The sequence below is a fragment of the Talpa occidentalis genome, unplaced genomic scaffold (genome assembly GCF_014898055.3).
Source record: "Talpa occidentalis isolate TD23 unplaced genomic scaffold, MPIMG_talOcc4v2.1 talOcc4.2, whole genome shotgun sequence".
NCBI lineage: Eukaryota > Metazoa > Chordata > Mammalia > Eulipotyphla > Talpidae > Talpa > Talpa occidentalis.
Window position 1 is genome coordinate 28,840,735 of NW_023602073.1, and position 142,452 is coordinate 28,983,186.

At 44.3% G+C, this 142,452-nt stretch overlaps 3 protein-coding genes, 1 long non-coding RNA gene and 2 pseudogenes across 4 annotated transcripts; 2 read left to right on the forward strand and 4 right to left on the reverse strand.

Moving 5' to 3' along the window:
- Positions 1-3,509: 3,509 nt before the first annotated feature.
- Positions 3,510-16,733, reverse strand: LOC119251113 (E3 ubiquitin-protein ligase TRIM31-like; annotated as a pseudogene).
- On the reverse strand, positions 6,141-11,097 carry LOC119253150 (uncharacterized). The gene is made up of 3 exons (XR_005126992.2): positions 10,918-11,097; positions 7,159-7,233; positions 6,141-6,199 (listed from the first exon to the last, which is right to left on the reverse strand). It is a non-coding gene; the product is annotated as an uncharacterized LOC119253150 (long non-coding RNA).
- Positions 16,734-56,872: 40,139 nt separating the features above from the next.
- TRIM40 (tripartite motif containing 40) lies at positions 56,873-87,417 on the forward strand. Its single transcript, XM_054698458.1, has 5 exons — positions 56,873-57,217; positions 68,575-68,682; positions 69,310-69,519; positions 69,813-69,835; positions 87,368-87,417. The coding sequence occupies exons 1-5, from the start codon at positions 56,873-56,875 to the stop codon at positions 87,384-87,386; spliced, it is 705 nt and encodes a 234-aa protein (XP_054554433.1). The 3' UTR covers positions 87,387-87,417.
- TRIM10 (tripartite motif containing 10) lies at positions 81,364-89,281 on the reverse strand. Its single transcript, XM_037520796.2, has 7 exons — positions 88,811-89,281; positions 87,299-87,394; positions 86,485-86,715; positions 85,408-85,430; positions 84,968-85,083; positions 83,281-83,313; positions 81,364-82,232 (listed from the first exon to the last, which is right to left on the reverse strand). The coding sequence occupies exons 1-7, from the start codon at positions 89,237-89,239 to the stop codon at positions 81,715-81,717; spliced, it is 1,446 nt and encodes a 481-aa protein (XP_037376693.1). The 5' UTR covers positions 89,240-89,281; the 3' UTR covers positions 81,364-81,714.
- Positions 89,282-93,065: 3,784 nt separating this feature from the next.
- TRIM15 (tripartite motif containing 15) lies at positions 93,066-102,261 on the forward strand. Its single transcript, XM_037519241.1, is given in 8 exon segments — positions 93,066-93,434; positions 95,244-95,339; positions 97,318-97,548; positions 98,433-98,455; positions 100,459-100,574; positions 100,934-100,966; positions 101,755-101,899; positions 101,901-102,261. Coding segments are annotated over 8 exon segments (1,374 nt in total).
- Positions 102,262-137,351: 35,090 nt separating this feature from the next.
- Positions 137,352-138,826, reverse strand: LOC119253060 (torsin-1A-interacting protein 1-like; annotated as a pseudogene).
- Between the last annotated feature and the right edge of the window lie 3,626 nt (positions 138,827-142,452).

Below are 142,452 nucleotides of genomic sequence, written 5' to 3' on the forward strand. Positions count from 1 at the left end.
GCAAACAGATTTGCCTTTGAAAGAAAACTACATCCCTCTCACTCCAGGCTAAACCAATCTTTGGTGAGAATCGAGGTCTTTTCAGCATTTTTGAAACACCCTCTGGATTCTGAGTCAGATTATTCCCAGATATTGACCGTGGAAGATCACGCTTAGATGTCTTCCTAGTGTTTTTGAAGAGTCGACTTTCTTTATTATGGGCATTTTCAAATATGCATAAGTAGAGAAAATAATATGACCATCTTGTGTACCTATCAGTCCCTCTAATAGTGATCAAGTTTGTTTCAATCAATTAAACTCATCACACCCCCCTCCCTTGTCCCACTATTTCATGTTTTTTCTTCCTAAAGGAATTTCCAGACATCATATTTCATTGGTACAAACTTCAGGGTGCAAAAACCTCCATTTTAAAAGTACATCCACTGATCACATCTTACAAATGCACAATTCCTTAAATAGTGTTCAAATGTCTCATACTTTAATATTGAAACACAATTATTTTGTTCAAATCAGAATGCAAACAAATCCACTATTGCATTTAGTTGGCTTATCCTTTAAGTTTCCTTTAATCTGTGTATTCCCTTTCTTCCTTTTTCCCCTGGCAATTTAGTTGATGAAGGAAATGTGTCCTTTGTCCTGAGGATTTCCCCAAACTTGGATTTGCTGATGGCATTTCTGTGGCATGTTAAGGTGATTCTCATAGATCCAGAATCCTGATGAGTTTCAGGTTCATTATTTTTGGTAAGTTTCCATCAGGTGGTTACCTCCTGTTGTATTACACTGGAAGGCAGGTAATGTTGGAATTGTCTCTTTTTGTTAGGATTTATCAGTGGGTCAGGTGTTGTCAGCTGATTCATTATTATACAATTCCCTGACAGCTTTTTACATAATGTTTCTAGCTGCTGTTGATGAGTATTGCTTAGATTCATTATTTCATTAGGTGTTATAAAAGTGATGGTTTTTCATCCTTTATTTATTAGCTGGAGTTTGTAATAGGGAATCCAACCTTTAACCATTTGGTTATCCAAGATGTATTTGTACAAGAATGGTAGCATAAATACTGAGTCTTTCTTTTTATTTACTAGGGTTCAGAAATTTGGGTGGGTTCCTAGCAGCCTCCAGAAGTGACTAATAGTTTACTTTTTAGTTATCATAATGAACTGATGGAATTTTTAAAAATACATTTGATGTGTTTCATTCTACTGCAGTTATTATCCTTATTGACACTAAGTGTTCCACATTTGAACCTTCAAGTTGGCTCCTGAGTAATTTTTTACATAATCCCAGTAAATTTTCTTACACTCTGGTGTCACAAGATGTTCCAGAATATTTTTTTCCCAGATCTAGAATTAGCCAGTAGTTCTCCAAGGAGCCATTTTATTTTCAGTGGGAAATATTATTTAGAGTGTAAGCAACACTCACTTAGTTTACCCAGTTCGGCCATTACTGTTAGGTGTTCTTTGTGAACAGAGCTAAAAATTACATTTCGCTATTTTTAGGAGGAAATGCATCTGAATTTATACTGATTTTCCAATTCAGATTTTGGATTTGGTTACTAATAAGGAACACTATGTTTTTATTTCTATTCTTTTTATGTCATCTCCACAAGAGAAACCCTAATCTTTTCTTTAGGTTGAAAATCTGTTCCTAGTAAAATTAATGTAATCACATATGTTTGCTTTATCCTACTATGTGTGGCTGTATATATGCATACACATAACATAGTATATATGCAGAATGAAAACAATATTATTAAGATTATAATTGAAAATTTTCACTTTTATTTGCAATTCTCTTTTGTTATTAGAAAGTCAAAATACTGGGCCTACCCTGGTGGCGCAGCGGTTGAGCGCTGGGCTACGAAGCTGCCGCAGCCTCTGCAGCTCTGGTTCAATCCATGGCCACCAGCAAGGGTCCCACATGGAGCGCAGAACTCTCCTGCCACACGCTGCTCCCCTCAGCAGTGTATTTCGTCAGTCTGCCTGTTCTGTTCCCTGCTTGGCTCTGGTGAATTCTCTCACCCTCCTGCGCTTCTGAACTGTACCCAGTGCTTGTATAAATAAATAAATAAAAATGTTTTAAAAAAAAAAAATTACCTGTACCATTGAACAAGTTTTGTTCTTAAAAAAAAAAGTCAAATACTGTAGTTGTTGAAAGTGATTCTGGGTATTTAAGCTACCAACCACACAGATTCATTTTGTCTTGTTTTAATTTTGTTTTGTTTTTTTTTATTTTAACATCATAGTTCATTTTTAAACAATATTTGCTTCCCCCCACCCCCTCAGGTGTAGTACCCATATAATTTCCTTCCCCAATGCACCCATGCACCATCACCTCAGTCCCCTGTGCTCCTCCCTCACCCCTTGTTTTAATTTTGTTTTAGAATGATGTGAAACATTTACATGGTTTCCAAATGTTCAAATCAAGGTATATTCAGAAAAGACTAATTTCCATCCCTTTCACTCAGTTGCTTCCCATCTCCAGCGGATGACTGTGCTGATAAGTTTTGATTCATCTTTCTCTTTAAAAATATAAACAAACAAATGTATATATTTACATTCCCCTTAGGTAAAATGGCTCATACTATGTGCACAATCCCCCATCTTGATTTTTTCAGTTAATATATTCCAGAGGTCATCTTATAATACATGATTTTACTTATTTGCAAAATGAAAAGAAGGTGCAGAGGCAGCTTTAGCTGAGTCTTCTGTAGAAATGATATCCAGGGTCATATTTTTCAAGTCCCCAGGAAGGTAGAGGTACAAATGAGCCACGGTGGCCTTCAGGGTCACGGGGGCTTCAGAAATGAGATGGAGGAGAAAGGGCTTTCTGGGATTGTTGTCCAGTCCCTGTATCTGCATCTCAACTAGGATGCAGTGGGATGCTTTCTCATAGCATGGTTTTCCACTATTGCAGGTTAAATTACAATTGAGTTCTTCCCAGTCTTGTCCTGTTACAACAGTGCTCGTGATAGATTATGCTAAGCAAGATAAGCCAGAGGAAAAAGAAAATATCTGATGTTCTCACTTGTAGGGGGAAATATAGGGAAACATAACAGAAATAAGGAAAAAAGAAAAACCTTGCCAGTTGACCCTAGATCTGAGGCTTACAGCAGGGGAGTGTGGTGAGGGCTCAAAAAGGGGAGAGAAGAACCCAAGGGACTATGGCGATGGTCACGGGTGCCCTGTTGGTGGGAGAATTATGAGAACTACACCGAAGGGGAGAAATCAATACAGACGATGTAAGAAAATAAAATAAAACACAATGATTCTTTAAAAATCAAAAACCAACAAACAGTGCTACAGTGACTAGCCTTGTGTAGAATCTTCTCGTGTTCTCCAGGCTCTTTTTCGACTTAGGCATATTGAGGGGAGGACTGAGAGAAGGAGGAAATTTTAAAGCCAGGCCAGAGGTGGGCCCGGCCAGAAAGCACAGGTGTGGCCTTCCCACATGATCCTGGAAGCCAGCTGCACCCCTCCACCTGCTGGCAGTGCATCCCAAAGCCAGGAGTTAATGCGGAGGAAAAGGAGGGCAAGGCAAAGGAACAGCTTCAGGGGTTCAGGGTGATCCGTGTGCCTGGAAACAGAAGCCGATAAAAGGGGAAGACCTGTCCCGGGAAGGAGGTGTGGAAGGTGTAGATGTGCGTGTTCGTGACGGCGTCGTAGAAGACGACCTCCCCGCACTCAAAATCCACACGAGATGCCCACTTTCCTCGGACAGGCGGGGAGGTCCTCCCGGGCGCCAGCCTCGAGGAGCGCCTGGCACTCGGAGCCTGTTATTCTAAGCACCCAAAAGCCGGTCAAGGGGTCTATCACCAGAAAACCCTCCTGGCAGCTTGTCCCAAGGCCACGCCCACCATGCAGGCCCCGCCCCGGGCCCATCCAGCTGTGTCTCCCAGGTGTGGCGGCCTCTGGAGAGCCCTGGAAAGCCCAGCACGCAGCGGAATGGGTAGAAGCATTCAGGGTCTGTGGGCTCATCTGAGCTCTCCTGTTGGATGAAATCCAGCGTCGCTGTCTTCAGATCCGGAGAAATGATGAGTTCTGGGTGGGCTGTGACTTCATCAAAGGTCATGGGAACTGCGGGAATATGAGGAGAAAGAGGCTGCTTGGGCCTAGTTGCCCAGTCCCCTCCAGCTAGCTCCTCTGGGTGCAGTTGGAGGGGAGCTTTCTCCTCCTGGTCAACTACACTCTCCTTCCCCAGAGTACTGCCAGCCCCCACTGCTTGAAGTTATTCGGTATATTTCACCTAGTGCTGCTCTATGGGAGGAGGAGGAGTGTCCTCTGGGGGTGGAGGGGCAGACAGGGGGCATCATTTCAATTCCCAAAGCTGAATTTATCTCTTTCCCCTTCCGTTCCTGTGGTTCCTGTTTCTCCCATCTAAAACAAGACCTTGGAGCTAGCAGAAGGGATGTTGAGACTCAGACTTCCTGAGCTCTGGTCATTTTCAATGTGGATCCCTGAAAGACAGGGAAGAGTGGAAGGTTGGATTACTGAAGGCGGAATAGTCGATTTGGAATACCTCCCCTCTTTTTCATTTGTATTTGGATGCCGAGTTTTTTCAAGACTAGACTGAGGCCCTTGTCCACCCTCTCCCGTGGGCTTTAGCAGCCCTAGTTCCAGGTTCCCCTAAAGACTCAGAAAAGGGAACCTAATTTTATCTTCTGATTTGTTATTTAATCATACTCTCTTTTTTAAAGATTTGTTTATTTATGTCTACAAGAACAGGGGTGTAGGCCAGAGGTGAGGAGGAGGGGGTGTGTGAGAGGATTCACCCGAGACAGAGTGGGGAACAGAACAGGCAGACTGACTGAAATACACTGCTGAGGGGAGCGGGCAGGCAGGAGAGGTCTGCTGCGCCATGTGTGTCAATCCTCCCTGGCCGGGAATCGAACTCGTGCTGCAGTGGCTGAGGACAGCCTCACAGTGCTGTGTCTCAACCCCTTGCACCACCAGGGAGGCCCTAAACTCTTACTGCAATGTTAATTTTCTCTTGCTGGATAGGCGGACTTGGAAGGGATGGCCAGGTTGGATACAGGAACGAGGGGGAAAGGAGAGGGCGGTCAGGGTCATGGGAACGGGTTAGGTGAACTGTGATTCACGCTAGGGTTTACCCTCCTCTGGGCCCAGCTCTGTCTGCAGTCTGTGCCTGAGCTGCCAGAGTCAATGTTGGGGGGATGGGGACTTGTCCAGGGGAGGCAGCGACAGGAACTTCCTTTATCCACCAGGGGGCACCGCAGCCCAAGCAGGAGGAGGAGCCGGGCACAGGCGGGAGCGCGGGCTCCCGAGCCACCTTCTCCTCATTTTGCTCAGACACCCGCATCCCCTCTCCAGCTTCACCAGTGCCCGTTCTCCTTTTCCCGTATCCGGGCCGCTCCCCGGGCTGCACTCACAGAGCGCCTCCTTGAGCTCCGCAGGGCTCCACGCGGTCGGCGTCGCCACTGCTGTTGGGGTTAGGGGAACCAGGGAGGCTCTGCTCCGGGGAGGGACTGGCGGCGCCTGTGTCTGCAATCTGGGGCTGTGTGGAGTTGAAAGGTGGCGGGCCGGTACAGGTGGCCTAGGTGTTTCGCTGCCTTTGAGGGTGAAGGAAAAGTAAAGGGGTCAGTGGGCGCGAGGGGGCGATCATCCTCCATTGCCTCAAAGTGCTGCTGAGCTGGGACGCAGCAGGAGGGATGAAGGTTAGGCTGCAGAAAGCACCCCTGAACCAGTTAGTGGTGTTACTGGGGCGGAGGTATAATTTGGGAAGGAGTAAAGGAATTGGATGGCATGCCCTGGGCCCACCCTTCTTGCTTGCCCACGCCTCTGGGAAGTCCACAGCCTTTCAGCTGCTTCTCCCAAATGCCTAGTCCTCTTCCTCTTGATTCAGCTTCCTACATTCCTCTTTCTGCTCCATCCCTGTTCCTCTTTATCTCAGGCTGGAACTGAGGGAAGTCATTCAGTCCTGCCTAGCTCTGCTCAGGGAGATGATATGTGATAGGAAGTGAAGCCTCCTCCCTTCCCTGGCGGCCTCAGCTCCAGTGTTCCTGTCTGTGTTTTGGGTGGAGAGAGCATTTTGCTTACCTGGAGAATCCGAGGTCCCCTCGCTGGAACATGACACAGGAACCCCAAAGACTGAGTATCAGGACCCTGAACTGGAGAGGGTGACTCAGGCTCTGAGGCTTGGTTTGTTTTAGGAGTATTAGTCTCTGACTGGCCATCTATGTCTTAGAGAGAGAAAACCAATTTTGGTACTGATAACCAGAAGCTGCAAATTAAAAAAAAAAGCCAAAACACTGACACTAAGAACAACAGACAAGGTGCTAGGGAGCACCCCTTCCCCCTATGGGGAAGAGTGGACACCTTTAGGATTGTTTCAGTGATAGCTGGAGAGGGTTGGGGAAAGTTCTGGCCTTTCTGGGACTCGGGAAGCGAAACATTCAACAGGGAACAAGGCAGGGAGAACAGTGGAGACTTCTTTGCAGACACCAATAGCTCCTCTCCCAGAGAAATGCTCAATCCTAAACCGCACTCTCTGGCTTTGGGATGCATTATGTCCTTTCTGACTTTGGTGGGTGAGTTCTCATGCTGTCTCTTCTCTTAATAGTCACATGATCTGGGTTGATTTACCTCACCTCCCTGGAGATACAGGGACGTGTGTGTGTATCTCTGTATAAACACTTCCTTGAAGGATAACTTTGGGGCTACAAATATCAGGTGTGAGGTATTTAGCAAATAGTGGATCTTTAAGAAATGGTATTTCCAGTGTAACCTCTCAGGTGGCAGAGCCTGGCCTGATAACTTTGGCTTAGGCTGCTGTTAGTGGGTCTCTGTCCCCAGTGGTCCTGACCTCACATCACAGGGGTTTGCCCACATGGCAGCTAATACTGCAGAGACTGAGCAACCTCTGCCTCCTCCCATCCTACCCCTTTCTCCCTTACTCTGAGGAATAAAGAAATACATTTATACTTTTCTATGACTTTTGAATACTTCAAAATTTTGCCAAAGTCACTGTAACTATGAGTTAACTGACTTCAAATACAAAAAAATACCCTTACCCCTGTTCTTTCAATTGAATGAAGACTAGGCATTCACCCACATCTAACTTTCATATAACTACAGATTGTCCCCCTTTGCTTTTCTCACTTTTCCCAAATGGCAGGAGCAAGCCCCAGTCCCCACTTACATTTTGTTATGTCCTTGTCACTCATGCCTTTCAAAAATTTGCTTCTATCTTTCTCCCCTTCATTCTTGAGATGTTCTGTGGGGAGAGAAAGGGATGAATGGAGAAAATCCGGAGTGGTTGAGCAAGAAATCCAGAATTTCATAGCAAGGCACTGATTTGCAGTAACAGAGAAATGGGAACTGGATTTTTCTCATATTCTTAGTGGACAAGAATGTATAAAACACTGAGAGGGCCTCCCTGGTGGCGCAGTGGTTGAGCACTGGGCTGTGAAGCTGCCCGCAGCCTCTGCAGTGCCAGTTCGATCCCAGGCTGCTGGTGAGGATCCCACATGGCACGCAGACCTCTCCTGCCACCTGCTGCCCCTCAACAGTGCATTTCGTCATTCCTTCTGCTTCCCTAAACTGGTTATCTAGCCAGCATTGCCAGGAAAATTATCTCAGCCACGAATACCATTTAAAATTTTCTAGTAGTAGGTACCTCTCCAAAGAGTTCAAAAACACTAATTCAAAAGGAAACCTGAACTCCTATGTTTACAGCAGCATTCTTTACAATAGCCAAGATATGGAAAAACCTACATGCCCAGGACATAAATGGGTCAAGAAGATGTTTTACATATACACGGCGGAATACTACTTAGCAGTCTAAAGGATACCATGCCTTTGTGGCATCGTGGATGGACCCAGAAGGGATTGTTCTACATGAAGTGATCCAGGAGGAGAAAGATAAACACCACATGGTTTCACATACATGTGGAATCTAGAGGAACTAAACAAAGGATCAGAAAAAGTCATGGTGTAAAACTGGCTCTTGAAAGCAGAGCACAGATCTGAGACAGGAGGGGAGAGGTTAGAGATGGAGGGGAGAAGAACACCATGGATTGCGGTGGAAGACTGTGGGCACTTTGGTGGCAGGAAAACTATGGTGATCACTCCTGAGAGGAGAAATCCTATATAGTGAGGAGAAATCCTATATAATGAAAAAGTAAACTAGAATGCTTAAAAAATGAAAATAAAATTTCTAGTAGTCACCTTAAGAACTAGTGAATTTAATATTAATTATAGATTGCATTTCACTCATCTTTTTTAAATAGCAATTTGGAGCTTTTTTTTTAAAGATTTATTTATTTACACAAGAGCCAAGGTACAGACCAGAGGTGCGGGAGGGTGAGAAGATTCACCAGAGACAGAGCCAGGAGCAGAACAGGTGGATCTACTGAAATACACTACTGTGGGGAGCATTGGACAAGACAGGAGAGGCCTGCCTCACCATGTGGGTATCTCCCTGGCTGGCTGGGAATTGAGCCCATACTGCAGAGGCTGCGGACCACTTCACAGTGCTGTGCTCAACCCCCTGAGCCACCCAGGAGGCCCTTCACTCATTATTTTTTTTGAAGATTTATGTATTTATACAAGAGCTGGGGTACAGGCCAGAGGTGTGGGAGGGTGAGAGATTCCACCAGACAGAGCTGGGAGCAGAAAAGGTGGATCTACTGGATTACACTGCTGAGGGAAGCAGCCGGCGAGACAGGAGAGGTCTGCTGTGCCATGTGGGTATCTCCCTGGCCGGCAAGGACTCGAACCTGCACAGCAGAGGCTGCGGACAGCTTCACAGAGTCATGCTCAACCCGCTGCACCACCGGGGAGTCCCTCATTCATTATTTTAAAAATGTTTGTGGGAGGAATGAGTAGCCAGGGGTCAACAAGATAGAATGGATGGTAAGTAGAACTTTGGTGTTGGGAATGGCGTGGTATCATACATTGAAGGGGGTGAAGGTGTACTCCTAAAACATACAGTGCTGTAAACCAATCTTACCTAAATAAAAACATAGCATTTCAACATGCAAGACATTCTTATGTTTAACATTCCATTTTCATGTAACTCTTAGAAATTCATACATGTTCTTCATTGACAGCACGCTTGGATTTGAACGAGCCATGTTCCAAGTGCCCAGCAGCACGTGTGCTAGCGGCCACAAAGTCAGGTGCTATGATCTAGTTTCTCCCTAGCGACAACAGAAGGCACTGAGGACAAAATGTGCTTTGGGTCCTCACTCTTTGGCTTCATAAGAAAGTCTGCTGTGGGGCCTCCCCTGGTGGCCCAGCGGGTGAGCCTGGGCTGCAAAGCTGCCCGCAGCCTCTACAGCGCCGGTTTGCTCCCTGGCCAGATGGCGAGGGTCCCACATGGCACGCAGACCTCCCTGCCACCCGCTGCTCCTCAGCAGTGTATTTGGTCAGTCAGTGTACCTGTTCTGTTCCCCGCTCTGGCTCTGGTGAATTCTCTCACCCTCCCGTGCTTCTGACTGTACCCAGTGCTTGTATAAATAGATCTTAAAAAAAAAAAAAAGTTTAAAAAAAAAAAAAGAAAAGTCTGCTGTGGTGCCCAGCACCCGCGGCCAGGTATGGTAAGTGAGAGAGAAGGTCTCACTCTCCTAAGGCCTGGATCACAAGTGTACCCTCCCTCCACTTAAATAGGGATTGAGAGGAGAAAGAGGTGGAGCTCCTGAAGTAGGAGCTTAGGCCCCCATCTCCAGGTACAGACAAGGAGACTGTCACTTGCTGCCCCTGCTGGGAACAGGGCAGGGGACTAGCAAATTTGTGGAGTTGAAGGATGAGTCCCACAACCTGGGACAAAGGCTTGGATTTCCTGAGGAAGTGCTGGACTGGGGGAAGGTATGTGTGGGGTTTCTAGATGGGGGCTAACTTTCGGACCCCTGCACACCCTTACAGTGCCCTGCAACTCCAGGAGAGGACAGATTAGCCCTGTGGAGGATGCCCAAAGCTCTATGCCACCCCCCACGCCCTTAAACTCTAGCTTCCCAACCCTGGGTAGCACACAGCAACCCTCTTCTGAGGGATCCACATGCTTACAGCCAGAGCAGAGATGCAGAGAAACATTGCCCGGGACACTGTGCCACAAGGCCCTTCAGGATCCAACCACCCCATGTCCACCCCTGGTTTCTGGACCCCCAAACAACCCACCCTTCAGACTAGGGAACTATGGAGATTGGGGCAATGGTATGAGTGCTCTCCCCAGCAAGCCCTCCTCCTCCTTGCCACAGACTGTAATAGAGTAAGGTGGGCACTGGAGGGGTGTGTGTGTGTGTGTACACAAGGAGGATTCTTTGATATTCCTAGGAAGGAAACTCCTTTCAGCTGTCTTTTCTCCTGGCTTAGATAAGCACAGCCTTCACAGTTGGAGGGGAGGGGTGTCCTTATAAATACAACCCTTATTCTGTTGCAAGCCCGGGTAAGTTTTTGAAAAATATCAGACTGAACATCCTAAAGTGACTTGGGAGCCATCCACTTCTGTTGGGGCTGATTTCTGTTTCCCTGCAAAACTGGAAGAGACATTTCCCCGAGACATCATTGACATTGAATCTATTTCAATGTCAGAGCTCTAAGCTTGCATGTGAGAAGTACAAACCACTTTTGGGAGATCACACAAACCCTGCCTGGGGGCTCAGGGAAGATAGGCCTGACCTCTCTGATCCACCAGTGGAGCACCAACTTGCAGGCAGCCACTGGGCTACTCAAAGGGACCCGCTGGGGCAAAAGTTCAGGCTCCCTCACCATCTCTGGGGAGATAACCTGTGGTGAAGACAGCAGGAAATACCTGCCTGGAAGCCCAGAGATGCTCTGGAAGGTGCTCCGCAGAGAGCCTGGCATCTGAAGGGTCCTGTGATTATGATCATGTGCAGAAATTACAGGTCATATTCCATGCTGGATGGGGAAGACCCCAGAGACGCAAGTTCTTTCTTACCTTTGAATCTCTTCAGGTAACTTGCCAGGTTTTTATGTCTTGATTGTGCATCACTGAGTTTTCTCTCCAGGTGAGAAGGAACAGGGGTTGGACTGAGAAAGGGAAATCCTTCACTCCTGGGAAGATATGACTGTGTGGATGATGGGAAGAGGGGATGGTGGGGAGAAAGAACCATGACAAGAGCTGGGGAGAAGGTGATGAGTCCTGGGGTGGGGAGGCAGTCAGGGGACAGCGAGCTGGGAATCTGGAGGCCAGAACTAGGGTTCTAGGATGGAGTGAGGTAGGCACAGGGAGATATGCAAATGAAGACAGGAGATAAGACAGACATGGGAGAGGAGAGAAAGAGGGCAGAGGAAGGGGCCAGCAGTGGTGGGCTCAGGAGCCCAAAAGTTTCAAGGAAACAAGAGAATCTGCACTGAAGAAATAGGAACCTCTAGAAAATAGCTCTTCTCTTTAACAACCAACCTACTTGCTAATTTGCTCAGCGTTGGCCTTTCCTACCTGAAGCTTCAGCACCTGACTGCAAAGGTAGAATGTGTGGGTATTTGTGAGGGAGGAATGTTGAGTGTATTTGCATATATGTTGAACTTTGTAGGGTAATGAATCAGTAGGTAAAAGGCATTTGGGACGGTCCATCATACCTGCACAGGATAACTTTGATGTTCTGGAAGAGAAAGAGAAACCAAAGCTTTAGTGCATGGTTGATGCACTGGAGCCAAGGAGGAAATGCAGGTGGAGCAGGGCAGGTGCAGTGAGAACACCTTGAAATCATTCTTTCTTCCCACCTGCCACAACGGGCTCCTCCAAAAAGTGTCCAATATACCAGGAGGCAGGAAAATGGCTAGACCTCAAGAGGAACTGAGTGATGAGGACGGGAAGAGGAGTGAGATTTTGGAGATGAATTTTGTCTTTGGGCCTAAACTAGAAACAGGAGAGGTAGGAAAGCAGAGGGGCTGGAATGACTTTCCATGATTGGATTTCTGAGAGTTCAAATGGATTTCTGAACTAGCAAGAGTGGGAAATAAATTCAGGAGGGACCTCAGCTTATTGGGGGCATTGCCTAGACCCATGCTGTCCAATATGGTAGCCACCAGATCCCTGCGAAATACGATGAGTATGAGAAGAAAGGAAATTTTTAATTTTATTGCATTCTCACTAATTAAAATTAAAATTTAAAACCAGAAGCAGGGCAAAACAGTTTTTCCTTTAAATAGACTATATTGATTTGGTAGGACTACGTTTTACTCCAACCATTGAAAATTTAGCATCTTTGAACTGAGGTCTGCTGTTGCAAAAAATACACATGGATTTCACAGTCAGTACTGAAAAATGAGACTAAAACATTTCACTAATATGTAAGAGATATTGGATAACAGGTTGAAACGATAATGTTTTATATACATTGGGTTATATAAAATATTTTGTATATTTTACAAACAGGTGAAATTTTTCACCTGTTTCTTTTTATATTTTTTAATGTGACTTGCAGAAAAAAGTTTAAATGACATATGTGGCTTGCAATATAATTCTAAATTACCTATGTGGCCCTCATATTTCTCAATTATGTTTATTGCTCTCCTGGAGTACTGATTATATTTCTATTGGACAGAACTGGGCTGGGGTTAGGATGGACAAGGCCAGGTGATCTGCTGGGAAGTCCCTGCTCTGACTCACCACCAGGGCTGGGCTGCTTTTTTCAGCTTGGTCCTGAAGGACTTACCTTGAGCATCTCTTTGTGTGTGAAGTGCTGCCTTTCCGTCAGGGAATCAATCTGCAACTTGAGAGAGTTCAGCTGAGTCTCAGAGGCAGTGACATAGACATTCTTCCCGCTTGCTCCCTCCTGAGCCAGCCAGTTTATCCTTGACAGGAGGAAATTCTCCTCTTCCTGTAGGGTCTGATACAGCTGCTGGAATTCTCTGGTGATCTTTTGCTTCTCAAGTTCCACCTTGGCCTGGGGGCAGGAAAAATACCCAGAAGATGAGCGGTTGACCTCCAAGGTCCTTCTAGCCCATTTTATTTCATTTTTCAATTGCATTAAGTTTGTACTGAGCGGGCCTCCCCGTGGCACAGCGGTTGAGTGCTGGGTTGTGAAACTGTCCGCAGCCTCTGCAGCGCCGGTTCGTTCCCCGGCACACGGGTGAGGGTCCCACATGGCGCGCAGACCTCTCCTGCCGCCCGCTGCTCCCCTCAGCAGTGTACTTCGGTCCTTCTGCCTGTTCTGCTCCCCGCTCTGGCTCTGGTGAATTCTCTCACCCTCCCGCGCTTCTGACTGTACCAAGTGCTTATATAAATAAAATAAATAAATCTTTAAAATAAAATAAAATAAAATAAAATGTTTAAAAAAAAAAGTTTGTACTGAGCACTAATGCGGAACAGTGTATTCTGTGGACAATCTGGAGGAAATGGACAGTGAGGAACATGAACTTGTTAAAGGACTTAATATGAGCTCAGTTTAGTTTTAGGTTATTTCTGTTTTATAATTTTTACCTTCAAGCTCCTCAGTATCTAAAAACTGACTACCTAAGTATCTAGTACACACCACATTTCTGAGAACGCTTTTAGTTTATGATCTGGCTCACATGGATTTTTCCTCTCTCTCTCTCTCTCTCTCTCTCTCTCTCTCTCTCTCTCACACACACACACACACACACACACACACACACACACACAGAGTACCAGCAGATACTGGTGATGGAAACTAAGAGCAGGAAATCTAGGACTAGGCAGAACTAACCTCTGACCACTGAACTGTATTCCCTCTTTAGGATTTACCATTAACTGGCTGCAATTGCATTCCATGATGAAATTCTCTGTCCCCCTTGGGTTGGTAGTGGCATCAGAGAGATCTGGTTGCTGAAGGGATTACCCAGCTGGGAAAGACAAACACCTGCACTGCCTGCCTCTTGGACTAGCCCTCTGTGGAGAGCGGGATGGTTAACAAGTCCTACTGCTATGGAAAATTTATCAGCACAGACCAGCGGTGGGGATGGAGACATCAGTCATTACAAAGAAACCCCTGTCCTTAGAGATTAACCCAACCAGATCTTAAAAGCGATAGCTTTCACAATAGGCAAAATTCCACAAAGGAATGAATCTCTCCAAAGAATGCGATATAAAGAAGCCCCTTGCTCTGGTAAAACGCAGCTCTCTGCCTTCCTGTGTCTATGCAAGGGACTTTTTTTCTTTTTCTTTCTCTTTTTCTGAATAAGGCTGTCCTTTTAAAATACAGCCTTTGTCCTCCCTGGTGGCGCAAGGGTTAAGACACAACCTATGAAGTTGTCCGCAACCACTGCAGCACCATTTGGATCCTAGCTGGCTGGGGAGAAACCCACACGGTGCAGCAGACCTCTCCTGTCTTGCCCGCTGGTCCCCTCAGCAGTGTATTTCCGTCAGTCTGCCTGTTCTGTTCCCCACTCTGTCTCCTGTGGATCCTCTCATGCCCTGCACCTCTGGCCTGTACTGCAGTTCTTACATGCATAAAAAAATAAATCTTTTTAAAATAAATAAATAAAATACAGCCTTTGCCTTTTTGTATTTATGCAAGTATATTTTCCTTAGTAAACTTGCTATGAGCTGCTGAATCAGAAACTGCCAAAATCTTTCAGAGGGAACCCACTCACTGAACCTCAAGATAGGAATGCCATCAGGTGAGTTTCTGTCTTCATTTCCTAACCAGGGAATGAATCCCAGTTAATAAGGGACGGTGTCTTAAAACTGGTATTTTGGATTCTAAGAGGCGCCCTAGTTTTCCTTAAGCTCCCTGTGTCTCCATGTGGAGGACATGGAAGCAGTCAACCTATTCCAAGAACCGGGTTCCCCCTGGGAGGTGCAGTGTGGAAGGGAAGCAAAAACACCCTGACCCACGATGCCAGATTCTTTCTGTCACTCCCAGGGACTCTCCTGGACACTCCATCCCATTCTGGAGCTGTTTCTTTGTTGCTGGGTCAGCATAAGAAGAGATTCTAGGGCCTCCCCGGTGGTGCAGCAGTTGAGCACTGGGCTGCGAAGCTGCCCGCAGCCTGTGCAGCACCAGCTCGATCCCCAGCCACTCTCAGCAGTGTATTTCGTCAGTCTGTCTGTTCTGTTCCCCGCTCTGGCTCTGGTGAATTCTCTCACCCTCCCATGCTTCTGACTGTGCCCAGTGCTTGTATAAATAAATAAATAAATAAATAAATAAATAAATAAATAAATAAATCTTAAGAAAAAAAAAAGAAGAGAGTCTAGTATTTGTAGAGCTGTTTCTCCTTGTAAGATCATAGGACAGAGACACCACTGCCTGAATTTTCCTCACCATGAAGTCGTTGATCTTCTGTTCACCTTGTCGTTTTGCTTGTTTTATCACCATCTCCTTTTGCTTCAAGACCTCAACTTGCGATTGCAGCTTCTCCTGTGGGGAGAGAGTTGTTTTGGCAAACTGGGCCTGGACCCCCCTCAGCCCCACAACACCATCCTGCTCCCTCAGGATGCTGGTGAGGCTACCAGGGCAATGATTAATAGATCTCTTTTTGCTATTCAAGCTGGGAGATGGGGTCTACTTGGGGAAGGTGAAATCTGAACTAAAGTGACCTACAAGAGAGGAATATTGTCATAAATTATAGCTAATACATTATGACTAATATTTCGAAGGTGTTTTGGAATTATCAAAAACTCCCACAAACTCTCCCTCATTTGCCAACAACTTTTAAAATACACATTTTGCCCATTTGGAAGGTGAGGCACCTGAGGCTCAAAGGGAAACTGATTTCTTGAAGGTCATTGTAGTGTCTGTGAGAAAACACAGAATCTTCGCAGAGTTTCTCAGACTGTTTTCCACCATGACAGGTGCCCCAGTAGATAACATTAGCTTTGGGATGTAGCTCGCATGTGAGGGGAGCTGTAAATAACATAGAACCTATGTACAGCTTGCATGCGGGAACACATATTTCTGTAAAGTAGGCTTGAGCTTGATCCTGTGCCTGCTTTGTTCCTAAATCATATAAAAGCTAATAGCACCCCTGGTGCTGGTAGGGGGAGGAGGCTCTCACTGGCCACACACTGAGGGCTGGGGCCACTGCTGTGACCAGAGCCCAGGCGGGCTGCTGCTGTTGCCGCCTGTGTATCTCCTGCTGCCTCATGATAAAGACTCCTGCTCCCACACGTGGGCTTCGTGACCTGCTTTCTCGTCTGCTGCCAGTGAGAATCCAGCAAGCTTGAGGCCCCACAGTCCCAAACCTCTGGCTCAGAACGCAGTGTCCTTTCCACTCTCCAGGATGCCTCAACTCAGACTCAGAGCTCTGAGCCCACAGTACCTGACTGCAAACCGCCTACTCAGTGCAAAGATGAGGTGATGCAGAGGGAGAAAGTGACAGTTTCCTGGACTCCCGGGAGACAGAGAACAGACCCTAAATGCCTACCTGATATCTTGGGGCAGCCTCTTCTATTAAAAGTACATTGTGGGATTTGTGCTCCTTGGATTCTCGACACAGCATACAAAGGAGCTTCCCATCAAGATCACAGAAGTAATGGAGTTTCTCCTCATGTTTCTCGCATCTGTCTTTTCCTTTTCTGTTGGCATCTCAGAGGGATCCATAGCTTGGACTTTCTCCACCAGATTTACCAACAGCCAGTTGGGCTCGTAGTTCTTCCTCACAGATTTGCCACAGAGGGGACATTTGCAAAATTTGCTTGATGTTTCTTCTGCAACCTGAGAGATGCATCTGAGGCAGAAATTGTGCCCACAGTCCAGAGTGACAGGGTCCTGCAGAATATCAATACAGATGGGGCAGAGCAGTGCCTCCTTCAGTTCTTTGGTAAACTGTTGACTCGCCATGGCAGGCAGAGGGCTGCTTCAAGTCTGTTGAAATTCTAGAAGTCTCCTCTGGACACTGGTTCTAGGGAGGAGGATATGAAAGTCAAATATTCTACCAGTTAGAGAAGCGGGGGTGAGAGAGAGAGAGACAGAGGAGGAGAGAGAGAGAGAGAGAGAGAGAGAGAGAGAGAGAGAGAGAGAGAGAGAGAGAGAGATAGAACAGTGATTCGAATGTAAGAAATACTATAAAGAGAGGACGCAGATAGGCAATCCTACCTCACTCCTGGAGAACAAATGGATATTGTGAATGGATATATGCTGCTTATGAAGTAGGTTAAGTTGTCCTGAACCTTGAACTAATTAAGGATATGTTTATAAGGGATTTAAGTGAGATCAGAAGGGCCAGGGCACCAAAGTCCGCTCAGAGGTTCAGCTGGGGGGTTGGGTAGGGGCTGGGGATACTTCCTGAAAGCTCACAGCTAGAAGTGCTTTGGGCATGTCTTGTAGGCAGAGCCCAAATCTTGGGAGGGGAAGGAGACGATTCTCTACCACAGGTACTTTGGCGCCATGCTTTGAAGAGTTTTGTGAAAATGTGGAATTTATGGGGCCTCCCTGGTGGCCTAGGGGTGAAGCCTCAACATTATCACCACTATGGCCTGAGTTCTGAGTTCGATCCCCAGTCAGGGAGCTGACCCACATGGCGCAGCAGACCTCTCCTGTCTCACCCTCTGCTCCCCTCAGCAGTGTATTTCAGTAGATCTGCCTGTTCTGCTGCTCACTCTGTCTCTGGTGGATCCTCTCATCCCCCTATACCTCTAGCCTACACCCTAGTTCTTCAATGCTAAAAATATAAAATAAAGACTGCTCGGAGGAAAAGTGGTTTAAAAATTGTGGATGATATAATCACCACCTCAGGGAGTTGCCAGTTATACTGAGAAGTAGCCATTGCACGCTTACTGGGGATTGCTAGGACAGTGGGAGACACAGGAGTTTCCTCTCTGAAAGGACAATATCTCATTTTGTCCATTTTTCTTGACACTGCTGCATCTTACACTTGCCTGAAGCACTGCTGACAGTCTGTCCTCCAGGGAGAGGGGCACCCCTGAACCCCAAACCTGCTGGCTCTAAATAAGTTCTGCCATCCACCATATCAAGACAATACATATGAACCTTTAATGGAAAAGAACATTAATACAATGAGTGTGTGATACAGAAAAGACAAAGAATATAGTTTCCAAATCAAGCACCCAAAGTTACCCATCCTCCCATGGGTAAAAGTCCATCAAACGGGATTGGCTCAAAGCAAGGCCCGAAAGCCTGACACAAGTCTAAAGCACCTCCCATTGGGGACCCATAGAAAAGGATCAGAAAGAAACAAGTCTGGGAGGAAAAGAGCATAATCAAAATCAAGATAAAAGCTGCCATTGTTGGGACTCCCTGATGGTGCAGGACTTAAAGACAGTGCTATCAAGCTATCGCCAGCCACTGCAGCAGTAGTTCAATCCAGTCACTGCAGCACGGGTTCGATCCTGCCTGGCCAGGGAGCAACACACATGACACAGTAGACCTCTCCTGCCTCATCCACTGCTCCACTCAGCTGTGTATTTCAGTAGATCTGCCTGTTCTGCTCCCACTTTCTCTGGTGAATCCCCTCCCACCCTGCACCTCTGGCTTACACCCCAGTTCTTGTATGAATGAATAAATGAATCTTTAAAAAAAACAAAGCTGCCATTGTTAACCTCCCCACGGGTCTCTCACCCACATCTGTTTCAACCAGTGCAGGACTTACATGCAAGTGCAGCTTCTTCACATGTCTCTCTGCCCCATGTGCCTCCTCCAGGGCTCCTTCTGGCTCCCCATCTCGCTTCCTTCCTTCTCAGTCTCCTCTCCAGCTTCTTCTCCTTCCTGCTCAGCTCCACCATCCCTTGGGTGGGGCAGGGAACCTGGAACCTCCCCTTTTCCTGGGGACCACCTGTTATATTTCCTGTCTTCCCATTTCATCTGGATCTCACTTCCACCCTTACCTCCCCTAGCTCTAGTACCTGACATCTGACACCAACAAGCAGACCATTAATTTTATTTGAACTTAATCTTAGGCCAAACAAGGATTCTAGGTAATTGTATGATTATAGTCAGAGTAATCACACATGCTGGTTTTCCTGGGACAGTCCCTGTTTCACCTTTGTCCTGGTGTGTAATAGCATATCCTTTCATCTCAAAAGTGTCCAGTTTGGATAACAAATTATATGGGTATTTTACTTGATATTGTGATTTGTAGACTGAAATATATTTCTCAAATATATCTGGTCTTTATCCACAATTCTGGCTCATGGCTCCCTTTGGAATTTCTTAAGTGTGGAGAGTGTTAAAGGTGTCTCCTGTTACATTAGTGAAGGTAACTTTTGGAAAATACCTGAGTACACAAGACGGTTACTAGAGAAACCAACCTGAATAGAAATTGGAACTTCCTGTCCACCACCCTGGCCTTCAGGGAGAAGAGAGGACCCAGAGATTGAGTTTGGTTGCTGATAGCCAATGAGTAACTCAGCCTTGCCTATGTAATGAAGCCTCATATAAGTCTAAGAGGCGGTCTTCAGAGAGCTTCCCAGTTGGTGAAGTTGTGAAGATTTGGCGGAGAATGGCGCACCTGGAGGGGGGCATGGAAGCTCAGTGCCTTTCTCCCACCCCTTGTCCTGTGCACCTCTTCCAATGAGTCATTGATTTGTACCTTTATTTTTTTTTTAAAGATTTATTTATTTATGCATACAAGAGCAGGGGTATAGGCCAGAGGTATGGGGATGAACGGATTCACCAGAGACAGAGCGGGGAACAGAACAGGCAGACTGACTGAAATACACTGCTGAGGGGAGCAGCGGGCAAGTCAAGAGAGGTCTGCTGCAGCATGTGGGTAGCTCCCTGGCCGGGGATCAAACTTGTGCTGCAGAGGCTGCAGATAGCTTCATAGGTTGCATCTTAACCCCTTGAGCCACCAGGGAGGCCCCTGATTTGTACCTTTAATATCCTGTTGGAGACACCGCCCCCTCCAAACCTGCAGTTCTGAGACAGAAGGGTCATTGAGGTGGTGACTGGAACGCTGGTCAGCATGGGTTGGAAAGCTGGCCTGTGTACAGATTATGATGTCCTTCCTTGGATCAGCAAAACTGAGCGTGAGAGAAGAACAATTTGATTATGCAGAACCTTGGCAATGAATGTGTGTCAGAACAATACCGAATACCCAGAAACAAGAAAATGAATCATGGTTCTGTAGTTCTGTTTATCCTGTATCCTACTTTGTAATCACACTGTGCTTTCTTGTACCTGCTAACAAGCCTGTGGTGTGCTGAGGAGAACAGAGCAGATCTTGAATCTCTCCCAGCGCCCTCCCAAACTTCTCAAGGCACATGCCCTGTCCTTTTGCCTGGGCTATCTGTGACAAGTGGCGCCCAAACAGGAACTTGAACCCTGGACCCGCAGATTGGATTTGGGTCTCAGTAAGTAGTTGGGCAATCCTGGGGCCGATTTTAGGTTGAGACTGGCTGCGAAGGGAATTCTAAGGTTGAGAAACAAACAGGGCAGAAATGAGAAGTGAAAACGTTTAAACAGCCTGGTAAAAGGCCCACAGACCCAAAGTCTGCGACATTTTCAATTCAGTATTTCCTATCTTCTTTTTCTTCCAAATCAGCCTGGTTACAGGCCCCACAGACCCAGTGTCTGCAACAAAGCACTAAAAAGCTGTTTTTAGTTGTGACTTTCGTTTCTCTCTTAGAAACAAGGGTAATAATATCACCTCCCTTCAGAACAATTATAAAGAACAACTTAGAGCTCTTCCACTAACCTAGGTATATGATGTGTCTGATAAAGAACTTTCTCTTTATAAAGACAATTTGTCTCTTTTTAAAGATAATTAAAACCTCTTGTACAGAATTCCTCAAGAAAAAAAATCTTAAATTTAAAAATTTGGGAAAATTCAAGAAGACACTTACAAAGAGACTTAGAGGCAACACTGTCTCTCATTTTAAATCATGGAATTTAAGTAATTCAGCTATTCAGTCACTAGATGAAAAAGTTTTTAATCCAAAAGAGCCAGGCCATGACCCAGCCAGTTGCTTGTCCTCCTCCCCGTCCTGTGCCACCACTACAGCAGAGGTGCAGCCGAGACCCAAAAGCGAGATAACCATCTCCAACAGATTTTGAGCCACTCATAAAACAATATTTCATGAAAAACAATCAGAGGGAGAAATGCTTCAAGCTTTTCCGGTTATCTGAGGAGGAGGCCAGGGTCCCCAACACTAGGGTTTTGCCATTTGCTGTTTTTAAGAAATTTAAAGTATTTCTAAAAATGATAATCAAAGTTCATTTACAAAAATTTTGTTAAGGTTATCAGATGTGGGTATAATAGTGTTGTAGAGCAACCCCAATACAAAACGGGGTGCCTGACTGTGGGTCCTCACCCGCGCGCTTAAAAGGACTTATCAATGCTCTACTGCAGGCACACGTGAAAGGTTAATAAAAGGTTTATTTACAAGGGAAAGGGAAATGAGGAAATGTACAGCTCTGGGAGAAAAGTGGGAGACAAAGTTTTAAATGAGTCCTACCCGATCCGCCGATCAGGAATCCCAAAATGGCGCTCTCAGAGTTGGCCGACAGCCAGGAGCGGTGAAGCCAGGAGGCGAGCGATCGCGAGCCAGAGAGCGAGCAAGGCCCACGTGTTTGGTTTTTATATCCAACCTGGCTGCCCAACTCCACCCTCAGGTCCCAGCCACCCTCCCCTTGGTGGTGATGGGATTTGTCTTTCCCAATGTCCTGATGGCTTTAGTCTGGAGTGGGGGTGGAGTCCACAAAGCCTGTATGAGATTATCTCAGGACATCCTTTCCCCCTAACAATTGGACTACACGAGACTCAAAGAATCTTCTCACAACAGTACCAACCCACTGGGGCAGGCTGGTAGGGGACTGCCCCTGGTCTCAACAAGCAGCTACCTGGACCTTGGCTCCAGCATTAGAATCATTGACATGTCTCTTCTGCCTTCCAGCTGTGATAAACTGGACTCTCCTTTTGTCCACCTTGAGATACTATTTTGGGCTGTTCTATAGGTAAAAAATTCCATTTCCCTGTGTTTCCTACAAAACGCTTATTGGTTAAGTAAAAACTTCTAAATTGCTTATTGGGCCTATAAAAAGTAAAGTTTCTTGTTAAAGCTAATTAACATGGTAAAAAATATAAAGTAAAAATACAACTTTCTGAGCTAAATTCCAAACCTCAGATTTTAATAAAAGTCTAAAAACAAACAAGCTGTAAGATCTTAATCTACCTCTTCTCCTGTCATCAGAAAAAAAGTGATTTTTTTGGTCTTAAAAATGTACTCAGTCTCAGTGAGATAAAACAAATACAGTGTTAAGCCAAGGGATTTAGTCTAAAAAATGCAAACTCAGAAATGTTTTCTTATCTAAAAAAGTTAGTGAAAATTGCTTGACTTTAAAATTGTTGTGGTCTTAAACCCTAGGTCTTTAGTAATTTTTTTTTAATTCATTTATTTATGCATACAAGACTGGGTAATGGTTAAGATTGGATATTTATTCTGTGTAGAGATTTTAGTTTCTATCTCATTAAATACCACTTTGATATAATAGGATATTAAAAACTTGGCTAAATGGATGTGTCAAACTTAAACTAAAACCTAAGTTAAAGCCAAAGAGTCACTCTTAAAGGTACAAATTTAAGACATGTTTTATCAAAGAATTACAAAAAAAAACCCCTAAAATTTGCTCAATTAATGTTTCCCAGTGTCTTCACAAATATTGGTAACATAACTATGTCTTAAAATTACTACACATGGCCAAAATTTTAAATGAAAATCAAAAGATCACTTTGTCTCTCTTTGTTTTTTACCTTCAGAGAACTAATTGTAAATGGCGCCTGTATAAATTCTAATAGTAAAAAGCCCCAAATTTTGAGATCGTGATCCAAAATTTTGATAAACAAAAACTGGTTCAACATTTAATGGTTTAATTTAAAGCACACATGCCTTAAAGTTACAATACTGGGTATATGATCGCTTTACTCTGTTTAAATGTGTTTACTTCAAAGGAAGTTCATGGTATTCAAAAATAGTAATTAATCTGGTCTATGTTAACAAAGATAAATTTTTCCTTTAATATTTATATTAAAACTTCTCTTGACAAAGTCCCTTTCTAAAAAAAACTAATCCACTTAACTTTTCACCCTAAGAACCCTAACTTCTTTCCTCCTCTAGCAAACCTATTCAAGATGACATCTAAAACCACATGGATGAGCTAGCTACTCAGCCATACTTAGTCTATCACAAGTACATAGGAAATGTATATGATATTAACTCTAATTTTTCTTGTTTTTTATCAATCTGTCTAGTGCTTGCCTTAAAAAATAACTTGCTTTGTAAAATTTTTCCATTAACAACTCTGCAATTTGAACTTCCCCCAGTCCTAAAAAACCTAATGCTACACCTAAAACTTTCAGGTTTACTTTTGTTCCTTATTGTAAAAAACCTAACTTTTTAATGTCATATTAGTACAAAGAGATGATAGTATAACAGCTATTACAATGTCTTACTAAAACCAAAAAATGTAATAATCCTAAATAAAAGTGAAGTAAGGTGTTTGTTTAAAAAAAGTATTAAAAATGGTTATTTTTAAGGTCCTAACAGTAAAGTAAAAAAGATGTTAAAGCAAGTATTAAAGGTATGAAAGAAGGAAGAAAAAAATTTTTTAAAAAGCAAAAAAACACCTTAAAGGTTTACGGATGGTCTCACTCATAGCAGGAATCTAGAAAACTTAAATAAGGGACCAGGAAAATGAATAACTATAAGAAAGTGAAAATCTAAATCAACAAAAAACTATGAACCAGAGACACTTTTTGGGGGTGAGGGGCGGGAGGGGAGGGATTGGGGTCAGAATGGGGGGGTTGAAATTGTATGGGGAATATAAAAATAAAATTTATTGAAAAAAAAAACAAAACCTTAAAGGTTTAAAGACAAAACAAAAGTAGGTCTAAAGGCAAAAGCAAGTAGGTCTGAGAGAAAAAATTTTACAAAACAAATAAAAAGTGTTAAAAGTGAAAAAGCAAGTGTTAAAAGTCCCTGTTGTTAACCTTGAGCTTCCAATTCAATTGGAGAAATGGTTTCCTCTTCATGAAATAAAGACCAAACAGAAAGGTATCGGAGAGCTCATTTTGAAACTTCATTTATAGCAACAAAAGCCAAATATTTTATGGAGTGATTTTACTGTATTTCTCACATAAAAAACTGTTTAAGACATTTTAATCTGCGCAGACTTGACACAGATGTCCTGTAGGATTACTGAAAAGCTGCTTGCCAGCATTTGTGTTAGCCAGCAAAACAGAAAAGAAAATAACTTGTAGTAGTTTTATAAGTCATGGAGTGTTATTTAAAATATATCAGATGTATTACTAAAATTGTTGGGCTCTCATAGATGAAGTAAAAATGGGAGTGATATAGATAAACTTATCAGATAAAAATGAAGATTTCATAAATACTGATATTTTTATGATACATATGCTTAAATTATACAATAGAACGTGTAATGTGGAAATGTTTTTATAGATAATAAAACTTTGCAAACTGTACTTCCACTTAATGAGGGGGAAGGGGAGTTAGTTCCTCCCTGGTGCCAGCCCCAGTGCTTGTTAAATTTGTTGACAAGTCACATTATATCACAATTCTATTCTTTACAACTCAAGCATACGGTATAAATACTGTGTATTTTTATAAAAAGATTTCAGTATCAAGGCTTCAAAAAATGCCATTTACTGCATCCCTTCTGTATAGTGTAACAAGACATAATGTTTAAAAAATGGTAAAACTTCACTCTTTCAAAGTGCAACTTTTTTTTTCTCAACTGAAGTGATATATGTAGCTCAACTTAGTTTGTTTGGGGTATAGCTATATAAATGTTGACTCCTGCATTATCTCAAAATATATGTACACAGATGTTGTAAGTTTAAAAGATAAAATTGATGTCCCCGTAACTTTGAAAAAAATACCCTCAAAATTTTATTTATTAAGTGTTAAAACTAAATATATAATTTTATAGCTGTTTACCCAGTATTCATTGCAAAGCCAGATTGCTGTCATTGCTTTTGTATTTTTATATTGCAGTTTTTAGAGACCTTTGAATGACATAAAACTTAATATTTGATTAAATATTCAGGTAACAGTTCTGAATTCATGTGGTGCTGGTGGATTATATATAATCTAACTTTTCACAACATTTCTAATGTTATCAAAAATATTTTATGGAGTGATTTTACTGTATTGAAAGGTTCGGCGCGGTAAAGACAAGGAGAGCCAGCTACATTTCTCAAAGGGAGGGAAAGTTTATTGCGCCCCGGGCGACCTCACAGACCAAGGCGGGGTCAGTGAAGCCGCGCACGTTGTTAGGGGGAAGCAGGGTTTTATAGGGTGAGGAGAGGTCAGGTGGGAAGTTGGGCTCCTACGGCGGGAAAAGTTTGTAGGGCAGGTAGAGGTTCTTTGTCTGAGACGAGACTCGTAGGGGAGGGGGGAAGGCGCACCGCCTGACTCCTCCAGGCAGGTATCCGCATTCCTGCCTCCCAGGTGGGCTTCCTGGTTGGCTCCTGCATTCAGGCCTGCTGCATGGACCTTTCATATATTTCTCACATAAAAAACTGTTTAAGACATTTTAATCTTGTGTTTTAAACATCTAGATTTACATTGTAGCTGTATATAAAGCAGTAAAACAAAAACAATAAAACAAAGAAATAAAATTTAAAATCATTTTATTTCAAAATCATGTAAATTGAGATTGTCAGTTAAGTCTCAGTGTCCTTAAGCTTTTGTTAATCTTATCATCTTTGTATTATTAGGAGACATTTGTCTTTTGTGGATTTGCTGTAAAGTTGGTCATAATTAAATATTTCAGTCCCGATTTGCGTGTTTGGGAGGGACTTTTAAAGATGACTATTATTTTGTACATCTAATTTTGAAAAGCAATTATATAATGTGGAACCAAGCTTAGCCGAGGTTTCGCCATTTTGTATATCCTCCACTTGATATGTTAGTCCTTGTCCAGCCACATTCCGGAGATAGTTTCAGCAGTCACAACCCTCACTCCACTTGGTGACGAAAAAGCAGACCACCCCAGCCACCAATGAGGGCAGTCCTGTCCATAAATGGGACAGCATCTCTAACCGTCCAATCAGTTTGAAACTGTAACCGCGCGCGCCCGAAATGCCTTTGTAGTAGCCAGTGAGTAATTGTCAGCTTCTTGCAAAGTTCGCGCCACTCGCGACCCTATAAAATACCCCTGCTTCCTCTGTTCGGGGCTCTCGACCTCTGCCGTTGCATCGGTGTGTGTCGAGGGCCCGGTCTCGAGCCCGTAATAAACTCCCTTTTGCATTTACATCAGCTGTCTTTGGATTCTGGAGGCTATGCTCGCCGAGTCTGCTGATCTTGGGCACAACATTTGGGGGCTCGTCCGGGATCGGCTAGCACAGACCCCAACCACCAAACAGCTGAAGGGAGCCATTAAAGCGCGCAGGTGAGTGGTGAGGTTTTAGTCTGCAGACCTGTAGTATTGAGTACCTGTATTTGTATTTTTGTGCTCAGTACCTGTAGAATTGTTTGCAAACCTGTAGAAGTACTGAGTACCTGTATTTGTATTTTTTTGTGCTCAGTACCTGTGGAATTGTTTGCAAACCTGTAATTTTGGTAGCCAGACGCTTAAGTGGACGCGCTGGTAGGCGTCTTGGCGTGGACCAGGGGAGACGTCCCCGGACCACCTGAATGGCTATCCCCTGTGGGGCAGCACTGGGGTAGCATTTGTATGGGGCCCGTTTGAAAAATTTGTTTTTTGGTTCGTTTAGTGTGTTTGTTATTCTTAAAACTTTGGTGTTTGTCTTTACCCAGGGACCTCTGATTGGTTATCCGTACCCCTTGTGGGGCAGCACTGGGGCAGGTTCCCCTTTTGGGAAAGTTCAAAAAAAAAAAAACAAAAAAACTAATTTTGTTCTGTTCCTGGTGTTTGTTGTCTTTGTTGCGTTTGTGTGTTCGTAACCATGGGTAGGGCAATGCCTACCCCACTGTCTTTGGACACAGTCAAGGCAAAAAGTAAAATACTAAAATACTAAAATACTAAAATACTAAAAAGTCACCACAGCTGGCTGGTAAGAAACGCTGCCTCTGATCTCAACAAGCAGCTGCCTGGACATTTTCTCCAGTGTTGAGATCACTGGTATATCTCTGCTGCCTTCCAGCTGTGGGGAAATTAGTCTGTCCCTTTGTCCACCTTAAAAAAAAAAAAAAAAAAAACTGGAGTTTACTAAATTGTAGTTTCTCAGTGTTTTTGCAAATATTGGTAAAAATAACTGTTTCTTAAAATTAGTGCACGTGGCAAAAAAAATTTCAAATAAAATTAAGAGATCTCTTTATTCTTGCTTTTTGCCTCTGGAAAATTAATAATAAACGGTGCCTATAAAAAAAAATCCTAAATTTTGAAATTGCGATCTAAAATTGTAGTAAACAAAAGCTAATTCAAAATTTAATAGTTTAGAGCATACATGCCTTAAGGTTTAAGTGTTAAAAAAAAAATTGGTGCTTTGCTTTGTTTAAATATGTTTACTTGTGCTGTACGGAAAAAAAAAAAATAATAATTAACCTGGCCTATGCTAACAAACTTACTTCTAGGCTTTTATCTAAACTTCTCTTGATAAATCTTGTTCCAGGAAGACTGATCTACTTGTCTTTTCCCCTCGGAAAAAAACAATATATTCTCCCAGTAAAGGACTAGACTTCCTTGCAAAATTCAAGGTAACATCTAAAGCCATATGGACAAGTTACTGAAAAAAATGTATATAGTATTAGGTGTCTATTTTTTTTCCTTTTCTTTCTTGCTTTTGTCAATCTATCTGTAACAGGGTGGTCCCCAGGAAAGGGGAAAATTCCAGGTTTTCCCTGCCCCACCCAAGAGAGGGAGGAAAAAAACAGGATTAAAAAAAAAAAAAAAATCCAAAAGGAGACCTGGAGGAGGCCCATGGAGCCTAGAGACACGTGAAGAAACTGCGCTTGCCTTTTGGTTGTGGACTGGGTAACACAGATGTGGGTAAGACCCGTGGGGAGGAGACAATGGCAACTTTTACCTTGATTTTAATTTTGCTCTTTTCCTTCCAAGTTTGTCTGGTTGCTTCTAACCCTTTCCTGTGGGTCCTCACTGAAAGAGGCCTTAAACTTGTGGCAGGCTTTTGGGCCTGGCTTGGGCCAATCCATTTGGACAGAGTTTTACCCATGAGGGGACAGAGTTTTACCCACTTTGGGTGCTTAATTTAGAAACTAGATTCTTTGCCTTTCCTGTATTGTCTCCTAATTGTATTAAAGTTCCTTCCCATTAAAGTCTTGTATGTTTTGTGTTGATGCAGCTGATGGCAGAACCTATTTAGAACAGGCAGGTTTGGGGGTCTGGGCTGCCCCTCTCCCTGCCCTGTAACATATCTAGTGCTTGCCTAAGGAAAAAAACTTGGTATATAAAATTATTACAGTGGCAACTCTAAAGTTAACTTAAAATTCCAGTTCTAAGGAAAAACTAAAACTAAACTAAGGTTTTGCTAAGTTTAATAATAAAAATTTGCTAACCATTTACTGAACTTTAAGGTTTACATTTTGTTCCTTATTGTAAGGAGACTAAAGTTTAATGTCATCTCAACTAAATTTTAATTAAAAATGTGTCTAAGTTGTGCATTCTAAAAAGATAATAAACAGCTATTATGGTGTCTTACATGCAGAAATTAAAAACTAGGATGTAATAATTCTAAATACAAATAAAGTAAAGGTAGTGCCTTATACTGTTGTGCGTGTTTTAACTTCTTTTCCCAGGAGTGCTGTATCTCTGTATTTTGGCCTTGACTCTATAAACTGTATAATGTTATAATTGTTTTAATAGTCTGGACTCTGGTTAAAATTAGTATAAAAATTTTAACTTCTTAAGTAAATCTAAAAATTTCAGTTTTGTATTTTATAAAATCCCTTGCCTTTTTGGTAATACATTGCTGGATTTTGGCAATTGCCTATTCATTGCTTGGTTAAAAAAAAAAAAACATTTTATCCCATGTGCCCTGGCAAAAAGGTGTTATATGCAAAAATGTGTATGTAGAAAATAGTAACATTTTAGACACAGGACAGGTAAACAAGGTAAAGTAAAATAATTTATATCAAACACCTGTTTTATAGTTAATGACAGAAATGGTGAAAAACTAGTTAGCTTCTTCACAAGAGAGGCAGCATGATAACTTTTGTGTTTCCTATATTTTTCTCTCCAGTACTATATGTAGACACTATATAAAAAAAAAATTTTTATAATGTTTAATTATTCAGAATTGGGAAAATATTATTCACTGTTTTGGTGTCACTTAATATCCAAGTGGTCTCTAGTCTCTATTTTATAGAGATTGTATAAAACGTATAAAAATGTGTAATTAAAATATGTATCTTTTAGCCATCCTTGTTCTGACATCAGGTGCAGGCTCCGGAGACTAAATCAAGGGCCTAAAATCCTTTTAACACTTTTATTAGACATAGCCTTCAAGGCCTACAGTAAAATGAAGGGGACTTGCTAAAAAAAAAAAAAAAAAAGGGAAAGAGGCAAAAAAAAAAAAAAAGGGCCCAGTAGATGGCAGTTGCCATCACAGTATTCTGCCACCTCAGACTCACCCAAGGCCCCATGCGCCCTAGGGCATTCGGGACCTCAACCTCTCAATGGGCTGCCAGCTTGCATCCACTGCCAGCAACCAGGATACCTCAGCTGCAAAAAGCTGTCCCCAGGGCCATGCCTTCAGTGCCATCATACAAGGCTCTGAAAAAGGGGACTGTCCCACTCTCCAGAGAGGGAGGGGGCCAGCCCAAACCACAGGCCAGAATGGGAGGACAGGCTTGACGGTCAGCTGCCTCTGATGAAGAATCCAGTGCAGGAGAAGACCTTCTCTGAAGAAGCCCAGAGGTGAGATAAGCTCCCCTGTTTACTGTTTATATAGATAAGCCTCGGGTGACCCTAGAAGTGGCAGACAAAAAGATCATCTTATTGGTAAATAAGGGGCCACTTGCTCTGCCTTACTCCAATTCTTTGGATTGACCTACTGGTCGATTGTCCCCCTCACTAATAAAGATGGCCAGACTGAGCCAAGACACTTTACAGCACTGCTACCTTGCTCGCTACGAGGCTACTTGTTTAAAGAATAGCTTTGTGTTTCTTTGTCATTGACAAAGTTGCACCAGAAATGTTTATGAAAGTATTTTTTTAAAACCGTTTTATAAAACATAAAAATATAACTGTAAAGAATTTTTGTTTGCATGATCATGGTTGGCCAGGTCTCGTTGTGCATTGATGTTGAGCATCGGTTCAAAGAAACTGTTCGTTGCAGATTTTGATTGGTACCGGTGAGTCTGTAATTTTGCAACTTGCCTGTTCACATTAAAAAAAAATTATCATGTAAAATTTCCATTTTTCTATAAAAATAAGTGCAATAATAATCAAGTTTTAATGTCCTGAGTCTTCATCTTGGAAAATTACCTTATTCTGTTTAAACTTAACATTTTACGTACTAACATTTAGAGGGCCACATTCTGATAACTGCAGTAACATTAAGTATGTATAAAACCCTAAAGCCCTAGACCTGTTAATGGCTAAAGTTTAAAAAAAAAAAAAAAAATTGTGACCTCCTTACTCTTGAACTGAAATCTTTTGTTTTGTTTTTCTCTTGCTTGGGCCTTACATCATCAATGCCTTCATCGAGGTCATTTCTCGCCTGGAGACCATCGAACTATGAAGCCTCCACTGTCCTTTCAAGGTCCCTTAGATCATCGCCCTGCGGTGGAGCCCTGACTGTTTACCCTCATCGCCCACTTTCAGCAGGAAGCAGTTACTGATCAGAACGACGCCCTTTTCCTAACTGCAGTTAGGGCTCCATTCGCAGAAGGGGAGAAATGAGACATAGGGCAAGTTAGGGTAATTAGGCAGTGTTAGGGACAGTGCAGGAGGGGACCTCTGAAGAGTTTAGGAAGGCTTCAGAGATAACAACTAAAGGAATGTGTTAACGTTGGCCTTGGTTTCCTTCAAGTAATAACAAAGAGTGTTTTAATTGGAGCAGCAGACTCATTTATGCAAGGAGAAAATAAAAAGGGGTTAGTATTAAGACTGGTGGGCAGCAACCTGTTTTATTCAATAGCTAATGTTTAGTGACCAAATGAATAACTCTGTAACTGGCTAACTGGAGAGGGATCTCTTGTTTGAGCAGAGTAATTCTCATTTGTTACTGAAGATAATACCTCTTGCTGACTAAATAAATGGTTTAGAGTCTGATTTTCAGAGGTCGTGGTCTGAGATGACCCAGAAAAAGTCAGTGTTTTGTATAAAAATGGCAATTTTAAATTTTCCTGTACTTATAAACCTGTAAACACATTATGTGGCTAAACTTAACCATAATTCTGAGACTGACTAATAAATAAAAGGCTTGGTAACTGTTGTTTTCTTAGCTGACTAGCCATTTTTCAAAAAAAAAAAAAAAAAAAATGGGGGAATGTGGAACCAAGCTTAGCCGAGGTTTCGCCATTTTGTATATCCTCCACCTTGATATGTTAGTCCTTGTCCAGCCACATTCCGGAGATAGTTTCAGCAGTCACAACCCTCACTCCACTTGGTGACGAAAAAGCAGACCACCCCAGCCACCAATGAGGGCAGTCCTGTCCATAAATGGGACAGCATCTCTAACCGTCCAATCAGTTTGAAACTGTAACCGCGCGCGCCCGAAATGCCTTTGTAGTAGCCAGTGAGTAATTGTCAGCTTCTTGCAAAGTTCGCGCCACTCGCGACCCTATAAAATACCCCTGCTTCCTCTGTTCGGGGCTCTCGACCTCTGCCGTTGCATCGGTGTGTGTCGAGGGCCCGGTCTCGAGCCCGTAATAAACTCCCTTTTGCATTTACATCAGCTGTCTTTGGATTCTTGGAGGCTATGCTCGCCGAGTCTGCTGATCTTGGGCACAACATATAATACATGTTCTTGTGATTGCTTAACTTTTTTATTTATATGTTTTTCAAAAATACCACTGTTCTTTGTCATGTTTTAAAGGTTGTTTTAAATTCATGTAGAAATAATGCTTTGAAAATATCAACATTTTATATTAAACATGTTTCCAATTCATCCAAAAAATTTCATATGTTCAAATGACTTGCTAAAAAAATATTTTAGTTAACTTAAATACTAGCAGTGTACCTGTGTGACGCCAAACTTTAGTCTTTTTTACATAAAAAAATTGAGATTTTCTAAAACTGTTTTCACTAGTTTCCTGTGACAAATTAATGACTGTTTAAATAATCTAAAATCTTGCTGCTCTTTTAGCCTCAGGTTACCAAAAAAAAAAAAAAAAATCTTATCCTATCAGCATTGCTGAGCCTTGTCAAAAAAAAAAAAAAAAATATATATATATATATATATATATATATATATAGCTCCAGCCTTAACATCCTTGACTCTAAGTCATTCAGTATTTTATAGAAATTTGTAAGTTTGTTAATCCTACGACAACTTCCCTAATATAAAAACCTCTAAAATATTACAGTTTTTGTCTTAAAAGGACAACCAAGACTCTTGTCATAAAAGCAGGGACCATATGATTATCTGCCTTCTTCAGGACATAAAACAGGCAATCGTTAAGTCAGTCAATTATAAAAAAACTGAGGAAATTACTCAAAAACAATAAAGCCTTAAATCACAACGTTTAAAAAACAAAAAAGGGGGACTCGAGAATAATTTGCCCCATAGGAACAAATATACAAAGCTTGATTTACTTTTAACTTCTTAAATTGCAACTGCTCTGGCCTAAAAGCTGTTTAGCAACATATCATTCTTAATTCTTCTGGGCTCATGGCAGTAGAACAACATTTTATCCCAGCAGACCAAGCCTAGGCCCTTGGTCTTGAATCACCACCCATTACACAGACCAACTTGGCTGGGACCTTATAACCTTCAACATGTGGGAGAGGGTATGTTTCTGTCTTATCACCTACAGGGCCACTCAAGGTTCCAGCAAAAGCAATACACCCCTATTAAGAGCTGGCATCAAAGAAGGACCGATTCCACTTCAGAGTTCCAACCATTCACAATACAGCTACCACCTGGGATACCATCTGTATGAGTCGAAAAGATAAAAGAAGATCCCTTCCCATGGACTGTGCTGGCCTCTGGAACAGCAGATCAAGACTTGATGCCCCTGAGGCTGCTGTTTGCAGACCTGGTGAACATCAACAAGCACTATGGACACTACCAGCTCTATTGTGTTTTGTTGTGATACCATTTAATGTAACTCCTATTTCATGGACTTTAGAGACAAACTATAACAACAATTGGCACAACCACAACAAAAAAAAAAACACAAAATGCCACATTGGCATGTTTAAACAACTTTGCCTATTGGCTAAATCCAACAGAACTGGTTCTCAGGCCTCAATGTTAAAATTTGCATTTTGTTTGGAATAGGTTTATTATTTTTGTTAGTTTTTTCTTGTCATGTTAAAAGCCCTTTGCTGCCATATTCACTGTCAAGAGTGCATTGAAAATCAAAAAAGAGGGAGATGTTGGAGAACCACAGAAGCTGCAATGCTGAGACAGGAGGGCCATTGAGGTCATGACCGGAACTCTGGTCAGCCTGGGCTGGAAAGCTGGCCCATGTACAGACCATGATGTCCTCCCATGGATCAGCAAAACTGAGCGTGAGAGAAGAACAATTTGATTATGCAGAACCTTGGCAATGAATGTGTGTGAGAAATATGCTGAATACCCAGAAATTAGAAAATGAATCATTGTTCTGTACTTCTGCTTACCCTGTATCCTACTTAATAATAAAACTGTGCTTTGTTGTTCCTGTAATAAAAGCTGTGGTGTGCTGAAGAGAGCAGAGCAGATCTTGAATCTCTCTCCCCAGCCGCCCTCCCAATCTTCTCAAGACTCATGTCCTGCCCTTTTTCCTCAGCTATCCGTGACAATATCCTTTGCAATAAATTGGTGATCTAGGGCCTCCCCGGTGGTGCAGCGGTTGAGCGCGGGGTTGCAAAGCTGCCCGCAGCCTCTGCAGCACCGGTTCGATCCCAGGCTGCTCCCCGGCCACCAGAGGAGGGTCCCACAGGGCGCTCAGACCTCTCCTGCCGCCCGCTGCTCCCCTCAGCAGTGTGCTTCGCTCCTTCTGCCTGCTCTGCTCCCCGCTCTGGCTCTGGTGAATTCTCTCACAGATTTCCTGCGTCTGTGTGCTGTTCTAGCAAATTAATCAAACTTGAGGAGGGAGTCGTGGGGACATCTGATCTGCTGCAGGTGTTTGAAATAGAGGGTGGTCTTGGGTGACTGACACTGTCTCTAGTAGTTAGTGTCAGAAATGAGTTGAATACTTGGAGTCTGAGAACTGCTTGTTGGTGTGGGCAGTCTCGAGCACTTACACCCCCACTGGAAAGTGAGCAGTAGGACCTCAGCAACTATGCACCTAATTATTATACTTTAGCAACTGCTGGAAACAAAAGACTTTCAGAAAAGTTATATGTCCATTAAGAAATGTTATGGAAATCTTTCTCTTGTTTACACTGATGCTGAGTTAAAGCATATTAAACTTTGTATAATATTTTATAGTCATCTCAACCCCTGGAGGCAGAATTTAACTTCTAGATGGTTGTTTGACTGGCACAGTGATTTTTAAAGTAGTGCTAATTTGAATGCTTTTAGAGAGGGTTACTATTTTTCTAACCACACCCTATCACTTCTTGTCTGCCCAGCCCCTGAAGGCATTTAACCTCCTCTCCATTCAGTTTTATTGAGATAATTAACATGCAACACTGTATAAGTTTAAGGTGTACACTGTGATGATTTGACACAAATATATATATATATATATATATATATATATATAAATGGTTACCATAATAAGGTTAGTTAACACATCTTTTGCCTCATCACATGTTGTGGCAGTGGTGGTTATATTGAGAACACTAAAGACCTTCTCTTATAACAACTTTCAAGAATACAAGACAGTATTGTTAACTATAATGACTATGCTGTACATGAGGTCACCAGAACTTAGTCATTTTATTACTGGCAGTGTATACCCTTTGACCAACATCTCCACATTTCCCCCACTTCTCAGCCCTTGGAAACCAGCATTCTGCTGTCTTTCCATGAGTGTGGTATTTTTAGATTCCACATATAAATGAGATTATACATTTGTCTTTCTCTGACATTTCACTTATCACAGTGCTGTCAAGGCCATCCATGTCCTTGAAAATGGTGGCATTTTCTTCCTTTTTATGACTGAATAATAATCTCTCTCTCACACACACACACACACACATAAATCTCACATTTTCTTCATTCTGCATCTGCCAATGAACACTTAGGTTATTTCTAAGTCTTGGCTACTGTGAAAAATATCCCCTCCTTTCGAGGCATCAAATGAGGATCTGCTTGGTTTTACCCCATCCAGAGACTAACAAAGTTGAAATATAAAGTTAAGGCAAGAAAAAAGGAAGAGAAGCAGAGATTATTAGAATCAGCCGTGCAGCAGGATCAGCTGTGGTACTCATTGATATGCTCTGCAGACAATCCCATCAGGTTTTGCCACTGAAGAAACCAACAGCCAATATAGATGCTCTAGAAAACACACACAGCATGAAGAGAAAGGATTCAAAATATTTGCCATTATGAAAGACCACACAGAAGTGGTCTAATTCCTTTTTTAATCTCCATCACTGGAGATGCTTCCATCATTAGTGAAATGATGGCAAATACTCCATATCAAAATTTATGAAATTCATTAAAGTGGTGGTGGAAAACAAGTTTATAGTTTAATATGCAATTATTTAAAAGTATTGATACAAATGAGCTATGAGTTCAAAATAAGAAGCAGTGGGAAAGGAAAAAGGAAATGCTAAGTAATTAAAAGGAAGGAAATAAAAATAGCAGGAAATAGCAAAGTTTTAAAAAACATAATACATGATCAAACTAAAACCTTGTTGAAAATACTAATACTAGGTACTCATCTCTGTGTACATTGATAAGATTAATCAAGAAAAGTGAAGAAATGAATAATTTTAGGATTAAAAATGGGAAATAATTATAGTAGATAGAAAAGGTCATAACAAAACACAATGTATAACTTTACACAAGTTAATCTGAAAATATAAAAAGAAAAAATGTTTGAAGAAAGATATAAATGATAAAAACTGACTCAAGAAAAATAATCTAAAGAAAAAAGATCTAAAATCGTCAGTTCCATTTACATAAGTTACACACAAAACTTTTTTTATATTAGGCAACAAATTCCAGTGGATGCAATGGAAAGGCGACACCTGTCTTATATTACCCCTAACTCACATTATCTCCATCTTATATAAACTAAGTAAGCTCCCTAGAATACCAAAAAAAGGACAGCTACCAAATTCTCTAATCAAAGCTAGCACAAGTATAATACCAAAACCCATCAAGGACAATGCAAGCCAAGAAAATTATAGACCCGTGTTGTTCATTAACATAGGTGTTCAAATCTCAAATAAGATATTCACAAAGTGTGTTCCAATTATCCATATTATAGATGTCCAAAATTTTAACTCTACTTTTAAAAAAGACAAAACTTTAGTTTACAATGTCTTATAATTAGTGATTTGCTATATTTACACATAGTATTGAATTATTTTTCCTTTGTTTCAGGTATCATATCCCTCCACTTTTGTTTCCCTCCCCCTGCCTTATTTTTAAAGATTTATTTATTCACGCATACAAGAGCTGGATTACAGGCCAGAGGTGCGGTAGGTGAGAAGATTTACCAGAGACAGAATTGGGAACAGAACCGGCAGACTGACTGAAATACACTGCTGAGGGGAGTAGCAGGCGAGTCAGGAGAGGTCTGCTGCACCATGTGGGTAGCTCCCTGGCTGCTGGGGATCGAACTCCTATTGCAGAGGTTGCGGATAGCCTCACAATGCTATGCTTAACCCCTTGTGCCACCAGGTAGGCCCAATTTTTTAAATATTTTTTCATCTGAAATTGTGTGTCTATGTGTCACAAATAGGGTTTATTCAAGGCATGCAAAAATATTTGGCAGAAAAATCTGTGGACAAATCCATCACAATATTACATGCTGGTAAAAATAAAATTCAACTTTTATCCTGTATGATGAAAACTCAGCAAAACTTGTGGGAACAATCCCAATCTGCTAAAGGCTTTCTAGTGAAAATCTACCAGAAAATCACACATACTGGTAAAATCTTAGAACTTAAATTCAACAACAAGACAATAATTATTTAACTTTGTGTCAAATGTCCTTGCTAACAAAAGGAGAAAATGAAGTAAGAGTTTAAGGATTGTAATGTAAATGATCCATCTGTTACTATTTGTAGGTTTCATAGATTTTCTTACAGATAGCTCAGTTATTATAACTAATTAGAGGGTTGCTGATGAAAATCTATACTAGAAATCAATAGAATTTTTACATAGAAATAGCCAATTAGAAAATGCAATGGGAACATCTCTCTTAAATTGTCAAAAAAGAGAGAGAAACCCTAAGGAACCTGTCAAAAGATAAGGAAAAATTGTAATCAAGAATACCTGAATTTAAAATACATGTTAATGGTCAGAAAAATTAAATGTAGTAAGTAAGGTTGAATTTTCCATTTATGGGTATATAAATTCCAATATATAAGGTAGAATCCCATCATTTATAAATCCTATGTAATTCCAATTAGAATCCAGTTAAGATATATTTGAATGTATGTATAAAACCTGACAGATTCTAAAATCCATATAAAGGGGCTAAGACCTCAAAATAGCTAAGACAAACATAGAAAAGGAACCACAGAAGGTGAAATTGTCCTATCAGTTAGCAGAACTTATTATAAAATTCTAACAATTAAGACAGAGTAGTATTTTTTTTAAGATTCATTTTATTTATTTATGCATACAAGAGCTGGGTGTAGGCCAGAGGTGGTGGTGAGAGGACTCACCAGAGTCAGAGTGGGGAGCAGAACAGTCAGATTGACTGAAATACACTGCTGAGGGGAGCAGTGGATAAGACAGGAGAGGTCTGCTGTGCCATGTGGGTCACCTCCCTGGCCGGGAATCGAACTCTTGCTGCAGTGGTTGGAGATAGCTTGATAGCACCGAGACTTAACCCCTTGCACCACCAGGGAGGCCCAAGACACTGTAGTATTGTCACAAACATAGACAAAACAGTTCAAAGGAACTAAATAGAGAGTCCAGAGCAGGTCATTTCTCACATGGTAACTTGGTCTGTGAGGGAGCATCACAGTTAGAGGGGAGAAAGGATGAACTAGGTCTTGGATGCCTGTGCTAACAGCTTTCCCTGTACAGGAGAGGGGCAGTATGGAGCCACATCTCACCTTCACACACAAATAATTCCAGATGATTTAAAGACTTAAGTTTCACAAGGATTGAAAAATTAGATTAGCTAGATAGATAGCTATTTATCTAGCCATCAAAGAAAGGATTAAAACCCAGTATTTATAAATTAACTCCTATAAATGGATAAATCAAGCAATCTATTAATATACACATTTGAAGTGATCCAAGTACAAATACCTACAAGGTGTTTTTAAGACAGGCAAAGACAGACTTGAAAGATCATAAGGAAAATAAACATTGATAAGACTAGTCAGGTAAGAGGAATCCTGATAAGGGATGTGGGGAGAAGCAACCTCATTATGTTATTAGCACATAAAACTTCAACAGTGTGGCATAAACGTATGATAGACAGGTCACAGAACAGAGTAGAGAGTGAAGAACTGAATGCACCTGGAAATGGAGTGTTTGATGAAGGTGTCCTCTGCAACTGATGTCTGCCTAAATTATATTGGGACTAGACAGACACTTAGAAAAAAAGAAATCAAATTCATTCCCTATACCTTAAACTGGGATACATTTCAAGCACAGCAGGTATGTGGCTGTGGGGACAAATACATTCCCCTAACTGTTAATTTGAGTCCAAAGAGCAAAGCTTATCTTTTTTAACTACAGGCCAGAGTAATTATTCCTTGAACATGCAAATTAACTGATTTCCTTGAACATGCAAATTAACTCTCTGAAAGGATAAGGATCTATTATCATTGGTTGCTTCTAAGGAAGTAGTAAGGTAAATGGTTTTCGGTTTTTTCTGCCCTCCTGCCATTAGGATGCCCTGCCTGATGGGGCACCTGTATTTTGTTACATTGTCATAAGTTGTGTTATTTAGCTCTGTGGGCCATGACCACAGTATTGAGAGAAAAGAACAGAAGCCCAGAGGGAAGACTTGCTGAGGGCGTAGGAGGCCTACCAGCCTCCTGGCCCCGCTCCCCACCCCCACCCCTTCCTGCCTGGTGCCTGGTTGCTGCACTACATGTTAATGCCCAATAAAAGCCTGAGAAAGCCACCAAGGGCTCTGGGACTCCTCCTTTATCCATCTGGTCTGCTTGAATTACAGAAAACTTGTTCAGTGGGTATCCTGGCACTACCTGGTTGATTGGGGAATTGGGGTGGTAGAGACCTTTCATTGTATACGTTTTTACATTTTTTTTACTTTTAACTTTGTAAATACATTGTATTTTCAAAACTAAGCAAAAAATGGACAGTGATTGAACTGGATAGTTACAGAGCAATAAAATAAAGTGACCAATAAACATATTGTTATAGGACAAGGGGTAGCCCAAGCCCCGCAAACCTGCCTATTCTAAATGGGTTCTGCCATCCGCCGCATCAACACAAAACATATGAGACTTTAATGGGAAGGAACTTTAATAAAACTAGAAACAATACAGGTAAGGCAAAGAGTCTAGTTTCTAAATGAAGCACCCAAAGTTACCCGTCCCCTCGTGGGTAAAAGTCCATCCAAATGGGATTGGCCCAGAACAAGGCCCAAAGCCTGCTACAAGTCTAAAGCATCTTCCAGTGCGACCCACAGAAAAGTCACAACAACTGGACAAGCCCGAAGGAAAAGAGCAAAATCAACATCAAGAATAAAAGCTGCCATTGTCACCTCCCACGGTCTCACCCACATCTGTGTCACCCAGTCCACGACCAAAAGACAAGCGCAGTTTCTTCACATGTCTCTAGGCTCCATGCGCCTCCTCCAGGTCTCCTGGCTCCATCTTGCTTCCTTCCTCAGTTCTTCTTCTCTCTTCCTCAGCTCCACCCTTCCTTGGGTGGGGCAGGGAACCTCCCCCTTCCTGGGACCACCTGTTACATATGAAAACAGTAATCATAAAAATGCAAATTAGAGTAAGATACCACTTTATACCACAAATTTAAAAGTCTGGAATATCAGTTGTGGCAAAAGACATGGGGAAATGAGGATGCTTATGCTCTGAAGGTAAGTTTGTGATTACAGCAATTTGTTAGTTTAGTTGAGTTAAAATTGCATAACTTTATTTCAAGGTTATATAGTAATGATGGTAATAATGGAAGTAGTACTAATAACAAAAACTAATGCTGGGCCTCCTGGTGGCTCAAGGGGTTAAGCACAGCACTGTGAAGCTATCTGCAGCACGAATTCCATCCCCTGCCAGCCAGGGAGCTACCCACATGGCACAGCAGACCTCTCCTGTCTTGCCCATTTCTCCCCTCAGCAGTGTATTTCAGTGGATCTGCCTGTTATGTTCCCCACTCTGTCTCTGGTGAATCCTCTCACACTCAACCAACATACCTCTGGCCTGTACCCCAGTTCTTGTATGCACAAATAAATAAATCTTAAAAAAAAAACTAATGCTATCGAATATATTTGTTTCCACATAAATGTAACGAAGTATAAACACGTGACCTGGAAGGCTACCCACCAAATTTATGATTGTATTTGCTTCTAGAGAGAGAAAGAGGGATGAAATTAAGAGAACTGAACAGAAGGAACCTCAAATTTACCTATAACATTTCATTTTATTTAAAAAATCTGAAGCAAATATGGCAAAATGTTTACATTTGTTAATTCTAGGTTATGGTTACAAGCAAAACAAAAAATATACAATGGAGATAAGCATTTTCAAAGTAACCTTAAATTCTAAAATTGAAAAAAGTTCAAGCTTCCAACTACTTAGGAAAATTCATATAATGAAATGAACTAAATAAACTAAAAATAATACAATAATGAACTAAAACTTTGTGTACATAAATTGGCAATTTTTAAATGTCCAAATTGAATAAGTATGTGGAGAAAGGGGACCATTCACATAGTGTTGGTGGGAATGGAAATGGTCATTCTCTTCTTGGAAAGCTTCAAGGCAAATGATATAAAAATCAATTAACTGGTGGCTAGAAAGAAAGGTAAAATGTATACAGGGTTTCTAAAAGGGTCTCAGACTTTCATATGGACTGTGGGAGGGAGAGATTTTGTTTGGTTAAAAACAGAAATCGATTCTCTACTTTCCTCCTATAAGTGAAATTATTCGGTATTTTTCTTTCTCTTCCTGGCTTGTTTCACTGAGCGTGATCCCATCCAGCTCCATCCATTTTGCTGCGAATGGCATGAGTTTATCTTTTTTGATTGCTGAGAATGCAGAGAATCCAAATAAGGTATCAGGTGGGGAGGGGGGGAGTTATTATAATAAAGTGAAAATCAAAATCAACAAGCAACTATAAACCAGAGACATTCTGCAGGGGGTGGAGAAGGGGGTAGGATCAAAATAGGGGTGGGAAGAGCACAAGGGACTATGGTGATGGTACGTCATGGGTGAATTGGTGGTGGAAATTTCACAGGGAGTATAACCCAGATGAGAAAGCATGCATTGTACAAAAATGAAGATCAATGTAAAAAATATATTAAAAAATTTTTTTTTAAAGCCAGGTTTAAAAAAAGTAGAAATTGAAAATAATAAAAACAGTTCTGGCCTCCCTGGTGGCACAGCAGGTTGAGTGCAGTGCTATGAAGCTCTCCACAGTCTCTGCAGTGCAGGTTCAATTCCCTGCCTGCCAGGGAGATACCCACATGGCGTGGCAGACCTCTCCTGTCTCGTCCGTTGCTCCCCTCAGCAGTGTTCTCAGTCCGTCTGCCTGTTCTGCTCCCCACTCTGTCTCTGGTGAAACCTCTCACCCTCCTGCCCCTCTGGCCTGCATACCAGTTCTTGTATAAATAAACAAATCTTTAAAAATAAATAAATACAGTTCTGTTTAAAATGTTTTTGTGATTAAAATATTTACAGAGTTGATAGATTAGATAAGTTATCCTCTGAGCTCATTTAAAAGCAGTAAAGAGTTAAAGTCCTCTATAGAAATCATATATGTGAAAAAAATTATTAAAACAAATGCCTCTGGCTTTTAAGTAATACTGGTAACATTCAACAACAAAAGGATTGGTCATGGATTACAAAATCCAACAAAATGTAATGTTCCTTTTCTTCCTTAGAGAGACCCATTAAAACACATAAGCATAATTCTACAGCTATTTTAAGGGCTGCTGTGCCAACGTAGGTGAAAAATCCCTCAAAGTTTTTATCACAGAGGGTTTTTTCCCCTTTTTTCTTTTTGTTTGATCTATATGAGAAGAAGGATAAGGCAGAACCTGCTGGGGACTCATTCCCCAGTACATGTCAATCAAACCCTCATGCTGTCCACCTTGAACTTAATATAGTGGTGTGTGTCAATTATTTTTCAATAAAACTGAAAAAAAAAAATCCCATGTTAGGCTCACTTGTCTTCCTATGCCAGGTTTCCCGAACACTCCAGTTTGCACTTAGGTATATGCAAAGGGCAAGGGAGGAAGCTAAAAAAATTTGGTCTTCACTTGACTCAGTTACCCAAAGAAGATTGTTTAACTTATTGGCCTATTGTTTAAATTATCAGTTAATCATACTTGTCAATTTAAGGAGGTTATGGTTCCCAGTTATTTAGTTAACACCAGACTATATGTTGCCGTGAAGGCATTTTTTAGATGAGATTAACATTTAAATGGGTAGACTTTGAGTCAAGCAGACTACCCTCCATGATGTAACTGGGCCTCACCCATCAGCTAAAGGCCATAAGGGAAAAAGGTTCCCTTAGCAAGAGAGAGCTGTGCCCCCAGACTGCCTCCAGCAGCAATGGCAGCTCTTTCTCTGACTTTGCCAGCTCCCACAATTTCAGGAGCCAATTTCTCAAAACTCATCTATGTACATATGGATATACACCCACATCCCATTGGTTCTGTTTCTCTGTAGTATCCTAACATAGTTAATCTACTCTCAACCCACACCCTCAATAATTATTCTGCTTGACCCCAAATGGTATCAAAGAAAATTGGCAAGAATGCAAATATAGTTGCAGCTGAAGATCTAAACACCCCTTCAGAAGACATCAGACTGTGTAATCTTTTGTACCACACAAGCACTCTGCCCACAGCCTGCCACAGAGTGTTTATAATTCCTCACTCTGGAAGCTGCACTTCATTACCTATCAGGACCCTAGGATGGCAAGTGACTTTGAAACTCCTCTGCAGGAGGTGTGGATGCCCATCAGGTGTTGGCCACAGGAGACTCAGGACAGAGAGAGGTTTACCTGCCCCTCTGGTGGTCTTACACGTCTGTGCCAATTGCTATGGAGTGAATTGTGTCCTCCACCCCCCAAACTCATATGTTGAAACCCCAATGCCTCCGAAGGTGACTGTATTTGGAGATAGGGCCTTTAAAGTGGCAACTATGTTAAAATAAAGCCATTAGGGTGGCCCTGTTCTAACCCGACTGGTGCCCTTCAGGAGTGAGGACACACAGACTTCGGAGGTACTTCTGGACAGACAGAACACTAAGTGAGAGCACAGCAAGAAACTGACCAACGGCAAGTCAGAGAGACTTCAAAAGAAATCGCCCCCATCTCAGACTTCCAGCTTCCAGAACTGTGAAAAAATGAATTTCTGTTGCTTAAGCCACCTGGTCCTTGGTAATTAAAGCGGGCCTAGCAAACACACACAGGAATACACAGATTAACCCCCATGTTGCTGCAGAGGCCTGCTGACATCTCAGCTCCTCACAAAGGGTCTGCTTGCCCCTGTACCTCGCATGGTTGTCTTTCTCCACTCCACTCATTACTCTAGGTGGAATACGAGGCTGCTCAACCTCTTTGGATCTTTTTGTTGGTAATATGTAGCGGAAGTCTAAACAGCTGATGATATTTAAGGACCTCCTCCCTTCCAGGTAAACTTATCTTTAATTCCTCAAGACAAACTGTCTTTTCCAGTCAGACTGATACTCTGTGACCCAAATTCACTTAGTTGAGTTGCCAGGTTTAGCAAATAAAATCACAGGACACTCAGTTAATTCTGAATTTCAATCAACTCAACTCAGTATCTGGGATATAGTCATACTAAAAAATGATCTGAAATTCAAATCTGAGCATCCTATATTTTATTGGGAGACACTACAGGTGATCTTCCTCCTCCATCTGCTGGAACAATCTCTCATTACCATATTCATACATCGTTCAGTTAAACCAGAGGCTGGGGAGGTGAGGAGGGCCTGGGTGGGCCTGGAAGCATGTCTGTCAGCTCCTGTATAAGATCTAGCTGGGATGGGGGTGGGGGCTTTCTCTTGACCTTGGCTTGTGACTTTCCTCTTGATACAGAATGCATCTTTCATCAAGAACCCTGACTCTGGAGTGAGGTAAGTGGGTGACTATCCATAGATTCTGAAGTTCTCCCCAGAAAAGAAACTTTTATAGGACATTTTTTCCAAGTCTTCCAGTCTTTTAATTCAGGTAAAATTTCCTTAGTCATTTTTTAAAAACTTGAGCGTTCAAATGTTTTAAAGCTTTTTTTAAAGATGTTGAATAATCTGACACTTTAAAAATGAACAGCTCTGTTCCAAACAAGGACACATGTCCATTGTGTGACCAACCTTTGCTTCACACTGCCCCATCCTGCTAGGCCACAGGAACTGAGAGCAGCCTAAAGCTGATCTCTGGCTCTTGGTCAGCTCAGAGATTCTGCAGGGGGCGGGGAGGGGGGAGGAGGCTGCTCATCCCCTCTCTTACAAGACAGCAAAGTGCTCAGGCCAATTGGCACAGGACAACTGCTGTGCCAGGGCTTCCAGAAACTCCTGGGCAAGCATCAGGCATCTCCAGTGCTCTGGGCCACCTGACAGTGGCCAGCTGTACCAGTGAGTCCACCTTACAGACCCATGGAGGGGGCAGCAGAGGGATGCAGGGCCCAAGGCAGCAGTGTGATGAAACTTGCCTCCTTGCACCCCGCCCCCACTTACTCCTCTCCAGGTCCCAAGCCAAATTCTAGGAAAATTTTCCCCTTAAGACTAAGGCTTCTTGGGGCCTCCCTCCCTGGTGGCATAAGGGGTTAAGTCTCAGCATTATGAAGCTATCAGCAGCCACTGCAGCACAAGTTCAATCCCAGCCAGGGTGCTAGCCCACATGGTGCAGCAGACCTCTCCTGTTTCGCCTTCTGCTCCCCTCAGCAGTGTATTTCAGTGGATCTACCTGTTCTTCTCCCCATCTGTCTCTGGTGAATCCTTTTACCTCCCACACTTCTGGCCTGTACCCCAGCTCTCCTATGTAAAAGTAAAATTTAAAAAAAAAAAAGACTGGGCCTCCCCTGGTGGTGCAGCAATTGAGCAATGGGCTGCAAAGCTGCCTGCAACCTCTGCAGTGCCGGTTCGATCCCCGGCCACCTGTGAGGGTCCCCCATGGCACGACAGACCTCTCCTGTCTCGCCTGCTGCTCCCCTTAGCAGTATGTTTCATCAGTCTGCCTGTTCTGTTCCCCGCTCTGGCTCTGGTGAATTCTCTCACCCTCCCGCGCTTCTGACTGTACCCAGTGCTTGTATAAATAATCTTTAAAAAAAAAAAAAACACTAAGGGTTCTTACGGGTAGCTAGGTTTTCCACTTTGAGGTCCTTGGCACTTACAGCAGCCTCTGGTGCAGCACAGCTAGTTCTTGTTGCCATTAGAGCCATTTTATAGAGGCTCCATGCACTAATGGGACAAAAGTCTAGCAATGAAAATAGAAGTGTTTAGCATGTAACATTTTGCTTAAAGGGGGGTAAACATACATATATTTATATATACATATACACACATATAATTAGTATTGACTTCTACTTACATAAACCTTGAGATCATAGATAGGAAACTAATAACCTTTACCTTTGGGGCAGGGATGGGGGTAGTGGCAACGAGGTGAATAGGGGCAGGGTGGTTGCAAATCTTGCTGTACATCTTTTTCTACATTATTTTTTAAACCAAGTAAATATATAACCACATAAAATTAAATTATATATTATTTTAAGGGTTACGTCATTTGTCATGACAAAAAGCTGAACTGGAATTTGGAAGCTGTTCTCTCCAAATCTGTGTTCTTTCTTTCTTCCTGGGCTTGAAGATGGACCAGCAAGGTGACCACGAGTTTGTGACTTTGTAACTTTAGTGCCCTCCCTCCCTCCTCATGTCTGCTGTGCCACTTATTCATTTTGCAGCTCTCAGTCAGTGGTTCATGTGGCGTTTATTTCCTTAAATAGCATATAGCTAATTGTTATACAGTCTGGGTCCAGCAGCCCCAATGTCACAAGTCCCTGTGCATCTGATTTTGTTGATGGTTGTTTTTGCTTTTCTTTTTGGTGGTCTCTTGTCTCTGGTGCCTGGTGTGCTAAATATATTTGAAAAAGCATTGCAGAAATAATTCAAGGCCTGGTGATAGCTTCTTCCTAAAAGAATTTTCGTTTTTGACACTAGCAGTCTGGGGTCATCTAAAATAAGTTCAACACTTGAGATTTTTGGGGTCTGGGACTCCCATTTCTAGTTCCTTTAAAGGCTGCCCAAAATGCAGCTTGGAATCTCAGCAACCTGAAGGATCAGCAAATGTCCCCACTCAGAAGCAACCCCAAGTTCCAGGCTTTCCTTTCCCAAGTTTTGGTCCGGCAACCCTCTGGCCCTTTGAATGTTTCAGCTACTTTGAAATTATTTTATCCCATTTTTTAAGCTGTCTTCACTTGCAGGAAATCTGAATTACTCGGCCCTCTAATGGAAGTGGAAAGCCTTATGGCCGGTTCTCAGCTTCTTCAGTGATTTCCTCTTTTCTGGACCTTTTTCTCCAGAAAATATTCCCTTCCCCAACTCCCAGTTAGGGATAAAAAAGAATCTTGCATCCTACACAACTCATATTCCTGAAGAGCTGGAGTCAGAGCTGTCCTCTTTACCAGGCTCAGAAACAAGACTGGGCAGGGCCTGGGAAGTGCAGGCCCCTGGCAGCTGGTGAATTCTGGCTTCAGCCCGACACCAGCAGGGAGAGTTGACCTGTGGCACAAGGGCCCCTGATAGGTCTCAGTTTGCAGACCAGGATGTGACAAGGAGATTGGAGCTGCAGCCAGCTCTAGAGGCAGAAAGAGGAGCCAAACAGAAAGCACTCAGAGGTGCTAATGATGCATTAAAAACCTGTAAGGCACTCAAAGTTCCCGCAGACCACACTTTTAAGCAAAGTGTTTCATTCCATTGGTTTGGGGTGAACTGTTGCTAGAGCTTTTGCTAAATGGGCTGGTGTAGGGGTGACCCGTGGGGCTGAGGGTTCAGCAGGGACAAAGTCGGAGGCAGGTTATCTAAGGCTGCCTCTGTTGTAGGAAAAAGTGCTGGTCTCCCCAGAGTCACTCACAGAATTTACTTCTGGTGCCCACTCTCAGCGGCCTGGAGGGCCTGTCTTTCGGCGCTCTGGGCTTCAGTTTCTCCATCTGGAGACTGGAGCCAGCGGTTTCTCTGCGAGGTCTAGAGGTCGGAGGCTGCCAGGATGAGGTGCTGCGCAAGGTGGGCGGGTGCCCAGAAGTCCGCAGGATCAGAGAGTCCAGAAGATGCGGGAAGGCTGTTGGAGGCTGTGGCCTCAGCTGCTGCAGGCGACGCTCGACGCTCCGCTGGGAGCGCAGAGGCAGGAGAGGCCGCCTGCCCTGGCAGGGGCTGGGCGGGGAGTGCCTTAGTGGGAAGGCTCGATGGCAGTTGGGGACGTTAGGGTGGTTGGGGCGAGGACCGCTGGGTGAGCGCGCTCAGGAGCTCGCTCAGGACAGTCCTGAGCGCGCGCCCCCACTGGCGAGGTGGGGTGGAGGGGTGTTGACGGATGTTTATTAAAAAAAAAAAAAAGCAACACTGATTTGGGGGTAATCCTGATTATATTGCCCCACCTTCAATTGAGGTGGATTTCTTTTTAAAAACGTTAAAGCACATATTCGATCTTGGTGGTCACTAAAAGGCTGGGGAGTTGGTGCTGGAAAGCTCTGAGGACCCGCGTGGGTGTTGGTGAGGATTCGCCAAACAGCAGGTGCGAGTTTTGCCTCGGGAGTTCTGGAGACACTGCAAAGACAGGCCCCTAACACAGCACGCGCAGCCCCTGGGGACCGTTGGGGACCGGAGGGCAGGGACCCTGGGGTGGGAGCAAACTGCCTGGCCAAACTCCTGCTTCTCACCGGTCACTCTGTCCTTGCGCAGGCCTCGCCAGCCCGTGCTCCAAATTTCTTTTCCTGTTCAACTGTCTTTTGGGGCCTCCTGATGGAAAACAGCCCCTTCTGAGGCACCTCCCTGCTTCATCCTCATGCTGCCCCAAAAACTCTTGGGGTGGGGGTTCAAGGGGAAAGGCTCTGGTTTGTGGGGTCCAGGGCTAACTCACTGCTGGGTCCTCTTCAAGTAAAAGGATATCAACTTAAAAATATAAAAGTAGGAACCAGAGTAAACATTAACCAAGTATCAGAACAGCAACGATGACAAATTCCAAAATTTTAAAAGCTGCATCAGAAAATGCAGAAAAATATTTTTAATTAGCTGCCTGATCACTCTATTTTCTCTATTTTTACCTTTATACTCTGTTTCCCTCTTCAATTGACAATTTTGTAACACATGTTTTCTGGTGAGAACAAATAATTTGGTATTTCCTCTAGTATGTTTAATAAAGTGTTTGTGTGTTTGTTTACTATGTTGAGTCTTGATTAGTCTTGTTGGGGAAGAGTTTGGTAATTCATTGTTCAGAAGCTGTCATGTTTGGCTGTTTTTTCTCGCTCCACCAAAACACTCTGGTGACAACTGCTCTTTCTCCTATTTGGGTGTTGCCTTCTCTCTCTCTTTTTTTTTTTATGATGGTTTTTAAAATTGAGGTAATACTGGTTTATAACTCTGCATATGATTCAGAGGTATAGAATCACACCCCTTCAGATGTATGTCACCCACCCACACCCACTTTCCAGGCACCCAGAGTCCTCCACTATCATCCATTGTATCCCTTTCACACTTTTATCCTTTGTTGTGGAAGCTCTCTTCATCCAGAATTCAGGTCTAATTCTTAGATTGTTTCATACTTAGTTGCAGATTCGTTGTGATCCCAGGAAAAAGTTAGCTCAGGGACTCACTCATCTGCCATCTTGGTCCCACATCTCTCTTGTTCAATTCACTTTTTGATGTCAGAATAACTTTTATTGATTTCATGTAGAACATATAAAACATAATTTTAATTTATGATGTAGATATGTGTATATATTGCATTGTTAAATATATTCCTGAAGAAGAGAACTTCCATTTTGACTAGACATTGATGAGACTAAAACCCTGCACTCACAATTTTCTACGTCTGAGCGTTGGAAGGACTTACTGGCTCCACAGTAACGTCTGGTGCCTCATGTTCCTGACCATATTCTTATCATGATAAGAACTGGCCCTGCAGTTTAGTCTCTAGTATCAAGTGAATTGTCTCAGTGGAACAGAGGCATTCCTGGAAGCCACTTCTACACCCAGCTACCTAGCAATAATTGATAAGCCTTGTATCTCAGTAAGTGGAAACAATGTAAGCCCAGTTTAGTTTCTTCTTATCTACATCTTTCTCCAAAATCCCATGGGAAAATAAGGTGGGAAAATGTGACAGAAGGAGGCTGGGGTGGAACGAGATAACAATCTTAACTGTGATTGAAAGATACTACTTTTGCAAAATTTTTTTTAAGATTTATTTATTATTTATGCATACAAGAGCTGGGGTACAGGCCAGAGATGTGGGGGGTGAGAATATTCACCAGAGACAGAGTGGGAAACAGAACAGGCAGACTGACCAAAGTACACTGCTGAAGGGAGGAGGGGGCAAGTCAGGAGAGGTCTGCTGCGCCATGTGGGTTGCTCCCTGGCTGGCTGGGGATCAAATTCACGCTGCAGAGGCTGCAGATTGTCTCATAGTGCGGTGCTTAACCCCTTGAGCCACCAGAGAGGCCCTACTTTTGCAAATTTTATAAATGGGTATGACTTTGTGAACACACTGTGAGGGTCCATCCCAGGACATTGGAAGTGAAAGCTTCATATTCAAGTCTCCTCTGTATACCCAGCTATTGCAGCAATTGTCTCTCAACTATCCCTGCTGGGGTCCCTATTCCTGCTGACCCTTACTCTGTCTCTCCTAAAGCCACTCTCTGCACTTGCTGGCTCCGTTTAATTCTTCTCTATGCCTCAGTGAATTTGAATTGAGAGTTCATAAATTCCTCTAGTACAAGGAAGTAACAACTACTTGGGTAATCTGTACTTTGGTTGAAACAGGCGTGTCCAGCCAAGAACTAGCAGTAAGTCAAGCAGTTATACACATTCCATTGGAAATGGATTCAACCCTTTCTACAACCTCTACAATCAAAGTCCACACAGGCCCATCTGGCTGTGCTTCTCAGTAGCAGCTGTTCTTTTTTTTTTTTTTTTAAAGATTTATTTATTTATGCACACAAGAGCTGGGGTACAGCCAGAGGTGTGGGGGGTGAGAGGATTCACCAGAGACAGAGTGGGGAACAGAACAGGCAGATTGAAATACTCTGCTGAGGGGAGCAGCAGGCGAGACAGGAGAGGTCAGCTGGGCCATGTGGGTTTTCCCCTGGCCGGCGGGGATCAAACTCGTGCTGCAGAGGCTGCGATTGCTTCATAGTGTGGTGCTCAACTCCTTGTGCCACCAGGGAGGCCCCCCAACATCAGTTTTTTGACAACCACATCACCAGAGTGTAGCACCTCTGTGATTTCTGTAGAATCATTCACACAAGTAGTTGAACATAAAAGACTGACTATTTCCAGCAGATTTGGGATGAGATGGTGCTGAGTGCCTGGACAGAGTACACAATCTCAGAGCAGGTAACTGAAGGCTCAACATTAGACATTCCCTTCTTTACATTTCTTGGCTATTTCTGCACAGGACATTTTCACTGGCAAACCTTCTTTGGTTCCCCTGCCTCCTGCTGCCCTGAAGGCCTTGCTCAGTCTTCCTCTTACACAATTTATTCCCCTTTCCTCTTTTCCCTTTCCCCGTCCCCTCCAAAATCCATGCATTTCAGGGATAACTTCCCACAGGAAGCTATTTCTTGACTTGAGGAATTACAGTGCCAGATTTTAAGCTATCAGTTTTTATTTTATTTTTTTTAATTTTATTTTTATTTTCCCCATACAATTGCAACACCCTTATTTTGACCCCAATCCCTCCTTTTCCCACCCCCCAACCCCCATAGAGTGTCTCTGGTTCATAGTTGTTTGTTGATTTTGATATTTTCTTTCTTATAGTTATTCTTTTTCCTGGTCCCTTATTTAGGTTTTCTAGATTCCTGCTATGAGTGAGACCATCCAGTATTTTTCTTTTTCTTTCTGGCTTATTTCGCTGAGCATGATCCCTTCCAGCTCCATCCATGTTGCTGCAAATTGCATTTGTTTATCTTTTTTGATTAAACTATCAGTTTTTAAATGAAGGTCCAGTCCACTGGGTCATGGTAGAATTCCCCTTCCAGAGAGGTGAAAAGAGCCTGTCCTGTGGTGGAAGACAGCGCCCTCTACTGCCCATAGAGACAGCTGTCAAGAACACAGTTGAGGGACTTTTCTTTTTTTTTTTTAATTTCTCATTTATTTACATTTTTTTACATCATTGTTCATTTTTAAACTATTTGCTTCCCCACCCCCTCATGTGTAGTCCCCATAGAGTTTCCTTCTCCAAGGCACCCGTGCACCATCACCACAGTCCCCTGTGCTCCTCCCTCCCTCCCTCTGTAATGCCATTCACAGCAACATGAGAAAAGTGGATGGAGCTAGAAGGAATTATGCTCAGTGAAATAAGTCAGAAGGAAAAAGAAAAATATCAGATGGTGTCACTTATAGGAGGAGTATAGGGGACCCAAATAAGACATTGGGAAAAAAATGACAATATAAAACACAACAAAATAAAACAATAACAAACTGAGGGACTTTCTTTGCTATTCTGGGCAGGGTGGCAGATAATCCAGGTAAAAATAATTTGGAAGATACATTGAATTGGAGGTGGTTAAGAGACAGGCATGCATGCACAGAAATTTAAAGTCTGGAAGAAGATCAGGACCAGAGATAAGGAAGTGGACAGCATCAGGGCTCAGGGAGTTTACAGGACTTGTGTGAGGTTAGGGACTATGGAGTAATAGCAGAGTAGAGATCAGAATCAGGCTTGTCTGCCTTCGAAGCCACCATGGTGTCACCTTGCTGCACTAGGATCTCCTCTTGTGGATGGTCAGAGAGGTGAAGGGAACCCAGGAGCCAGTGGAGAAGAGAATCTCAGGGAAGAAACTATCAATAATCTAATATTTCAGACTCATCAGGATATGGATAGAGAAAACATCAGGATTTGAGTTTAGAATTAGTTGGAGACATTCAAAAGAATGACTTAATTGCTCAGCACTGATACACCAGCAGGTGTGCAAAGATGATAAGACATAGTCCCCTCCTTTATGGAACCCAAGCATGAACCAAAGTCAGGGGCTTGGCAAAAATTTAATGGTAATAAATTAGACAGTGGTTCAGGAAAGGGAGAGATGCATACAGACCTATCAGCCCCTCTGACACCTTTGAGGAAATTAGAATGTGCCCCTGCCCTTCCTCAGAGCCAGCTCTGTTCTGTGCCAGGGCCCATGGCTTGACAAGCAGGCTATGGTTGAGCAGGCCACCCCTGCCCACTGTAAGTGGAGGCCCTGGAAGGATGAAAACTGAGTGGAAAGGGAAGTTTCATACAGGAAACTGTGACTTAAACTGAGCTGGGCTTAAACTATGTGGGAAATATACTTAGAGCAACTGCAACAAAGGGGTAGAAGGCCTTCTCTGCTGGGAGCTGGGATACCAGAGGCAGGAGAGAAGTGATGGAGAGGGGAAAGTGCAAACCACTTGACTCTTGATGCTCATCTTGTAAGTAGGTGAGTTCATGTAAAAAATTACTGAGCCCTTGCTATGTGCAAGGAGCTATGCTGAAAAGGCTGTTGGAAGGGGATGGTATAACAACCCCCAAACACTTGCACATTGGTTTGTACTTTTAAAAGGCACATCCTTCCTCATCTTTGACATTTGGTCCACTTTCCTGAGCAGGAGGTTGTGGCTGCCCAGAACATGAAGCTCCAAATCTCTACCATTAAGATCATAGCCAAGGACCTGCCCTGGCAGTGCAGCGGTTGAACGCTGGGCTGCGAAGCTGCCCACAGCCTCCATAGCACCAGTTCGATCCCCGGTCACCAGCGAGGGTCCCACATGGCGCAACAGACCTCTCCTGTCTTGCCCGCTGCTCCCCCCAGCAGTGTATTTCGTCAGTCTGCCTGTTCTGTTCCCCGCTCTGGCTCTTGTGAATTCTCTCACCCTCCCATGCTTCTGACTATACCCAGTGCTTGTATAAATGAATAAATAAATTTTTTTTTTTAAAAAAGATCATAGCCAAGACCTTTTGACAAGCCTAGAATTTCTTTTACTTTAACCCTTTCTTCTTCTTCTTAAATGTTTTTATATTTAAGTAATTGCTTAATTACTTGTACAAGAACATAAGGGTAAGTTTCACTTCTCCTGTTCTTCAGACAGCTTGCTAGTTTCATAACTTTAATTTTCATTTCATCCAGTGAGTGACAATAAGACTATATGGTTTAGAGACTATATGTTTTTTTTTTCCCCCCTAGGAAGTGTCTACTCATTTCCTCAGCCCAGTGTTTACTTAGTACTTAACATTTTTTGTTTGTTTGTAAGAATCTCCATATACTAAGTAAGTTGATAAATTAGCTCCTTGATTTTGATGGTAATTGTAAATGTTTTTCTTTAAAAAAAAGATTTATTTATTTATGCATACAAGAGCTGGGGTACAGGCCAGAGGTATGAGGGTTGAGAGGATTCACCAGAGACAGAGTGGGGAGCAGAACAGGCAGATCTACTGAAATACACTGCTAAGGGGAGCAGTGGGCAAGTCAGAAGAGGTCTGCTGTGCCATGTGGGCTAGTTCCCTGGATGGGGATTGAACTTGTGCTGCAATGGCTGCTGATAGCTGTGTGGTGCTGAGACTTAACCCCTTGCACCACCAGGGAGGCCTAATATGTTTTTTTATGTTTACATTTGGTCATTTGTCCCTTGACTTTGATTTTGTAATTTGGTTTTTTCACCATACAGATTTTTTTAAAATGTGTCTGTCTTTCTTTGTAGGATGATTTCCCTGAATCATTCTTAAACTGATGTTAAATACAATGGATCCATACCTTTAACTTGCTCAATAAGCTAGTGGGAAAATCAAGAAAAGTATATAACTATAACAGAAGTTATAATATAACTAGTACTCTAAGGTGGTACAAGTGCTATTTCTTCATCTGTTTATCCAGAATCCTATTATTGATCCATCTGTTCACTCACCCACCCATTTATTTATCTCTCTAAGAGATGACGTTTGATGGTGACGAATTTGTGGTGGTAAAGCAGGAAAACTAGGATGATAGATCTTCAGATCTGAGCCTGGCTCTCTGTTTACCTCTCTGTGGCCTTGGGCATGTTGACTTCATCTCTATCTATCTTCTCTTCTATTTTAGTTCATAAACTATGGTGGAATATTGAATGTGAAGGAGTCAAAGATCAGACAGTGAGGAAGAGATCTGCTAGTGTGTAGCTTAGGGAGAGAGCTGTGTGATGAGTCTGTGCCAGGATTTATGATTTCAGCTGGTGAATTCTGATAAAGTCCAGAGAATGATCACTAAGGCAGATGGCAAAAGGAAAGATCACCGAGTATGAACAAGTCAAGGGACTGGGTGTTGGGTGGTCACCTATAAAGTTTTTGAAATCCCCCAGGATGACGGCGGGACAGGGGCAGAGGAAGGTCTGTGAGCCTTGTGGAAGATGACTCTGCGGAAGGCAGCAAAGGAGACACAGAGTGTGGACAAGCAGGTATTTTTATCTGAGGAAAATGTTCACCCCATCTATGATCCTGAGACTTGAGGAAGTTGTGTCTTTTGAGAAGAGAGTCAAAGAACTGTGACTCTGGAGAAAGGGTCTTAAGTAGCAATCTCACAGCAGATAAGCAAGATGGAATTTAAGGAGAGGACTATTTAATGAGGTTTGAACAAGGGACTCAGATCTTTTAAAGTCTCAATGGCAACTCTTAATAGCATTACCCCCGTGACCTCTCACAATATCCGTGCAGAGACCAGCCCAACTGGAGGAACTTGGAAAACAGTGGGGTGTGTGATTACGCTTCAGTGTCAAGAGGGAATGCAGTGATTCTGTGATGCCTGGAACCAGAGGCACTATAAGCTGGGGCCCGGGGAGAGTCTTCATGCAGTGAATTGACTTAGTTCGTATGATATGTACATAGAAATTGCCAAGACTTTCCTCCTCCCCACACACTAATAAGCCACACCCTGCACCACACAAAGTCCATCTCACTTTCCAGTTGCTCTAGGTCCGTCACCCAGCCAAGGGGAGTTTGTTTTTCCTTGTAATTCAGTGTTTCTAGAAGAGGATGGACTTCTTCCCTTCCCCCTCACTTTTCTGACACAGGTACATATATAATCAGCCCCGTTTTAAAAGAACCACCCACCTGCTGGCCATCTCTCCAGAATCTGGAACTTGGAAAAACAACCTGAAGTTGTAGAAGAAGAAGCTGAGGTAGGATACTTAGAGAAGTTCTTGGGAGGAGGACTAGGCAAGAGGTGAGGGGGTGAGGGAGTGACAGTGGCTGCAGAGTGAGAGAAGAGGTGACTGGGCTTCCTTCTCTGGGTCATCTTTGAAGATGGTTTGAAAGGAAAGGAGAAGTCAACTTCAAACATTTCTCAGTTCTTTGGGCTGCTTTGAGTCCTGCTCTCCTCTTTCTATTTCATTGTGGAAGCTGTGTAACCCTGGAAAGGATGCCGGTTGGGAGAATGACTAGCAGACAAAGATGTTGATGCAGATGGTTTGTAGCAGCAATTGATGGCAGTAGCCACATTCTCATAGTGTGAACCTGAGCCTCCTAGGATCCCAGTACAGGAGAGGACCCTCCAAACTCCTGCCAAATTCTTCCAACTGAGGGCAAAGAGAAGACTTTCAACTTTCAAGTTTATGGTGCTCTGAGTTCTGTCATGATACTGTGGCCTTTTCATGTCTTTGTATATTTCTGTTATTTAGATTTTCTTTGAATTTCAAAAAGGCTTCCAATTTTTCCTCAGAGTTTTGTACATCTTTTGTGTACTTATTTTGGAGAATCTTATATTTTTTGCTATATTTTTTTCGCTACTGCCAGCCCTTAACCCCTTTAGTCTTTTCTGTCTCCCCCTCCCTCCTGACCTCAAGAGGATCACTTTGTTCATCAGAGTTTGCTGGCTTTCATTAAGTATTTTGCTTTGTTGACATGCCTGCTGTGTAAACATCCTGTATTTATCTTCATCATACTGACTTGCTTTACTACATATAATTCCCTTAAATTCCTTCCACTTTGCTGTACATGGCAACTTTTCATATTTCCTCATGGCTGAATAGTACTCCATTGTGTAGATGGACCATGTCTTCCTAATCTAGTCCACTTTCAGTGGTTTCTTAGGTTGTTTCCTGACCTTTTACCTTTGAGATGTAAAAATATTCACAGCAAGCTCCGAAGAGGAAAATAGAATTAGTTTTTGAATCACCTGCTTCCTTTATGAAAAATAGAGTGATTCCAAGTTTAATAAATGCAAGGAAATGAGAAGATGCACGTCAAAGCTGATGAGATGTTTCTAAAATGCACACTGACCCCTGGCTTGTGCCGTCCAAGCCTCGGCTGTATTGATGGAGAGGAGCAACTGTCCCAAGTTGGAGAGCTGGGTCTGTCCACTCCAGGGCTGCGTCCTTCCAACTGGGCCCTCTTACCTGGACCGTCTGTGTTGCAGGCCTTCCAAAGCCCCAGGGGAGAAGGAAGCCCTGTAGACAGGAAGCCTGTGGTGTGGGGTGGATGCCATGGTCTCTTTGCGGGAGGACGGCAAGCAAGAGGACATCTGCCCCATCTGCCAGGAGGACTTGAAGAAGGCTGTGAGCACTGACTGCAGACACCTGTTCTGCCAAACGTGCCTGGCACAGCACCTGGAGAAGGCCTCCAGTTCTGGATTCCTCTGCTGTCCCGTCTGCCGGAAGCCCTGTTCCGAGGGGGTGCTGGGGATGGGCTACATCTGTCTCACTCACCAAAAAAGGGTGCGCAGCTTCTGTGAGGAGAGCAGACTTCTTCTGTGTGAGGAATGTGAGAAGTCCCCGGAACACAAGTCTCACCACGAGGTGACCATTGAAGAGGGCATCAGCCACTACAAGGTAAGGCGGGGTCACCACAGCGAGCCCCTGCCACCCCTCTCCTGCACTGCTCTGCCCTATCTCCAGGTGGGGCTCAGTCACTAACTCTTCTTCTGCTTCATTCTGTTGTGAACTCTTGTCTTTGCTTTTCTTTGTATATTTTGCTACTGTTGTTAAAGTTTCAATGCATTAAAATGCATCTGAGCAGGACACTGTCTGTGATGTCAGATGCCCAAGAAATATGAGCTTCTGTCACTTTGCTCATCTGTAGGATCAGGAGTTGGACTAGATCAGGCAAAACTCTTTCAGTTCTAAACTGGCTGGTAGTACTAGAAATTTGACTAGAACTGTAATCAGGCTTTAGATATGCTAGTAGTTATCATGCAAGTGTATTGAAAACTGGAAATTAGTGCATGATTCTCTCTCTCTTTCTCTCTTCCACCGTCTGTTGTCTTTTCCCCCTTTCTTTTCTATTTTTTTAAAGATTTATTTATTTATTTATACAAGCACTGGGTACAGTCAGAAGCACGGGAGGGTGAGAGAATTGACCAGAGCCAGAGCGGGGAGCAGAATAGGCAGAAGGACTGAAGTACACTGCTGAGGGGAGCAGCGAGCGTGGCAGGAGAGGTGGCTGGGGATCGAACTGGTGCTGCAGAGGCTGGGGGCAACTTCGCAGCCCAGCACTCAACTGCTGCGCCACCAGCGGGGGGAGGCCCCCCTTTCCTTTCTATATCCTACTTCATTTTACTTTTTATTAGAAAAGTTACATGTTTTTAATAATGCATTCAGACAACGCTGTAAGGTATAGAATTAGAACAAAAATATTTCCTCCTGTCTCCTTCTATACTCAGACGCCAGATCATTGTTAGAGTTTTATGTGTCATCCTTTTAGAAGTATGTGTGTGTGTGTGTGTGTGTGTGTAAAGACTCTTTTCAATAGACACACACACACCAGGATATACCAGGATTCTCTATTACTTTTCCTGTAACTCATTTTTATCATCTAAAAATATGTCAGGCCTCGCAGCACCAGTTCAATTCCCAGCCACCTCTCCTGCCATGCCCGCTGCTCCCCTCAGCAACGTATTTCATCACTCTGCCTGTTCTATTCCTTGCTATGGCTCCGGTGGATTCTCTCACCCTCCCGTGCTTCTGACTGTACCCAGTGCTTGTATAAATAAATAAATAAATCTAAAAAATTAAATTTAAAAAAAATTTAAAAATTAAATTATGTCTTGGACATTTTCCCATCAATATGTAAATCTTATGAATTATTTTCAACAACTGTATGGTGCTCAATTCTCTGAATGTACCATAAATTGGCACACAATGGGCTATTCTTAGGGCATCGTTAAGTTTTGAAATTTGCAACATGGAATGTTGCAATGAATAACCTTTAACACAAATTTTGGAGATAGAATATCAAAGATATATTTGGTGTAACTTGAAAGTTTACTTCCAAGTTACAATAGATGAATTTTTCTTATCACCATTTTTTTGAACAATTCATGGCTCCCCCACCAGTTTGAATGCCAACTTCACAATATGCCATGCTTGCACATATTCTTGTATATTTTCTTTTTTAAGATTATTTTATTTATTTATGCATACAAGAGCTGGGGTATAGGCCAGAGGTGTGGGGAAGGAGGCGGGTGAGAAGATTCACCAGAGATAGAGTGGGAGCAGAACACGAGGATCTACTGAAATGCACTGCTGAGGGGAGCAGTGGGTGAGACAGGAGAGGTCTTCTTTGCCATATGGGTTAGCTCCCTGGCTGGGGATCAAACTTGTGCTGCAGTGGCTGCCAATAGCTTCATAGTGCTGAGACTTAATCACTTACACAACAGGGAGGCCCCCATACTTACATATTTTCCTAACTTTATTCTGTTACCTACTTCAGTCTATTTCTGCCTATGCATCAAACCATTTTAAATACTGTATCTTTGCAATATGTCTTAACATCAAGGAGGTCTTAGAACCTTTACAATACTCTTTTTCAGAATTTGTCACTAGTCATCTATGTTCATTTTGTCAATTAACTTTAGTATCATTATACCAACATTTCCCCATCTCCCCAACCTAGTTAATATTTCATGGGATGGAAAGTTGACCTATATTTACAATTGTGTCTTTCTAGCCAATAATTAAAGATACATTTCCAGTCTTCTTTTAGATACTTGATCTTTTCAGAAGACATTATGATACAGGATGAAAAAGTAGGGAGTCTAGTTTTGGAGTGATTCTGGGAAGATAAAGAAATGTCAGACAGCCAAAGAGGCCAAGTTCTAACCTCCTCCCCTCTAGGTGCAGTGTGCCTCAGGAGAGGAAGGAGGGCCTCCCCCTTGCTCGGCCAGACATGAGATGGAGAAATCTCACTCATTCAATGATTTATTCAGGTCTGTGCTTTGTCTAGGATGTTATGTTAGGCATTGTAGGAAGTACAAAGATGATTAATAATTATTGTCCTTAGGCTTACATTTAAATAATGATAGGAAACCCAAAACAAATAAATAGCAACAATATTTGTTCATTTAAGAAAGAGTTACATACGTTCCTGCTATGTGATAGAAACTACAATAAATGGAAGGTAGTGGATGAACAACAGTGTGTCGTTCCTACTGCTGGGGGAAAAAAGACAAGATTTTTACGAGCTAAGAAGAAAAATCAGGGTCTGAGATGGGCAAAGGTGATCAGGGAGTGCCTCATGGAAAAGGTGACATCAAAACTAAAACTTAGAAGAGAAACCAGTCAATGTAAAGTCTGGGCAGAAAGGCAACACATGCAGAACCCTAAGTCTCAAACAGTCTTCTTATATTTGAAAGAATTTATAATTAGAGTTTGAATTGACGGGGTATACTGATGGATTAGAAGTGGTGTGAGGGAAAAAAAGAATCAAAGATTACTTCATGGGTTTTAGTTTCTGGTTTGAGAAACTGGGTGGACAGGGAAAGATAAGGACTGGAGAGAACAGTTTTGAATGACACATCAAGTTACAGTTAGGACAAGTTAGCCCAAGTTGAGACAGCTCTAAAGTCAGATGTTAGATATGCAGCCAGATGTGAAATCTGGATCTCCAAAGAAAATCTGGGGGTAGTATTTGCAGGCGCTAGAATGGGGAACCATCAGAATAAAGATGATAATTAAACCCAAAGGAATTGATGCAATATCCTCAGGAGAGTCTAGAGAGAAAAGAAGTTCCAGGGCCATCATTTAGACATAGGTAGAAAAGGACCCAGCAAAGGTGAGGAGAAACAAAGGGAGTGGTTCCAGATGCTGAGAGAAGAATGTGAAGAAGTGGTGAGCTGGAGGGGCAGACAAGTGAACACCACCTGAAGGAGGTGCTCTTGCAGGGAACAAAAGCAGGTGTCTGCAGGTGTAAGTGGTCTTGTAATTTAGGACATCGTTTAAGAGTTCTGGTTTATTTCCTCAGTATATGAAGATACATGCAAGGAGGGCCTCCCTGGTGGCACAGGCGGTTGAGCGCAGCACTGTGAAGCTGTCCGCAGCCTTTGCAGCACGGGTTTGATTCCTGGTCGGCCAGGCAGATACCCACATGGTGTGGCAGACCTCTCATGTCTCGCTCGCTACTCCCCTCAGCAATGTTTTCGGTCATCTGCCTGTTCTGCTCCCCTCTTTGTCTCTGGTGAATCCTCTCACCCTCCCGAGCCTCTGCCCTACACCCCAGTTCTTGTATAAAAATAAATAAATCTTTAAAAAAAAAAAGTTAAAAAAAAAGATATATACGAGGAAGGAACACCAGCAGTGTGGGAGGAGATGGGAAATCAGAATGTTTCAAAAGAGAGGAAAAGGTGTGGTGTAGTTTGGGAAAGTGAACCTTTGAGAGAAATTGGCAGGCAGTCTGGAGTACCAATTTGCATTTTGAAAAGCTAAAGATTGAATGTGTTTCATGAGGCTGCATGAGAACAGACAAGTTAAAGATGATAAGGATCTGGAGTAGCCTGAAAAGGAATAGGAGAGGCGAGGGAGTTGAGGCTATTTCTGAAGGGGTGAATATAAACAGGGTTCAATTCTGTAGACCCTGGTGTTTGCAGATGTTGATGGCAAATTGATGGTTCTGAAACTTTCTTTTGATTTCTCACCGCATCTCTACTTCTTTGAATTAAATTTAGTAAGTTAAATATTATAAATTGGGTCTTTTTAAAAGGAATTATGTGATCCCTGACTACATACCAGAAAGACGAAAACTTCCACAATGCTACAGTCTTATTTTTCCTCACTGCCTAATCCATATCAGTGTCAATCAGTTTACTATATTTTGCTGGTTCCCTCAGTGTAATAGTGACTACCACTATGCTTGACCATATTCGCTGCTGGTGAGGCGCTTGTCCAGAGAAAGACTTGCTGTCTACATTTTGCCCTGGAATCAAAGCATGTGTTCTACGTGATTACACCAGAGTAGTTATCTTTGGGTGATAAGCTAGTTAAGTTATGTTTGACATCTATTTTTCTCCTGTTATTTCTTTTCTTTTGTATTGCATTTTGGCACAAAAGTTTTAGAACTTCTTAAACCTGTTCTATTCTTTAAAATATATATATTGTCTGTGTCTTACTCAGAAATTCATCTGATATAACTAAACTGTTCTGCTTCACTTTAAAAGATTAATTAATTCCCTGGATGATTTGAAATTTAATGGACCTTGTTGTGTGAAGGATGACTCCATGTTAATTTTTTTTTTTGTTCTGGTATCCAGTTGTCCCTAAAATATTTCTGTTAACAGTGAGTCATTTCTATGTTTATGTGTTGTTTCAGGTTTGACATAAATTCTTTTTTTTTTATTAAACTTTTTTTTTTAAGATTTATTTATACAAGCACCAGATATAGTCAGAAGCGCGGGAGGGTGAGAGAATTCACCAGAGCCAGAGCGGGGAACAGAACAGGCAGACTGATGAAACACACTGCTGAGGGGAGCAGCTGGCGCAGCAGGAGAGGTCTGCGTGCCATGTGGGACCCTCACCAGTGGCCGGGGATCGAACCGGCGCTGCAGAGGCTGCGAGCAGCTTCGCAGCCCAGCGTTCAACCCCTGCGCCACCAGGGGAGGCCCATTGACATAAATCCTTATAATAGTGGAATTTTTTTAACTTAATCTATTAATCATATTTTTGTGCCATAGTTTTGATACTTTTGTTTTATAGTTTATGTTTAACTTTAACAGCAGTTTCACCATATAATAATTTTTTGTGTCCTGTTTCTTTTGCTGCCTTTCTAGAGAAAGTTTTTTAGGCAATGTTACTAAGTTCCATAGCCCTTTCCCTGAGAAAGGGAAAGGCATTGCATTAAATTTATTGACACATTAAAAATTATGACTTTGGGGAGCCTTATTTACTTCTAAACCAATGGGAGGGGGCCTCCCTGGTGGCTCAAGGGGTTAAGTCTCAGCACTGAAGCTATCCACAGCTACTCATGATTCAACCCCTGGCCGGGGAGCTAACCCACATGGTGCAGCAGAACTCTCCTTGCCCGCTGCTCCCCTCAGCAGTGTATTTAAGTAGATCTGCCTGTTGTGCTCCCCACTCTGTCTCTGGTGAATCCTTCTCACCACTACCCTCCCCCCACCTCCGTCCTACACCCAACTCTTGTATGCATGAATAAATAAATCTTAAAAAAAAGGGAGGATATATTGCTAAGTGCTTTCTGTTTCTGAATCAGATGTTAAGCTGTCTTTATTTAAATTTCATATTGAGGGTAGCTTATATATTTTACAAGGTTCAATTTTCAGCAATTGAAACTTGTATATTCAAGTGACAGTCTGCCAAGCTTCTATGTCCTTTCAGTTAATTTTCTGACATTTTCCAAATGCATGGTCAAAGGTACATTGTAGGGTTTAGTCATCAACACTCTCTTCCTCATGAAATATGATGAGTGAAAACATTTTTATCCATGTTTTAGGACATTTTTTGGTTCTTTAAGGAGTACACTTCTTGAAAATTGGTAGTTTTTTTGGAGGGGTGAGTTTATCAGGGAAAGGTAATTTTTTCTTTGTTAACTGCTTTTTCTTTTTTGTATTTTGTTAGTAAGTCATTTGAGAAGAAATTTGAAGGTTGCTAGTTTCTCAAGGTTGCTAGGTTTCATTACTACTTAATCTCTTTTTGGTCAAATTTTAAAGTATGAAATCACATGTTATCTGATTTAAAGGACTCACAAACTTAAAAAATATTTACTAAGACTAAATAGGTCTTGCCCTACCTTTATATTTTAATTTGTCCTTTTTTCCTGAAGAATATTTTAGGAAGGTAAAAGTTTGTAGATTTTAATTCTGAGCATTATATACCCACTAAATATTATTTCAATGCAAAAACAAATGAACAAATATATATATTTTTCAAACAAGGGACTTTATTCACTGTGAAGATTACAAATGATAGCACTGCTTTATCTTTGATTAGTTCATGCATTTATCTTTATTGCTGTGATCTTTGCTTTCTGTTTTCATTTGTACAGTTTGAAGTTGACATCAACCTCTTTATTAAATTTTAAACTACACAAGAAGATAGGACTGTGGCTTTTTTTTTTTTTTTTTTTTTAAGATTTATTTATTTATTTATTTATACGAGCACTGGGTACAGTCAGAAGCCTGGGAGGGTGAGAGAATTCACCAGAGCAGGAGCAGGGAACAGAATAGGCAGATGGACAAAATACACTGCTGAGGGGAGCAGCAGGCAACAGGAGAGGTCTGTCCGCCATGGGGGACCCTCGTCCGGCTGGGGATCGAACTGGCGCTGCCGGGGATCGAACTGGCGCTGCCGGGGATCGAACTGGCGCTGCCGGGGATCGAACTGGCGCTGCCGGGGATCGAACTGGCACTGCCGGGGATCGAACTGGCGCTGCAGAGGCTGCCGCGGCAGCTTCACAACCCAGCACTCAACCGCTGCGCCACTGGGGAGGCCCAGACTGTGGCTTTTTGAACTGGATCTTAAGAACACCTGATTTTGACAGGCTGAAATCTACATCACTGCTAGCAGAGGGAAGCACAAAAGAAGGCATGAGCAGAGTGGTGCCATGGGTGTGGTCAGGAAATGGCAGTTCTGTCTGCCTGGCACACAGAGCATGGGGGTGCAGAGAGGGGACAGGCAGCACTGGAGAGGGAAACTGGGTGGGGTCAGGTGAAGGGAGCTTTGGATGTTGGGTTAGGGAGTTTGGGTTTATCTTTTGTCATGGAAGCCACTTTGAAGAGAAGAGTAACACAGACATCTCTGAAAGAGGAAACCCGAGATTTTGAGTTGGCTGGCAGCAGAATGGTGTGTCCAATGGCAGAAACATGGGATCAAGAGTAATGTGTTGCAGAAGAGGGTGAGGAGGGGGTGATAAGTTTGTTTTCTCCAGGCTGATTCTGGTTTGGGAATTATGACAAGATGAAACCGTAAGGATGGAAATGAAAGACATCATTTTTTTGTTTTTGTTTTAATATTTATTTATGTATATATATATTTTACATTATTCGTTTTGTTCAGTGTTTGATTTCTCCTCTCAGGTGTAGTCCCCATAAAATTCCCACCATCAATTCACCCATGAACCATCACCATAGACCCTTGTGCTCTTCCTTCACTGTTTTGCTCCCTCCTCTCCTTGCCCCTCTCCTGCAGAAAGACTCTGATTTATAGTTGCCTGTTAGTTTGTTTTATTTTTTTTTTCTGATCCTTTTTTATTTGGTTCCTCTGTATTCCCTCTACAAGTGAAATCATCCAATATTTTTCTTTTTCCTTCTGACTTATTTCACTGAGCATAATCCCTTCCAGCTGCATCCATGCTGCTGCAAATGGCATGAGTTTATCCTTTTTGATTGCTGAATAGTATTCCATTGTGTATACATAACACATCTTCTTGATCCAGTCATCTGTTTTTGGGCATTTAGATTGTTTTCATATCTTACCTATTGTAAATAGTGCTGCAATAAAATAGTTGTGCAGGCATCCTGAAAGACATAGTTTAGAAATAGAAAAAGAAAACACGTCTGGAAGGTCAGGAGAGAGGTGAGGTGGGGGCAGGGAGCATGGGGTGGGAGTGGAAAGTAGATGTGCCTCAGAGAGATGGAGACCTGAGAAGAAAACACTTCTGATTTTATTCTGGAGATCACTGGTGACCTGGGCTGAGAAGTTTCAAGAGTAATGAGAAATGAAGCAGGTGGCTGAGGAGTCAGGGGGACCGTGCGGGAACTGAAGACAGCAGGAATTAACTATTCACAGGAGAAATTCAGTTGTGCGGATGGAGAAAAAGAGTAGGTTGATGAGACAGCAAAATAAAGGTGTTTTGTTTGCATGTGTGAGTTTGTGAGACCTGAACTTTCGTGCTCACACAAACAATTAATTCCCTAGACCAACCCAACCTTCCTTTTTCCCATCAAGACCATGAGTAGAAACTGTGCCATTTACTGCCGCCCACTCCTCCTCTGGGTGTCTCCCTCCTTCTCTGCTGGGAAATGCCTGCAGGTAACACCCAGTGACTGACAAAGTCTTAATGACTCCCTAGTGACATAACTGTCTCCTCTGCTCACTGAGGTTTTTGTTTGCCTGATGTCTTCACTCCTCTATCGCCCACCGTCCTTTGACCTTGAGTTCATCCACAGAAACTAGGGACTTTCAAAGTCTCTCCTCCAACCCCCCTCTTCCTGTTTGTCTCTGGAGATGTGGGACCCTTCTTTTTTCAAAGTGTTGTATTTTAAGAGCTTATGAGAGGAAATGAGGTTTAAAAAATAATAAAATAAATATTCCTCATAAATAGCCAAAAATACAAAATCTCTTTATACTTTTTGATCTGAGGCAGCAAGGATTTAGTGAATATTCACATCCTTAGCTGTAGTCTACAAATTCGCTTTTGTGTTTTACTAGTTTGCTTCATTTAATCGCTATTCCTTCCCTTCAGGAGCAACCATTTAAAGTCTGTGCTGTCCATTTATTTGTAGACTGTTTGGAAAAACACAGATTGATGTATTCTGTGCTTGTATATGGAGTTAACAAAATTATATGATAGGCCTCATTCTATTCTATTTCCCACTTGTCCTCTCTGCCATTTTTTAAACATCTTTGTTTATTTTTTATAAAAGAGGGTTTCTGCCCTCAGATGAGTCTACCGTGCTTTTAAGATCAGTCCATGTGCAAGTCTCATGGCCCCTTGTTTCTGACAGCTGCATAGTATCCCATGGTGGGATCTGCCTACCCTTCAGATTCCTCTGGCACCTAAATGAGGTTCTCTCTAGGGTAATTAGTAGGAAGCAGGGCCCCTGAGTCACAGAGGAGAGTCCACTAGGTGGCTGGACTCCAGACTGTCACTGGCCTGCAGAGGAGACCTTATGTCTGCAAACACTCCCAGCCCCCAGGCGTGGCCAGTTGTCTAATTCTTATTCATGTGATGGGTGTGAAATACTATTTCATTTATTGTTTGTTACTTTATATTTCTCTAATCACAGGTAAGTTTGGGCATTGACTCACAGTCTCTTTAGGTGTTCATTCTCCCTCTTACGCGAATTAAAGGCATTCCACACAGACTTCACACCACTTCACTGACATTGAATTTTTTTAAAAAGATTTATTTTTATTGGGACCTCCCAATAAAATATTTCTGTGGGGTTAAAGACACTGTGCTATCAAGCTACCGCCAGCCACCGAAGCACGAGTTAGATCCCAGTTGGCCAGGGAGTTAACCCCCATATGCATACAAGAACTGGGGTGTAAGCCTGAGATGCAGGGGGGCAAGAGGATTCACCAGAGACAGAGTGAGGAGACGAACAGGTGGATCTACTGATTCACTGCTGAGGGGAGCAGCAGGCGAGGCAAGAGGGGTCTGCTGTACCATATGCGGGTTAGCTCCCTGGCCGGTTGGGATCAAACTTGTGCTGCAGTGACTGGTGATAGCTTGATCGTGCTGGGTCACCAGGGAGGCCCCTCACATTGAATTTTATTTTAAATGAAAGTTTTGTGGCAACCCCTGTGGGGAAAGTCTATTGTTGCTCTTTTTTCCAACAACATGTGTTCACTTTATATCTCTGTGTCATACTTAGTGAAGGTTGTACGTTGTTTCTTTAGAAATTATGCTATTGCATACTTAATGAACTACAATATAGTATAAATATAACTTTTATATACACTGGGAAACCAAAAAATTTGTGTGGCTCACTTATTGCTATATTTGCTTTGAGGTTGTGGTCTAGAACCAAACCCATGATATCTCTGAAATATGCCTGTAACTGTTCATACTCTGCAGATTTTTCTCTTGGGTTCCTTTCTTCTTGTTTATTTGAAGGTTTCAATTATTATAGGTGTCTACCTTTAAGCCTCTGGTTTTAGACATCGAAGACATCACCTAGTCTGTCATTACTCTGTTAATTTTGCCCATGGTGGTGTCATTTAACAGAAATATTTCACTTAAATGTAACCAAATAAAGTAATTTCCTGATGGTTTGTGCTTTTGGAGTTTTGTGTGAAGAAATCTTTCCCTACCCACAAGCCACAGCTTTATTTTTCCTTATTATAATAAGCCAATTTTCTCAACACCATCTTCTCCAGGTTCTACTCCTACTCTCACTGATGCAATACTGCTTTTGACTTTTTAATATCCTTTGTAAACATGGGTCCGTCCCCATGTGCTTTCTCCTGCCTTTTCTGTTTTGTTTTGTGCCGGTACCACACTGTTTTAGTACTGTGCATTCTATGCCTCTTTATTTGGTTAAGATCAAATACATTTTGTAAGTAATTAACAAAAATAGACAAAAATGTTTCCAGAGTCATTTGTTGACACTGCCCTCCACCCCACCCCTTTCTTCCACTTTGATTAAAGGTCTGTTTTCATATCAATAACAGTGTGGGGTTTTTTTTGGTTCCCTATTTGAAAGCCAAATCTTTAGAAGTTGAGATTATCCATGATATCCTTAGCTTCAGAGGCACCTTGACCGATGCAGACACTGATCTACGTTTAGAGAGCTCACCTGCCTACGTGAGCTGTGGCTCTTCTTCCGATGTATGGGGGCCCTTGTCCATCCCAGCCAGGATGGGGGGTGCCCAGAGGTTTTGCATCTTCACTATAAGTCACTCTTTCCAGACTGGCTTCACCTGTTGATGTGAAATAGTAAGAACTGCTAGAGACCAGCACACAATTACAGGTGTAGAAGGGGGACCATCCAAAAATGAAGTGAAAAGTTTTTTTGTGTGTGTGTGTGTAAAACTAATAATACCCACTGCTTTTCCTACATTGTTAACCATTAAGCATCTCTCATGTTCCTGGAAGCATGACAGTTCAAGGGCTGCCGACTGTAGGCAGACTGACCCTAGCTTCACCTGGGACCAGGGCCCCCACCACGCTGTGGAGAGGGGCTTCAGTGAGTGCTGCCCTCACCCCCAATCTGACAAACATGTTTCTCTTTCTCTAGGAAAGACTCTCCCGCAAGATCAGGAAGGTCAAAAAGGCCTTGGGGGATCTAACTAGAAAACATCCACAGTCCAGCGCTCAGGAGGAGGAGAAACAGCAGGCTGTGCAGGTGGGATTTGTGGGGTTCTGGAAAGGACCACCTCTGGGGGTCTCAGGGCTCTTGTGCCAAATTCTGACAATCCATCTCTCTGGGGAATGTTGAAGGGGGGATGTGGGAGGTCCTGGAAGCTGGAAACCTGGGTGCTGGGCTTAGCTTTGGGGGTTGCTGGCTGAGTGACCTGGGGCATGTCAAGCCTGGTCTTCCTGTGCTTCACATGTTCAGTGAAAGCCAGTCCTGCTCCCCCTGGCTCCTGGGAGGATCAAAGATCAACAGCACATCAATTTAAAATTACTACTTAGTCTGCACATCTCTACCTCTGTGTTTAACGGTCTGGCTTTCTGTGTCTCTTGCTCAGCTACATCTGGGGTCTCTCCTCACCCTAAGACCTGAAGGGATAGTGAGAGAATAGAGCTGAGTGGGTGTGGGAGGTTGTGCCCACCACGTGTGGCATGGCTTTTGTGAATATTCACAAGAAAGTGAAGCAGGGAGGGGAGGTGTCTCTGTGACCTGTGGTGGCAGAAGCAACACCACGAGGGAAGAGACTGAGAAGGCCATATTCTCAATCATAATATTCAGAGACTGAAGGGCCAGAGGGAGCAATCTGACATTGAATCTTAGGGCATCCTTTTGTTGTAGTTTCAGGTAGACTGTGGCACCCACAGGCTGGAGGCTGAGCTAGACAACCAACACCAAGCCAGGAGACGGCCAGATGCCTTCTCTCAGCAGTGGCCAGACCAGCCAGAGGACATACCAACAGAGGCATCCAGCTCCCTGAAAGCACATCTGTGCAGTCTGCTCACTGATCTGGAGTGGATGGTCAAGAATCTGGATGCCAGCAAGCTGAAGGTACATGCCCTGAGGTACCTTCCAAAGACTGGGATCCTCCAACACAGTAGGCAGCCACCTGTGGTATCTTTCTGGGAGGTGGAAGAAGAGGCTTCTCTGTGAAGTGTGGTGGTGGCTTGTCCAAGGCTGTACAATGCAGCTGTTGCAGAGTGGCGTGCAAGGAGGGGTGCTGTCCCTTCCAGTTCTGATACAACACCCCAGTGGCATCCAATAGCGGGTATACCAGGGAGGGAATATGCAGGTGGCAGGAACCTGAGAACTGATTGTGATTCCCACACTTCTCTCTCTTCTAGGATGCCAGTGATTTGCTGGACAGGTATGATCCAGCTCATTTTCCTTGCCACATGTGCTTACACTACACTATACACACACACACACACACACACACACACACACACTGAGGTGTCTGTATCAGGGTCATGGAGGGCCACTGCTCCATTAACCTGTGTCTGCTGCTACATGGCCAGTGGGAGATTCAACAACGTACACTAAGGATTTCTTTGTTTCTAGGAGTGCTTCACTATTAAAAGACAATTTGTCCCAAGTTAGAGAAAGGACTCAGTGGATCACTTCCTCAGCCATCCTCAGCAGCTCTGACCAGTGCGCCTTGGGCCACCTCATCTCAGACTCACCTCAGCCTTCTCAGTCTCCTTCCTCCAACCTGTGCAGCCCCACCAGCGCCGCAGCCTGGCCCCCTCTTCTTGACTGGGAAGTCGTGATTTGGTTCCTGACATTAATTGTTTTTTACATCATTGTTCATTTTTAAACAATATTTGCTCCCCCCACCTCCTCAGGTGTAGTCCCCATAGAATTTCCCTCCCCAATGCACCTGTGCACCATCACCTCAGTGCCCTGTACCCCTCCCTTCCTCCCTCTGATCCCTCTCCCTCCTCCTCCCCTGCAGGATGTCTCTCATTTATAATTGTCCATTTTTGCTTTGTTGTGTTTTGTACGATTATTATTTTTTTAACCTGATGCCTTATTTGGTTCCCCTATATTCCTGCTATAAGTGAAACCATCCGATATTTTTCTTTTTCCTTCTGGCTTATTTCACTGAGCATAATTCCTTCTAGTTCCATCCACGTTGCTGTGAATGGCATGAGTTTATCTTTTCTGATTGCTGAATAATATTGCATTGTGTATATATGCCACATATTCTTGATCCAGTTATCTATTTTGGGGCATTTGTGTTGTTTCCAGGTTTTACCTATTGTCCATCTTACACCAGTGAGAATGGCACATATCAACAAAACTAGCAACAACAAATGTTGGTGAGGGTGTCGTGAAAAAGGAACTCTCCTACATTGCTGGTGGGAGTGCAAACTGGTCCAACTACTATGGAAAACTGTCTGAAGGTTCCTCAGTTGACTGAAAATGTAGCTGCCATACGACCCAGCAATTCCACTCCTAGATATCCAACCAAAGGGCACAAAAACATTGATTCAAAAAAACACCTGTTCCCCTATGTTTGTTACAACCTCCTTTTGAACCAGGCTGGTGTTTGTGGCTTGCACAGCAGAGATCGGGATCCAATACCTCCATATTGTCTGGGAACTGATGGTAACTCCCATCTCTCCCAGTCTCATATTAAAACAGGAGCGCTCAGGGTGGCATCACCTCACCAGCGGCGAGGCCACTGTGCCCATGGAGCCAGACGACGGGAAGAACATTCCTCCAAATTCCTGCTACGAGTGAGACCATCCAGTATTTTTCTTTTTCTTTCTGGCTAAATAAGGGACCAGGAAAAAGATTAATTATAATAAAGTAAAAATCAAAATCAACAAGCAACTATAAACCGGAGACACACTGGGGGTGGGAAGGGGAGGGAGGAAAGAAGGGAGTAGGATCAAAACAAGGGTGGTGGGAATTGTTTGGGGCCTATAACCAAGATGAAAATGCATATATTGTGCAAAAATGAAAAATGATGTAAAAAATATATATAAAAATTTAAAAAGTATTTTCCCTTTGCCATTGCTTTATTAAAAGCAAAACAACAACAACAAAAAAAAAACAATAAAAAACAACAAAAAAAGAACATTCCTCCAAGCCCTGCAGCACCTGTTGTCTGTACCACCCACCTGGCACACAATTCATTGCTTTTGTGGTAGAGAGACTCTAGGACAGCTTCTCCATAATCCTCCCCTCTCGTATGCTTGTCTGTGTGATCCTCTTGAGTGTGAGCAGGGCTCACACAAATCAAAAACTGTGATACTTTTCTAATTAATGGAATATGGCAAAGGGGATGAGATGTCACTTCCATAACTGGGTAGTGATATATGGCAAAAGGGGGGAACTCACTTCCATAATTGGGTTATATTCTATGCATAGGGAATGGAATAGCACTTCTGTGACTGGATTATGTTATATGATAAAGCAGATGGGTTGTCACTTCAGTGACCTGTTACACTGTATAGGGCTCCCCTTGTGAGCAAACTCACTCTGAGACTCTCCAGAGGGCGTCAATGAAGTGGCCCCATGGCAAAGACCAGCAGGCAGCCTCTAAAAGTTAAGAGCAGCCTCTGGCCTTCAGCCAATAAGAAGCAGAACCCAATCCTCCCTGGTGGCTCAAGGGGTTACGTCACAGCACTATGAAGCTATGGGCAGCCACTGCACATGAATTCGATCCCCAGCCAGGGAGCTACCCATGTGGTGCAGCAGACCTCTCCTGTCTCACCCGCTGCTCCCCTCAGCAGTGTATTTCAGTCAGTCTGCCTGTTCTGCTCCCCACTCTGTCTCTGGTGAATCCTCTCACCCCCCACAACTCTGGCCTGTACCCAGTTCTTGTATGTATAAATAAATAAGCCTTTAAAAAAAATAAATGTGTATTAAAATACTAAGTTTTTGGTCAATTTTACAGAACTATGGATCACTAACACATTTGTGTATCAATTATTTGCACACATCTCACTTCTTTGGGTGAGTAAAGATAGTGCTTTGTGTCTTCAGTGTCTAAGACAGTGTCTGGCTCATAGCTGGTGTCCAGTGAAATTATTAAGTGCACGCATGAATGAATGAATACAAAGTACAGGGACTCCACTTGATACTCCAAATTTAATGTATTTATTGAGTCCTTGCTGAAATAGGAGGCACTGAGGAATATAACAAACACATAAAAGTATCACAATGAAGATCTGCCTTGTGACAAATCTGATAAATCAATTTGAGTTCAGGGCCAGTCCCAAAACCTACCACCTCTGTCACCCTGAGCTAGTTACTTAATCTCCCTGAACCTCAAAACTACACCTCTAAAATAAAATCAAGATAATGGACCTGTGGCCTGGGGCTGTTATAAGATTGTATATGCTAAGCACTACTTCAGTGCCTAACATGCTGTAAATATTCAAACGAGTTAATTCCATCCTTTTCTACTTCTCCATCCAGAAACTGATAATCTAGCTGTGGAACCAGGACAAACATATATGGAGTAACAAGAAAGTGTGTGATGGGTTAAACTGTCACAGTTGCTAAGTGCTGTGGAGATCAGAGCAGAGATGAGAGTGAAGATGGGTCAGGCAGGGTCATCTTTGAGGCAGAGGTGAGACTGGACAGCAGAAGAGAAAGGTGAGCACGTCCAGGCTGGGACAGCTCCACAAATGGAGGCTTGGGGGTGGGAAGAGCCATGGAACATTTGTAGAAAACAAGGAGACTGACCCTGTTAGTCTGAAATATTTGGGAAGGGGGTAGACCAGAAAGCAAGCAGAGAGACACCAAGGCTTAAGCAGCTACCAAAGGTTTTTGAGTCAGGAGTGAAGGGAGTAAGTAGTATTTAAGGAAAAAACACTCTGGATTCAGTGGCAGGTAGATTGAGGATTGAGTGGGGGCTGGGGGAGAGGAAGGAGACAGAGCCTAGCGCACGTTCAGAAAGACAAAGGCAGCAAGCTATAGGTTTCAGAGAAACATGAGACCCCAAATCTAAGAACAAGACATTAGCCAAGGAAATCACACCCCTAGAGGTGACAGCTAACAATTCCCGTGTCCTAGTTGGGGTTAATGTCACGCATAGAATTTGAAGTATACGCATAGATACGCATAGAAGTATCCTGCCAGGAGTGGAAGGAGACAGGAGTTCCAAGTTCTCTTTGCATTGGAGAGGCGGGAAGCCTTCAGGGGCTGCCAGGTCCACTGTCCTCTCAACGTGACTACAGATGATTGGGCCAAGTGGGCATCTGACTGACAGACCCTTGACCAGTCGAGTCTGTGATGTGGCCTCCAAAAGTGATCTTTTCAAAGAGGGACAAGGACAATTAGCTGAGCATCAGGTTCTCTTGGAAATTAAAAATACATCTATAGCAAGCTCATATCATGAACCAGTGGGAAGAGCACAGCAGAGCAAATCAGAGCCACTCAGTGGCCATATCCTGAGCAAGTGCCCTTGACCTGTGCTCCTGGGGGGACACAGGATAACACAGTCACCTCAAGTTGCCTTCTTCCCAGTTCCTGGAAGGACAACATACAGAAGTGTGTTACATAATGGGACTTGGGGGTCAAAGCATCCGCACCCACATGTCACTATTGTCTAGTGTCTGGTATGTGCTATTGCTGCGCCCCCACCTCCATATACCTCAGTTCTCTCATGTAAAAATGGGGATTTCAATAACAGAACCTACCTCCTAAGATTGTTGTAAGGATTGAACGAATTAATACATAAAAAGATTTGCTACTGTGACTGACCACCGTAAGCTCCATGTTATTATTAGCATGTCATTATTATTAGCATTTTTTTGAGTCTCCAGTTCCTCCTATGGGCACCTCCACACCACTCCTGCCACCCTAGCCATAGCTTCTTAGCTAATGGTGGAAAAAATCCCATTTTCCTTATTTGCAAGTGTGTTGTTAAATAAACTTTCCTTCATTTGAAGTAACTTTAATGAGTCTCTGTCTTGGGCCTCCCCGCTGGCACAGGGGTTGAGCACTGGGCTGCGAAGCTGCCCGCAGCCTCTACAGCACCAGTTTGATCCCCGGCCACCGACCGGCAAGGGTCCCACATGGCGTACAGACCTCTCCTTCCTCCTGTTGCTCCCCTCAGCAGTGTGTTTCATCAGTCTGCCTGTTCTGCTCCCTGCTCTGGCTCTGGTGAATTCTCTCACTCTCCTGCGCTTCTGACTGTACCCAGTGCTTGTATAAATAAATAAATAAATCTTAAAAAAAAAAGTCTCTGTCTTTGCAGTAGAAAGAGCTGCTACAGTGTAAGCTGTGAAAGCACCGAGTGTAAACTTACGGATGTCACAAGTGTGCACTACTCCTTTGGAGACTTGGCGAGGAAGACTGGGAATGGGGGAACCCAGAATTTAGAGGGGACCACATGTCCATACCCCGTGACAGGCAGAGCATGAAGTCTCACCAAGCTACCATATCTTGAAGTCCTCGTGTTTTAGGATCTATCCACACTCGAAAACAGGCAAAATCCCTCAAGGAGCAAGTACTGATCAGACAATAGGAGTATTTTTACTGACTATTGTTTTACTGACTAAAACTGACTAACAGTTTTACTTCTCAATGTAAGAAATGTAAGCTGTCTTTCTGAAGCCAAGCCTTCAGGGAGAGTGTGGTCACCAGAACCCACTAGAGCCCCTATTTCTTTATTTTTAATTATTGAGGTAGCATTGGTTTACAATACTGCATATCACCTGGGGGAGTAGATTCACCCATCCTTAGATGTGCATCACCCTCCTATACCCACCACCGAAGCACCCATATTCCCTTACTCTAAGCCACTGAACCCCACCTCCCATTTTTTTAAAGATTTATTTATTTATGAACTGGGGTATAGGCCAGAGTTGTGGGGGGTGAGAGGATTTAAGAACTGGGGTATAGGCCAGAGTTGTGGGGGGGTGAGAGGATTCACCAGACAGAGTTGGGAACAGAACAGGAGGATTGAGTGAAATACACTGCTGAGGGGAGCAACAGGCAAGACAGGAGAGGTCTGCTGCACCATGTGGGCTGCTCCCTGCCCGGCAGGGGATCCAACTCCTGCCACAGTGGCCTCGGACAGCTTCATAGGTAGCGTCATAACCCCTTGTGCCACCAGGGAAGCCCTTTAGTGTTTTCCATTATTTGGATAAATACCCAGGAGTGGAATTACTGGGTCATATGGTAGATCTATTTTTAATATTTTGAGGAACCGCCATGTTGTTTTCTATAGGGGCTGGACCAATGTACATTCCCAGCAGCAATGTAAGAGGGTTCTTTTTCTCCACACCATCACCAGCATTTGTTTCTGGGTTTTTTTGTTGTTGTTATTATTGTTTTTGGTATGGGCCATTCTCACTGGTGTGAGGTGGTATCTCATTGTGGTTTTGATTTGCATTTCCCTGATGATAAGTTAGAATGAATTTTTTTCATGTGCCCATTGGCTGCCTACAGTTCTTCATTGGAGAAATGTCTATTTAGTTCTTCCCATTTTTTGACTGGATTCTTTGCTTTCTTTTAATTGAGTTGCATGAGTTCTCTGTAGATCTTGAGTATTTTTTAAGATTTAATTTTTTATGCATACAAGAACAGGGGTACAGGCCAAAGGTGTGGGGGTGAGAGGATTCACCAGAGACAGAGTGGGGAGCAGAACAGACAGGCTGAAATACACTGCTGAGGGGAGCAGCGGGTGAGCCAGGAGAGGTCTGCTGCACCACCTGTGTATCTCCCTGGCCAGGTATCGAACCAGTGCTGCAGTGGCTGCAGACTGCCTTATAGGCTGCGTCTTAACTCCTTGCACCACCAGGGAGGTCCTAGATCTTGAGTATTAATCCCTTGTTAGATGTAAGATGTGCAAATATTTTTTTCCCACATAGTAGGATGTTTTTTCATTACAATGATAGTTTCTTTCACTGTGCAGAAATTTTTACTTTGATATGATCTCATTTATTTTTGCTTTTATTTTCCTTGTCATTGGAGTCAAGTCCCCAGAGACATCACAGAAGTCAGTATCGAAGTGTTTTGCTAATGTTTTCTCGTATGAATTTGATGGGTTCAGGTCTTACATCTAAGTCTGTAATCCTTCTTGAGTTGATCTTTGTGCGTGATGTTAGAGAGTTGTCTAATTCCATTAGTCTGCATGTGACTGTCCTGTTTTTCTAGCACCATATGTTGAAGAGACTTTCTTTTCTCCACTGTATACACTTAGCTTCCTTGTTGTTGATTGACTGTTCATACAGATTTGTTCATATAGGGTTTATTTCTGGACTCTCAGTCTTGGCCCATTGATCTGTGTGTCTATTTTCATTCCAATACCATACTGGGAGTATGATACTTCCATTCCTTTTCTTTTTTGTCAAGATTGCTTTGGCTATTTGGGGTCTTTGTGGTTCCATATTAGTTTCAGTAATGTCTGCTTTGTTGATTTGAAAAAGTCTACTGAAATTTTAATAAGGTTGCATGGGGGCCTCCCTGGTGGCACAGGGTTTAAAGACACACCGCTATCAAGCTATTGACAGACACTGCAGAACAAGTTCCCTTAGCCTGCCAGGGAGCTAACCCACATGGTGCAGCAGACCTTTCCTGTCTCGCCTGCTGCTCCCCTCAACAGTGTGTTTCAGTAGATCTGCCTGTTCTGCTCCCCACTCTCTCTGGTGAATTCTCTAACCCCCACATCTCTGACCTACACCCTAGTTTTTGTATGCATAAATAAATAAATCTTTAAAATATAAGGTTGCATTGATTCTGTATATTACTTTGTGTGAAAAGACCTTTTAATAATGTTAATTATTCCAATCCATGAGTAGGAAACACTGTCCATTTCCTTGTTGCAACAGGAATTTTGTTGCCGATTTGCGGCGAGAACTCGATGAGGGACACAACAGTCGTGGAGCAGTTTTGCAAGGCAAACCTGCTTCTTGAGCAGAAGTTCTTGTGCCATTTATTTAAAGCACACAGGCTAGTAAAAGCTGATCATGCGACATGGTATGAGGAATAAGGTCCAGAGAGTGGGATAAGAATGGGGGACAAAGTTTTACAAGGGACAGGGAAGGGGAAATTGTGGCCATATGTCAAAAGACACTTGCGCCAGCAAAGTATGATGTTATCAAAGGCAGAGGTATCCCGAGACCGCCATAGAGATAGCCATGTAATCAGGTCAACAGTGGCCTAGGCATCCCCTGGCCTGCCTCCTGATACGGGCTATGCTCCATAGGTAGTTAAGGAATGCTCTGCTGTGATTTGCAGATAGCAAATAGGTCACAGTTGCCCATGAGTGGTCAACTCATAAAAATCCACATATCCCCCATTTGTATTACATAGTCTGGTATCCCGCTCTTGGCAGCTACATGACTGGATGTAGACACAGCACCAATGGTCCTGTGTCACGCTGGAGGAGAGATGGAGTCCATAGAACTTGTTGAGTCCAGAGTCTAGAGGGCTTATTGATGTTCACCAAGATAGGCCTTGTATCTTCTATTTCTCTTTGCAATGTCTTATAAGTTTTATTGACTAGATCTTCTACCTTCTTTGTTAGGTTTATTCCTACTTGATACATTTTGATGGTACTTTAAATGGGACTGTTTTCTTGATTTCTTTCTCTTTCAGTTCATTATTTGCATGTAGGAATAAAACAGACTTTTGTATATTGATGTGTGGCCTGTGGAGCACCTATTTCTAAACAAGGCAGTGACTGAGTCTTAAGTCAGACATAGATTAAAATCCTGGCTACATGATCTTCGCTCAACAACTAAACAAAATTCACTTGATTGCATCTTTCTTCATTTCAAAATCAGGTCAATAATAGAAATTATCAGCCTCCCTGGTGGCACAGGGGGTTGAGTGCAGCTCTGTGAAGCAATCCACAGCCTCTGCAGCGCAGGTTCAATCCCAGCCAGCCAGGGATCTGCCCACACGGTGCGGCAGACCTCTCCTATTTCACCCGCTGCTCCCCTCAGCAGTATTTTCAGTCAGTCTGCCTGTTCTGCTCCCCACTCTGTCTCTGGTGAATCCTATCACCCCCCCCACACCTCTGGCCTATACCCCAGTTCTTGTATGCATAAATAAATAAATCTTTAAAAAAAATAGGAATTATCTTGTAAAGTTACCAAGATTAAGTGCCCTAATAAATGCAAAGCCCTCTAGCTGGGCAGAAGCTTCATACACTTTTATCCTAGAGGCTAACAACCATTTTTATTTTAAATGAATTCTTTATTTATTTGCTTATTTTTTTAATTTATTTGTTTTATTTATTTAGTTATTTATTTCAGTAGAAGAACGAGGGTATAGGCCAGAGGGGCAGCGGGGTTGGTGAGAGGATTCACCAGAGACAGAGTGGGGAGCAGAATAGGCGGATCTACCGAAATACACTGCTGAGGGGAGCAGCGGGCAAGACAGGAGAGGTCTGCTGTGCCATGTGGGTCAGCTCCCTGGCTGGGGATGGAATTCAGGCTGTAGGGGTGACAGCGCTGAGACTTAATCCCTAGGCCACCAGGGAGGCCCATAAGAACCATTTTTAAAGACCAAGATATAACCAATAAAAACAAATAGAAAAAAAATGCACTTTTTGGTGGACTCTCAGGTTTGGGGTCTCTGGATATGTTTTATCATTAATAGGAACATGTGTGTGTCTATCTTAATATACAAAATTACATATGAAATACTAAGCACTCCCAGGGAAAAAAATTCACCTCCTCTACAATCCCTGTCTCCTGATCTTCATAACTTTTCCACCTGCTGAACTCAAGATAAAGAGTAGAACTCTGGTGACTTCTAAGCTTAGACCTCAATAGCCTGAGCCCTCTCCCTTTGAGGTTGCACCCTGCATGGTTCAATCTTTCCAGGTGCCCCCATAGGAAGATGATAGGACTTTTTAATTTATATCTGAGCAGGATAAGCAGAGATAATATTAAAGAGAATGCCAGTAAGAGATATGTTTAGACATTAAAAAAAAAAAGACATAACAACAAGAACTAGAAAATAGAATGTGTTGATAATCTATGGATTTAAGCATCATGGATGGAAAATATATACTACTTTGTTTGGCCTGTGGTTATTGCATCTGCACTGAGCATGTGCAGACTTTTTTTCCTTGTCCTTATTCCCTAAACAATATATGGTATAACAACTATTTTCAGAGTATTTACATTGTATTAGTTATTATAAGTATTCTACAGCTGACTTAAAGTATAGGGAAAATATGCATAGCTTATATGCATATACTATGCCCTCTTATGTAAGGGGCTGAGCATCCTTGGATTTGTGAGCCTGTCGTGGGTTGTGAAACCAGTCCCCTCTTGGATACTGAGCGACGTCTATACATTTATTGTGCTTAATATTTAATAGTCTCTTGGCCTCCCTGGTGGTTAAGACACAACACTATGAAGCTATCTGCAGCCACTGCAGCATGAGTTCGATCCCTGGCCAGGATGCTGATCCACATGGCGTGACAGACCTCTCCTGTCTTGCCCGCTGCTCCCCTCAGCAGTGTATTTCAGTAGATCCGCCTGTTCTGCTCCCTGCTCTGTCTCCGGTGAATCCTCACACCCACAGCATTTCTGACCTGCACCCCAGCTCTTGTATGCATAAATAAATAAATCTTTAAAAAAAAAAGATTTAAGGGCCTCCCCGGTGGCCCAGCGGTTGAGCGCTGGGCTGCGAAGTTGCCTGCAGCCTATGCAGCTCCGGTTAGATCCCCGGCTGCTCCCCAGCCACCGGAGGAGGGTCCCGCATGGCGCGCAGACCTCTCCTGCCGCCTGCGGCTCCCCTCAGCAGTGTACTTTGGTCCTCCTGCCTGCTCTGCTCCCTGCTCTGGCTCTGGTGAATTCTCTCACCCTCCCACGCTTCTGACTACCCAGTGCTTGTATGTATAAACAAACAAACAAACAAACAAACAAATAAATAAATCTTAAAAAAAAAGATTTAATAGTCCAACTTCAGATGACTGAAATAATTCTCTAAATTCTAGGCAACCATGTTTATTGTTCATCTCTACCCTAGAATCAGCACCAGGGTAGGGGATTTCTTGTCACCAATACTCAGCTTCTCCATCACACACACAGCCACACCTCCCACCTGGCTTCCTGTCTCTCCCAGAGCTCTTCACCCCAGAGCCACACATCTTCAAATCCCTAATCCTCTCCCTTCTTCCACCTATCCTTCATATCGACTTCTGACAGCCTTTTGGGTCAAAGGTCACAGGTCATCCATTCATCCCCTTCCTCCACCCGGGATTCTTCTACCCAGCTCAAGGGTGCCAATGGTGCTGTCACTGCCCCCACAGTTGAGCTATTTGAGACTCATTCCTTTCACCATCTCATTCCTCCACCTCAGCTGGTGATTAGCAGATCAGGAAGATCTTCCTGAGGGGTTGAGTGTGGCCCTTGTGTTGTGGTTTATGCTCAAGTCTCCCTGTCCTCTCTCCCACGAAGACTCCAAATCTTCATTTCAGTTAGGTGTGACACTCCCAGGAGGCAGGAGGCACTGAGAGGGGTCAGGCTTGGGGGGCACCCATCAGGGGCAATGGACATGACCTGGTGGCCCATGGGTCACAGACCAGCCACCAGTTCTCTGCTGCTCCTTCTTCCTAAGATGCTCCTTCCCTCTTTCCCTCAAACACTAGACTCATCTTTAAGACTTCAGAAATCCATCCCAACCCACTTCCCTTCCACACCCGCAGGCTGGGTCATACCCCCAGGCTGGGTCACACCCCCACACTGACACCAGGTCAGACCCTTATCGCAGCACCACCAGGCTGTGGTGTAATTTCTTCTCCATGTCTCGTCCCATTGGCTCTTTTATATACAGGACACATTTTTTCTTTTCATTTCATAACACCAGTAGCTACCATACTGATTGGTTTATAGTTAACACACAGTGTTTCCTGAGGATATGAGTAAAATGAAGCCCCCCCCTTTTTTTTTTGAGAAACAGCAACAAGATGAAGAGGCGGGGGGTGCTTTGTTTAAGATCATACAGTTGGTTGGTTACAAGGCTCAGTCTAGAATTGGGTCTTCTGGCTCCAAATCGGGTGTTCCTTCCTCTCACGGTTGATTCAGTGCCTGGAGGGGCTGCTGGTGAGGGGTGGGGTTGTCAGCACCTTCCCCAGACATCCTGCCATCCATTGGGCACTGAGGGAAGGGCTGGACCAGCAGCCCACCATGCCTTCTTGCCGAAGTCCTGACTCCACCACATCATCTAAAGCAGTACTTTCTGTTCCAAATAGTCCAGGTGATCCAGCCATGGTCAAGTCCATATGGCCCTCTCTTACACCACTAGAATTATACCCTCTCAGGAGGTCAGGGAGAAACTGGACCCTCGGCCCCAGAGTCCAAAGAAGGGAAAGACCTTCTGGGTGAAGGAGGCAGTGAAGGTGTAGATGGGCTCCTGGGTGAGAGCGTTGACAAAGGTCACCCAGCCCACCTCATAGTCCAGCGACACCCGCACCTGCCGGGGCTGCTCCTCGAGGGCCAGCCGCGTGGGGAAGGAGCCCAGGGCCGACACAAAGCCCCAAGCCAGCCTCACGGCCCACACCCCCTCCTCGGGCCGCATGCGCAGCTCCCCCTTCCGCCGCGCGTCCTCGCTCACGATGCCCAAGGTGCAGCTGCCCCCGTGGGCCAGGTCTACGCTCACCACCCACGTGTGTCTCCCCCCCGTGAAGCCACCGTGGGTGAGGACACAGGTGGCCCGGTCAAAACGCTGAGGGTTGTCTGGTGAGTTCTGCCATTTATAGGAGAACCGAGCCCTCTGGAGGTCCTCGGACAAGAGGAGCTTGGGGTGGGAAGTCTGGGGGTCTAGAGAGAGCTGAGCTGTGGGGAAAAACCAAAAGGGACACATCAGCAGACACGTTATCACCCCCAGGAAAGGCCTAGAACTCCCCATGACGCCACATGTTGGTGTTATCACCAACAACGTCAGAGGCCATGGGATAGGCAGCGCAGGTATCACCTGGGAACTTGCCAGAAATAGACTCCAGACTTCACCCTCACCACCTGCGACAGAACCCGCATCTGACTAAGATGGCAGGTGATTTGAGCACGTGTTAATGCCCGCCTCCGAGCCCCGGTAGCCCGGATTGCGCTGCCCTCCCCCGTCTGTTCTGTGCAGGTCTCTGGGAAGCCGCCTGTCCCTGCAGACCCGTCGGCTGCCAGTGTGGCTTCCACTAGGGGCGCCTCCTGCCGCTGTATCTCTTATCTCCCAGGGCAGGCAGGCAGGCGAGAGTTCTCCCTCTTGGTCCAAACTTCACGATTCCTCCCCAGGCACTTAATGACTCATTAATAGTCTTTGCCCAGGGCAGGCTCCTGGCTCTCCCGAGGTTATTCATTCTGCCTTGGTAATTCTAAATAGTCTGTTTTTTTTAACATCAAAAACTTCTGTAGACCTTGCATAGTGTTATTTTTACTATCCACAAGCTAAGAAACAATCATAAACTCAGTGCCCTAATGACAGAGCTCCTTCCTACAGAGCTCGGACCTCCCTAGGAGACCGGGCACCACCCCCACCATGGGGCCCATTCTGCCAGCCCTTCCCCACCCACAGGCTGGCCCTCTTAAGTCTCACCTAGGATGGCCCTAATAATGGATTCTAAGCCCTGATGAGAGTTCCCCACATCCAGGAAGCCTTTTCTGATAGGCCTTGTCCTGCTTGTCCTCTCATCATGCAAGATCAGAATGGGAGCTACCTGCCAGCTGTGTGGTATGTGTGTACCTGCTCTTCATGGCTCTCTCTAGGTCTTCCAGTGGCACAAGTAAGTGTGTGTGTGCGTGTGTGCACATGCATGTGTTTGTGCATGCCCACCTTGTCTTCTTCCATTTTAGATTGCTCACTCCCTCCCATCTGACACAGGCTGCTACGTACCTGGCTCATAGTCCAACTCAAAGCTAAGTTTTTCTGTAAAGAGGAAATAAAACAGGATGAGATTTAATTAATTTCACAAAATCATAGAACATTTAGTAATGAGAAAACTAAGACCCAGAGAAGGGAAGAATGAAGAGAAGAATGGACGCTGGGACCCCCTAGACCTATGATTTAGCATTTGCTACAACTCACATATCTGGGGGCCTCCCTGGTGGTGCAAGGGGTTAAGACACAACCTACGAAGCTGTTTGCAACCACTGCAGTGAGAGTTCAAGCCCTGGCCAGGGAGCTACCCTCATGGTGTAGCAGACCTCTCCTATCTTGCCCGTTGCTCCCCTCAGCAGTGTATTTCGTCATTCTGCCTGTTCTGTTCCCCACTCTGGCTCTGGTGAATCCTCTCACCCCACACACTGCTGGCCTGTACTCCAGTTCTTGTATACATAAATAAATAAATCTTTAAAAAAAAAAAAACCCTCACATTTCTGATTCAGATGGGATGGGGCAGGGAATCTGCTTTTCTAACAAGTTTCCAGCGGTGTTAATACTGCTGGTTGGTTGTGAGTGCCACTCTGGGGCCCCTAACTCTGTGTTGGTGGGACCATGTCTGCCTGCTCACCTTCGTATCCTCAGTGTCTCCTATAGAGCCCAGAGTTCCCCACATCGAGGAAGCCTTTTCTAATAGGCCTTGTCCTGCTCTGTCCTCTCATAACGTAGATCAGAATGGTAGCTTCCTGCCAGCTGTGTGGTATGTGTGTACCTTCTCTTCATGGCTCTCTCAAAGGCCTTCCACAGGCACAAGTGAGTGTGTGTGTGTGTGCACGCACATGTGTTTGTGCATGCTCACCTTGTCTTAGCATAGTAAATGCTCAAGAAACACCTGCTGACTGAATGGTAAGTGGGTTAATATATTTCTCATTCTGCTTGGACATAATTTTAGTGATAGTCAAAGGTCAGTCTCTGATAAGCAGAAGTCCTTCACTGCCAGGGAGTACTTGCAGGAAGTGGACCTGTGGGAGAAGCTCGTGCAGGGTGATATTTTTGTGGGTGAACCATTTAGAAATAGGTGGCATCATTCATGATGTCATGTGAGGGATGGGGAGGTGCTGTCAGAGAGTCACATTCCTGGTCTCATTTCAAACCCACCACACCCTTTCTTACACAACTTCCTGTTCAACAAACGGGAGCACAGCCCCCAAAGGAGCAGTCCAACTCAGACCCAGATTGACAGGAAGTGAGAGAAGGAGGAGGGAGAGAAGCCAGTTACCATAGGGCACAGGAAATGCTGCTTGTTCTTAGTTAAGAATGTTCACTATGAAAAAATTATCTTATGCTACAAATGCCCCTGTGGATTTTTTAAGTTCTTGAGAATGACAGATCCTCTTAGTCATTATTTCTTATATTGCTTAATGCCAATTGATCAGATTTGTTGTATGATTTTCAATTTTTTTTTTTTGCTTAAGTATTTTTCAAATCAGCTAAATTTTCCCCAGAAATCTTCACCTTTATTGTCTCTCCTCACTGTTACATTATCCTGATAAGGAGATCTTAGAAAGATTCGCAAAGAAGGAAACCAGGGCACAGAAAGTGTACAAGCCCTGCCATAAGTCACACAGCACTGGGCAGTGGAGCACCAAGAGGGAGGACATTCACGGAGCCTGTGCTCTGAGGAGGCCTGGGGTGTTCTTACCCAGAAACATCTTCATCTCCCTCTGCAGTGGGAGGGCCTGTTGGGGGAAGTCCCGAATCCTTTGGCCCAGCTCACGTGACACAGCCTCTGGTTTCCGGCACTTTCTGGTTTCACATCTGGAGGCAGAGAAATGGCAGGGCCTGGGAATTATCCTCCTGAGCAATGCCTTCAGACTCAGCCAGCTGTCTTCTTCTAGGTGGGCATGAAGGACCCCAGGTGGACATCCTTCCATTAGAGTGGACCCCATTATCTACTCTTGGGCAATGCTATGCAGGGGTGTATATCTACAGCTGAATGTGGGGAGTGCAGTTGAGTAGATGAAACTTTACCTGTGGCTTTTATCCTAAATATGAGAATGTTGTACATTTGTATAGCAGTAATTAGGATGTTGTGCATGTAGGTGCATGTAGGTGGGAAAAGAGAACAATTACATCGCTTACCGTATTAGAGTACTTCTGATATCCTAGGAGAAAGAGAGAGGGCAGGGATTCAGTTTCCAACCTCCCCTGTCCACTTTTCTTATAACTAAAAAAAAAAAAGACAAAATACCATATTCCTAGCTCTGGATAGAAAAAGGACACCAGATTTGTATGTGAAATATAGAGAAACCAAACAAAGGATCAGACAAAAAACAAACTGTAAAACCAGCCCTTGAAAACCAACCATAAATCTGTGACATCCAGAGGAGAAGGGGGAGGAGGAGGGGTGAGAAGAGAGTTGGGGGAGCACAATGGACTATGGTGGAGGACTATGGTGGGAGCACTTTGGTGGGAGCACTATGATGGGAGCACTATGATGGGAGCACTATGATGACTACACCTGAGGGGGAAATCTTATACCTCCAAAACACTTTTGACAATGATGTAAAGCAATGTTAAGTAGAGAGGGAGAAAACATCAGTGCCATAGAGTCACAGCATTTGGGGGTTCACAAAGCTTCAGGGCTCTTAAGCTCAACCCCTTTATTTTATAGACCCACATGGTGAAGTGACTGGCCCCTGCTAGTCAGAGGCAAAGGCAAGTCCCATCCCAAGATCTCAGATTCTCAGTTCCGAGTGTGTCTTGCCAAATCAGGCTGCCTTTCTGATGCCTTGTTGGGGCACCAATATCTCCCCTCCGGTGCAAGAAAGTGAAACAAACTAGGAGGAACTTCCTGGTTGGTGGAAGGAACAAGAGACAGTTTGTTTTGAATGGAGCACTTGACACTTGTTTGCACAATACGTGAAGCTTTTCAGAGTCATACTTTCACTTGCATTTTACTGTTGGGTCTTCACAAATCCTCTGGGAGTGAATTAGGAAAGAATCTTCCCTATTTAATGGATGGTGGGGTGGAGAGACTGAAACCGGGGAGTAAAGTGACCTGGGGAAGCAAGAACTAGCATCAGGACTTCTGATCCTGTGACACATTTTCCACTTGGGATGCAGAGACATATGCAGGAAGGAGTGCGGGCTCGGATAAGGCGAGGCTGCAGCAAATTACACGCAAACCCAGGTGGGCGGGACGGGGCCAGGTCTCACCGTCAGCAGCTCCCTTGCTGGCTTCTCGTTCTTCTCTTCCAGTTCTGCAATTAGAGCACTAAACCGACAGATCTCCCCAGTGACCAGCATGTCAAACTCATCCCGTTGCTTCAAGATGTCCCCATCCAGCTTCTCCAGTTGGGCTAAGAGGATGCTCTGCTGTTCCTCCAGGAACTGGCTCAGATGTGCAAACTCAGAAATCACTTTTTGTCGCTTGGTGGCCAACTGAGTCTGAGTGGGCAGGAGGAGTAGCCAGAAAGAAGTTATTCCCCTTCCTTCTTCACTTTCTTACCTCCTCCAATTTTTTTCCCCCTCTCTTTCCTTTTTTAATTAGTTTATATGACCCAGATGCACATCCTCTGAAGCTTGGTAGTAAAATCAGAACCCCCACCTTGCTGCCTGGGTCCCCAAACAGACTGGGAACCGTGGTTGGTTTCCTTTCCACCCCATGACATTTCTGGGAGCTAGACTACCCACACTGCAACTTCTAAAAGAGTGGGGTTCAGAAGAGGTGTAGGGGTGGTGGTAGTGATACCCTACCCTCCAAGTGGCACAAAACACACCCTCTGCATGGTACCAAGCTGCATTACAGGCACAGCCCCTTCAATCCTTACAGCAAGTCAGTGCAGTAGCCATGATTATTAATCTCCACTTTACAGATAAGTAAAGTGAGGACAGAGTGTTGCTTGAGGTCAGTGATCTAGTCTGAGTTAGTGCTGAGTCGGGACTCACATGCAGATGACTCAAGCCTGTGTTCCAGGGAGGCATCCGGCCCCGAGGAAGGGGTAGGCTTGGGGAAGGGATGATGACTTACCAGGAGGACTTGTATCCTTTGATTTTCTCTTGACTGGATTCCTTGAATCTCATCTCTCTCTTTTCTTAGACACTCAAGACACTTCTGAATTTGTTCCTGGAGAAAAAGAACATAACATACTTAAGATGGAAACAAAGATTAGCTACCTGGTGGCGCAAGTAGTTAAGCACAGTACTGTGAAGATATCCACAGCCTCTGCAGCACCATTTTGATCCCCAGCCGGCCAGGGAGCTAACCCACATGGCACAGTAGACCTCTCCTGTCTTACCCACTGCTCCCCTCAGCAGTGTATTTCAGTCTGCCTGTTCTGCTCCCCACTCTGTCTCTGGTGAATCCCTGGCCTGTACCCCAGTTCTTGTATGCATAATAAATAAATCTTTAAAAAAAAAAAACAGATTTGTTGAGAGGTGCCATGTCACCCAACTCTGCTTGGAGGGTGTGGGGGTGACCCAAGGGACAATGCCTGGGCCTGCACCGCCCTTGAGAGTTTACTCTCTTTGGGTTTTGTTCCTCTTGCTTTTGTCCTCCACCAATTTTGATCAGAACTCTCCCCCTCTATCCTGTGCCATCACAGGCTATGACTTGCTGTTTTTACCCAAGCCTTCCTTGTTCCTAGGTAAACACACTAATCTCTTTTGCCTTTGGCAAGTTATAACTAGGGTCTGTCCTGAGCTAGAAATAACCTCTGAAATTATTTCAACTTTCTCACATGTCCTAAAAAGAACATTCAAACAGGCCTTTTGGTGGATGGAATAATTTTCTGTATATGATTCTGGATGGGGAGAAGAAATTTGGATGCTAAAATAATCGATGAATTGTTTTAAAAATTGCATGCTGTAGAATAGCGTTAAGTCCGGTACACATGCATAAATGTCCTCAGAGGTACATTCAGAAATATATATAAAGTTATTACCATCAAAGATCAGTAACAGATTGACACAAACACACAGATACCCACTTGTTATAAAACATAATACATGAATTCATAATACATGAACAACAAAAACCCAGCACATACTCATTTAATGAGAAAATTACATCTCACATATATTACACAACGTGCATACGTAAATATTATTTTCCCACAATATGAGCATTCAGCTACACATTTACATACTCAGACAGTCAGACCTCCCATTAACACCCCACATGCAATAAACATGCAAGCATCAATACATATTCACACCATTTGTACAATCATTCCCTCGAATACAAACCCAGACGTCCTCACACAGACCTGATCAACCCATGACACAGACACACACACTCTTCAGTTGTTCATTCATCCAACAGGTGTTACTGAGCTCCTATTATGTGTTGGTCACAAAAAAACAAGATAAAACTCGCTAAAATACAAACACGTGATCTTCCAGGCCTGGGTCTGTTGCCTGCGTGATGATAGAAATAGGCAGATAGAGTTTGGCTTCAGAGGCCCAGATCACTCCCAGCTCCGCTCTGATTCTTAGCCCAGTCCAGCCCCAGCGCACGCAGAGGGCCAGCCCCGGTTCCTACCCTGTAGGGCCCGGCCGCGTCCTCCAGGAAGCGCACGGTGTGGGCCCGGTGCTCCCAGGCCTCGCGGCACACCACGCACAGCTGCGCCTCGTCGTCCTCGCAGAAGTAGTAGATCTTCTCCCCATGATCCCGGCACACGTCCTCCTCCTGGGCCCCTGGCGCGGCCACCAGGCGCAGGCGCTCGATGTTCTCCACGACGCTGGCCAGCTGCCAGTTGGGCCGGAAGCTGCCTGGGCGGAAAGGCTCTTTGCACAGCGGGCAGGTGGAGGGCTCCTCAGGGTCCGGGCCGGGGATCTCCAGGTAGCGGGTGAGGCAGCCCCGGCAGAAGTTGTGACCGCAGTCGATGGTGACCGGCTCCCGCAGGGTCCCTTGGCAGATGGGGCAGTTGACCTCATCTGCCAGGCTGGTCACAGAGGCGGCCGAGGCCATGGAGCCGCTGCACCTGCCGTCTCCTCAGGGTCACCCCCTCTGCTTGGAGGAGAAGGGGCTGGGATAACAGTGAGAAGACACACCGCATCACATAGCACACACATGCACTCACACACATCTTAAATACACACCGACAGCCTCATGGTCACACACGTAAACACTGTGTGCAAGGGCAAGACACACACTGGCTGCTCTGGCAGCCAAGGCTCTGATGTTCTCCTCCCAGAGGAACAGGCACAGCCTCCAACAGCGGAGATGAAGTAGCAGCGGAGGAGGAGGAAGGGCTCACGGTCTCCAAGATGACTCAGTTACTCCCTGTACTGGTGCCCAGGACCTGGGCTCACTGCTCCTTCCCGTCCATCTGAGCACACTCACAGGAGAAGGACAGTGGTGGTGTCTTTACTGTCCACAAGTTGAAAGAGATGGTTCTCTGGGGGCAGGAGAGAGTTGAGATAAGGAGGGTGATGCCACCCCAGTCTCCCTGCAGTATGACCAACTGTCTCCAGGGAGATTGGAGTTATCAACCAGTCCAGGAGTGTGTGGGGACCCAGATAAGTTCATGGTGCCCAAGGGGAACACTGCACTGTCAACCTCACCAGTGATGCACCAACCATCTGCCCTAGGGTTCCAAAGAGGTTGGAATGTACCCTTGTGGGGAGGAGAAAGAAAAATAGCAACCGCCAGTATTTATTTATTTATTTTTAAGATTCATTTATTTATGCATGCAAGAGCTGGGGTACAGGCCAGAGGTGTGGGGGGTAAGAGGATTCACCAGAGACAGAGTGGGAGACAAAATAGGCAGATTGACCAAAGTACACTGCTGAGGGGAGCAGTGGGCGAGTCAAGAGAGGTCTGCTGTGCCATGTGGGTTGCTCCCCAGCAGGGAACGAGCTTATGCTGCAGAGGTTGCATCTTAACCCCTTGCGCCACCAGGGAGGCCCGCCACCAGTATTTACTTGTGATGGATATATACCTCATTTGGGTGTAAGCAATTTGAATTATAATCTTATTGAGTCCTCCAGTCTTTTCTATAACATTGACCCTATTGGGATATTATCGGCTTCTGGCAGGTTATTTAGCTTGCACACGGCACACAAGAAGGAAGGTATACTACACTCAGCTCTGGGTGTTTCAGAGCTGTGCCATCCCAACAGAAATACAATACAGATCACATGTGAGATTTCAATTTTCCTTCTATATAGACACTTTTCTTTTACACATATACATATAAATTATTTTATTTTATATAATTCTTACATCATTTTTCATTTTCGCATAATGTTTGCATTTTCATTTTGGTTATATTCCCCATATAATTCCCACCCTCTTTTTCTGACCCTAATCCTTCTTCTTCTTCCCCCGACCCCTACTATAGTGTGTCTCTGGTCTATAGTTGCTTGTTGATTTTGATTTTTACTTTATTGCAATTAGTCTTTTTCCTGGTCCCTTATTTAGGTTTCCTAAATTCCTGCTATTAGTGAGATGATCCAGTACTTTTCTTTTTCTTTCTGGCTTATTTCTCTGAGCATGATCCCTTCCAGCTCCATCCACATTGCTGCAAATGGCATGAGTTTATCTTTTTTGATTGCTGAGTAATATTCCATTGTGTATATGTACCACATCTTCTTGATCCAGTCATCTATTTTTGGGCATGTGGGTTGTTTCCATAGCTTAGCTATTATAAATAGTGCTGCTATAAACATAGGGGTGCAGGTGCCCTTTTGAATTAATGTTTCTGTGTCTTTGGGGTAAATACCCAGGAGTGGAATTGCTGGATCATATGGAAGCTCCATCTTTAGCAGGTTGAGGAATCGCCACACAGCTCTCCATCGTGGTTGGACCAGTTTGCACTCCCACCAGCAGTGCAGGAGAGTTCCTTTTTCTCCACATCCTCATCAACATTTGTTGTTGCTAGTTTTTTTTTAATATGTGCCTTTCTCACTGGTGTAAGATGGTATCTCATGGTAGTTTTGATTTGTGTTTCCCTGATTACAAGTGATGTTGAACAATTTTTCATAAGTCTGTTGGCCACTTGCTTTTCCTCTTCAGAGAAGTTTCTTTTTAGCTTTTCTGCCCATTTTTTGACTGGATTATTTAGTTTGTTTTTGTTGAGCCTCATAAGCTGTTTGTAGATTTTTGTGATCAGTCCTTTATCGTTAATGTTGTGTGCAAACATTTTCTCCCAATCGGTAGAGTGTCTCTTTGTTTTGGTTTCTGTCTCTTTTGCTGTACAGAAGCTCTTTAATTTGATGTAGTCCCAGCTGTTTATCTTTGCCTTCACTATACTACTTTGGGTGATGTGTCTGTAAAGATGTCTTTGAGGTGCATGTCATGTAGTGTTTTGCCTATATTTCCTTCTATATATTTTATGGTTTCAGGTCTTATGTCTAGTTCTTTAATCCATTTTGAGATGGTTTTTGTGCATGGTGTGAGGTAGCAGTCAGGCTTCATTCTTTTGCATGTAGCGACCCAGTTTTCCCAGCACCATTTATTGAACAAACTTTCTTTGTCCCATTGCATATTCTTTGTTCCTTTGTCAAAGATTAGTTGACCATAAATCTGTAGGTTTATTTCTGGATTTTCTATTCGGATCCATTGGTCCATGTGTCTGTTCTTGTTCCAATACCATGCAGTTTTGATTATTAGGCCATGTCTTGGCACATGTGGCTGCAGGCTTGCGGGTGGGAGAAGAGCTCCAGGGGCTGCATTCTAGGAGTGGGTGAGGGAGGTGGTAAGGTGGGAATGTACAAAATAGTGTGAAAGGGGAGTGAGGCAGGGTAAGGGGCTGATCATTCAGTGTGGGAATCATCAGGTGAGCGGAGGAAGAATGTGGGTGTCTGGATCATTACCTTGCTTCAGAGCAGGGGCAGAGCACAGCTCTGGGAGCTGCAGGCCTTAGGCTGACCCCAGCCTTGTGGTTTTCTAGCTCTCTACTGACCTCGAGGAGGTCATGCATTTCAGTCTCCCATTTCCTTCTCTGTAAAATGAACATATTCATACTGCCCCAAAGGGTTGTTATTAGACTAGATGTAACATAAAAATACTAAGCCTTGGATAAATGTGGCTTAATATTTATCTTTCTGATTAATAGTTTTCTAAATTTTGCACCATATGAATCATTTGCCTTATGGTTTCCTTCCTTGTCCCATTCACAGTGAAAAAATGAAACTGAAAAACAAGGTTACTCAAAGTCTAGTGGGGTCACTGGGATGGGAGTTGGGAGTTTAGAAGTGACTGGCCCAGGCAGACTGGGTGAGGTGTGGGAAGGAGGGCAGAGGAGCCCGACAGCACGTATCACACAGTGGGCCTACAGCATCTGGCAGAGTCCTTGGTGTGTCCAGATGTCACTCACCTCCCCCTCTGCTGGACTTTGCCACAGGGTCACGCCTCAAAGCCAGAAGTTTATGGCTCCCACCTGCGCAGGTGGACAGGAAACAGCATCTCTTCCCCATGTCTCTCCACCCCACTGTGGTCAAGGAAGGGATTCCAGGAAACTCCATCTCCTTGTGACCTCATGGCATGCTTGTCCCCAGTCGAAAGGCGGGAAGGAGGCAGTTGTTGTGGAGAATGGGCTGACCAGACCACTTCTGGGAAATGCTGGGTAATTGGAGAAGCCTGGAGTTTGAACCCATTCAGATGATGGGTGTTGGCCAGCGCTCCGGGGAAGCACAAGAGGTGGAGCCAGGTAACTTCCCTGCTCTCCTCTCTCCTAGCCTCCAAGTACTTTCCCTCTGTGATTCACATAAAAGTGACTCAATTTCAGGCAAAGGGAATTTGTGTGGCCTGAGGCAGAGGCCTGAGCAGACAGGCTGGGGAAGATACCGTGATGCCCTCAACCCCCTCCAATAGGGGCGCTGCCTGTCCTGCCTGCAAGGGACCCCTGGAGGATGCAGTGACTGCCACCTGTGGACACACCTTCTGCCGGCTGTGCCTTCCCCCACCCTCCCAGATGGGGGCCCAGGCCTCTGGCAGAGTCCTGCTCTGTCCCCTTTGCAACCAGAAGGAGGAGAAGGAGAACCTCCTGGTTCCTGTGCCCCTGGGCCCTTTGGGAGAGACTTACTGCGAGGAGCACGGTGAGAAGATTTACTACTTCTGTGAGAATGATGCCGACTTCCTCTGTGTGCTCTGCCGGGAGGGACCCTCCCACCAGGCCCACACTGTGGGCTTCCTGGACGAAGCCATTCAGCCTTACCGGGTAAGGAGCCTGGCTTTTACTCAGGCCTCTGGGCAGGACAATGTCCTGTCATAGTGAAGGGACTGGGCTGGGAATCTGGATGAAGGACCATGGTTTCTATATCAGGGGACCTCAAGGCTGTAGGGACACTGGGGACACTCCCAGACTGTCCCAGCCACATTTCACTTGGATATGTGGGCATTCAGCCTTAGCGGGGACCTCAGCTCCAGCTGCCAGAGGGACCCCCTGGTGATGGAGCAGCAGGAATTGAGCCCTGTCTACTACTGCACTCACCATGGAAGGGACGCAGAGCAGGGCCTCCTGCAGGTTATGGGCAGGGAAACCCAGGGCCCAGCCTGGATATGGATTTCCCAACGCCCTAACTCTGGACTCAGAGGGAAATGCGGGGCGGGCAGGGGTGACCTATAAGCACTGCTGTTCCTTTTGGGGAAGGAAGGGGTGGCGTAGCCCATCTAATCTTGGGGACATTGTCTATTCCTGTCACCTCAAATCTTTCTTCTGCCATCTAGTCACCAGGTCACAAAGTGGTCTCCTCAGAAGCATCTGCCGAATCTTTACCTCTGCCTCAACTCCACAGCCACGACCAGCTCCGCTCTCACCACCTCACACTCAGACTTTGCATCGCCTCTGTGTTCCCTGCCTCCCCTCTCACCTTTCCAGCCACCCTCTAATCTGCTTCGAGTTAGATCTTCCTAAAACACAAAGCTCCCAGCTTTGTGGTTTTGCTCTCCTGCTCACAACACTTGCATGGATCCCTAGTGCTCAGAAAAAGCTCAGTGTCTTCAGCAAGGAGTGCACGTCCCCTTCACAGCCAGACCCTCCCTTCCTGTCCCAGCCGCCCTCCCCGAGGCACCAGGAGTTCACGCAGGCCAAACTGCGTATCTTTTTTTTTTTTTTTTTTTGGTCCTATCATTTTAAATTTTTTTTTTATTTTTTTAAATAAATTTTATTTTTACATTCCCCATACAATTGCAACCCCCTTATTTTGACCCCAATCCCTCCCCTCCCCAACCCCCACCCCCCATAGAGTGTCTCTGGTTCATAGTTTTTGTTGATTTTGATTTTCACTTTCTTATAGTTATTCATTTTCCTGGTCCCTTATTAAGTTTTCTAGATTCCTGCTATGAGTGAGACCATCCGGTATCTTTAATGTTTGTCTTTCTGATTAATAGAATTTTCTAAATTTTGCTCCACATGAATCATTTGCCTTATGGCTTCTTTCCTTGTCCTACCCACAGTGAAAAAATGAGACTGAAGTACAAGGTCACTGAAACTCTGGTGGGGTCACTGGCACTGGGGTGGGGTGGGGTGGGAGTTTGAAGCCACCAGCCCCGCAGACTGGGGGAGGCGAGGGAAGGAGGGCGCCGTGGGCAGGAAGTCTACTTCCGTTTCTAATACATTGGCAGGTAGTTCCTTCCTCCCGGAATGCTCTCCTCACTCTATCATTTGTTTCTTTACACTTTTAATTGTTAGGTCTACAACTCGGGCATTGAGTATACGCCTCCTGTCTCTTTCCTACTGGGAATTTATCTTCCACGCCCAGAGCTAAGGGTCCCCTCTTTCTAAAACCTTGCCTGCCCCTCCTCTGCACTGCCATCTGCTGTGCCCTCCTCCAGCACAGCAGTTGTCTACAACATTTTAAGCACTTGTCACCCATCCCTGCCCTGCAAGCCCGGCTCCTCGGGCAAGGACGGCACCTTTTCCACCTCTGAGTCCTCAGCTCTCAGCAGTGCACCGGAAGGTAAAAGTTAAAATCTGTGTGTTAAACTAGGAAGAGACCCCAGCTTTCTGCCCATTCTTCTCCTGCAGGAGCGGCTCAGGAGTCGGTTGGAAGCTCTGACTACGGAGAGAAATGAGATTGAAGATGTGAAGACTCGAGAAGATCAGAAGCTCCAAAAGCTTCTGGTAAAGCCACATCCAAGGACTACCTTTTCCTTCAGGGGCTTCTCAACAGACTGGGGAAGTTTGTTGGTATCTGCCTCGCTGGGAAGAATTGGCAAACTGTTTTCATTTACCTCCCTCCCTGCCCCTGCCCCTGTACAAGGGCATTTGGAGACAAGCCTTTGGAATTCCAGAATATCAGAGTTAGAAGTGGTTCTGACATTTTCTAATACAAGATTTTATCAGCCATTTTTTTTTTTTTTTTTTTTTTTTTTTTTACTGCAGCAGAAAATACAATCCAGGAAAGTGATGTTCCCAAGGCCATCTGGCAAAGCCCAAGTTCACGGTGGAATGACTAGAGCCAGATTTCTCTTTTTCTTTTTTTAAAAAAAGGTTTATTTATTTATTTATTTATTTATTTATTTATTTATTTATTTATTTATTTATACAAGCACTGGGTACAGTCAGAAGCACCGGAGGGTGAGAGAATTCACCATAGCCAGAGCGGGGAACAGAACAGGCAGACCGATGAAATACACTGCTGAGGGGAACAGCGGGCGGCAGGAGAGGTCTGCACACCATGTGGGACCCTCACCGGTGGCCGGGGATCAAACCAGTGCTGCAGAGGCTGTGGGCAGCTTCGCAACCCAGTGCTCAACCGCTGCGCCACCAGGGAGGCCCTAGAGCCAGATTTTTTGATCCCCCTTAGTGCATTCCTCTTTCCATCCCAGTCTGTCTGTGTGAAAGCGATGTCATCACATGGGGAGCTCGGGGCCAGAGGCATCTGCATTCTAGCCCTGATCCCAGGCTGACCTAAGGATAGTAGACTGATGGTGTGGCGATCTCTGGCTTACTCCTACCTTTTTCATGCTACAGAGTCATCCAGGAGTAACTCCTAGTGTGGGGCTTTCTGGCACTCTGACCAAAGAGACAGAGTTTTAAGATAGGAAGCTATCTCTAGCATCTCTCAATTCCCATCAAACTATTATCTGTAGGGTCTCCCTGGTGGCGCAAGGGGTTGAGACACAGCCTATGAAGCTGTCCACAGCTAGAGCAGCATGAGTTTGATCCCCACCCAGGGAGCTATCCACATGGAATAGCAGACCTCTTCTGACTCGCCCACTGCTCCCCTCAGCAGTGTATTTCAGTCAATCCAACTGTTCTGTTCCCCGCTCTGTCTCTGGTGAATCCTCTCATCCCCCGCATATCTGGCCTGTACCCCAGTTCTTGTATGCATAAATAAATAAATCTCTTTTAAAAAAATATGATCTGTAGATGGTGACCTCGGTGGCTAAGACCCGAGCCACTTACTCTTCTTTTTTTCTTTAAATTTATTTTATTTATTTATGCATATAAGAGCTGGGGTATAGGCCAGAGGTGCAGGGTAGGAGATGAGAGGATTCACCAGAGACAGAGCGGGGAATAGAACAGATAGATCTACTGAAATACACTGCTGAGAGGAGCAGCGGGTGAAACAAGAGAGGTCTGCTGTGCCATGTGTGTATCTCCCTGGCCGGCTGGGCTCGAACTCGTGCTACAGTGGCTATGGACAGCTTCACAGTGCTGGGACTTAACCCCTTGAGCCAAAAGGGAAGCCCCTCACTCACTCTTCTAATAACTTGGGTGGACTCTAATCACAGTTTCCTTTTGCTTCAGTTGCTCTTTAAGAAACCACTATAACAATCGTCACCTGATTCTAGGGAAGGATGTGTAGAGTTAGGATGCCATCATAAATGTGGAAGGATGCAAGCTTTTCAAAAAGTCCAACATGACTCTGAGGGCATAAAGTGGCATCATTATTAAAATCTCTAAATAAGATAAGAGCATAGCCCTCAGCATTGGGTGTTTAGCCTGAGACCTACCTATTTCTACCATGCTATTATTTGACAGAAAGTCTTGGACCTAGTTACACCATCTCTCTCTTAATCAACAGTAAGCGTATAGATGATCCTCCTGGAAGCCAGCTCCTAACCATGTCATTTTTTTTTTTAATCCTTTGCAGAATCAGATCGAAAGCAAAAAGAAACAGGTAGAAGCAGTTTTTGAGAAGTTGCGCCAAGAGCTGGGGGATCAGCAGAGTTTCCTGTTGGCCAGCCTGAGGGAGCTGGAGCAGCAGGTCTGGAAGGAGAGGGAGGAGTACATCTCCACGGTCTCTGAGGAGGTCTCCCGGCTTGGCGTCCAGGTCAAGGAGCTGGAGGAGAAGTGTCAGCAGCCAGCAAGTGAGCTTCTGCAAGTGAGAGACACCCACCACCCCATGGAAGAGGGACCCCACAGGAAGGGAACACCGTACTCAGGGCTAAAAGATGCTGGGGAGGACATGGGAGGCAGGAAGGGGAAGTAGAGGTTATCCAGTTATTTTCGCTAAAAGAAATTACAGATGTGCAGACCCAGAAAGGCTGGATGAGCTCTACATGTGACCCACTGGGGTCATGCCAAGGCTTTGGTGGCAGAGGAGGGTCTTGGGTTGAGTGTCAGCCCTTCCAGCTGTGTGACCTTGGCAGGTCTTGTAATCTCTCTAAAGATTTATTAATTAATTAATTTATTTATACAAGCACTGGGTACAGTCAGAAGTGCGGGAGGGTGAGAGAATTCACCAAAGTCAGAGCGGGGAGCAGAGCTGCGCCACCAGGAAGGCCCAGGTCTTGTAATCTCTCTAAACGTGGAGATAATAATAGCTCCTCCCTCGAAGAGATGTTGCAAAGATTAAGGAAGAATCCATGTGAAATGCTTAGCCTGATTTCTAATTCATGGAAAGAACTCAATGCAGGATGCCTGTTGTGATTATCATTATATATTACATTATCCTATTTCACATCAGGTCTGGATCATAAGGCAAAGCCGGGTCCCTGCTCTTCCCACCTCTTAATTGTTGGAGGCAGAATACACCCCCCAGGAAAGGCTGGGACAGAAAAAGCAGCTCAAGTGAACAGGCTACGGAGCCTCCAGTTAGCAAGGAAACAGGATGTAAAATAGCAGTGTGATGAAGAGGCAATTAAACAGGTACAGCTCTCTGGAGGAAGTGAATTGTGAGCTGATATGTTAAGAAAGAAAGAATGTATAGACCCTCTGACGGGAACCGGGTATGGGAACTAAATGCATGTTCTCTTTCTTTTGCAGGATGCCCGAGGCAACCACAGCAGGTAGGGCCGCTCCCCAGTGCCACTTCCTTACACTCTGAGGGTGGAGGGGGACCCACAGACCCCTCGCCCCATGCATGGCTGCACAGAAAAGCAAAAGCACTCACACACATTCACTCACACGTGAACAGTCCAAACCTAAAAGTTTATGTACTAAAGTTTCATTTTTAAATGTAGGACTGATTGGTTTGGGGAACACTTTTTTTCCCCTTTAAAGTGAAGTTATAAATAATAATCATTGGGGCCTCCCTGGTGACACGGGGTTAAGTCTCAGCACTATCAAGCTATCGCCATGAGTTCAATCCCCAGCCAGGGAGCTACCCACATGGCGCAGCAGTGTATTTCAGTAGCTCTGCCTGCTCTGTCTCTGGTGAATCCCCTCACCTCGTCCCCGTGTCTCTGGCCTCTACCGCAGTTTTTGTATGCATAAATAAATAAATAATCATGTTTGGGGGCTTATCCAGTAACATCTATTTAATCCTTGAAATTATTAGCACTAGAGTTAGCATTTAACACCATTTAATATATTATCCTAGATGGAATTTTATTTATTTTTTTTGTAGAATATGATAAGCACAGAACCTGGGAAGCCCAGCCTGCTTTTTCAATCATTTCCCATTCAACTTCCTCATTTCCTTCAGAATTTCAAATGCTACTATAAAAGTGCAGCCACAAGGAGCTTGCCCTAAGGATTGCCAGTCCCGGTGGTGGGGGGAGGGAGGAGCGGAAACACACAAGTGGGCAACACTACTATATACTGTGTGCCTAGCATGGGGCAGAATTGAATGTAGGTGTCCATGAATCAGGAAGTGTTTCTAAACATACTTTTCAAAGAGTGCCAGACATTTAAATCTAGAAGGGCCTTGGATGCCTTCTACTCTGAGGAAGAAGCTGAGACTTGGAGGGGGAAGTGCTTGCGTAAGGTCACACAGCAAGTGACAAGCAAGGACTGAGCTGAAACCAGAATCAGGGGCCTTTTCACTGCAATATATGTTTTCTTTCATCTCGTTTTCTTTCCCCATCCCTTTCCATTTTGTAATGAACAGCACATAAACCAGAAATAGTTTAAGGGGCCTCCCCAGTGGCGCAGAGGTTGAGCACTGGGTTGCGAAGCTGCCCGCAGCCTCTGCAGCGCCGGTTCGATCCCTGGCCACCGGAGAGGGTCCCACATGGTGCGGCAGACCTCTCCTGCCACCCGCTGCTCCCCTCAGCAGTGTGTTTCATCAGTCTGCCTGTTCCGTTCCCCACTCTGGCTCCGGTGAATCCTCTCACCCTCCTTCGATTCTGACTGTACCCAGTGTTTGAATGAATGAATGAATGAATGAATGAATAAATAAATAGATAAATAAATAAATAAATAAGTTAAAGTGTTCTTCAGGTGGTACCTTACTGCCCTCTAGAGGCAAATAGGGGTAATGACTTCTGAGGCTTTCCAATTCCACCTGTCCTTTGAAAGAACCTACATCTGGGTTTTGAGGAGTGATTACTGTTAGTCTCCCTTAGGTCTAACTGAAATATCTCTGGCTTTAGAAGCTACATTTACATTTTCAGCAAAGCTAAGAGATCAAAGTTATCGATCTAATTAGTCACCACAGACACCAAAATTCTTTAGTAAGATTTTAGCTTAACTTGGTCTCTATGACCCAAATGTTGTTTTGGGGCTTTTTTGTTTTTGTTTTAAAGATTTATTTATTCATGCACACAAGAACTGAGGTACAGGCCAGATGTGTGGGAGGGTGAGAGGATTCACCAGAGACAGAGTGGGGAACAGAACAGGCAGACTGACTCAAATAAACTGCTGAGGGGAGCAGCAGGTGAGACAGGAGAGGTCTGCCACGCCATATGGGTATCTCTGTGGCTGACCGGGATAGAGCTCGCGCTTCAGAGCCCACACTTCAGAGGCTGTGGACAGCTTCACAGCTCTGTGCCCAATGCCTGCGCCACCAGCAAGGTCCCCAAATGTTGTTTTTGGAATTAGAATCTAACTGGTTCCCAATGACCTGCAGGTGTGAGATGAAGAATTTCGTGTGCCCAGAGGCCGTTTCTCTTGACCTCATCAAGAGGATCCGAGATCTTCACAGGAAAATACTTACCCTCCCAGAGATGATGAAGGCCTTCTCAGGTAAAGGGGGATGGGCAGTGGCCTCCCCCTCACATTAGCAGCCCTCTCTGCCTGCTGTCCATTTTCATCTTTTCTATCTTCCAAACCTGGCTCAAGACATCTTCCTTCATTAAACTTCCCCTTAGTGATTCCACTCTTCCCGGGGGGCCCATTCCCTGGAGCATCTCCTCTGTTCCCCAAGGACAGCACTGGACTGAGAGTCCAGGAAGGTGACAGCTGCCTCTCTTTCAATAGACCCAAAGCAGAAGCTGAAACTTCTCCTGTTCTTGTCCTCACACTGTTCCCAGAACATGCTGCCCTGGGGGGCTTACCTGTAAGAAACAAGATGTCACAGATCTTTCTATTTTTGCTTTCCTCAGAAAAGTTGGTGCGTCATCTGGAAACAGATTCAGGTAAACAGTTGGGGTTTAGGGGAAACTTTCTTTAATCCATCTACTCCTGAATTTACCCATTCAACCCAAGGCAAGCAGAGCAATTAAATGCATGAACTTGGGACCTGATGGCTTGGGTTCTCTGTTCTAGCTATTGCATGTTAAGAGACACTGGGAAACTTATTAAACCTCTTTGTCCCATAGTTTCATGTATAAAAATGGAAGATGTAATAGTACCTACTCTGTAAGTAGCTGTGAGGTAAACGGAGTAATACATACAAAAAGTTTCCTGTAGTACTGGCACAATTAAGTCATTATTTAATTTAAAAATATATCAAGGTTTTGCTTTTTACCCAGCAATATGCTAGACTTGGATAAATTGAATTGAATGAATACTGTATGATTTTAAAAATAGCATTTACTTTTAAATCGGTGCTTAACTTAGAAACTGTTTCCACAAGTATCACCTCAGTCTGCTTTTCAAACTCAATGTGCAGGAAATCACATGGGGGTCATGTTAACATGCGGGTCCTGATTCAGCAGGTAGGGGATGGGGCTCTAGATGGCATTTCTCACAAGCTTCCAGGCAAAACGTGCCTCTGGCCCACGGTGGCCAGAGCTCTGGGAGCAATGCCTTACAGTACAGCACCCCTGGCAGGTCGGGTAGAAGAGCTTTCATCCCCTGTCCTGGTGGAACAGAAGGGGACACTGGGGTTCAGGAAGTCAGGCCAGTGGCGGGCTGCGTGCGCTTTTGCTGCCTCCCCCGCACAGAGCGGTTGCCAGCTCTGTTGAGTCTCTCTCCTCCCCAGGGCTCATCACTCTGGACCCCCAGACCGCCAACCGCAGCCTGGTCCTCTCGGAGGACGGGAGGTCGGTGAGGTACACCCGGCGCAAGCAGAACCCGCCCGACAGTCCCCTGCGCTTCAAGGACCTCCCTGCCTTGCTGGGCTCCCCCGGGGCGCCACCGCTGGCAGGTGGAGGTGCAGCTGGGAGATGGCGGAGGCTGCATGCTGGGGGTGGCCCGGGAAGACGTGAGGAGGAAGGGAGAGCAGGTCTTGAGCACCGACGAGGGCATCTGGGCCGTGTTCCTGTCGCAGACGGGGTGCTGGGCCAGCACCTGCCCCATCAAGGACCTGGCGCTGAGTGAGGTTCCGCGCCAGGTGTGTGTCATCCTGGACTACGAGCTGGGGCTGGTGACCCTGCTCAACGCCGAGACGGAAGCTTCCATCTTCACTTTCAACGCCCCCTTCTCCTGCAAAATCTTCCCTTTCTTTGCAGTCTGGAAAAAAGGTTCCTGCCTTGTTTTGAAAGGCTGAGGCGGACAGTTGCAAGGGCTGTGTATCCTGTGGAGATAGCAGCACCCTGGGGTGCAGGACCCCTGGCCAGCGGGGTGACCTCGGACTCCTCATTGTGCCCAAGTGGGGCGAGGGGACAGGGATGTCTGAGTCCACACAGCTTTGTGATTGTTTTTATTTATCGCATGTCCCTCAAGTCCCTGTCTTCTTGGTCTCTCTGCTGACTCTCCAGTTCTCTGTTCTGGGTGAAGGACCAGGGGCAGGCAGGACTGCTCCTAGGACAACAGCGATGCTGGGGTGCCAAGGGGTTTTTGAAATAAGAAACAACAACAGCAACAGCAACAACAACAACAACAAAAAAAAACTAAAAAAATTTTTTAAATTAAATTTAATTTAATTTTTATATTCCCCACACATTTGCAACCCCCTGATTTTGACCCCAACCCCTCCGTTCCCTGCCCCCCCCCCATAGTGTGTCTCTGGTTCATAGTTGTTTGTTGATTTTGATTTTTTCTTTCTTATAGTTATTCTTTAAAATTTGTTTTTAAGATGCAAAAGAACCATGGGAAAAAACAGGACTTTGTTGGACTGCCCTAATTTATACGGTTTGTGTGTGTGTGTGTGTGTGTGTGTGTGTTTTGGGCCATGCACATGAGGATGCTTCCCACCCTTATATATATAGGACTTAAGGCATATTCCTTCAACCCTGTGTGGATCCAGGTTCCCTTCCTTTCTGACACCCTTCAGGTCATTTTCTTGTACAGAATGTCCTAATAAAGTGTGGGACTCAGCCAGACTCTGCATTTCGTGTGTCTGATCAGTGCTGACTGGGTGGGAGGAAGACAGTCTTACAGCCAGAGGCACCTCTGTGACCTCTGTCATTGAGACTTGCCTAACAGCAGTGGACACCAGACCCCGCTGTTCAGTAAAACAGCATTGTGCTCAGGTCTAAGCAACCTCTCAAATATTTATTATTATCACCATTATTATTATTACTCTTGGACACAGAAACAGACCACACATTAAGATGGATTTACAAAGCAAACTATGAATCTTTTTAACAACCGTGTCCACACCACTACCACCTCATTCTGATTCTAGCTTTTTCCCTTTCTCTCAACACTCCCTCCTGTTTATGCTCCCAATGCACCCCCTGAAGGTGTTCAATCCCCAATCCAATCACCTTTATCCTCAGTATGAGTAAATGTACAAGATAACCTTCTATAACCTATGACCCCAACCCTTGAAGTGTGGGATCAGCTGATTTAGACATTCTAAGTGCTTGTACCATGTGAATTTCATTATCAGATATAATATCAATCATTATGATACGGACAATTACTCCAAATTTAATAGAACAAATATCCTTGGTAAGAATAAAAGGGCAGGGGCTCCCTGGTTGTACAAGGGGTTGAGAAACAGCACTGTGAAGCAGTCCACAGCCACTGCAGCACCGGTTCGATCCCAGGCCAGGGAGGTGACCCACATGGCGCAGCAGACCTCTCCTGTCTCACCTGCTGCTCCCCTCAGCAGTGTTTTTTAGTACATCTGCCTGTTCTGCTCCCTACTCTGTCTCTGGTAAATCCTCTCATCCCCCACACCCTGCACCCCAGCTCCTGTATGCATAAATAAATAAATTTTAAAAAAAAAAGAAGAAGCCAGGGGACTTGAGGTTTTCTTGATTTGGAAAAAAATCAAGTTGTTTGGTGGGCCAATCCAGTAACAGTAGTAGTAGTAGTAGTAGTAGTAGTAGTAGTAGTAGTAGTAGTAGTATTGCTTAATGTTTATTATAAAAGTCGTATACACTCATGGTTAAAAAAAGATTACAACATTTTCAAGAGCATAGGTTTAAAAAAAAAATCTCTGAATAAGCAGTCCATAATAATCACTGGTATTAACTATTTGTGTAACTTGCCAGTTTTGTATACAAGTATATTTAGTTTTAATGTTTTACATGAATGAGATTATACCACAAATATTCTTTGTAGACCCTAGAAGAAAAACTGTATGTAACACATGTTAAATTATAACGTGTCAAACACAAAGGAAGTAAAAACAGTGTTTTTCCAAAAAATGCATATCTTTCCTTTGAACCCTATAACAAACATGTGAAATACATAGGACATATTTTGCTTTTCTCACTCAGTAGTTGAGGAAACTGGCACACAGCTAAATGAACTTGTCCATCTAGTTTCACAGCCAGTGTTTGGAACCTACTGGAATTAGAATTTACCTGTCCTGGTCTCAGTGGCTCAGTCTGGTGGCCTTTCCACCTTGCTCAGACTTCCTGGACAGACAGATCTCAGTGAGGCTTTGGTCTTTTTTTGGGGGGGTTGGGTTTTTGTTTTAAGATTTATTCATTTATACATATAAGAGCTGGGGTGTAGGTCAGAGGTTGGGGGGGTGAGAGGATTCACCAGAGACAGAGTGGGGAACAGAACAGGCAGATTGACTGAAATACACTGCTGAGGGGAGCAGCAGGTGAGTCAGGAGAGGTCTGCTGCGCCATGTGTGTCCCCTCCCTGCCCGGGGATCAAACTCATGCTGCAGTTGCTGCAGATTGCTTCACGGTGCTGACGCTTAACCCACTGCGCCACTAGGGAAGCCAGTGGGGCTTTGTTACCTCTGCACTAGACTAGTGTTTTAGACAGACAAGCCCTTTTTGGTTGAGTGTGAAAGAGAAAAACAAACAACTTTCACTGTATTTGTAAGCCTCCAGTATACTTCTAATTTTACAGTGGTCCACGTAACTTAAGGGTGTGGATATATACATTTGGATGCTCTGAACCAAAATTAAATTGCCCTGCAAAAGGAAGAAAAAAAAAGTTGTAGATGAAAGGGAAAGTTTAGGAGCAGTCAAGATCCAAGAATGAAGACTGGGAGCTACCTGGAGAAAAACAATCCACTTGGTGGCAGGAGAGTTTGAATATATTTGGACTGCAGTGTTTGTGAGTAAAATCCTTCTTTATCTCCACTGCAGGATGCTCCTCGCAATCTACATTGGTCTCACTGCTTTGTAAGCACTGCCAATCTGGGGCATGTGAAAGGACTGAGTTCTGTCCACTACTGGGCAGAAGGCCAAAAAAAAAGAAAAGAAAAAAACCACAAAAGAACTGTCAGACTGCTGGATGACATGAGGAGCAACTGCACACTTAAAGTGCCTCAGAGCAAAGGCCAGGACACCAGGTATGCGTGGGGCCTCAGTGAAGGCAAGCAGCTTTATATGCTAAATGGTGAGGGCAACACACCACGTGCTTCAGGCCCCCTGATCTGTGGATCTGTACCCCCATCAGCCAGCATCAGGACCTGGGACTTCAAGGGCAAAATCATCGTAGATGAACCAAAGCAAGAAGTTATCAGAGTTTTAAACTCTTTAGTGGACCTGGCTCTTTATAAAAGAATTTAACAAGAAAGCAAGACAAACTAGATCCAGACAAGGTTGTTTGTTGTTTTAATTAGGCTGTGCACAAGGGAGACAGGACTGAAATAGGAAGTTTCCAAGCTCCTCTCTGAGGTCAGTTGGGAAAAGGTTTTTAAGGCCGTTCACCCCAAGGGCGGGGTGGAAGGGAGCAGCATCATAGCGTGTTTTGGGGTGGTTTACACGGCACATGCTCAGAAGGAGTACGTGCTTCTTCATACTTTACGTGTGTAATTAACAGCTTAAGTCTCCACCTAAGGGTGTGTGTTTTAGCATTCCAATAAGACCTAGGTCACGTCTAGGGCAGGTTTGTGTGTTGTTGTTGTTGTTTTTCTGTTTTTGTATGCAGACCCTCAGCACCCACCCCTCCAAGAAATTGGGAGACCATCAGTTGCAGAATCATCAGTATGTGGCCATTTGTTAGTCTAATGGTATATATCAAGCAAGTTGCTGAAACAAGACATTTAGACAATATCTATGATTTAATCCATCTGTTTAAAGCAGGATGCTAGGTAAATCCTTCTTGCCAGCTACAATTTAATCCACCTAGATAATCCCATCAGTACCAGCAGCAAGGCAGAATCCCCCCAGGGCCCCTCTCTGGTCTGGTCTGATAGTTTACAGACCTCAACAAAAAAGAGTGAGTCCTTTGCCCTCTAGAGAAATAATTCACCAGAGAGTTCTAGGTGTAGTTGGACCAAGCAAGGCTCTTATACAAATGGGAAATATAAATGTTGTCCACAGGTTAAACAGGCAAGAATTGAACCTTGGTGTGGGACAATAAAGCCCACCCTTCATTGATCTGAGGCTTGAGACCAACTACAAGGACACAGGCCATGCTTTACAGCCATTTTAGTGATGTCTCCGAAGTTGACAAGGTTGTCTTTTATAAAAAAGATGGTTTCAGTTTGCAATTAATTGGGTAAAAAATTAATTGCAATTAATTAGCTTGAAACATCATAGCCAGACATTTTTTTTATTTGTTCTTTTATTGTTCACAATTATTTTTAATATAGTTTTTATTTTTTTAATAATTTATTTTGAATATATTTTTTAATCATTCTTCTTTTTTGTTACAGTGTATGTTTTCTCATCACAGTTACAGTCCTCGTGAAATTCCCACCACCAATTCACCCGGGCAACATCACCAAGGTCCCTTGTGCTCTTCCCACCTGTTTTGATACTACTCTTTTCTCCCCCACTGCAGAATGTCTCCGATTTTGATTTTCACTTTATTATAATAACTTTTTTCCTGATCCCTTATTTGGATCCTCTACATTCCTCCTCTAAGTGAAACCATCCAGTATTTTTCTTTTTTTTCTGGCTTATTTCACTGAGCATGATCCCTTCCAGCTCCATCCATTTAGCTGTGAATGGCATGAGTTTATCTTTTTTTGATTGCTGAATAATATTCCATTGAGTATATGTACCACATCTTCTTTTTTTTAAGATTTATTTATTTATACAAGCACTGGGTACAGTCAGAAGCGCGGGAGGGTGAGAGAATTCACCAGAGCCAGAGAGGGAAACAGAACAGGCAGACAGACGAAATACACTGCTGAGGGGAGCAGTGGGCGTGGCAGGAGAAGTCTGCGCACCATGTGGGACCCTCATCAGTGGCCGGGGATCGAACCAGCACTGCAGATGCTGCGGGCAACTTCTCAGCCCAGCACTCAACTGCTGCGCCACCAGGGGAGGCCCTGTACCACATCTTCTTGATCCAGTCATCTATTCTGGGGCATTTGGATTGTTTCCATAGCTTACCTATTGTAAATAGTGCTGTAATAAATGTAGGGGTACAAGTGTCCTTTTGAATTAATGTTTTTCTGTCCTTTGGTAGATACCTAGGAGTGGAATTGCTGGGTCATATGGAAGCTCCATTTTTAGCAGATTGAGGAACCTCTACACAGCTTCCCATGGTGGTTGGACCAGTTTACATTCCTGCTAGCAGTGTAGGAGAGTTCTTTTTTCACCACAGCCTCGCCAACATTTGTTGTTGCTAGTTTTTTTGATATGTACCATTCTCACTGGTATAAGATGTTATCTCACTGGGTTTTGATTTTCATTTGCCTGATTACAAGTGATGTTGAACATTTTTTCATATGCCTGCTGGCCATTTGCATTTCCTCTTTGGAGAAGTGTTTTTTTTTTTTTTAATAAATGTAACATTTTTTTTTTATATTCCCCATACAATTGCACCCCCCCTTATTTTGACCCCAATTCCTCCTTTCCCCTCCCCCATAGTGTGTCTCTGGTTTATAGTTGGGAGAAGTGTCTTTTTATCTCTTCTGCCCATTTTTTGACTGGGTTGTTCACTTTATTTTTGTTGAGTTTTGTCAGCTCTTTATAGATCTTTGTGATCAGTCCCTTATCATTAGTATTGTGTGCAAAAATTTTCTTCCAATCAGTGGGGTGTCTCCTTGTTTTGGTTAATATCTCATTTGCTGTACAGAAGCTCTTTAATTTTGATGTAGTCCCATCTGTTTATCCTTTCCTTCACTATCTTTGCTTTGGGTGATATGTCTTTAAAGATGTTATTGATGTGTATGTCATGTAGTGTTTCACCTATCTTTTTCTTCTATATATTTTATGGTTTCAGGTCTTATGTCTAGTTCTTTGATCCATTTTGAGTTGGTTTTTGTGCATGGTGTGAAGTAGTAGACAAGCTTCATTTTTTTTTGCATGTAGCAACCCAGTTTTCCCAGCACCATTTATTAAACAGACTTTCTTTGTTCCATTGCATATTCTATGCTCCTTTGTCAAAGATTAGTTGTCCATAAATCTGTGGGTTTATTTCTGGGTTTTCTATTTGATTCCATTGGTCTGTGTCTGTTCTTGTTCCAGTACCATGCAGTTTTGATTATTATGGCTTTGTAGTATAGTTTGAAATCTGTGAGTGTGATACCTCCATTCCCTTCCTTTTTAGTCAGGAGAGCTCTGAGAGCCATACGTTTAAAAATTTGGGATCCACTCCAATTTATAGGTAAAAACAAAAACACCAAAAATAATTCAGAGGGCCAGGAATTGATATCCAAAAAAGTATTAGTGAAGCATGTTTTCTCCACATCATTCCAGCTATACATAATAGTTACAGTAAAATTCATTTGCACTCCCCGGTGGCGCAGCGGTTGAGCACTGGGTTGCGAAGCTTCCTGCAGCCTCTTCAGCACCAGTTCGATCCCTGGCTGCTCCCCAGCCACCGGAAGTGGGTCCCACATGGTGTGCAGACCTCTCCTGCCGCCTGCTGCTCCCCTCAGCAGTGTACTTTAGTCCTTCTGCCTGCTCTGCTCCCCACTCTGGCTCTGGTGAATTCTCTCACCCTCCCGCGCTTATGACTGTAGCCAGTGCTTGTATAAATAAATAAATAAATAAATAAATAAATAAATAAATAAATAAATAAAACAAAAAATTCATTTGCAAGATAACTATAGTTTTAGTAAACTTGGTCTCTTTCTTTTGAACACAATAAGAACAAAATATAACTAAGTTCTTTTAATTAAAATTTGCCTTGTTGGGCCTCCCTGGTGGCTGCAGGGGGTTAAGCACCGCCCTATGAAGCAATCCCCAGCCTCTGCAGGACGAGTTCGATTCCCGACAGGCCAGGGAGCAACCCACATGGCGAAACAGACCTCTCCTGCCTTGCCCGCTGCTCCCCTCAACAGTGTGTTTCAGTCAGTCTGTCTGTTCTGTTCTGTTCTCCACTCTGTCTCTGGTGAATCCTCTCACCGCCCCCATCTCTGGCCTGTACCCCAGCTCTTGTATGCATAAATAAATAAATGTTTTTTAAAAATCTGCTTTGGGGCCTCCCCGGTGGTGCAGCGGTTGAGCGCTGGGTTGCGAAGCTGCCCACAGCCTCTGCAGCGCTGGTTCCATCCCCGGCTGCTCCCCGGCCACCAGAGGAGGGTCCCACATGGCGCGCAGACCTCTCCTGCCTCCCGCTGCTCCCCTCAGCAGTGTACTTCAGTCCTTCTGCCTGCTCTGCTCCCCGCTCTGGCTCTGGTGAATTCTCTCACCCTCCCGCGCTTATGACTGTACCCTGTGCTTGTATAAATAAATAAATCAATAAATCTTAAAAAAAAAAATCTGCTTTGTTGAGATTTTTGCAAGGATCTCAGATTGGGCTCTTAATAATCAACCTTTCATGGCAGAGGACGACGCCAAGGTCTTACTATTAGACTTTGTCTGGATTACCTGAATCTTTGGGTAAATTCCTCTCCTTTAGGTTCCAGAATGTACTGGGGTCTCTGGATCTATCTATTTTTGGGTGAATTCCTCTCCTTCAGTTTCCAGAATATACTGGGGTCTCTGGATCTATCAAGGGGTGACTTTCCTACCCTTTTCTTGACATGAAATTCTGAAGGCAAGATATCAGGCTGTCTTTTTCTTGAAGCCTGAAACATCTGTGGATTCCTGCAAGCAGTCTGATCTCAAATGCAACCTTACTATCAAATTCTCAGTCTTCCAACATTCCACTAAAGAGGAGAAGGGAGTCTTAATGGATTTATGCAAATAAACACATTGCTACAAGAAATACGAATGCTTACTAGAAGTTCACATTTTGGAGTGGGGGAGAGATAAGCAAATATTTTAGCTTTGCTCATGAAATCAATGCATCTTACCACTGCTGCAGATCATAATAAAGCCCAAACAGAAGTTTCCTGGAAACAAAAGGCAAAGCATTATAAACTAACATTTCAAATATCATAACATTTATATTACTCTTTCTCAACTTATATAGTCCCATGTAACCTCAATATTCTGTTACCAATTTTCATTTTCTCAAATCTATAATAAACTTATATTGCCAGGGTACTGTCTATCCTTTTCCTGTGATTTTTTTCTGAATATAGTTTTTTTTTTTAAGTGTATATGAATATGATTATGGGATTATTTATTTTTAAAGATTTATTTATTTATTTATTTATACAAGCACTGGGCACAGTCAGAAGCACGGGAGGGTGAGAGAATTCACCAGAGCCAGAGGGGAGAGCAGAGCTGGCAGAAAGACCGAAGTGCACTGCTGAGGGGAGCAGCGGGCGGCAGGAGAGGTCTGCGCGCCATGTGGGACCCTCCTCCGGTGGCCGGGGAGCAGCCGGGGATCGAACCGGCGCTGCAGAGGCTGCGGGAAGCTTTGCAACCCAGCGTTCAACTGCTGCGCCACCGGGGAGGCCCTGAATATAGTTTTGTAAGTAAACTCTGTAAGTAGCAAAAGACTTAAAAGTTACCAAATTAAAATCTCATTATAAAGCAATTGATAAGATGTTTACTCATTTTGACACACATATTTTAGAATAATCAGAATTGACCAATAATATTATACCAGAACATAGTAAGTTTTAAGAAGTTTTGTATTGGGCCTCCCCGGTGGCGCAGTGGTTGAGCGCTGGGTTGCGAAGCTGCCCGCAGCCTCTGCAGCATCGGTTCGATCCCCGGCTGCTCTCCAGCCACCGGAGGAGGGTCCCACATGGCGCGCAGACCTCTCCTGCCGCCCGCTGCTCCCCTCAGCAGTGTACTTCGGTCGTTCTGCCCGCTCTGCTCCCTGCTCTGGCTCTGGTGAATTCTCTCACCCTCCCGCGCCTCTGATGTACCCAGTGCTTGTATGCATGTATGTATCAATCAATAAATCTTTTAAAAAAAAGAAGTTTTATATTTTAGAAGTTTTATATTTAGAAGTTTTATATTTAAGAAGTTTATATTTTAGAACCACCTATTAATTCCCATACATGCAAAAAAGGTATAACAATTTTTCTCCATCACAATGCCTCCCAGGTAGCTTCATTTTACCCAAATTGGCCCCATTTGTTTTACCATTTCTTTCCACAAGGAGAACAATTTGATAAAACATCTTAGGCATCCACCAACACCTCCAATATTTTTTCTTTAATTAAGCAAAGACTTTAACTACTTCATAATCTTGATAAGAGGGAAGTTTTGTCACAGGTTTAACAAACATAACAGGTTTTTATAAAATACTTAATTTCCCAGAATGACAAATAAAGATTCTCAAGAGCAGCTTTTTTTTTTTTTAAAGATTTATTTATGCCTACAAGAGCTAGGGTACAGGCCAGAGATGTGGGGGGTGAGAAGATTCACCAGAGACAGAGTGGAGAACAGAATAGACAGACTGACTGAAACACACTGCTGAGGGGAGCAGCGGGCACGGCTGGGTTGCTCCCTGGCTGGCCAGGAATCGAACTCGTGTTGCAGTGCCTGCGGATTGCTTCATAGGTTTGTCTTTTTTTTTTTTTTTAGATTTTTATTTATTTATTTATACAAGCACTGGGGTACAGCCAAAAGCAGGGGAGGGTGAGAAAAGTCACCAGAGTCAGAGCGGAGAACAGAACAGGCAGACTGACGAAGTACACTGCTGTGGGGAGCAGCAGGCACAGCAGGAGAGGTCTGCACACCATGTGGGACCCTTGCGGTGGCCGGGCATTGAACTGGCACTGCAGAGGCTGCAGGCAGCTTCACAACCCAGCACTCAACCACTGCCCCTTGCGCCAACAGGGAGGCCCTTCATAGGTTTGTCTTAACCCTTGCGCCACCAGGGAGGCCTCAAGAGCAGACTTATATATCTGACAAGGCTCAGAAAAGCTGACAGGATTTGATTTCACTCAGTTAACCAAATCTGAAGGTAAAAGAACACCAAGATATTCAGATTACCTAAACAATCTCTGATTTATTATTAAAAGTTAGTAAGAGCAACTTAAGAATACTTTTGTCCTTTTAGTAGATTTAAAAAAAATTTGGTTGGTTTCACATTTAAATATACTGATATTAAAGCTTATAACCCCTTATAACAAATCATTTGACTACATGCAATTCCTTTTCTTAAGATAGCTCACTCAGACCTTCAACATTTTCTTTTGCTTTTCCATTTCTTTTTCTTTTTTTAAAGGAGGGGGACAGCAGGTGAGACAGGAGAGGTCTGCTGTGCCATGTAAGATTAGCTCCCTGGCTGGGGATTGAACTCATGCTGCAGTGGCTGGAGATAGCTTGATAGCGCTGAGACTTAAACCCCTGCGCTACCAGGGAGGTCCTGCTTTCCCATTTCTTACATCATTCCATTCCAGCAACTACCAGTTTTGTTAGAGAAGCACTTCACCTCCTGAATTCTTTACAGACCTCACCCCTGTGTCCATTGAAGGGGTCTCAGGTGCTGAGAATTAGAACTTTTCAACGTGCCTTGAGCATGACTTCCTGCTGGGAACTAAGGGTGGAGTTATGTGGGCATGCTTGGCTTACAGCTGAACAAGAGCTCAGACACTCTTGCTTTTCCAGCTTCTGCTTGTATCCTGGTACTACTGGAGCAGACATGTGGAAGGGAGGCACACAGAGAGACACTTGGAAGAGACAAATGGGAACCAGACATGGGTAGGCTGCTCTGGGCCCTTGGTAGAGACAGTGGCAGCCGTTATCTTCACTTCATGGTGCATTGTGTAGTGTATTTTGAATTTTGAGTTTTTCCTTCTGTTCAAGCTCTCTGGAAGTTGCCTAACCCTTTTCTTGCAGTTTCTGGCCGGAAGGTAACTTAGACTTGCGGGTTTTTGGGTCATAGCAGCCCTAATCCTGGCCAAGCCTTTTTGGCTGGGCATTTGCCCATAAAGTTTCTCTCTCTCTCTCTCCCCACCCCCAAACACCCAAATTCTATTAAAAATCATTCACATTAATTGCCTGTTTCCTTTTCTTTTGTGCGCATGGATGGCTTTTAAAGCATGCACCCCTTAACAAAAGTTTTTGGTTCCTCAGTCTCACGCTAATAGTTTCATCTTGACACACAATCTTTTATAAGACTTTCAAACAAAAAACAATGCATTCCCTATGTATTCCCTTTTTCTCATACCCAAGTCTTAGATCATTTTATGCAGAGTTATTCCATCTTAGCTTTTTAATTTCTAGATTAAGATATTAGGATAATGGTTACACCATCATCCCTTTAGTTTAGAAGACTTACATGTAACTGTTCCTGGGAATATCCTGGGTTCTGCTGCCTCTAATTACCAAAAAGCCAATAAACAGTGACAGGAATTGAATCTCTCTCTCTTTTTCTAAAGATTTATTTCTTTATATAAGCACTGGGGTACAGGCCAAAGGCACGGGAGGATGAGAGAAGTCACCAGAGACAGAGCGGGGAGCAGAACAGTCAGACTGACAGAAGTACACTGCTGAGGGGAGCAGCAGGCTAACAGGAGAGGTCTGCTGTGCCATGTGGGAATCTCCCTGGCCAGCCAGGAATCGAATCAGAGCTGCAGAGGATGCGGACAACTTCACAGCGCTGTGCTCAACCCACTGCGCCACCAGGGAGGCCAGGGTCAGGGGGAGGCCAGGAATTGAATCTATAAGCTCTTTTTATTTTTCAGATCACTGGCCACTAATCTGAAAAAACAGAAAGAACATTCTGCCATCTCATCTCAAGTTGGCCTTTTTATAGTGAGTTAAACAAATAAAGTCAAAAGCAGGGTCTCCCTGGTGGTGCAAGGGGTTAAGTGTCAGCATTACCAAGCTATCAGAGTTTGATCCCAGCCAGGGAGTTAACCCACATGGTGCTGCAGACCTCTCCTATCTCCCCCGCTGCTCCCCTCAGCAGTGTATTTCAGTAGATCCATTGTGCTCCCCACTCTGTCTCTGGTGAATCTGCTCACCTCAGTACTTCTGGCCTACACCCCAGTTCCTATATGCATAAATAAAAATAAATTTTTTTGAAGATTTATTTATTTATTTTATACAAGAACCGGAGTACAGGCCAGAGGTGCAGGAGGGTGAGAGGATTCACCAGAGACAGAGCAGGGAACAGAACAGGCAGACTGACGAAATACACTGCTGAGGGGAGCAGCGGGCAAGACAGGAGAGGTCTGCTCACCATGTGGGATTCTCGCTGGCTGGCCGGGATGGAACTGGCACTGCAGAGGCTGCGGACAGCCTCACAGCGCAGCGCTCAACCGCATGCGACACCAGGGGAGGCCCTAAAAATAACTCTTTAAAAAAAAAATTCAAAAGTGAACAGCCCCTCATAGAGTAACAGGGTGGTCCCCAGGAAAAGGGGAAGTTCCAGGTTCCCTGCCCCACCCAAAGAAGAGTGGAGCTGAGCAGGGAAAGAAGAAGCTGGAGAGGAGACTGAGGAGGAAGGAAGCAGGATGGAGCCAGAAGGAGCCCTGGAGGAGGCACATGGAGCAGAGAGACATGTCAAGAAACTGCACTTGCCTTTTGGTCATGGACTGGGTGACACAGATGTGGGTGAGAGACTGTGAAGAGGTTAAGAATGGCAGTTTTTACCTTGATTTTGATTTTGCTCATTTCCTCCCAGACTTGTCTGGTATCTGATCCTTTTCTGTGGGTCCCCACTGGGAGGTGCTTTAGACTTGGGACAGGCTTTCGGGCCTTGCTCTGGGCCAGTCCCATTTGGCTGGACTTTTACCCACGAGGAGCAGGTAACTTTGGGCGCTTGATTTAGAAATTATATTCTTTGTTTTTTTCTGTATTGTTTACTACTTGTATTAAAGTTCCTTTCCATTAAAGTCTCATATGTTTTGTGTTGATGCGGCAGATGGCAGAACCTACTTAGAGCAGGCAGGTTTGGGGGTTCTCAGGTACCCCTCTTCCTGCCCTGTAACAATAGTTGATATTCTTGGTATTCGTCACATTCAGCCCCTGAGTTTGTTATCAGCCTCCTGGTTATCTTGACCCTGGTATATCAGATGGCATCAATGTCTGGGCCTCATTCAGGCATCATCAAGGCAGGATTCTCAGTTTTCAAGCAAGAGGTTTAGTTTAAGGAAAACAGATCATTAGTCACACAGTGTGTACGTGCAGCCTGTGCTCTGTGTGTGTGTGTGTGTGGATTCTTATACAGGTACAGGTATAGGAATGTATAGGGCTCCTTCCTTCCTAGCTTCCTATCATAACCTTCATAATTTCTAGAACACTTTTTGGTGACAGGACATATGTTACTAACAGACATTAAATTTTTTCCCTTTCGATAAGGAGCCAAAAGTAAATCTAAAATATCAATAATTTTAGAGTACAATCTAGATGTTCAAAGAATTACTATTATTAAACTTAGTCAAACCTTAATTTTCTGTGAGATTTGAGAAATTACTTAAATAATGAAAAAAAAGAAACAGATTTGAAATAGAGTTGCAACTTCAGTTTCTTTTAGCAGTAAAAGTCCCAATTTAATTACGGGGATGCAAAGGAAATCATCCCATAACTCTGGAGGCTCTTCTAAGATGACAAATAATCTAAAAACCACTACACTGATAAGAGAAGAAAAAACTACATTGGAAAGAAACAAGAAAGAGAGACCCAGCATGACTTTAGATGCCACATAAAATAGTTTAGCTAGAACAAGGACATTCTATGGTAAAAGAAAAGGTACTTCTCTCTTCTTCACTGAGAAGAGATAAGTGGAATAGGTCTTACTAGAAAAGACCCTAACAGAAATTTAGATATAAACATCAAAAATCAAATCATCCCCAACCTTCAGAGCCCCCTGCCAAGAAATTATCCTCTTACCAGGGGCCATGCTTTGGGGAGTCAGTTTTGCCCTCCTATACAATTCAACTGGTAAGTCCTTCTTGCCTAAAATAATTCCTTTTTTGCTTTATCCATTATTTTAACCTGATCTTTAAGTTTCAAGTTACCACAAATCTCTGAGAGACTAATAATTGCTACAGATTACATTTCAACTGCAAATGCAAGCTCTCAGGCTACCCCCTCCAGGAAACTGATATAATCGCAAGTCAGGATCTAACACTTCTCATCCAGTATGGTGCCTTATGGTCATGCGGTGGCCAAATTGTTTGGACATGATGTTGGGACAAGGCTCACCAGCCCATGATTTAGTCCACCAGTTCAAACAGGCCTTGGGGCACTCTTCTCTTACTGGCTTGCAATTTCTCGTACCTCGCTGTCTGTGTTTACCAGCTCAGACAACCTGCTGCCAGTATGGCAGGTGACCATCAGCAGCTAGAAGAAACATACAGCAGAGAGTTACAAGTGAAGAGTTGACTAGGGATCTACCCAAAGAACACAACAACGCTAATTCAAAAGAACACTTGCACCCCTATGTTTATTGCAGTGCTATTTATAATAGGCAAAACCTGGAAACAACCCAAATGCCCAAAAATAGATGACTGGATCAAGAAGATGTGGTACATATACACAATGGAATATTATTCAGCAATCAAAAGAGATAAACTAATGCCATTTGCAGCAACATGGATGGAGCTAGAAGGAATTATGCTCAGTGAAATAAGTCAGAAGGAAAAAGAACATTATCTGATAGTTTCACTTATAGGAGGAATATAGGAGAACCAAATAAGGCATCAGGGGTAAAAATAACAATACAAAACATAACAAAACAAAGTAAAAATAAACAGAAAACTGTGAATCAGAGACATTCTGCAGGGGAGGGGCAAGGACAAGGATCAAAACAAGAGAGGGAAGAGCACAAGGAACTATGGTTATGGTGCACAGGTGAACTGGTGGTGAAAATTCTATGGAGACTACACCTGAGAAAAGAAAGCAAACATTGTACAAAATGAAAAATAATGTGAAAGAAAGAAAGAGAGAGAGAGAGAGAGAGAGAGAGAGAGAGAGAGAGAGAGAAGAAGTGAAGTTTTTTTTTTTTTTTAAAGATTTATTTATTTTTGCACACAAGGACTGGGGTACAAGCCAGAGGTGTGGGGGGTGAGAGGATTCACCAGAGACAGAGTGGAGAACAAAACAGGCACTGACTGAAATACACTGCTGAGGGGAGCAGCGGGCAATTCAGGAGAGGTCTGCTGCACCATGTGGGTAGCTCCCTGGCCAGGGAGACAACTCAGCTGCAGTGGCTGCGAATAGCTTTATAGCACTATGTCTTAACCCCTTATACCACCAGGGAAGCCCCAAGAGTTGGCTTTATAGCAGAAAAATTAATCCATGTAACTCATATTGTTAGTGCATGACCCAGGGCACCAAGAGACCCCAAATTACTAATAGGTACATGATCTAAAATGGCTTCCTGCATCTGCTGCATAAAGACAAAGAAAGCAGACTCTTAGCGCGAAAGATCTTTAGAAGAGTCAGTGTGCATAAAGAGAGAAAAAAGAATATTCCTAATAAGTTTCCCAGTAGAAACCCCCAAATTATTTATTCCCTCGTGGGCAAATACTCAGCCAAACAGGGTAGGCCCACAGCAGGGACCCTGAGACCTGAAAATTTGCCAAAAGTCAAAGGCACCTTCTGGTAGAGAACAGCAGGAAAGGGGTTCTGAAGCAGGCCCCAAGAGCTGGAACTGAAGGAGACGCCACAGCAAGAGAATGGCTGCCACCATCAGCTTCCTCACATGTCTCTCACCTGTGTCTCTTCCAAGTATCTCTACATGTTTCTCTTCCATTCATCTCCTTCCAAGTCTCCCCAGGTCAAAGCTGGAAGAGCAAAAGGCCCTTCACTTTTTCAGCCCACTTGGCCTTCCATGTTACACAGCTTCACCTGCCGGCTCAGCTCCACGCCTCATTCCTGGTCCTGTTCCAGGTGGCTACACGTCATTGGTGGGGGGAACATGGCGCCTCCCCTAACACAACCATTCTATCTCATCCTGCTGTGCAGGCCACCTTTATGTTGATAGTGGGCATCCTTAGTCGGCTACTGACATGAAAATAAGCTCACTAAGGTTTCTTGGTAAGTGCTTGTATAAATAAATAAATAAATAAATAAATAAATAAATAAACAAACAAACAAACAATCAAATAAATAAATAAATAAAGCTTTAAAAAAAGAATAATGGCTATTGTAGTTGTTGGTAGGGAGCCTTTACCAAGTTAGAATGCTATTCTAGTCCTAGTTTTCTTGGTTTTTCAAATAATTCATAGGGTTTTAGCTTTATTGAATACTTTTTTTTTCATGTTTTGAGATCATCATTGTGATTTTCCCCTGCATGGATTTTTATGCATGGATATGGTCATCCTTTTGTTGGATCTTCTGATGGTAAATAACCATTGCCTTTCTGAGATGAACTTTATATGAAGATGATGTATCAATTCTTTTTTTAAAGACTTATTTACTTTTATACAAGAACTGGGGTACAGGCCAGAGACATGGGAAGGTGAGAGAATTCACCAGAGACAGAGCAGGGAGCAGAACAGGCAGACTGACCAACAGCACTGCTGTGGGGAGCAGCGAGCGAGACAGGAGAGGTCTGCCTTGCCATGTGGATATCTCCCTGGCCGGCCGGGAATCGAACCCACACTGCAGAGGCTGCGGACAGCTTCACAGTACTGTGCTCAACCCCCTGCACCACCAGGGAGGCCCAATACATCAATTGTTAATAGTTCACTCTCACAGTGTAGATTCTTTGACTTAATGTAGGATCTTCTTTGTTGTGCCACCAATGTCCACCACAGTACTTTTCAGATTTGAGAGTTTAAAAGTAATGAGTCTTGTTAAAATGTAGATTCTGACTCAGAAGGTATAGGGAAGAGATCGAGATTTTTATTTCTAAAAAGCTGTCTGGGTGATGCCAGTGCTGAGGACCCGGCACCACATTTGAGTAAGGCTCCCCAGCACCACTCACCTGCAGCTTCTCCTGTAGCTCTTCAAACCCCAAATTCCAAAGAATGGCTTTTTGAAACAGTATAACCCCCATAGAATGGGGAGGTTCCAGTTTCCGTGCCCTACCTAAGAAAGGGTGGAGCTAAGTGCTGGAGGCCTTGTAAAGGCCATTCAGAAGACCTAATTTCCTTCTCTTCAATGGAGAAGGCAGAATTTAAATACGAATATTTTTGTTTATGGTGATGTTTGAGACAGAAAACTGAAAGGAGAAGACTTGAGAGGGAACGTGGATCAGAGACTTATGAAGAAGCAGCCACACTTGCTTCTTGGCGTTGGACTTGGGACTTAGGGGACATGGAAATACACTTGAAAGAGTCATGGCTGAAAGAACCATGCTTTTTATTTTTCACAAATAAAAAATGTGGGGAGGCTGACGATGGCAGTCTTTATCTTGATTTGTAGTTTGATTTAGCCCCTGTCCTTCTAGACTTGAGTAGCCCCTTTTCTTATGGTTCCCCATCAAAAGGTGCCTTGTACTTGTGGCATGCTTTTGGGCCTCAGTGGCCCTGCTTGGGACCAACCCTGTTTGGCTGGACATTTACCCATGAGGGGATGGGTAACTTTGGGTGCTTCATTGGGAAACTATTATCTTTTCTTCTCTTCTTTCTATTGTACACAAATTCTATTAAAGTTCTTTTCTATTGAAGATCTTATGCACTGAGTATGATTTGTCTTTATGCAGCAGATGGCAGAACCTATTTAAAGTGTGCCTCTTTGGGGGTCCCTGGGTGCCCTCACTGTGCCCACTAATATTTTTTTCTAAAGATTTATTTATTTATTTATACAAGAACCGGGGTACAGACCAGATGCGCGGATGAGAAAATTCACCAGAGACAGAACGGGGAACAGAACAGGCAGACTGATGAAATACACTGCTGAGGGGAGCAGTGGGTGAGACAGGAGAGGTCTGCCGCACCATGCAGGACCCTCGCTGGCCGGCGGGGATCGAACCGGCACTGCAGAGGCTGCGGACAGCCTCACAGCGCCGCACCCAACCACCCACACCAATCGCCCCACTAATATTTTGATTGATTCAGTATTGATTTTTTTTGTCAGGCTGCATATCACTAGCCATTGTGTGTCTGAATGACCCTTGATAAGATAGCTACCTCAGGGCCTCCCTGGTGGCGCAAGGGGTTAAGTACAGCACTATGAAGCAATCCACACCCTCTGCAGCACAAGTTAGATCCCCAGCCGCCAGGGAGCAACGCACATGGCAAAGCAGACCTCTCCTGTCTCCCGCTGCTCCCCTCAGCAGTGTATTTCAGTATACCTGCCTATTCTCCCCCACACTGTCTCTCGTGAGTCCTCTCACCCGCCCACATCTCTGGCCTATACCCAGCTCTTGTATGCATAATAAATACATCTTAAAAAAAAAAAAAAAAAGATAGCTACCTCAAGGTCAGCCATTGTGGCTAACGGCACCTGGTACAGCTCACAGTCCTTTGGCTTGGTGACTAAGAGTTCAAACTCTAACTCAGCCAGAAGCAGAGGTGCTTAGTCCCCAGTGAAAGAAGTAAAATACCTGTTCTATAGGACTGGTCTGAGGCTTAAATGGATTAGTGTATTATGGTTCTGGAATCTAATTTCAGTGTCAGGTATTATGGTTTTTATTATGGGGGTTTTGTAAGAGCAGTATCTATAAAAAGGGGCAGTTCCATGTTCCCTGCCTCACCTAATGAGGAGCAGAGCTCAGCGGCCAGGTGACGCTATGGGAGGCGTGGAGAAGACTTGGAGGACACACAGAGGAGAGACATGGCAGTGACACCAGTGCACACTGTTAACTTAGCCCTTGAACCACCATAGGTTTTTGTCCCACGAAGCCATGAAAAGGAATTCGCAGACTTTTTAGATAAGCAGAGAGAAGCAAACTTTATTCAACAAAGAAAAAGTTTATTTACAGGAAAAAGAATAAAAGCAAAGACTCAAGGCAGCATTGCCAAGGAGGGGCAAAAGATGCTGTTACGGCCTGTATCTAGGGGATATTTAAACTCTTTTTCTCTATACTAAAATGTCATCATCCTCGGCCTCCCTAGTGGCGCAGGCAGTTGAGTGCAGTGCTGTGAAGCTGGCCCCAGCCTCTGCAGCATGGGTTCAATCCCGGCCGGCCAGGGAGCTACCCACATGGTGCGGCAGACCTCTCCTGTCCTGCCTGCTGCTCCACTCAGCAGTGTTTCCCTTTCTTTTTTAAATAAATCCTTTATTCTGCTTCCTGCTCTATCTCTGATGAATCCTCTCACCTTCCTGTGCTTCTGGCCTGTACTCCAGTTTTTATTCTCTCAAGTTTTAATGTCTTTGTTTAGTCTTCCTGGACTTTCTGACCTCAATTCTGGAGTATGTTTTGGTTCTTAGAACTTACTGTCCTTTTCTCAGAAGCCTCTTTAACTCCCCCAAGTCCCTGCCTGTACTGTTCCTAAGCTGCCGAATTAACCCTAACTTGCCCTGGGCTCAGAAGGAGATATGTGGATCTGAGACATAGAGACACATTGGAGAGTCATGTGGGGAGGCTGACAATGGCAGCCTTTATCTTGATTTGTACTTTAATTTTGCTCCCTTTAGCCTAGACTTGCCTGGCCCCTTCCCTCTCTTTCTTATGGTTCCCTTTCAGAAGGTGCCTTAGACTTGTGCCAAGTTTTCAGCCCACAATGACCCCACTTTGGGCCAATTTTATTTGGCTGGGCATTTACCCACAAGGATATGGGTAACTTTGGATATTTTGGTGTAAAACTATAATCTTCTCTCTTTATGCACACTAATCCTATTAAAGTTCTTTCACACTAAGAGAATGCTTTGTCTTTATGTGGTAGATGGTAGAACCCACTTAGAGTGGGCAAGTTTGGGGGTCCCAGAGTACTCCTCAATTCTACACTCTCACAACTCTTCCTTCTCCACGTCTCTCTTCTTCTTGTATATAGATTCACCTGGTCACTCAGCTCTGCTCCTCATTAGGTAGGACAGGAAATGTTAGTGAGCTGACTGAGGGTCACCCCCACAGATCCCCAAACATGTATGTACTAAAAAGGTTCTGCCACCCACAGCATAAAGACAAAGCATACTCTTAGTGCACAAAACCTTCGATAGAAAAGAACTTTATTATTTTTTTAAAAATTATTTATTTATGCATACAAGAACTGGGGTGAGAGGTACAGACATGTGAGAGGATTCACCAGAGACAGAATGGGGAGCAGAAAAAGCAGATCTACTGAAATATACTGCTGAAGGGAGCAGCAGGCAAGACAAGAGAGGTCTGCTGAACCATGTGGGTAGCTCCCTGGCCAGGGATCAAATTTTTGCTGCAGTGGCTGCAGATAGTTTTATTACAGGGCAGGGAGAGGGCTACCTTATAACTCCCCAAGCCTGTCTGCTCTAAATAGGTTCTGCCACTCACTGCATCAACACAAAACATGAGACTTTAATGGAAAGGAACTTTAATACAACTAGTAAACAATACAGAAAAGACAAAGAATATAGCTTCTAAATCAAGCACCCAAAGTTACCCGTCCCCTCGTGAATAAAAGTCCACCCAAACGGGATTGGCCCAGAGCAAGGCCCCAAAGCCTACCATGAGTCTAAAGCACCTTCTGGCGGGGACCCACAGAAAAGGGTCAGAAACAACAAGTCTGGGAAGAAAAGAGCAAAATTAAAATCAAGATTAAAAATCACCATTGTCACCTCCCCACAGGTCTCTCACCCACATCTTGGTCTCCCAGTCCACGACCAAAAGGCAAGCTCAGTTTCTTCACGTGTCTCTCTGCTCCATGTGCTTCCTCCAGGTCTCCTTCGGGCTCCATCCTGGTTCCTTCCCAGTCTCTTCTCCAGCTTCTTCTCTTCTCTATAGCTCCACCCTCCTTTGGGTAAGGCAGGGAACCTGGAACTTCCCCTTTCTTGGGGACCACCCTGTTACAGATCCCTGGCCAGGGAGCTACCCACATGGCATGGCAGACCTCTCCTGACTTGCCCGCTGCTCTCCTCAGCACTGTATTTCAGTAGATCCTCCTGCTCTGCTCCCCACTCTATGTCTGGTGAATCCTCTCACATCCTGCTCCCCAGCCTATACCCCAGTTCTTGCATGCATGAATAAATAAATCTTCAAAGTATAAGTATAAGATAAAGGCTGCTATTGTTAGGAGTTTTTCACCCATGTCACTCTCAAGTCTCTCCTTCTGTTGGGGGAAAATATGCCCTGAACAAATTCCAAAAACACAGGTTTTATGGACTCCACCCCACCACTCCAGGCCACAGAGATCCAAGACAAAAGAACTACAAATCCCATAATGTCATCACCACCAAAGGGAGGATTGCTGCAAACTGAGGGTGGAGTTAAACAGCCAGGTTTGGCATAAAACCAGACACGTGGGCCTTAGGGCTCTCTCTTGGCTTCACGGCTCTTGGTTCTCTGCCAGCTCTCAACGTGCCATTGGGATTCCAGGTCGGTGGAACAGGTAGGGTGCATTCACCAATTTATCTCCCTCTCTTTGTCTCTGAGTTATTCATTTCTTCATTTCCTTTTCTTTTGTAAATAAGACTTTATTAACCTTTTGCGTGTGCCTGCAGTTGAGTCTTATGTAAGTCCCTTTTAAGCGTGCAGGTAACCCACAGATAGGTAACCCATTTTATATCAGAGTTGCTCTATAACACTTCCATGTCCCCCAAGTCCCTGGTGCAAGTCCAAGGCCAAGAAGCAAGCATGGCTTCGTCACAGGTCTCTGCTTCCCATGCCTCCACCAGGTCTTCTCTCCCAGTCTCATCTTCCAAGTTGTTTCTAGCTTCTCAATGCTCAGCTCCACACTTCAATAGGAGGGCCAGGGAACATGGAACCTCCCCTTTTAATGTAGATATCTCTGTCATGGTATATGGTCTGGGGATGCAAAGGCCTTCTGCTTGGTCTTGGCTCAATCTATGAGTTTGACTTTAGGAAAAAGGTACTGTTGGGGTACTAAGGAAATCATTACATGCCCTCTGGGTTCTTCTAGGCAAATAAGCAAAGTATCAGATAGATTGATACCAAGCAAAACTGAGGGGTCTCCAGGGATCCCAAATTGTCAAGGGGGGAAAATATCCATGTTACCTGTTCTAAGGGTTCATGCTTACCCATACACAAAAAGCCACATTATCAAACTCTTGCAGGATACCCACCCTTTCGTGGTATCATTGCTAAATTTAAAAACCCAATCGTCCATTCCTTGCCAGGCAAGCAAGTTTGGGAGGCTTGAATGGATAAAGGGAGTAGATGGAACTACCATAGGAACCTGGACATTAAGCTGTGACCCTTTATGCCAATTCAGATCATGAGTCAGAACACACCCTAACTAGTTACCCTAACTAGTCAGTGATGCCTGGGGTATAGATGGAGCCTCAGGACCCTAACTACTGGTGCAGCAGACCCCTCTTATCTCACCCGCTGCTCCTCTTAGCAGTGTATTTCAATAAATCCACCTGATCTGTTCTCCACTTGTTATAGGGCAAGAAGAGGGGTACCTTAGAACCCCCAAACCTGGCTATTCTAAATAGGTTCTGCCATCCACTGCTTCTACACAAAACATGTAAGACTAATGGAAAGGAACTTTAATACAATTAGTAAACAATACAGAAAAGACAAAGAATACAGTTTCTAGATCAAGCACCCAAAGTTACCCATCCCCTCATGGGTAAAAGTCCACCCAAATGGGATTGGCCCGGAGCAAGGCCCCAAAGCCTGCCACAAGTCTAAAACACCTTCTGGTGGGGACCCACAGAAAATGATCAGATACAACCAGACAAGTCTGGGAGGAAAAGAGCAAAATCAAAATCAAGACAAAAGCCACCATTGTCACCTCCCCATGGGTCTCTCACCCACATCTGTGTCACCCAGGCCATGACCAAAAGGCAAGTGCAGTTTCTTGACTTGTCTCTCTATTCCATGTGCCTCCTCCAGGTCTCCTTCTGGCTCCATCCTGCTTCCTTCCTTTTCCAGTCTCCTCTCCAGCTTCTTCTCCTGCCTGCTCAGCTCCACCCTCCTTTGGGTTGAGGAGGGAAGCTGGAACTTCCCCTGTTCTTGGGGACCACCCTGTAACACACTGTCTCTGGTGAATTCTTTCATCCCTGCACCTCTGGGCTACACCCAATTCTCCCCCATGATTTACCCCTCTTGGCCAGCAGCTCTGTTGTTTAAAGCCTACCCCAAGCCTCTGCTCTGCCCCTCTGTTCCAGCAGTCCCTGTCCAAAAAGTCAGGGGTAAAATGGTGAGATTCACAGCTCTCTTACCCAGACTGAGAAGAGAAAAAGTCATAGAGAAGTTTATACTTCTCTGGTCCATGAGAGACCCAGCATACTTCATTAACTCCCCACACTTGTTTAAGATGACATTTTTAATAGCTAAGCTGTTACAGCAATTTCCCAGAGAAATCAGATGGCATTCAGAGAGGTGGAGAGATTTACTTGTCACACCGGTGGGCTCAGTGGGATCACTCCCAAAAGGCTGAGCACCCAAGAGTAAAAATGGCAGGGTTTTATACCATTTGTTTGAGGAAACTTGCTATCCCATCCACCATAGCATAAACATTTTTTGTTGTGAGGGAAGGGGGTCAAGGTAGCCATAGCTACCCCTGTGAACAAGCAGTGCAGCATACCCAGCAACTCCTCACTCTAGCAAGCAGCAGAATCTAAGGAGCACACTCCCCCAAGCAGCAGACTCGGGAAACTTCCTGCTTCAAAGCTAGGACAAAGAAAGTTGGGGAAAGAGAGAGGAAGCATTTGCTGGGGAAAACAAAGATGCTTCTGCTTTCTCCATAGAGAAGAGGTATGAGATAAACTTCTCCCTTACAGAGAGAAGTTTAGATACAAACATCAAAACTAACTCAGAGCCTCTTCCTTGAAATAAGTCTCTTGCCAAAGGTGTTTTGGGGTGGCAGATTTTTGCTCCCCTATGGTATCATCTGTACAGGCCTAGAATATTTGGACCCCTCCTAACTCAGACTCTGGGTCTTAATGCCCATCCCCACGGAGCTGTCCATTGAAGGCAAGGATGTGTGGTGTGAGTGCTGCTTCTACCCTTAGTGTCATCTTGTTTCTCATAGGCCTGAGGCCCAACTTCATAGACTTTTTTAATGTCTTTGAGAAGCAATAATGACCTTTGGGTTCTTTGAAAGTCCTGGGCTCTAAAACCAGGAAGACCCTGGTTCAAATCCTGACCTATGTCTTAGATATATGAATTTAGGGAATTTTATTGAATGTTCTTGAACTGCTAGGCTCCTGTCTGAAAACTTGGACTGTTAGAGAAACATCCAGGAGCAAACTCTGAGCCTGTGAATGTCCTGAATGAGCTCCACCCCCAGCTCCATGCTGATGAGGTCACAGTCACTGAGGATTACAACTCCAGGACATCAGGAATCTGACTTTCTGCTTGGGGTCACTGAGAACTAAGGGTGGAGTTGAGTTGTGAGTGTGGTGTATAACTGAGCACATGAAGACTTGTGGCTCTTCCTCTCATTTTTGACTTGCACCCTGGTGTCTTAGCTCAGATGGTGTCAGCACATTAATCTCTTTCTCTGTTCTCCCTCTTCTCATTCTCCTTGTAAATAAATCTTTTTTCCCACTGTGTGTCTTGTTCCAGGTCTTGTTCTGTTACAGGCAGTCCCAGGAGGAAATGGGGGACCCAGGTTGTAAGTCCTCACCCACATGTTTGTTTTGTTTTGTTTTTAAAGATTATTTATTTACACAAGAACCATCCAGGCCAGATGTGCAGGAGGGTGATTCACCAGAGACAGAGCAGGGAACAGAACAGGCAGACTGACGAAATACACTGCTGAGGGGAGCAGCGGGCGAGACAGGAGAGGTCTGCTGCGCCATGTGGGATTCTCGCCTGCCGGCCAGGATCAAACCCACACTGCAGAGGCTGCGGACAGCAGCGCTCAACCACCTGCGCCACCAGGGAGGCCCACCTCACCCTCATGTTTAAGTCCTCAGGACAAGACCCAAAAGCAGGCATGCAGAGAAAAACTTTTTAAAAAGTTTTATTTACAAGAGTAATAAGAAGAGGCAGGAGAGAGTAATTGGCTAACTTTCTTTTGGCAACACCAGCTGAAACACCAGAGTACAGTCACAGTCTGGAAAAGCCAGAGAATCAGAGCACACACATATTGGCCTTAAGTAAAGCACGGCTGCTTAACTTTGCCCCTTGTTCTGGGCAGTCCCCCATTCAGGCTTATGGTATGCTATAGCTAGAGGTTGTAGCTCTTGGTGCCTGAGGTCTTATATTGGCCTGGAGATGGGCGTGGAGTCCATAAATATGTCAGGGGTAGAGAAGCTATTCACTGACTCAAAAATTGCTATACTGTTCCTCTCACAAAACAAATGCCTACCTTCAGATTGTTATAAGGAGTAAATGAGACACTACATGTAAAAGCACTGGCACATTGACCAGCACAGTGTAATCGAAGAGGCTGTGGATGAGAACAATCACCTAAAATCCAGGAGCTGGAATGAGCCTCAAGGATGATCACACCCAAGCTTCAGACTTTAGGTAGGCATTTAAGGATGTGCATTTTACAGAAAAGGCAATTAAAACAGAAACTTTAAGAAGAAAATTGCATCTTTCCTCCAATAAATAAGACCGGGGTAAGGGGGAAGGCAATTTTTTGTTTTTTTTAGGTCCAGTTTTGTCAAAGGCCTCATTCTCTCATACAAAAACACGCGACAGGATCCTTTATCTTCCTTGTGCAGCAAAGTCAAATTCTACCACTCCAAAGTAAGGCATTTTGGCAGAAGATTGACTTCTGGAAGGGGCTCTGAAGACTGGGTAGAGGTTGCTTGATAAATACTTGTATGTAAACTTCACTCTATAAAGGCCTCTCAGAAGACATAATTTTCTTCTCTTTTTTCAGTGGAGAAGGCAGAACTTCAATATGAATATTTTTGTTTATGATGCTTCCCTGGTAACCCCCCTAACTGAACTCTTTCTCCACCCCACAAAGTCCCCACCTTAGTTATGCTTCTTAAGATGGAGTCTGAACCCAGGTAGGCAGGTTATTCAGTCATGCTGGTTATCTCCCTGTACATAGGAGGTACGTACATTTTAGTATTAAACTTTGTTTTGTCTTTTTTCTTATGAACCTGTTTGATGTTTATTTGATTATTTGCTAGCCTACAAGAACAAAGAGGGGTACAGGATGATTTGCTTTGCACCCCAACATATGTTATGCTGTCTTCAGGAGCAAATTCATAGACACTGCAGATTTGATATGGAAGTTTTAAAATGTTTATCTTGAATCAAATGTAAACTGATGAGTATCATATGGACTCTCTTTGCCATATGGACTCTCGCCCGCTGGCCAGGATCGAACCGGCGCTGCAGAGGCTGCGGACAGCTTCACAGCGCTGCGCTCAACCGCCTGCGCCGCCAGGGATGGCCCGGAATCAAATTTTCTTATAAAGCAAATATTAAAAAATCATACAGCCAACACTGAATTTAACATAATTAATAGTTCTAACAAAAACCATAAGGATGTTTTCAAAATCAGAAATAATACAAAGATGTGATCTTTTTCTCTATTTAAACTTTGGGCAATTGGGCCTCACTGGTGGCGCAGGGATTAAAGACAGCGCAATCAAGCTATAACCAGCCTCTGCAGCACAAGTTCAATTCCTGGCCGGCCAGGGAGCCACCCACATGGTGCAGCAGACCTCTCCTGTCTCGCCCACTGCTCCCTTCAGCAGTGTATTTCAGTCAGTCTGCCTGTTCTGTTCCCCACTCTGTCTCTGGTGGATCCTCTCACCACCCCCCACACCTCTGGTCTGTACCCCAGTTCTTATATGCATAAATAAATCTTTAAAAAAATAAACTTTAGGCAATTAAATGAGAAACAAGGATTATAAATACTGAGATGAAACAAATCATAATTTATCATTTCATCATTCCGTCTGCTTTTCATCAAAACTGACTCCTCCAGGAAGATTCTCCAGGAACCTCCAATCTTTCTCCAGTCATATGCACCAGCTCGATCATCTCCCAACTCAATTCTTTCACACTGTGAGAAGACTACCTGAATAGTCACTATCGTATTGTCACAATTACAGACCAGGACATTCCCAGTTTGCCCCTTCCTAAAAATATGTGTATCACAATCCAATCCAGTGATGCCACCAATAGCCTCACCTGTGTCCCTTCTCCTCTCTCCCTCCCCCATACTCTAAAGTTGGGCTGCAGCCTCCCTTACTGCTCACAAGAAGTGATGGGGCATGTAATGCAGGGATTATTTAGTAGAATAAAGAAATAGAATTCAGGATTCCCAGTGTGTGGGTGAGGGGAGATGCAGGACGTGGTGCAAAGATGAGGGGGCAACTATTCCAAACTCAAGTTCAGCAGGTGGCTGAGGTGCACCAAGACAAAATTGCCCAGAGCACATGGAAGCCCAGGTGCAGACAGCTTTTATGTGAACATACTTAGTCCTCAGCTAGGAATATACTGGACATACCTAGGACTTGATGCTAGGAATACATAGAAGCCATAAGGAGTATGACTAGAACTGTCTTCCTTCTCCACAGTAAGAAATTAGAGGATAATGTCCCAAACTCATGTTATTTAGAAAAAAGGTAAATGCAAGAAGAATGAACAGGGTCTCTGGGGGGAGAGGAACTGGGTAGGATTTTTACTTCTTTTGTAATAAGCATTGTAGATAACTGACCATGTGCGCAGGTGTAGTTCCTAAGAAATAACTTTTAAAAATATGAATATAAAAGAATCAAAATGTTCAAAAAAACACACTGAATAAATCTTGATGGCAACTTTCCTTCCTACGGTAGTGTCCTAAAGTAGTTTATTTTGCAAGGACCTTTCATGCTGAATTTTAAGAAACTTCTAGCTTAGAAGAATGGTGTTTAGTGCCCTTCAAAGCAATGACACACTGGGAGCATTAATGCTTCAATCAAATGGAAATCTTCCGCTTATAACTATTAACCTTTAGCTAGACAATGATCAGCTTTTAAACTTTCAGAACTCATTAAAATTCTTTTCAAGGAAAGAAAGGCATTTGAGAATTATGGAATTACTCCATAAATAGTACAGTAGAATTTTAGTGAATAATTCACAATAATCAAATTTCAATTTTTAATATGCAAATAATTGTCTTAGGATGGTTGGGTTATAACTGAGTCTTATTGCTAATAACTGACCCATTTTGCATGTATTTAGAAAGAAAAATATAAAGTAGTATTGAGCTCAAAAATGACAGCATGGGGAGGTGCCTTGCCACTAGTATAATCTTAAAGATATATTTGTGGAGTCTTCCTTTTCTACCTTTAAGATGGTCATTTAAAACAATCAGAGAGGACAAGTGCTGGTTACACAGTTCAATGTGTTCGGAGGCAGGGCTTGGTCTCTGCAGGCTCTGCATCCTTTGGGGCACTGCTTATTAACCAAGGGAGGATGCATGCTGGATGCGGCCCTTCTCAGGGAGCCTACCACGTGCTCTAGACCCTGGGTATCAGCTCAGGACCACCACTGCAGGAGAGGGACGACAAGGTAAAACAGCCTTGGCTGGTCTGTGTCCCACAGGGGGCTCTTCAATGGGGACCTCCAGAAATGACAGCATAACAAGGACAAGAGGACCATCAAGAGAACCACATGACAGAGGTCTGGTGATATTTGAGGTATGTATAAAATATGTCACCAGGTTTTTCACATCAGTTTTTATTGAGCACCTACTCTGCACCCAGCATTGCATGAGGTACCATGGACTATGGCGAATACAAAAGTATAAGATATGGTACCTGCCCTCAAGGCTACAAAACTGGAGGCAGAAATCAGACGTATGTGACTCAGGCAGCATGTGATATATACAAGAGTGCAAGTTTGAGACCACGTGGTGCTAAAAGGCCACGAGAATCCACAAGTCTGTTCTCGTAAGAGTAGGAGGGAATTAAAATTGGATCAGGAGGGACTGGCCTGCGTGGAATGGGGAAGGATGAAGCAGCAAGGCCACGTGGCTAGAGCTGGAGTTTGTGTTCCACTGAGGTCACTAGGAGCCTGGACAGAAGCTGAGGGCTGGGCTGGGCCTGTGGGCAATGAGGATATGCTGAGACCCCTCTTGATATGAAGGCTCAGTGGGCTCATCATGGATTCCCGCTGCCTCCCTCTCCTCTCCCCACACACCCCAGTCTGTCTCCCAGGCCATCTCCTAAGGAAATGGAATCTGCATGTTGAGCTGGGCCAGTGTCAGAAGTTTAGCAGCTACTGGAGAGACTGATCAGCCTCTAAGAGAGGGGAGGTTTGTCTGACTGGATATTTGCCCTGAAGTGGTGGAGCCAGGCTACCCATGCTGTTTGACAAGGTCCAGGCATGGGGGAAATTCCTGAAAAGTCAGGAAGCTCCGCAGCTGGCTCCTGCTACTTCCTTTCATTTGTTTATGGCAGTTTTCACAATCATGGAAATTTTCTATAAAGCTTTAAAATGACATTATGAGTACTGACGTTAATACTAGTTTCAGTAACGCACACTCCAGCAGTTTGAAAAATGTATCAATTCCAACATAATTGATAATGTGACAATTTCCAATATTTCTCCACATTCCCCGACTTGTAAATCATCTACCATAAGCAGTACTAAAATCTTTAACAAATCATGCTTGAAAGAACTATTGGAACCAAGCTTGGTAGAAGTCCTCACAAGAGGAGGCACTGAGGCAAACCAGAGACAAATTGGCCTGAAAAAAAAATGTACCACATACTGTTCCCACAGTAGGGGGACCCAATGTCCCAGCAAACAAACTAGGAAAAATAAAATTGCATGATTGTATGATGTAATGATCAAATAACAAATTTCTGATGTATAAATAAAGCTCCGCTGAGGCTATCAGTAGGAGATACTTGTCACCTGATCGAGTGTCAGGGTCTCCTCATTCCCTCATCCTTCACCTCCGACGACGCCGTCTCATCCTTCAGGGACCCTGCCCCGGTCGGAGCTGGACTGCGGCACTTCTCAGTAGAATGTGTTCCTCATATAGTCCTGATATAGTCCTTTTGGTTCCTCATATAGTCCTGACTTTTCAGGAATTTCCCCCATACTCGGATCTTGTCAAACAGCATGAGTAGCATGGCCTGTGCCAGAGGAGACGCCATTATTATGTAGATCAGCCTCTCAGGTTTTTGCAGTAGAACAATCTTATTCAGATGAGGAAGGGGCTAAAGGGGACAATAAAGAAAAACCGATCAGCTTCCCCCAGAAGAGGGGTGCTCAAGGAGGAGGCCGCAAAATATTGTGAGCATGACTGGAATCTCTTGGCTAGTGCCCCAGATTACAATTCATTAGCAAATTTGCCTAAGCCTCAAAAAACCCCTCCGAAAACAAGATTTAAGAGCCATAAATATTACTATGAAAAACATGGGAAGTTTTGCAACCAGGATTAACATTTCCTGTTGCTGTTCCTAAGGGAGATCATGTTATAGTCACAGACTTACAAGATTGTTTCTTTACCATTCCCTTGGCTCCTCAGGATTGTAAAAGATTTGCTTTTCGTGTCCCTTCATCAAATCTTAAACGTCCTTATCAAAGATTTCAATGGACAGTGATACCTCAGGGAATGAAAAACACCCCAACTTTATGCCAAAAATTTGTAGGGGCCTCCCCTGGTGGCGCAGCAGTTGAGCGCTGGGCTGTGAAGCTGCCCACAGCCTCTGCAGCACCAGTTCGATCCCCGGACGCCGGCGAGGGTCCCACTTGGCGCGACAGACCTCTCCTGCCGCGCTAGCTGCTCCCCTCAGCAGTGTGTTTCGTCAGTCTGCCTGTTCTGTTCCCCGCTCTGGCTCTGGTGAATTCTCTCACCCTCCGGTGCTTCTGGCTGTACCCAGTGCTTGTATAAATAAATAAATCTTTAAAGAAAAAATTTGTAGATTTAGCCCTATCCAGCTTTAGAAAAGCATATCCTCAAGTATACTGTATTCATTGCATGGATGACATATTAATTAGTCATCCACAGTATTCCTTGCTACAGCAAGCCTTAAATGTCTTAACATCCTCTGCAGAATTTTGGGCTTGTTATAGCACCTGAAAAGATTCAAATTGATGCTCCAATAAATTATTTGGGGTGCATTGTTCATTCATTGTCAGTGTCACCTCAGCTCCTACAACTAAGGACTGATTCCCTGTACACATTAAATGACTTTCAAAAATTGCTAGGAGGGGCCTCCCTGGTGGCGTAGCGGTTGAGCGCTGGGTTGTGAAGCTGCCCGCGGCCTCTGCGGCAACGGTTCGATCCCCGGATGCTCCCCGGCCACCGGAGGAGGGTCCCACATGGCGCGCAGACCTCTCCTGCCGCCCGCTGCTCCCCTCAGCAGTGTACTTCAGTCCTTCTGCCTGCTCTGCTCCCCGCTCTGGCTCTGGTGAATTCTCTCACTCTCCCGTGCTTCTGACTGTACCCAGTGCATGTATAAACAAAACAAACAAACAAATAAATAAAACATGCCTCTATAAAAAAAAAAAATAAAAAAATTGCTAGGAGATCTAAATTGGGTCAGACCATATCTTAAGCTCACTACTTATGACCTCCACCCTCTTTTCAATATTTTACAGGGCAACTCTGATCCCAGATCACCTAGGCAACTAATCCCAGTGTCAGTGTCTCCTCATTCCCTCATTCTTCACCTCTGCTGACACTCTCGTCCTTCAGGGACCCTGCCCCGGTTGGAGCTGGACTCTGGCACTGAGGTTTTTAAGTTGGGCTGATCAAGAGCAGAATATTCTGGATTCTCCTCACAAGGACCAACCCACACTGAGAATTTGGTGTTACCCCAAAGCCACATGTATCTAGAACTTTCTGTAAAACCAGAGGTGACTTCAGGAAGCCCCACCTCCAACTTATAGACCCCTCATATAGTCAGTTGTGGTCTCAGAGAAGCAGATTCCACCCTGGACCTCACAGGAGATAATTTCCTCTGCCACTTAAACGGCCCAGGGAGACTCAGTGGGTTTCCCTTCGGCTCACTTTGATGTATGTCTAACTCTAAGTCAGTCTGTTTAAAGTCAGGGAAGCTGTCAGTACAGTGGCTTTGGGTGGGGGGAAGGGGGGGGAGCTATGGGACTTGAGGACAGCAAATGGCCTTAGATGTAATGTCAACTGGCCTTTCCCTGGAACAGCTGCATGGCATGCTTCACTGGGCAGCAAAGGGTGCTTTGCATCCTAGTCAACCAGGAGAACAGGGCCAAGTCAAAGGCAGTAGATAGAAGGAAGGGAGGGGCCCCCATGGGCCTCAGGGTGAAAGTTCACACAGGAAACCTCCAGAGCTGTGCAGCACAGCTGGACCAACAGCACCAAGCGGGGCTGCGGCCACAGGGAGGGCTGCAGCCGGTGTGGGGTCTGCCGCCCCTACCAGAGTCCCTGTCCAGGCGCCCTGTCCTGGACTCCAGAGCAGAGGCCCTGGAGGGTGGGGCGGGGCAGGTGCGGGGCTCAGGGCCTCAGCAGGAGGCGGGTTCCGGCACAGGAAGGGGACCAGGCAGTGCGTGAAGGTGGCGGTGAAGGTGTAGAAGGGCTCCTGCGACTCCGTGTTGGTGAAAGTCACGGAGCCCCCTTCATAGTCCAGGGCGATGCCCACTCTCCAGGCCCAAGAGCTCCGCCTCAGGGCTGGTATTGGCCCAGATGCCAGCGGAGGAAAGGCACAGTGCCCACACGCCATCCTCGGGCCGTAGGGAAAGGGCTCCCCTCCTCTTGAGGGAGTCGCTGGCCACCCCCACCATGCAGCGCTCCTGGGCCTCCTCCTCCCCCTGGGACTCCTCATCCTTGTCAGTTTCCCAGCCTTTCGGATGGGGAGTCATAGCCGGCCTCCTCCTCCCCTTCCTCCTCCCTCTCCTCCCTCCTCCCCCCCTCCCTCCTCCCCCCCTCCTCCCCTCCCTCCTCCCCTCTCTCCCTCCTCCCCAGCCCTCCCTCTCCTCTCCACCTCCCAGTAGACTTTGCCCCAGGTGAAGCCCTTACTGTCCAGCACCCCCAGCCCACAGTCCGACCGCTGTGGGGGCAGGCGTGGCCATGGGGACAGGCATGACAATGGGGGCGGGGGTGGCTGTGGGGGCCCGAAGCGACGTCGGTGCTGGCCGCTGGAGGTCCCGCACTTCTGGCCCTTTGACGGCGGCAGGCGCCAGTTGGCTGACCGCAGGTCCGGGGACACGCTCGCTGTGGGGACAAGGGGAGACACAAGTGTCACAGGTGGACGGGAGGGGCCCCAGGTCCCCATGGGGTCAAAGGGCAGGACTGCAACACCCACAGCCTCATTCACAACCAGATGGACAGCACCGGGGGTCTCAGGGCGCGCGGTGCACAAGCTGCTGGCAGGGCTGGAGGAGCTGGTGGGAGTAGCTGTGAGGACAGAATAACCACACCCGGGGCAGGAAAAGGCCAGACTACCAAGTGGAGGCTCTCAAGCAGACTAAAGAGGAGTAGACTGGTCGGAAAATGCAAGGTGGGGCTTTACATGAGCAGCTGGGAAATTCTGCTTCTGATAGAACGTGCTCCCGGGATGGGGCTGGGGGACAGCAGCGGGCAGTCCTATTCTCCGTGGGGAGGATTCTTTTTTTTTTTTACAAACAAGAAAGTAAATTTACTTAAATTACTAAAATAGCTTTTAAAGTAATTTACAGACAGGTTAGCTGTGACAAATATTTTTCCTGAAAGAGGTAAGTGAAATCAGTTCCTTTAAAATTATTTTGGTCAGTGAAACATTTAATAAAAACATATGTTTCATCATATAATATACACGTTATAAAGTCTTTTCAAAAACTCCTTAGAATCTTCTATAAATCAGATAATCTGACTGTGATAAGAACAAATTACAATAAGGGGTATAAATACATGAATACTGGTAGTCTCTAGTAGAAGGAAACTACGCTACATTCTACTACCAGTGACGGGATCCTCAAAATAATCATGCCAATGATGGGTTGTGGTACTCTACAAACAGTATTTTCACTTCCAAAAAAAAAGTGGATCTAGAATTCTAAGATTCTAAGAAAGCCAAAGTAATTGGTAAATGAGAAAGCTTAGCTATATAGATGCAAAGTTACAACTGAAATACTAGAGTACAGTAATGTATACTCATACATTTTAACACTCTTCATATATGGTGATTTTCACTCTCTTTTTGATTTGAAGTACTCTTAAATAAAGATTTATTGTGCATATAAATCTATCTATTATAAGAGCATTCAAATACACTCAGAAGTCCTTTTATTACTTTTGTTTCTTTAAGCAAAAGTTGACTGCAACATACGAACATTCAGAAAATGAAATCTTCAGAAATGTTGGTTAACATGGTTTACCAATTCCTGAAATTATTTTCTCAATTCAAACAAATGCTTCAGGTCATGTCCAAAATAACTGGATAACTGAAAAAAGCAAGTCTACTAAGCCTTGTGATACATATGCTTCCAAAGCATGCTCCTAAGGGGAAGGGCTAAACATTGTTTTAAAGAAAAAGGACATGCAAAAAAACAAATCCCAACAGAAATCACTGAGAATGGAGTTCATATAACTATGTTTGATTGACTTAAGTCTCAGTGGCTGATTTTAACATTTCATCTCATCACTTTAGCTCCCACGTTTCCCATCACAATTTCTCATTTTTTCCTTGCTTTCTTCCCACCCTCTAAAAAAAACCCCAAACATACACTCAGTTGAACTTGCATTACTTTAGCTCCTTTAAGCAGAAGCTGACTAACACCTAAAAGATGTGAAAGAGAACAAAATGGGAAAACCCATGGCTGCATTTAGGGAGCTGACTTACTAGTGACTCAACAAACTGAAAAATCTAAGTTATAAAATCGGGAAGATTCATTGGAAGGACCCTAAACCTTCCCATGGGTAGCAATAATGATTCAAACCAGAATCTGAACAGATCCTCTATGGGACTGCAAATAATTTATAGTTCTCAGATACCATTAAGAGAGTTCTCAATGAACACAGGAAAATGATTCCTTCTCCAGTAACAGATAATTGCATTGAATAAATGAGTTAGATGTCCTATGTTGACATAAGGACTTAGCTTCCTTTAAAAAGAAACCAGTTCTTTCAAAAAGAGCTCTGAGTCCATCTCTGGTTAGGAAATATGAATATTCTTTCAATTTGGGATATGATTTTCTCTTCTGTCACCCCTTAAAAGCCGATGCCCCTCTTCAGGTCATGTTCAGGTTGTACAGGCAGAACTACATGAGAAATACGGCTCCAGAGTCCACCCAGTTTGTCCAAGTCCATGTGATTGTAGGAGCTGGGTGTGTTAGAGTTGATGAACTTGACTGAGGAAATCCCTCACTTTTTTCTTCAATTTCCTTTAGACCTAGACTGCTTCAAGTGTTTCTTCTTCCAACTGGGCTGTCAGGACTAAGACTACATCTTTGAAGGCTGCATGTTTATGGTCACAATACTTATAGAAGATCAAGGCAGAGCCAGCAGGCAGTGACTCGATGTGGTGTACCACAGCTTTGCCTTCCCCATTAATCCGGATGGCATGGCCACTATGGGAGGAAGAATAGGCATCAGCAATTTGTTCAGTCAGACACCTGAGTACTTCCTTCTTCAGCATCTCGGGCAGCAGTAAGTAGTAAGATAGCAAGCTGGAGCCGAGGCTGGGAGCTATTAAGATGTTTCTCCAGGAATGTTAGGCCCCTTTTCCACAGCTTCTCATCTTGACCTTGGTATTTATTCATAAGTTGTTTCATCTTGTTCTGGAACACAAACAGCAGTAGTCGTTTCTACCTTAGATGAATGAACCAAGAAATCCCAACAACAGAAAGCAGAAATAATACCAACAACCACTTCTGAAAAAACTTGCATTCTTGGGTTGTCCAGCCACTTTTGATTGGCTGGAGGTTGGTGGAGACTGACTGCCAACCTTTGATTTCTGTGTGCTGTCATTTTGCATTTTAGACCCCCATTTTGTGGTTTGTTCAACCCATTTCTGAGAGTTTTTTGGATATCTTAGCACTGAACGTTGTTTATCAAAAGCTGTGAATTCTCGACTTTGTGATGACCGCCAAAGTAATTCTGGATATTGACTTGACGATCTGGAGGTTTGATCTCCACTCTCCACAGATTCCCTGGATCTGGCATGAGCGGTCACATCACTCTCAGAGCTGTTTTGATCATCATCTTCACTATTTTCTTCAGAGAAACTGGTCTCCGGTTGGACACTGGTACTTTCTAATTCACTCATTTTAATATTTCCATTTGTTTTGTGTGCCGAATCAGATCTGTTTCTTCTTAGAGGGGACCTACGGAGGTCACATATAGGATCTTCATCTTCAATCGCAGCTGAGATATCTTGTGTTCTGCTAGTTTTCTTTGAGACCATGTTGCTTAAAACAGTTTGTGAAGATAGCAATGGTTCATCCTCTTCAGAGAAATGTGAGTCCCGTATCCTTCTTCTAGTCGTAGCTAGAGCCTGCTGTGGCGGAAGCTGCCATGAGTTCTGCTGCTGCTGCTGTAGGCAGGACACATTTCATGTCTTCATCTCTTCAGCTTCCTCGGATCTCTGCTGCCTCCACTGAGATCGAAGGTAGTAGATGCTTTCTCTCACTTCCTCTTTCTCAGAATCAGACAGGAACTCTTCCCAGGAGTATTCTTTTTTTTTTTTTTTTTTTTAATAGAGGCATGTTTTATTTTATTTATTTATTTGTTTGTTTTTGTTTATACATGCACTGGGTACAGTCAGAAGCGCGGGAGGGTGAGAGAATTCACCAGAGCCAGAGCGGGGAGCAGAGCAGGCAGAAGGACGGAAGTACACTGCTGAGGGGAGCAGCGGGCGGCAGGAGAGGTCTGCGCGCCATGTGGGATCCTCTTCCGGTGGCCGGGGAGCACCCGGGGATCGAACCGGCACCACAGAGGCTGCGGCAGCTTCGCAATCCAGCGCTCAACTGCTGCGCCACCGGGGAGGCCCCTCCCAGGAGTATTCTTTATTTGAGGCAAATGTCCTTGGACACTCACCTTTCTCATACTCCAAGTCTCTGAGCAGCTTCTCTGGGGAGAAAAAAGGACAGCAATGACCTTCAAGCCCAGCAAACTGAAAGTCCATTTCTTACTCAGTCTTTATTTCATGACCAGGGCTCCCTCCTGGGATCCCAAGAAGAGAAACAACCAGGAGAGGAATGAGGGGTCAGGACTGAGCTCAGAGACAATGGGAGGGAGCCAGGTCTCCTCCCTTAAAGTGGCGCCTAGCTCCTGGCTCCCACCTGGAGTTTGTGCCAACACTTACCTTGGAACTCTTGCAGGCCTTGCTGCAGAGACAGAAGCTTATCTGAGAGTGCTCTCTTTTCTTCACTACTGGAGAGAGGGGTATCTCAGTCCAGACCTTCCGTGGGTACCTGAGAGGAGGCAGGCACAATCTGTTACTTCCTCCTCTTTAATTCCACTCAGTCCTCATGGCAATTATTTAAGGGAGAGAACAGAATGATTATCTCCTGTCAATGCACAGAAAAAACCAGGCCTCAAAGATACCAAGGGAACTACCCAGGGTTGAGTCAGGGCTCAGGACAGGCAGGAGACTCGATTTGCCGAGTACCTGTCTATAAAGCCACCCTCTCCCGTCTCAGACACAGAGAGGGTCAAAGAGTTGGGGATACACAGAGAACTTGCTCGGGTGGAGAGCAAGACTCCAGTTCTCAAGGATTTGCTCTGCTTCAGAGAGGAAAGGCCTTCAGGATGAATCATGGGATTCAGGAACTTTATTGATCCCCATTAATTTAAGTGGGTCAAGGGGGAGGGGCAGAGGCACAGGGGAAGGAGGTACATAGTGGAAAGGAAGCTTTTACCTGTTCAAGATGTCTTTGGAGTCCTGGAAGGGAAGCACAAGCATCAATGAGAATGAAGGATTTCCTTCAAATGTCCCAACACTGTACTAGGACCAGGGATGCATCAATGACCAGACAAGCAAGGCCCCTGCTTAGGGAGCTGCCATTCCAGTGGCAGCACTGGATAGAACAAGAAAACACAAAATAATCCCAGTGACAGGGAAAATGGAGGTAGGGGTACCAGGCCTACTTCTCTGGGGTGATAGCACTTGTGCTGAGACTTGAAGAGGGAGAAGGTAGTGACAGGAAGGGAAGAAGGCAAGGTGGGGAACGTTTTGGCAAAGAAGACAAGGGCCAGATCAGGCAGGGCTGGAGGCCTACTAAGGCGTTCAAATTTTGTTCTATGTACCAAAGCCAGCAAAGGGTTTCAAGAAGGAATATATGTGATATGTATATGTAGTCTAATTGGCATGTGGTTGAGGTTACTAAGTAATACCCAGGATCCAGCCTCCTTTTCTCTTTTTTCTTTTATTTTAAAAACTTTAAGGATTTATTTATTTATACAAGAACTGGGGTACAGGCCAGAGGCGTGGGAGAGTGAGAGGATTCACTAGAGACAGAGTGGGGAGCAGAACAGGCAGACGGACAAAAAACACTGCTGAGGGGAGCAGCGGGTGAGACAGAAGAGGTCTGCCGCGCCATGTGGGTATCTCCCTGGCCAGCTGGGAATCGAACCCACGCTGCAGGACAGCTTCACAGTGCTGCACTCAACCCACTGGACCACCAGAGAGTCCCCATTTTTTTTTAGTATAGAGCCCCTGAAATAATAGCTGGGCAGATGCCACCAACAAAGACATTTCCCAGATCCTCTGTAACCAGATCTGAATCATGCAACTAAATTCTAGTCAAATGGATGTGAAGGAACCAATGACTGCAATTTTGGGATAATAGCCTTTATAATAATGAAACGCTTTTTTATTTCCTCGTCTGAATTCTGGATGTGGTGGTGGTGGTGAACCCAACTTTGACTACGACAAAGAATACACTCCAAGAAGTTAGTGGGACAACCAGATGGAAAACAGCTGATATGGACAACTCAGGGACAGTCGCCCTGAGGGTATTTCAGGGCCAGAATCTACTGACCCCTCACACTAAATCCTGAAAAGCTGAATAAGGAAGCTTCTCCAGCAGTCACTTAAATCACTCATCTGTTGCTCCACCCCACTTTTTTAGCATTTTCCCTGGGGCTATCTATCCTCACCAGCAACCCCACCAGGGAGCACCATCTGTTAACAGTCTACAGCTTTAGCCAAAGTGTTTGTTGTTACATTAGCACCAAATTGTGGCTGCTGCTGTTTCAAAGTCCAGGAGGAATGTGGGGGTCTGCTCCAGGGGCAGCCATGTAAGAAATCATGACATCCCCATCCCCACAATGAAACAGTAGCCGAGACTGGTTGTAATTTTCTGCCAAATTCTTCTAATCTGTACCTTAAAACAAGTAAGTTCAAGGCAGCTTCAGGGAATGGACGACAGCTCTGACAAATGTGTGCAAAAAGTCTGCTGATGGGCCTCCCTGCAGGCACAAGGGGTTAACACACAACCTATGGAGCTGTCCACAGCCACTGCAGCATGAGTTTTATCCCGGAGAATGCTGTGTAAACGAGTAAATGAATAGGCAGTGTGGGGAGAAGGGCTTGGGGGGTGGTGTCAATGGGCATATTCTGTGACATGGAAGTTGCTAGAACCAGTAGGGAGAGAATGAGGCTATCATAAGGTTAAAGGTTGTGAGCAGTGCAGAGAGGGACAATAAGGAATACAGACAGGTACAGGAATCCTCCCACACACAGAAGGGGAGATGGGGTGCCCAAGGCAACCTGCAGCCATCACAGGGCCTCCAAGGGAAGCGGCCTGCTCAGGAATACCACCCTGACACTCCTGGGGGTATCAAGAGGAGAGCTGAAGTGGGGACAGCAGTCAGGGCCCACCTCTGGCATGGGACACACGTGGGTGTCAACCAAGAGCACTCGGGAAGGTTCTTCACACATAGGTGGACGGTGACCACAATGAAGGAGGCAGAGTGTGACCTGACCCTAAACGCCATCCAGGACTGCATAGGGAGAATGTCGGTGTCTGACCAGTATCTGACAGAGGAGGTCTCTGACCTCCGCACGCTTGTCCTTCAACACTGTCCTGATTTAACACTGTCCTAGCCCATTGATCTTTCTTTGTCTATCACCTTTGTTGAAAGGACGGTTTTACATCATTTGTCTTGCTGCTTCTTGCTCTCACCTGAATTCTCTACCAGACTTTTGAATCAGGCCTCTATTTTATCAGGTCTTATTCTTACTGTCTGGGAAAATATTAACAGCAACGAGGAAGTCAGCGGTCCCACTTCTTGTAGCAAAGCAACCAAAACAAACACGCAAACAAACCATCCGTACAACACTCCATGCACTGGTTTTAA

Excerpts from the sequence above, each read along its gene's own strand:
- TRIM40 (XM_054698458.1), top strand. The coding sequence starts at position 56,873 with ATGGTCTCTTTGCGGGAGGACGGCAAGCAAGAGGACATCTGCCCCATC. Across the intron at positions 68,683-69,309 it reads AGAAACAGCAGGCTGTGCAG|TTTCAGGTAGACTGTGGCAC; the intron begins GTGGGATTTGTG and ends CTTTTGTTGTAG. Across the intron at positions 69,520-69,812 it reads TGGATGCCAGCAAGCTGAAG|GATGCCAGTGATTTGCTGGA; the intron begins GTACATGCCCTG and ends TCTCTCTTCTAG.
- TRIM10 (XM_037520796.2), bottom strand. The coding sequence starts at position 89,239 with ATGGCCTCGGCCGCCTCTGTGACCAGCCTGGCAGATGAGGTCAACTGC. Across the intron at positions 86,716-87,298 it reads AAAGGATACAAGTCCTCCTG|ACTCAGTTGGCCACCAAGCG; the intron begins GTAAGTCATCAT and ends CTGCCCACTCAG. Across the intron at positions 83,314-84,967 it reads GGAGATGAAGATGTTTCTGG|AAAAACTTAGCTTTGAGTTG; the intron begins GTAAGAACACCC and ends TCCTCTTTACAG.